This window comes from Lynx canadensis, chromosome D3 (assembly GCF_007474595.2).
Source record: "Lynx canadensis isolate LIC74 chromosome D3, mLynCan4.pri.v2, whole genome shotgun sequence".
NCBI classification, from domain to species: Eukaryota; Metazoa; Chordata; class Mammalia; order Carnivora; family Felidae; genus Lynx; species Lynx canadensis.
The window spans coordinates 27,378,404-27,515,242 of NC_044314.2; the positions used below are offsets into that span (position 1 = coordinate 27,378,404).

The 136,839-nt window shown below is 39.4% G+C and overlaps 1 protein-coding gene and 1 pseudogene across 1 annotated transcript; one reads left to right on the top strand and one right to left on the bottom strand.

The window, feature by feature from the left end:
* The first annotated feature begins 6,102 nt into the window (after positions 1-6,102).
* PIAS2 (protein inhibitor of activated STAT 2) lies at positions 6,103-102,993 on the top strand. The gene is given in 16 exon segments (XM_030335733.1): positions 6,103-6,258; positions 35,619-36,093; positions 47,649-47,733; positions 57,701-57,751; positions 57,874-57,964; positions 67,726-67,863; positions 70,252-70,309; positions 70,312-70,359; positions 71,736-71,779; positions 71,781-71,810; positions 81,387-81,547; positions 82,728-82,861; positions 84,477-84,648; positions 90,997-91,136; positions 95,868-95,905; positions 98,575-102,993. Coding segments are annotated over 16 exon segments (1,872 nt in total). The 5' UTR covers positions 6,103-6,234; the 3' UTR covers positions 98,758-102,993.
* Positions 89,355-89,728, bottom strand: LOC115528202 (annotated as a pseudogene).
* Positions 102,994-136,839: the final 33,846 nt, after the last annotated feature.

Below are 136,839 nucleotides of genomic sequence, written 5' to 3' on the forward strand. Positions count from 1 at the left end.
GTATATACATACAATGGAATATTATTCAGCTTTAAAAAGAAAGAGAATTCTGTCCTATGCTACAACATCGTTGAACTCTGAAGACATTATGCTGAGGAAAATAAGCCAGTCACAGACACAAAGGCCCTATAATTCCACTTACATGAGGTACCAGGAGCAGCCAAATTCATGGGGAAAGCAGTATGGTGGTGGCCAGGGGCCAGGGGCAGAGGAAAATGGGGAGTTATTTTTAGATGAGTTTTGGTTTGGAAAGACAAAGAGTTCTGCAGATGGATGGTGGTGATGGTTACGCAACAGCGGCTATTCTTTTTTTTTTATTAAAACATTTTATTTTAATATTTATTTTTGAGAGAGACACTGCGAGTGAGGGGGAAGGGCAGAGAGAGGGAGACACACAGATTCTGCAACAGGCTCCAGGCTCTGAGCTGTCAGCACAGAACCTGATGCGGGGATCGAACTCACAAACGGTGAGATCATGACCTAAGCTGAAATTGGATGCTTAACTAACTGAGCCACTCAGGCACCACAACAGTATGACTATTCTTAATGGCAGTAAGCCATACACTTAAAATGGTTTAAGATGGTAAATTTTATGTGGTTTATTACAATTTTTTAAATTGTTGAGACTTGCTTCATGGTCAGTGTATGTTTAATTTTTGCAGATGTTCCTTAAGTGCTTGAAATAACACATTTTCTGCACATTAAAGTCACTTGGTTGAGTTTGTTAATCATGTTCTAACAAAAATCTAGATCTTTAATGATTTTTTCTTTGCCTTTTTGGATCAATTACTAAGGTAGGTATGGTAAAATGCTTCACTGTACTTGTGGATTTATTCTATTTCTCATTGTGGTTCTATATGATACATGGAAGTCATGCCATCACTTGCACACAATTTAAAACTGCTATATTTTATTGGTGAATTAAACTCCCTTGGGAAATCCCAAGTATGGCCTCCCTATAAGGTATTCACAATTCATTTATAGTCAGTTCCTCCTGATCTAGAGGCAGTTTACTGGTCAGCAGTCGTTTTTAATTTTTTAAATGTTTATTTTGAGGGAGAGCACATGAGAGTAGGGGGCGGGGAAGGTCAGAGAGAGAGGGAGGGAGAGAATCCCAAGCAGGCCCCGTGCTGTCAGTGCCGAGCACAATACTGCGCTCAAGCTCACAAACTGAGATCATGACCTGAGCCAAAATCAAAGTGGGACACTCGGGGGTGCCTGGGTGGCTCAGTCGGTTAAGCCTTTGACTCTTGGTTTTGGCTCAGGTCATGATCTCAAGGTTCTGTGGGTTTGAGCTCTGAGTGGGGCTCTGCACTGGCAGCAAGGAGACTGCTTTGGCTTCTCTCTCTCCCTCTCTCTGCCGCGCCCCTGCTCACACTGCCTCTGTCTCTCAAAATAAATAAATAAACTTAAAAAAAAAAAAAGAGTGGGACACTTAATGAATTGAGCCATCCAGGTGCCTCCAGAGGCCATTTTTTAAATCATAACACTCTATCAGTTTCCAGTGAACAAAGTTGGAAAGTTAACTGAAGGTCAAGTTCTCATGCAGGATGGGAAAGGGTTTTGTTACCCTTTCACCTAGTGTTTTTCATCAGTCTGGAAAGTCTCAGGTTTTCTTTCTCCTCACATATTACTTCTGCCTCATTCTGACTTTCTTGTTCTTTGAGGACTCCAATTAAACATCTTTTGGACCTTTTCAACATCATCTCATGTCTCCATGAGATGTCTTCAATATTTTCCTAGGCATTTTCCATTTTTTTTTCTTTTGTTTTCTCTGTACTTCCTTCTGACATATGTTCTGGTTATTGTCTCCTAAACTGTGTGTAATATACTACCAAACCTATGCATTGAGTTCTTAAACCTCTCAATTCTGGAATAGAGTTTCTGCTAGGTTATTTTTTTAAAACCTTTTATTTTTTAGTGCAAGCATGCTTTTTATTTCAGTCTTCTGACTACATGTTGGTCATGTTATTTGGAAAATTATCTGTGTCGGGTAATTTGAGGTTTGGGGTGATGATATCTTCATCTGGAGAGAACTTCAGTTTGTTTCTGCCCAGTGCCTATAGCTTGCCACTCTAGGCCCTGTTTATTCAATATACAAAACTTGAGATTTTATTACTGTTAAACCTGATTGCAATCTGTGGAAGTGCTGATTGACTCCTGGTTCATCTTTACCCTATAGGGTCTTGTATTAAATATGTGGGGTGTTTATTAGACTTTCCGTCTTCTGTGGCACTACATTTAGACTTATTTCTCTCTTGCTCAGCAATCCTGCAAAAGTCATAGTTACTTTATAGATTTTACTTTTGGATCATTAAATGCCTTCAGGACAAATGTTTGGTTTCACTGCCTGGAATACTTCCTTCTAATATTTTGGCTGGATAATTCCTTATACAGTATTGGGCATGTGGTTCTGCTTTTCTAAACCCAGATTTTTATGTTGGTTTTCAGGTGGTGAGTTGGATCAAATGACCAAGTTGTTTATTATATATGCTGTGTGAAACCATCCTTGCATTACAAAGGTAAGAGCTGTTTATAAGTTAGATGGAAAAACTAATTTTTGTCTAGTTTTGGCATCAAAAATTATTATAGCACTTAAAAATAAGTAGAGAATGTTGCTTCATTTTTTAGTTCTCTCTATAGTATTAGAAATCAGATCATTGGTTGCTTCTTGTGGGAGCTTTGACTGGGAAGGGGCAAGAAGTAACTTGGAACTTTCGGGGCTGATGGAAATGTTCTGTATCTTGATAAGCATTTTTCAAAACTAATTGAAGAATTTACTTAAAATATGAGGATTTCATTATATGTAAATTATGCCTTAGTAAAAATTATTGTTCAAATATTAATAATTGTTGAATCTAGTTGGGATATATACAGGTGTTCATTGTATTATGCTTTCAACTTTTCCTGGTGTTTAAAAATTTGAGGGGCTCCTGGGTGGCTCAGTTGGTTAAGCTTCCCACTTGGGCTCAGGTCATGATCTTGCAGTAAATGAGTTCGAGCCCTGCATTGGGCTCTGTGCTGACAGCTCAGAGCCTGGAGCCTGCTTCGGATTCTGTGTCTCCCTCTCTCTCTCTCTCTCTGCCCCTCCCCAGCTCACGCTCTGTCTCTCTCTCAAAAATAAAACATTAAAAAATAAAATAAAAGTTTCAGAATAAAAAGTTGGGGATATGAAGTTAAAAGATAAATTCATTGTTCAGTTTCTTTCATATTAGTTTCAATAACGGTCAAGATCAAACACTATCAGAAGAGTGTTAAGGAGTGAAGAAATGTGATTAAAATAGATGTATGCTTGGCAAAGGAAGAAAGGTGGCTTGGAAATATAGGAGGCTTGAAAATCATGATTATACGGAGGAAGAAATCAGTGGAAAAGAGAGATGTTGAGATCAGGGAGGGTTGATGGGTTTAGAGATAGGAAGGAAAAGGATTAACAAGACAGGTGCTTGGAACTGAATTAAAAACTTCACTGCATGGTCCAACCACGTTAAGTCTTTTCTAAAGACACTGGTATATATTACATGGGTATATGAGAGTCTCTTAATAATTTTATTTTGGTATGTGTTTATCAGCTGTTTAGATATAAAAAAATCATCACCTATTGCTTTGTAAGTTCATAAAGTCATGTATCTTAACTCATTTACTCCTTCACCATCCTGAGTTCAGGAATAATCATTCTTGTTTTATAGATTAGAAAATGAGGTTGTGACTTTGCTAAAGTTACACAGCTAATAAGTGAAAAAGCCACTCCTGAGACTTTTGACTTCATGTAACCTTAGGCCACTTTAATTACAATACTGAGGTTTTAAAATTTGAGCTAGATTAAGGGGGTGGATCAGTCAGGTAATTGCCTTGAACATCAATTCATATAAACTGTTGACACATTCTATCATTGAAAATATGAGGGGGGGGGCACCTGGCTGGCTCAGTTGGTGACGTGTGTGACTTTTGATCTCAGGGTGGCAAGTTTGAGCCCCACATTGGGTGCAGAGATTACCAAAAAATAAAATCTTAAACAATAGGTAATAAGGAGAAAATTGCATTTAATGTAATTCCCCCCTGGGGTAATAGTTCTGTGTGTGGCCAGAAGTGGTACTTTGGTATGTGGCCTCAAGTGGTGGTAAGGTTACCACACCTTCCTCCTCCCAACTCTGCTCCAAGGACATTTCATGCCACATTATAAGGAAGTTAGATTCAAGTAAGTGCAGGGCTTTCTTTCTCATGAGTAGGATACACAAATTTAGACCAGAGCTAAATTGTTTGTGACAGTAAAGAGACAGGCGTCTTCTCTACCCTTTAGCACTCAGGCCTTCCTTAAAATAAGTATTGGAATGAGTATTCAGAGTATAGTTTAGAAAAGATGCCAAGTTAGTAATCTGGTCTAGGGAGACAAAGTAGCATCGTATTTCAAATGCTAATAGCAAACCCATCTAAAACTATCTGAAACAGTTATGGAAGGGTATTGGCTTATGCAAGGTGACAAGTACAGAGGTCAAAGTTAATTCTGATATTGTTAAGGTGATTCTTCTCCATGAGTTGGGCTGGCCCCGTAGCAAAATAGAGCACTCCACAAGCTAGAAAGTCTCATCTCTCATCACTGCATAAATGGGCCCACTCGATCTCATTGGCAAAGCCTGAAAATGCCCTGTAGTAGTGGATTTACAGGTTCAGTTCTGACGTAATCACGTGGCAAGGAAGACATTAGTTATTATTAGGCCTGTCTGGGGCAGCACTTAGAATTCTTTGCAGTCAAACCTGCCTAACCCTATAATGAATACTACAAAACAAGCCTCAGTGAGGCCGTGCTTCTCTCAATTTTGTGTGTATGTTGGTCCCTCTTATGTGCTGTAAGCTTCTTGATGGAAGGATTGTATTCTATTCTATTCATCTTTGTTATTCCCTCAAAGCTCCCAGTTCACAGTGGCCTTCACTTAACGCCTGTTGAACAATGTTAAACTCCACTGAGGTATAAACCAAGGCCTAAGCAGAATCAGCGAAGATCGAGGATGCGCCACGCTAAGACCCTAAAGTTCATGGTAGAGAGCCAGCGTTAGAACCCACTCTAGATACTGTTCACCCTTTCTTTTATTCATTAAACATCCAGGAAGGAATGGGAAGAAGCACTAGGCAGGAACCGGATTAAACAGGGCCTTGCAAATTATAATAAGCGTTTTAATATTCTGTCGTGGGTGGGTTTCATCCACTTCTTCAAAGAAATTTGAACCCTGTACTTGGTCCGGTGAGTTTTCTCAACAGCTTGACTCAGCATCTTCTCTCATCCTTTATCAGCACGTCAGGGCTGCCATCGAGCTTCCTTCCATCTATTCTGCCCTTGGCATTTCATTCTTTCCTAGCTATCTGATTTCCCTGACCCCTCGACTTTTTAAAAACCAGGGTTCTTCTGAGCGCTCTTATTTTGCTCTCTTATTTCACGTCTCCCCAGTCCCACCGCCCGGCCCTCTCAACTCTGCAGTCCATGACATTCAGTCGCCCTTGAAAGTCTGAAGGAATCAGCCAGGTTAGTACTTTGAGGATATTACCAATCCAAAGAGATCTCACCCATCCTGCACCATTAGATCGGAACAATGGCTTACCCGACACCCATATTTTGATTGTTCCGCTACTACAATGGGGGATGGTTTTATCTGCGGCTGCTTCCTCCAGCTACAGCCACCGTGTGGAAGGGCACCGTTAGAATTTTCCCGAAATGTTGCCGCCAGGAGTCAGGAGTCCCGTTCACCTCTTCTTCCTCTCCGCCGCTCCCCCGGGCCAGGCGCTCCCGCGGGCCGGCCGGTAACGCTCAGTCGCCACCGCGCTTCCAGGGGAGGGAGGCGCCGTGCGGGGCCGAGGGGTGCACGGCCGCAGGCCCGGGCGATGGAAGGCGTGCGGGAGGCGGGTAGGCCGCGGGAGAGGGCGGGAGCTGACGCGCCGCGAACGCCGCGCGACGGGAGCCCGGGCGGAAGACGTGGGCGGAAGGTGGTGGGCCCGAGGGTGGTGGGGTGGGGGTGGGGGCGCCGGAGGGCGGGGCCCGCGCGCCCCGGGGGCGGAGCTCCCGCGCCGGTCACGTGACAGGCCCGGCGGCGGCAGCGGCGGCGGCGGCAGCGGCCGCGGCGTCTTCAGCGGCGCCCAGTGCAGGATGGTGCTGGAGGCGGCGGCGGCGGCCGTGGTGGCGGCGGCGTCGTTGGCGGCAGCGGGAGGGGGTGCTGTGGCGGCAGCGGCGCCCGCGGGTGGTGTAAAATGGCGGATTTCGAGGAGTTGAGGGTAAGCGGGGGCGCGGGAGTGGAGAGCGGAGGCCGCGGGGGAGGGGAGGGGAGGCGGGGAAGCCGCAGCGTCGCCGGCCGCCACCTCCTTGTTTCGCGGGGACCGGTTGGCGGAGCCGCTAGCCCGGCCCGAGTCCGAGCGGGCGCGGGCGGGGGAGGGGAGGGGAGCGAGGCGGCCGAGGACGCCCGGGCCGCGCGGGGGCGGCGGACCCTGGGCCCCGGCCAGCGGTCGGTGGGTCTGGCCGGGGGTCCGCACACCTGGCGCGGGGCGGGGGCCGCTGTCGGGAGGGGCTCGTTGGGGACCCTCCTGCCTCGTTTGAGGGCTGAGGTGGGAAGCGGGATTTGCTTTTCCACCTTTACGGGGTGTACGTGTGCGTGGCGATTCAGAAGTCTCCACGTTACTCACTTGGTGGGAGACTGTTTTCTGAAACGTGAAGTTGCGTTTAGGAATCCTCTCTTGTGGCTGATGCTACTGTTTAGTGAGATCTGTCACGAGAAAGGCCCCTTCCACCTACCAGTGCTGCTTCCTCTTGGAGAGAAGCGTGGTCTTTGGGGGAGCATTGCTTTTAACAATCGACCTTAAACCTTGAATATTTTCTTAGTGCGGTGGTAGAACACCCGCAAAGGCCGTGTTGTCAGGAGGTTTGTGAACTCGTTTTGCTCTTGAGGGAAAACATTTTTTCTTCGTAGCCTTAAAACAAGGTCACAACTTTATTGTTGATATCTTTGTATAGTAGAGGTTTGAAAATGGGTGTGCTGGGGATGGAACGGAAAAGATAGCTTTCTCCGGGCTGCTAACCTTCAGAGTCCTCAACTGAAACAAAACTGTGGTAAACGAACAGAATTTATGTTTTACGAATCCCTGAATTATTGGCGACGTAAATGGATTACTTAAGGACGAAAACCCTGATTTAAAAAAAAAAAGTCAAAGTAGAGATGAATGTGAACTTGAAATTAACTGCAATCTTTTTGCGTCACAGAGGTAGGATATCAGGGTTACTTTTTTGGAATAGAAAGGAAGAGGAATCCGATAAAAGATTCAGTTTTGTATGTTTATTGTTTTTTCGACGAGAGATGGAGTCGGGGAAGGATGTTGGCTGCTTACCTGGATGATACAGTGGACATCAGCAAAAGAACGGATTGGTGATTCCGATCTAAAGGGAGAGTGTGTTATAGTTTGCAAAATACCTGCCATTTTCCCGTCTTTTGTTTCAAAAAGAATTGCTTAATTCCTAGTGAAAAGTGCATTAATGCATTTTATGCCCCATGTTAGTTTATGCAGAGAACCTTAACAGTAGGTTAAGGGGTGTTCGTGTTTGTAAGTGTAAGGGTTTTTGTGTTCAGAGCCCCAGCTGTGGAGCTTTTAACACCTGTGGAGCTTTTGAAACAGCCAGGCCTGAGCCTCAGCTATGTAAATTAATACGTTAGGCTTAGGATTGGTTGAGAAAACTGAAATTGAGGCTATTTTTTTTTTTTAACCTGCAGTATCCTCTTAATTTTTGCGTAGTAGTATATGCATACAACTTATCCTCTTCTAAGGTTTTTGTTGATGAAAATCTTTCCAAGACTTGTGTTAGACTTTTATAAATGTTGTTGGTCAATCTTAATAAAAAGGGGAGGATTTATTTACCGGTAGAGGGCACAAAGGGCAGTCAGTGCTGAGGTTCTAAGTGGAACTGCAAAGTGGTTGGCAACCAAGCAAGCTTTTTTTCTCTTTGGGTCTACCTTTCCCTTCTTCCTTTTCTCTTCCCCCACCTCCTTTCCCCCTTTGGCCCTCTCCTTCTTCCCCCTCCCTCATCTTCCCCTCCACAATTTGTTTTGTGGGTCAGCTGCATCATCTCTTTCTGTAAACCAGCTGTCTTTGCTTCTCCCTATACTTGATGGAAGATGGCCCCTCTTGCACAGTTCACATCAGGTGCCCAACAGAGACTGACTGGGGAGAGTTTTCAGAGGAGGGGAAGGTGTGCAGATAGATGCTGGAAGAGTCATCAATCCCAGTCTTTGCCTTAGTTGCTCAGCAGCACCCTCTACATTTAAAGGTGCACTGTCCCTCTCTGTGCCCTGCCCCCCCATTTCAAACAGTGATGATGATAATGATAATGGCAGGTATCCATTGTCATATAGTGGCTATTACATGCCTGGCTGTGGTCTAAGCACTTCATATACTTGTTTAATTCTCAGGACAGTTGTAACAGAATTGTTAGAAGAAATTGTCAGAAGAAATTGAGACAGATTGAATAACGTGACACAGCTTGAGCTGGAAGACCTGAGGTTTTTAACCTCAGATATGTGGCTTTAGAGTCTATCTTGTGTGCAGTTTCCTGCAGGTCCACCTGGTGCTGCTAGCCATCATCCTGCAATCTGTGAGCTAAACTGAATGATAAATAGCCAATGCCCTTCTTGTGTGACATATAATACTGGAGGGGAAATAGGACAGCTGACTGAAAATCTAATAGAAAGTAAAAGGGGAAGAAACATGTAGGGCATTCTAAATGGTCTCTGCTTCAGAATGTATTCTGAGGATCAGAGAGATAGTCAAGTAAATTAAAGGACCAGGAAAAATAGCCAGCATTAGTTTGTTGGTTAACTTGGCAGTAGAAAAAATAGCCGACCTGGATGTCACGTATTTGGCTGCTAATTCTGCTGCTGAAGGGATTTCCATTATCTTTAGCCATCATCATTCAGGGCTACTCCCTAGGGGCATGTATAACCAGAGCAGGTCACTCTGGCTCTGCTGCCCTCTCCTGTACTGGAGGTCAGGAATGCTGGGAAAGGTCATCCTCACTGTTCTTTAGTGACTCCTGTGCCTTTGCTTTGTAAGCTTGGGGTGGGGTGGGGGATATTTGATGAGGCAACATCTGTGGAACCTTAAGAGGCTGCCAGAGGATCTTAGTTTTTGAGACTGCTGTGTAAGCCAATACCAGAGTTCTTGTCCGGTCATAGCAGAATATGGCAGTCCTATGCTTTGCTGCTTTCATTTTAATAGAATACCAGCACACCTTTCTTCTAGTTCTTCTGAGAGAGAGGGTCTGACTGGCTGAGCTTAGGTGAGCATCCACCTGTGTTCTAATCATCTATGGCCAGAAGGTTAGAGTCCTATTACGCAGACCTGACTCATGAGATTATCTTGATGGATTGGGGGAAAGGAAAAAGCAAGTTCTCAGTATGGAAATTGTGGGCTGAGCAGTCAAGGATGATTATAATGTGTCATGTATTTGAAACTTTCAAGGTGCTAGAGAAGAAATTATTCAATCCACTGGTTGCCCATTTATAGCATTTATGTTGGTAGAAGTTTGTGAATTTACTAGTTAGCTAGTTATGAAAAAACCTGGGACAAGCTCATAAGATCTGATGGCCTGGGCCTCTCTTATTGCCACCTTCTTTTCCCCCCACAATAGTCTGTAGCAGAGCTAAGCACATAGGCAGAAAAGTGGGGGTCCTGAAGTCCCTCATTCTTTCAACCAGAGTGGCTTTTTTTGTAATCCTTGTCTTTCTCTTCCCGTTGCGTAATTGTATACTGTGGGCTGCGGGTGCAGTCTTTTGGCAGTCTTTCTTAAAAAGGTTCCTGCTAGGGGTACCTGGGTGGCTCTCTAAGTGTGCAACTCTTGGTTTTGGCTCAGGTCATGATCTCACGGATCGTGGGTTTGAGCCCCGTATCGGGCTCATGCTGGCAGCAGAGAGCCTGCTTGGGATTCTGTCTCCCTCTCTGTCTACCCCTCCCCTGCTCAAGTGCACACAGTCTCTCTCTAAACAAGTAAGTAAGCAAATACATAAACATTAAAAAAAAAAAGGTTCCTGCTACTTTAACCTCGTTAGTCCACCCTCCTTACTTCTCACCACCTGAGTGTGGGGATGGAGGGGGGATCTATTGCAGTAATTTTTTTTTTTAAGTCTCTTTTTCTTGTATTCCTCATCCTCATCCTTTTTGTGCATTGAGTTTATTATCTCTGTGTGTGTCAGAACGAGAGTGAGTGTGTGTGCAAAGTCTTGGTGTGTATTTGGGCAAGTGAAAGTGAGTGATCATAACTTTCTTGACAGATACTGGTAAACTAGATGCAGAAGATTGTTTATGCTGAGTCTTAAGTACTTCTACAACAGCGATTTTCTACCTAGAAAGCTTGAGGATTTGTTTGGTTCTTTACACCTAGGAAGACTTGCCATTCTGGTAGCTTCAGATGCTCTTGGGATGTAGAGGGAGCGTCAGAAGTGAATCGGGGATTTGAGGTTAGAGTTCTTCATCTTTCATAATACCCCCCAACTAATGGGCAAGAAAATAGACTAATATATATGACAGATGTAACAGAATACCGTATGATTCAAAGCCATCATTGGACACAACTAAAATTTCAAAGATGACTTCACTTGAGATCTTGCCTATGAAAGCAAATTCTCACCTCAATATTTAACTTAAATAGATAATTTTTAATAGTAAGCCAAGATATTGTTAGCTATAGTAGATATTTTTGCATTGGTTTGGTCCTTAGGTCCGTCCCCTCCCTCTAGTAAACATGAATATCTTTTCTGATAAAGCTGGCACTTTTCTAAGTATAATATTGTCCAAATGTTTCTCTTTTCTCGGCATTTTGCCTTTGTTTTTCTGGATTGCATCTTAGCTAGTTTATTTTTAAATTTTCTTATTGAGATATAATTGACATACTATAAAATTCAGCCTTTCAAAAAATGTTTATTTTTGAGAGAAATTTGGGGCTGAGATAAATTGAGAATTATATCTCAATATACATATTGTATATGTATACAATATACATATAATGTACATATACAATACCTATACAATATGTATATTGAGATATAATTCACATGCCATAAAGTTCAGCCTTTAAAAAAAAAATGTTTATTTTTGAGAGAGAAAGGGGAGGGGGCCGTCAGCACAGAGCCCGGCATGGAGCTTGAACTCACAAATTGTGAGATCATGACCTGCACTGAAATCAAGAGTGGGATGCTTAACTGACTGAGCCACCCAGGCACCCCTAAAACTAAGCCTTTTAAAGTAGTTTTGGTCTATTCACAAAGTTGTGCAAGCATCACCACCATAATTCCAGAACATTTTTATCACCCCAAAAGAAACCCCATACTCGTTAGCAGTCACTTCCTGTTCCTTCTTTTGCCCAGCCCTCAGATTCCGGTAATCTTTCTGTCTCTATGGATTTGTCTGTTTTAGACATTTCATAGAAATAGATTCATACACATGGCTTTTTGTGTCTGGCTTCTTTCATTTAACATAACCTTTTCAAGGTTCATGTGGTAGCATGTATCAGTGCTTCATTCCTTTTTCATGGGTGAGTAATAGTCCATTGTATGGAATATACCACATTTTGCTTATTCATTCATGAATTTATGTACATTTGGGTGATGTCCACTCTTTGGCTAGTATGAACATGGCTAGTATGAACATGTGTATAAGTTTTGTATGGACATACATTTTCAGTTATTTTGGGTAGTTACATAGGAGGGGCCTTATTGGGTACATGTGGTGACTCGGTTTAAGTGTTTGAGGAACTGCCAAACTTTCGCTACGTCATTTTACATTCCTGCTAGTAGTTATGAGTTCTGATTTCTCCATATCCTCACCCACACAGGTGTAAAGTGGGCTCTCATTGTGATTTTGATTTGCTTTTCCCTGGTGACTAAGATGTTGAGCATCTTTTCATGTGCTTATTGGCCATTTGCATGTTTTCTTTGGAGAAATGTCTATTCAAACCCTTTGCCCATTTTAATTATTTTATTTTATTTATTATTATTGTTTTTTAATGTTTATTTATTTTTGAGAGAGAGAGACAGAGACAGAGCACAAGCGGGGAGGGGCAGAGAGAGAGAGAGAGAGGGAGACACAGAATTTGAAGCAGGCTCCAAGCTCCGAGCTGTCAGCACAGAGCCCCACGCGGGGCTGGAACTCACAGACCGTGAGAGCATGACCTGAGCCGAAGTCGGACATCCAACTGACTGAGTCACCCAGGTGCCCCAAACCTTTTGCCCACTTATAAATTGGGTTTTTGTTTTTTAAGTTCAACTTCTTTAAAAAAAAAAAAATTTAACGTTTATTTATTTTTGAGACAGAGAGACAGAGCACGAACAGGGGAGGGGCAGAGAGGGAGACATAGAATCTGAAACAGGCTCCAGGCTCTGAGCTGTCAGCACAGAGCCCGACGCGGGGCTCAAACTCACGGACTGTGAGATCATGACCTGAGCCGAAGTCGGCTGCTTAACCGACCAAGCCACCCAGGCACCCCAAGTTCAACTTCTTTATATAGTCTAGATACATGTTTTTTTTTTTTTTTATCAGATACATGGTTTGCAAGTATTTTAGTCCTTTTTATGGACTGTCATTTAACTTTCTGCATAATGTACTTTGAAATACAATAGTTTTTACATTTTGACAAAGTTTAATTTATCACTTTTTTCTTTGATAAGAAAACATTGCCTGATCCAATATCATAAAGATTTATGTTTGTTTTCATGTAAGAGTTTGTATTTATAGTTTTAGTTTTTACATTTAGGTTGTTGATCCATTTTGAGTTCATTTTTGTTTATGGGGTGAGGTAGGATTCAAACTTCTTTTGCATGTGGATATCTAATTGCCCAGCATTATTTGTTGAGTTTAAGAAATTGCACAGTGGAAATAAAAGTGATGTGTGGAATCATTTGGTATCATAGTCCAAACTATTCTTTATGAATGTTTACTTTGAATCCTCTGGTAATGTGACTTTTTTCCTAGACTTTATTGGAAGAGTGGTTTGACACAAGAATTTTTGTGACTTTGCAGAGAACAGTAAAAGCCTAACATAGCCATTCAGAGTGCTCCATTTGATTATTCATGCAGGTCAATAAAAGCAGTTCTTGATAATGTTGCCAGACAGTTGTTGTTTTCTTTTTTTTCTCTTGCTCTCTGTCTTTCTCTCTCCCTCCCTCCCTTCCTTTTTGATATTAGCTTTGGGATGAGTAGCTCTTGACTGTATGACCGTGGCCAAGTTATTTCACTTTTTCTTTAACCTGGAAGGTGGTTTTAATAATAATTTTTTTAAGTTTATTTATTTATTTTGAGAGAGCGTGCGAGCTTGAGCTTGGGAGAGGTAGAGAGAGGGGAAGGGAAAGAATCCCAAGCAGGCTCCATGTCGTCAGTATGGAGCCTGATATGGGGTTTGAACTCATGAACTGTGAGATCATGATGTGAGCTGAAATCCAGAGTCAGATTCTTAACTGACTGAGCTACCCTGGTTTTAATAATAGTTTTTATTCTTTGCTCCGTTCCTCATTCCCCCCCCCCCCCAAATGAAAGCAATACTGTGTAGATAGTACAGAAAAACTCCTAAGGGAAAGTAAAAGCCCTTCCTTTCTTTCCCAGTAGGTTCCAAGGTTCCATTCCTGATGTAACTGCTTTTAACCGTGTTTGGGGTTTTTATTTTTGGTTTGGTTTGGTTTGCCCTGGTCTCTAGTCACCGCCCCCCCCCCCCCCAATTTGGTCATTTGTTTCTTAAATTCCACATGAGTAAAATTGTATTGGTCTCTCTCTGACATATTTCACTTAGCATAATACTCTGTAGCTCCATCGGTGTCATTGCAAATGACAAGATTTCATTTTTTATGGCTAAGTAATATTTTTGTGTGTATGTGTGTGTGTGTGTGTGGCCAGCCACATCTTTAACCATTCCTGTATTGATGGATACTTGGGCTTTTTTGTAATTTGTTATTGTAGATAATAATATTGCTGTAAACAATGGGGTGCTTGTATCCCTTTGAATTGGTATTTCATATTCTTTGGGTAAAAATCTAGTGATGCGATTGCTGGATCATAGGGTAGTTCTATTTTTAACTTTTTAAGGATCCTCCATACTGTTTCCCAGAGTGGTTGCACCAGTTTGCATTCCCAGCAACAGTGCAGGGAGGTCCATTCCCCTTTTGCCACATCCTTACTAACACTTGTTTCTTGTGTCATTGATTTCAGCCATTCTGGCAGGTGTGAGGTGATATCTCGTTGTAGTTTTGATTTGCATTTCTTGATGATGAGTGATGTTGAGGATCTTTTCATGTGTCTGTTGGCTATCTGTATTTTCTTCTACCAATTACATTTTTTTTTAAAAGGAGATCTGTTTTATTCCTCTTTGCACACATCAGTGTATGAAGGTGGCTATCTCCTGACTCCATACATCTCTGACACAGAAATGCTCCCTCACATATGCCCAGTTATTCACCCCTCTTCAGTCTGGGAGAATTGGCAGTTAGTGGGTGGGACAGAAGCTTTACATCTCAGGAAGGTGTTTTTTGTTTTTTGTTTTTTCAACATTTATTTATTTTTGGGACAGAGAGAGACAGAACATGAACGGGGGAGGGGCAGAGAGAGAGGGAGACACAGAATCGGAAACAGGCTCCAGGCTCTGAGCCATCAGCCCAGAGCCCGACGCGGGGCTCAAACTCACAGAACGCGAGATCGTGACCTGGCTGAAGTCGGACGCTTAACCGACTGCGCCACCCAGGCGCCCCTGTTTTTTGTTTTTTGGAGACATTTTTGTGGGAAGTTTTGGGTCAGGGGGAAAGATAAGATCCAAGAATGGGTATTCCATCCTCCATGTTCTTGGGGAAATCCAAATCCCAAAGGTTTTCTGAAGAAAGGCATCTCTCAGCAACCCAGGAAGGGAAAGAGCTCAGACCTACTGCCTACATGTAAGTCTGAGACAGAAGAGGGGGTTAAGTGGCAGAGATTACAGACCCAAGGCAGAGGAGTGAAATGCTTGTGGGGGAGCGAAGGGGACAGAGCCCGAGAGGCCCAAGTCGTAAATCCCACCCCCTCCCCAGTTTTGAGCAAAAACTCTTTTTTGTTTCTAATTCTCGTGTTAATTTTACTTTTTATTTTATTTTATTTTTTTACATTTATTTATTTTTGAGAGACAGAGCACAAGTTGGGGAGGGGCAAAGAGAGGAGACACAGAATCCGAAGCAGGCTCCAGGCTCTGAGCTGTCAGCACAGAACCCGATGCAGGGCTTGAACTCACAAACTATGAGATCATGACCTGAGCCGAAGTCAGACACTTAACCGACTGAGTCACCTAGGCGCCCCTAATTATTACTTTTCATAATAGTTAAACTTCTGTTTCTTGACTGATCAGTTTTAGACAACATCTTTTCAGTTCCCAGTTCACTTCCCTTTGTTCCTCCTACCTCCACCCTTTGTCTGCTTCTAACCTTCATTTTCTGTTGCATTGTCAAGATTTATAGCTTTTATATTATAACTTTTCTAGGCTTTTCTGTGCTTATATAGGAAGATTGTAGAAATTGAGTACTGATGGCCTTTGTAATATGTATCCTGATAGAAATATTAGTCACTGTAAAACCAAGTAATGTGGAGCTATAGAAGAGCTTGTGTTGCTAAACCTGTGCTCCTTTAAGGAGAAATGTAATAAAGTCCTGCTTGGGTGAGGAGAGCTTATGGAAATTATTTTTTAAATTTAATATTATAATGTGTTCTTATATGTAACCATTCAGCTTTTCTTGAAGGTAGGCTTGCTGGAGCTCTCAACCTTCCTTTTCTTATTTGGGCAGCTTTCTGTCTAGTTCTGCTGTACAGCTGTCATCCTGGGCTTACATTGTACTCCTGGATTAGGTCTGTTGCTTGAATCCCGTGTCTTTTTTAAATTCCTTTTTTAGTATTACTGGAATGTAATCATGAATAGTTGTTTTAGTAAGGACACGTGATGAACAGTCTTAATTTCTTCAGTATCCGAAAAATGACTTGCCTTTGTTCCTGATTGGAAGTTTAGATGTAGAACTATAAATTGGTAGTATGGTTTTTCCTTACGGATTTTGAGAGCTTTACTCTAGGAATTTAAAACATCCAATATTGCTAATATAGGTCCAGTTACAAATCCGATGGTTATCCTTTTGTAGTCATCTTGTTTAAAATCTTTATGGTGATCTTTTTATCTTTCGTATTTTGTGAAATATGTCTGGTTGTAAGCCTTTTTTCATTCTTGGGGGAGTTACTTTTCAATTCTAAGACTCACCAGGTCTGGGGACTGTCTTCTATTTCTTTGATAATTTCTTTCCCTCCTTTTCTGTTTTCTGTGAGACTCTTGATGGGTGAATGTTGGACTTCTAGATTGATGTTTGTTTGTTTATCTGAAGGTTTCCTTGGTTTTGTTTTTGAACTCTTCTATAGAATTTATTTCAATGATCGTATTTTTAGTTTATAGAATCTTTTATTTTCTTCTTTCTTTTTTTTTTTTTCTTTCTTTCTTTCTTTCTTTCTTTCTTTCTTTCTTTCTTTCTTTCAGTGGCAACTTGTCTTCTTTTTATGGGGAAAAATGCCTTGAACTGAGGATGCTAGTTGCTTTAAAAAGGTCTCTTGAGACAATTTTCTTATTGTAATCGTGGTTTGTGTATTTGGGTACACCATGCTACCCTTTTTTATTTCTTAAATGTTTAAGTTATTTCATAAATACAAAAGATTATTTATAACAGGTAAAGGTACAGGTAAATAAACATGAATATAGCCATCATGTAAGTTAAGAAAATAGTTCATTAGGTCAGCAGGGTGCCCTTTCCTGGTTTAATCCATGATAACATGATATCATGTTATTTTATAGGTATATAAAATCATGTTATATCTATGTAAGTTTTTATGTGCTTAAACATTTTATACAAATGGAATAATACTGTATTTGGGGTTTTTTATTTATCATTGTTTTTAATTTTCCACTGTATGAATACCACTTTATCCATTCTCTTGTTGGAAGTTTGTGTAGTTTCCATTTTTTTCCTATTACAGTCTCTCACGTTCCTTATCTACACTTTGGAAATCCAAAAAGTTTTGAAAATGCAAAAAAGAAAAATTCTATAAACTTACCCTGCACTGATGTGACACTGTTTGGGAATTTAGTGATCTCATTTAGTATAAATATTTGTATATTTCACCATACAAATTCTAGGAGTAGAATTGCTGGGATTTAAGGGTATGTGTATCTTCAAATACTGGATGATGCTAGATTGTTTTCTAAAGATTGTGTCAATATTTGCTCTCTCCATCAATGCAGAAGTTTTCATTGCTTAGCTTTCTTGCTAACACTTAACTTTTATCAAATTGAAAGTTTTTGCCAATGAGTATAAAATTTCACTTGTTGGATTTTAATGTTCTCCTTTGGTAAGAAGGTGAGCATCTTTTATTATGCTTATTACCATTTTCTTAACTCTTCGGAGATTCTAATTGTCTATTCTGTGTCTTTTGCCTGTGTTTGTACTAGCATAATTTTTTTTTTTTTTTTTTTTTTTTTTTTTTTTACTAATTTGTAATAGTTCTACAATCGGATCTGTCTGTGCTTTCTGGATTCTGATCTCTTAGTCTGTGCTAACAGCACCATCAAATTGTCTTAATTTCTCTTAACTCTGTAACAACTTCCACAAAAACTTCTGTTGCTCTAGGGCATTCATATAGAAAATACATAGATCGTGAGAGTACAGCTGAATGATTTTTTTTTAATATAACCATCTGTAGATGAAGAAATTGTACATTACCAGTACCCTAGAGACTCCTCTTGAGTTCCCTCCCAGTGACTAACCTCTGCCTCCTGAAAGATACTACTGGCTTGACGTTAGTCTTAGATTAGTTTTGTCTATTTTTTGAGCCTTACATAAATGGAATTGTCTGATGTATATATTGTTTGCGTCTGACTTTTTTCTCAATTTAGTTTACAAGATTCATTTGTAGGTAGTTGTAGTTTGTTCATTCCTTTCCACTAGCAAAATAAGGGTTCCAGTTGTTCCATGTTCTTTCTTGTCTACTCTTTTAGTTTTAGACATTTTGGTGAATGCTTGGTGATTTTAATTTGCATTCTCCTAATGAGTAATGATTTTAAGCCCTTTTTAATATATTTATTGCCCATTTGTCAGTCTTTATTAACATGACCTGCCAGATTTTTTGCCCATTTTTGGGCCATCTGTCTTTTTCATACTGATTTGTAGGAGTTCATCATATATCCCAGATATCAGCTTTTGCAGGTTTATATTTTGTTAGTAATCTGCTCGATTCCCCAGCCCTATAAGTCTATTCAAAGATCTTGACTTCTCAACCTATCCATTGCCCTTTACCCATTGGCAAATATTTCTAGGCGAAAAGAGGCATCAAATGTTGGACTCTATTTTCTAGACTTCCCTTCTTTCCACAGTGTTGGCCTCTCACGTCCTTGCTGACTTGATAGTGCTTCATGCCTTCAGATGGATGTTTTTCATATTATATTCCGTTTTTAAATTTTCACAGAGAGGGTTGGTCTCAAACTGTTTACCCATCATTGAGGGATAAGAAGTAGGTCAGTTCCTCCTCCCTTGTAGTTCTTGAGGGAACTTCTTGGCTGTTTGATCCTCTGTATAATTTTAAAATCATTTTTTTTAAGTTATGTAGACGCATACAAACATGCACAATCTGTTGGGATTTTGATGAGAAATGCACTGAATCTGTAAGCCAGTTTGGAGAGAATGAAATTTTCTTAACCATGAACATTGTGATCTTCATTTATTTAGGTCTTTTACAATATCTTTCATAAAGTTTTGTAATTTTCTTCCATTAAGCTATTGCAAATATTTTGTTAGATTTATTTTTAGGTGCTTTATTTTTTTGTATCAAATCATAAATTATGTCTTTTCATAATTTTCTACCTTGCTGGTGTATAGAAGCACAATTTGACTTTGTGTAACAACCTTGCTATACTCCTAAATGTGATAAATTATCTGTAGAATTCTTTTGGATTTTCTGTGTAGACAGACCTATCTGTGAATAATGACCTCTTTGTTTCCTCCTTTCCAATTCTTATGCTTTTTTTTTTCTTTCTTTCTTTTTCTTGTCTTAATGTGCTGGCTAGGATCTCCAGTACAATGTTGAATAGAAGCGGTGATGGGGGCATCCTGATCTTGTTCCTGATTTTAAAGGGAATGCTTTCAAAGTTTCACAGTTAAGTATGATGCTTGCTGCAGGTTTATTGTAGATAATCTTTTCAGGTTAAGGATGTTCCTTTCTATTACTAGCTTGCTAAAGGAAAAAAAAAAGTCTTGAATGGATGTTGAATTTTATCAAAAGCCTTCTCTGCATTTTTTGAGATGTTTTTCTTTTATAACCTGTTAACATGGTGAAATACATATAATTTCAAGTATAAAGTCAACCTTGATTTGTTTCCTTTTTCATTATTGGACTCAAATTGAAGATAGTGAATTTAAGTTTTTTCTGATAATTAGTAATATTGACTTATAATTAAAAAAATACATTTTTCTTCTTGTGGAAGAATTTATTTAAGATTAGAGTGATCTGTTTAAGTGTTTGGTAGACTCCCTGGTAAAATTGTTACTGGTGTTTTCTTTGTGGGACACTTCTTAACCACTGATTCAGTTGCTTTGGTTATAGGATTGTTCATATTTTCAGTTTTCAAGCCAGTTTTGGTAGGTTATACTTTTATAGGAAGTTGTCCATTTTATTCACATTCTTGAATTTATGGTATTAAGTTGTTAATCTCTAATTTTGTAGTCTGTAGTTAATGTCCCTTTTATCTTTTTTTCTTTTAATTCCTTTAAAAAAAAAACTTCTTAAAAAAGAATCAAATCCCTATTTTTTTGTTTTTGTTTCTGTTTTTTAATGCTCTTCATTGTTTCCTTCCCCCATTCGTTAATTTCTGCTCTTTGTTTCCTTAAACTTCTTTTGGGTTTATTTCTATTCTTTTTCTAATTTCTTAAGTTGTACGCCTTTTTAATTTTCAGGCTTTTAACGTAGGTCTTTATTGCTTTGCCTGCATCACACAAGTTTTGATGTGCAATAGTTTCATTATTTTTCACTTGTAGTTTACAATTTTCCACTTTGAATTCTTTAGTTTATGAGTTATTTAAAGATTTTATTTCTAAACACATGGGAGTTTCTTTAGTTGTTGATTTGTAATTGTGTTGGGTTAGGAAGCATGATCTGTATGCTACTAATCCTTTGAAATCTCATAAGACTGTGGTCTGTTTTTATTTTTGTTTGTACATGGAAGAGAATTTGTATTTTGCAGTAGTAAGCACAGTTTTATACATGTCTGGTAGTCAGGCTTGTTAATTCTGTTCAAATCTTCTGTATGTTTTTAGAGAGCCGAAGTATGTTAATCTTTTAGCAGAATGTTTTTCCCCCCAGTTTTTTTCTTGTAGTTCTACCAGTTTTTAAAATATATTTGTTACTAGTACATGGAAGTTTAAGCATGTATTTTCCTGTTGAGTTGGAATATTTATTCTATGTGGTGACTATGTCTATGAATGCTTTTTATATGACATACTACTGTTTTGTATTATACTATTTTCTTCTGGTCAGCTCACTTTTTCTGATTTTTAAAATTCTCCCTCCTATATTTTTGTGTTGTTTTGTTTTAGTTTTCTCTCTTGTGAATATCATGCTATTGAATTAAAAAAATTAATCTGCTCTGGTAGTCTTGGTCTTTGTAATTTTTAATTAAACTTTTTATGAAGATAATAGTTTGCTCACAGTTAAGAAATAGTACAGAGACATTTCATGTAGTCTATACCTAGTTTCCCATAGTGGTAACATCTTGCAAAACCATATCAATATCACAAGGATATTGACATTGACACAATCAAGATATGGACCATTTCCATCACTATAAGGATTCCTCAGTATTGTCATTTTTATCACCACACCCACTTTCTTCCCATTCCCTTAATATCTCGGACCCACTCATCTGTTCTTCATTTCTATGGTTTTATTTTTTCTAAGAATGTTATATACATGGAATCATACAGTATGTCACCTTTGGGTTTGTTTTTTGTTGCTTTGTTTTTGTTTTCATTCAGCATCATTCTCTGGAGATTCATATGTGTTGTTATATGTATTAATAGGTTTGGATTTGTTTAACCATTTACCTGTTGAAAGACATCCGTGTTTAGAGTTTTGGGCTGTTACAAATAAAAGTACCTTAAGATTTTGCAAAAGTTTTTTTGTAAACATAAGTTTTCATTTCTCTGGGATAAATATCCAGGAGTGCAGTTCCTGGGTTGTATGGTTATTGTATATATAGTTTTTTAAGAACTTGCCAAACTGTTTTCCAGAGTGGCTGTACCATTTTACATCCCTACCAGCAATGTATGGAGTGATCCAGTTTCTCAGCATCCTCGCCAGCATTTGGTGTTATCACTGTTTTTCATTTTAGTCATTCTGGTATGTATCTAGTGATCCTTCCGTGAGGTTTTAATTTGCATTCCCCTGGTGGCTATAATGATACTGAACATATTTTCATGTGCTTATTTTTTATCTGTATATCCTTATTGATGAAATGTCTCTTCATGCCCTTTGCGCTTTTTTAAATTGGATTTTTTTTCTGTTGAGTTTTGACAGTTCTAGATAATATTCTAGATACCAGTCCTTTGTTAGATAATGTGGTTTGCAAATACTGTTGCCAAGCCTGTTGACTGTCTTTTCATCTTTTTAACAGGGTCTTGCAGAGCACAGGTTTTTAATTTTGATGAAGTCCAATGTATCATTTTTTCTTTTGTGGATTTTGCTTTGAATGTCAAGTCTAAGAACTCTTTGCCTAGCCCTGGCTCTTGAAGATTTTCTTCTGTATAGCTTTATTCTAACATTTAAGTCCATGATTCGTTTGGAGTTAATTTTTGTATGAAATGTAAGACATAGTGGGATGCATAATTTGCTTCAGCACCATTCGTTGAAAGGCAGTCTTTCCTCCACTGAGTTACTTTTGCATCTTTGTCAAAACCTCTTTGGGCATATTTGTGTAGGTCTGTTTCTGGGTTCTCTGTTCTGTTCAATAGACCTATGTGTTACTTCTGCTAATAACACATAGTCTTGATTACAGAGCTACGTTGTGAAATGAAATAGACTGATTTCTATTTTTTTAAAATTGTTTAAGTTCTTCTAGTTTCTTTGTCTTTCCAGAAAAATTTTAGAATAATCTTATCTATATAAAGAAGTCTTGGTGGGCTTTGGGCAGAAACTGTGTTAAATCTGTGTCAGTTTAGGGAAAATTGATGTAGTTCCTTTGTTGAATCTTAAAAGCCATGGAGAATCCATTCATTTAGATTTTCTTGGACCTCTTTCATTAGCATTTTGTAGTTTTCAGTATATAATTCCTGTGTATGTTTTACTTTTAAACATGCATTTTCATTTTTTGGGGAGTGATTATGAATAGTATCATGTTTTTAACTTGTGTTTTTACCTGTTCTTTGTTAGTGTATAGAGATGTGATTGGTTATTTGTGTGTTGGTCTTGTGTCCTGTGACCTTGTTGAAGTCAGTTATTGGTTTTAACAGTTGTTTTATAGAGTCTTAAGGGATTTGCAAATACAGGCAATTAAAATTTTTTTTTCTTTCCAAACTATATGCCATTTATTTCCTCTTCTTGTCTTTTCCCTTATCCAGAACTTACAGTACTATGTTGATTAACAGAGCAAGAATCAGTATTCTTGCTTAATTTCCAATTTTGGGGTGATGTGTTCAGTCTTTTCCCATAAAGCGTAATGTTAGCTCTAGATATGTTGTAGGTAATTTCTATCAAGTTGAGGATGTTCTATATTCCTGTTTTTCTGAGAATTTTTGTTGTGAGTGGGGTGTTGAATTTATTAAATTCATTTTCTGCATTGACTGTTTTGATCATAGGGTTTTCTTCTTTTAGCTATTAATAAGGTATACTGCATTGATTTCAAACATTGAACTAGCCTTGTATCCCTGGAATAAACTTCACTTGGTCGTGGTATATAATTTTTTTGTATATTACAAAATTCTGTTTGGTAACATTTTGTTAAATATTTTAACATCCATAGTTGTGATGGATATTGGTTTGTAGTTTTATTTTTATACTACTTTTGTCTGGTTTTGCCATCAGGGTAATATTAGATTTATAAAATGAATTTAGAAGTATTCTCTCATCTTCTATTTTCTGGAAGAAATTATATCAAATTAGTGTTAATTCTTTTTTTTTTTAAGTTTATTATTTTGAGAGAGAAACAGAGAGATAGTGCATGCATGGGCAGGGCAAGAGCAAAGGGAGAGAGACAGACAGACTCCCAAGCAGGCTCCATGCTGTCAGCACAGAGCCTGATGCAGAGCTTGAACTCAAAAACTGAGATCAAGACCTGAGCTGAAACCAAGAGTCGGACACTTAACCTACTGAGCCACTCAGACACCCCAATATTAGTTCTCCTTTAAATGTTGGGTAGAATTCTCCAGTAAAACCATTTAGCCCTGATCATTTCTTTTTTGGAAGTTTTAAAATTATGAATTAAATTTCCTGAGTAGTTGGTGGGGTATTAAAATTATCTATTTCATTTTGGGTGAGTTGGGTAGTTTGTATTTTTCAAGGGATTAGTCCTTTTTTTTTTTTTAATATTTTTAAAAGTTTATTTATTTTTGAGAAAGAGAGTGCAAGTGAGGGAGGGGCAGAGAGAGATTGAGACACAGAATCTGAAGCAGGCTCCAGGCTCTGAGCTGTCAGCACCGAGCCTGACATGGGAGCCTGGCACAGGGTGAGATCATGACCTGAGCAGAAGTTGGATGCTCAACCTACTGAGCCACCAAGGCGCCCCAAGTCCTTTTCATATAAATTGCCAAATTCCTGTGTATAGAGTTGTTCTTAGTATTCTTGTACTATCTTTTTGATGTCTGTGGTTTCTGTAGTGATATCTCCTAATCTTGCTGTTTTAATTGGAAAGTTTATTTCATTTTTATTTGTTGGGATTATTGATGTATTTATATTGTATTTGTATTTACTCCTTTATTCTGTGCTATCCATTTTTTGTGTGTTTTGTCTTCCCATCTGTTTTCTTGCCACCTTTTGGGCTGATATTTTCCTGCCCTCTTTCTCATGTTTCCTGCCATTTGCTTTCTCACGTACTCTTAGAGTTTTCTTAATTTTCTTTTGAAATTTTAATACGTCTAAGACTAAAACTATCCTATTTTAATCTACAGAATACTTCAACCTGCTCTCCACTCTACCAACCTACACACATACCATTGTTGTCTGGCAGTTTTGTTCTGTCATTTCTTAACCTCACAAATTTGATACTGTAATTTTATATAGTAAATATATGTTTAAGCTAATCGCCTCGTTCCTGGGTTTGTCATTTTCTTTGCTTATCATTCTGCTACCTTAGATTCCTCTGGTTCAGCAGTGATGAGCTTTTTACTTTCCCTTCCCTGTGTTAGACATGCTTTCTTCCTCAAAGGCTTTTGCACCTGTTGTGGCCTATGCTTTGGAATGCTTTTCCTTATATACCCATTGGGTGCCTTGTTACTCCTTCAGTTTCTTATTCAATTACCTTCTGAATGAGACCTTCCCTCTTTAAAATTGCACATCCTTTACCTTTTCATTATGTTTCCTTTTTTCCATTATTTTTGTTCTTTGTATTCATCACCACCTGCCATATTATATATTTTGTTTTTTATGATAAGTTTTAATCTGTGAAACCCTTCAACTCATTATTTATTGGAATTTTATTATATTTGTAAAATAAAGTTGAGGATTATTGACATATTTTCAGTATTTACTATTTTTATTTACTAACATGATATATTCCTTAATTTATTCAAGGGTTCATTTATGTCTTGTTGCTTTTATGCAGCTCTTGCAAAATTTTTAAATTTATTCCTTTGCATTTTATATTTTTGTTACTTAGACTTATCTTTGCATTTTATATTTTTATGTTATTTAGACTTTTTAAAATACTGGTTTTCCTTATCAGTCACTTAAAAATCTATTTGATGTAGAGAAAACTACAAATTTTCTTAACTTATTATTAGGTCTTAATTTTCAGTGGATTTCTTTATTTTTCCTTTTTTAAAAAAATTCTTTTAATGTTTGTTTATTTTTGAGAGAGAGAGAGAGAGAGAGAGAGACATACACACACACACACACAGTATGAACAGGGGAGGGGCAGGGAGAGAGGGAGACACAGAATCTGAAGCAGGCTCCACGCTCTGAGCTGTCAGCACAGAGCCTGACGCAGGACTCAAATCCATGAATTGCAAGATCATGACCTGAGCCAAAGTCGGATGCTTAACCGACTGAACCACGCAGGCGCCCCTTCTTTACATTTACAGTGTAGAAAGTTCTGTCATTTGCAAATGATATATGTTACTTCTTTTATTCTTTTAAATGTTTATTTAGAGAGACAGAGAGGATGAGTGAGTGAGAGACTATGTGCAGGTGGGGAAGGGGCAGAGAAGGAGAGAGAGAGCATCCCAAGCGGGTTCCATGCTTTCAGTGCAGAGCCCAGTGTGGGGCTTGATCTTACAAACCATGAGGTTATGACCTTAGCCAAAATCAAGAATCAGACATTTAACCAACTGAGCCACCCATGCACCTCTAAATGTTCTACTTTTGTAGTAGACAATTTGTATTGTCTAGATACTTCAGAATAACTTTCTTTTTTTTTTAAATTTTTTTTTTTTTTTTTTCAACGTTTATTTATTTTTGGGACAGAGAGAGACAGAGCATGAATGGGGGAGGGGCAGAGAGAGAGGGACACACAGAATCGGAAACAGGCTCCAGGCTCTGAGCCATCAGCCCAGAGCCCGATGCGGGGCTCGAACCCACGGACCGCGAGATCGTGACCTGGCTGAAGTCGGACGCTTAACCGACTGCGCCACCCAGGCGCCCCCAGAATAACTTTCAATGAGAAAACTTATCTTTTGTAGGTGTTTATGATATAGTGTTTCATCTTTAAAGGTGATATTTGCTACTGATTTCTGATAGCTACCCTTTATCATGTTAACAGAGTTTCATTCTGTTTATTGAGAAGTTTTATCAATAATGTAGATAGGACTTCTTCAAATGCCTTTCTGGCATTAATGCAGATTAATCATATGGCTTTTTTTTTTTTTTAACTGACAAATCTTTTTGTATTGTTTTACTTCCTTTATCAATTTTCAGAATAATGAGTTTCTCAACATCCTGTAACAGAGATCAGTGAGCTGTATTTTTTGGTTTTTGGTTTTTTTCATTAAAAAAATTTTGTTTTAATATTTATTTTTTGAGAGAGCATAAGTAAGTGGGGAGCAGACAAAGAGGGAGACACAGAATCTGAAGCAGGTTCCAGGCTCCGAGCTGTGAGCATGGAGCCCAGTTTAGGGCTGGAACCCAGGAACTGTGAGATCGTGACCTGAGCCGAAGTCAGATTGAGCCACCTACGTGCCCCTGGGTTTGTTTGTTTGTTTTTTTTTTTAAGTAGGCTTCATGCCCAGTATGGAGCCCAGTGTGGAGCCCAGTGTGGGGCTTGAACTCATGACTCTGAGATCAAGATCTGAGCTGAGATCAAGAATTGGACGCTGAACAGATTGAGTCCCCAGGTGCCCCAGTTGTGTATATGTGTTTTAAGTATCGTTGTGAACGAATGATTTTTAATGTATTTGATGTGTTTGAATCGATGCGGTTTTTGTTGTCTTCGATGGTCCAGTTGTCGTCTTGGGGCTATTGGTTTGTTTTCTGTGTCCTTCTGACAAGATTCCAGTAGTGTCTAATAACTTCTTTGCTTTCTGGTATGATAAAATCTTCTAGGCTCATCTTGTGCATTTTCTACCCCTTACTTGGAGTTAGCCATTTCTTTAAGGAGCCTGGTTTCCTTTTGTGGGAAATGGTATTTAGATCACAGTCTGTTTTTCCCTACCTTCAAACAATGTTTACTTAATTAAATTTGTAATACTTTTAGATTTATGGAAAAATTAGGAAGATTGTGCAGAGAGTTGCTATATACTAGTTTCCTCCATTCAAGCCAACTTTTTACTATAGAAAGATTCTTACATTTACAAGGTTGAGAATTCCCCCTGTACCCAGTACTCAGCTTCAGCAATTATCAGCTCATTTTTTTTCATGTATCCACTCCCCCCAGTGATTTTTTTTCAAGTTTCAGATATTTTTTATTACTTTCTTAATTGAGGTATAATTGACATATAATGTTATATTAGTTTCAGGTGTACAGCATGATTCACTATTTGTATGTATTGCAAATGATTACCACAATAAATCTAGCAAATATACATCATCTTACAGTTACTAACATTTTTTAAGTCTGTTTTTTTTAAGTTTGTTTATTTTGAGAGAGTCAGAGTGTGCAAGCGGGGGAGGGGCAGAGATAGCAGGGGACAGAGGATCCGAAGCAGGCTCCATGCTGTCAGCAGAGAGCCTGATGCAGAGCTCAAACCCACGAACCGTGAGATCATGACCTGAGCCGAAGTCAGACACTTAACTGACTGAGCCACCCAGACGCCCAACTAAAAATTTTTTTCTTAGGAGAACTTTTAAGATCTCTCTTAGCAACTTTCAGATATACAATATGCTATTACTAACTATACTCATCGTGCTGAACATTATATCCCCATAACATTTAATTTATAACTGAAAGTTTGTACCTTTTGATCCCTTTCACCCATTTCCTCCCTCCCCCCACCCCAACCAAAACCACCAAACTGTTTTATGAGCTTGGTTTTCTTGTTTTTGTTTTGTTTTTAGGTTCCACATTTGAGATCATATGTTATTTGCCTTTCTCTATATGACTTATTTCACTTAGCATAATGCCCTCAGGGTCTGTCCATGTTTTCGCAAATGGCAAGATTTCATTCTTTTATATGACTGAGTAATATTCCATTGTGTGTGCGTAAGCTGCTGTATATATAAAGCTGTGAGGTGTATGTGTATATATACAGCTTCTTTATTCATTCCGTTTTTGGACACTTAGGTTGTTTCCATATCTTGGCTATTGTAGGTAAATAATGCTGCAGCAAACTTGGCAGGGGTGCATATATCTTTTCAAGTTAGTGTTTTCATTTTCTTCAGGTAAATACCTGAATGGAATTCAGTGGAATCGCTGGATCTTTTTACAGTTTTATTTTTAATTTTTTGAGGACCCTCCATGCTGTTTTCCATAGTGGCTGCACCAATTTACACTGCGGCCAGCAGTGCGCAGCGGTTCCCTCTTCTCCACATCGTCACCAACGTTTGTTATTTCTTGTCTTTTTTGATAGTAGCCATTCTGACAGGTGTGGGGGATATCTCATTGCGGTTTTGATTTGCATTTCCCTGATGATGAGTGATGTTGAACATCGTTTCATGTCTTTGTTGACCATTTTTTTAAATGTCTATTTGAAAAGTGTCTATTCAGATTTTCTGGCCAATTTTTAAAAAGTATTTAAATTCCACTTAGCATACAGTGTAATATTAATTTCAGGTGAATGTATAGGGATTCATCACTTCCATACGACTGGTGCTCATTGCAAGTGCACTCCTTAATCCCCATCGCTTATTTTACCCATCCCCCCCCACTTCCTTTCTGGCAACTATCAATTCCCTGTAGTTAAGAGTCTTGGTTTGCAGCTCTGTTTTTCCCTTTGCTCATGCTTTGCTTCTTAAATTCCACATGTGACTGAAATCATACGGTATTTGTCTTTCTCTGGCTGACTTCTTTCACTTAGCAGAATACTCTTTAGCTCCATCTATGTCCATGCAAATTTGCTCAATTTTTAATTGGATATTTTGGGTTCTTTTTATGAGTTCTTTATGTATTTTGGATATTAACCCCTTATTGGATACATGATTCGCAAATATTTGCTTCCATTAACATAGGTTGCCTTTTCGTTTTGTCGATGGTTTCCTTTGCTTTGTGGAAGCTTTTTAGTTTGATGTAGTTGTACTTAGTGTTTTTGTTGTTGTTGCTTTTGCTGGTGGTGTCAGATTTAAAATAACATTGCCAAGGCCTGTGTCAAGGAGCTTGCCAGCATGTTTTCTTCTAGGATTTTTATGGATTCAGGTCTTGTGTTCAAGTCTTCAGTCCATTTTGAGTTCATTTTTGTGTATAGTGTAAGATGTTGGTCCAGTTCGTTCTTTAGCATGTGGCTGTTCAGTTTTCCCATATTGAAAAGGCTGTCCTTTCTCCATTGTACAATCTTGGCTCCTTTGTTACGAATTGATTGACTGTATACGAGTGGGTTTATTTCTGGGCTCTCTATTCTGTTCCATTGATGTATATGTTTTTTCATGCCAGTACCTTACTGTTTTGATTATTTTAGCTTTGTAGCATAGTTTGAAAACAGGGAGCCTGATGCCTTCAGCTTTATTCTATTTTCTCAAGATTGCTTTGACTATTTGCAGTCTTCCCCAAATGATTTTAAAGGAAATCTCATGTATAATCTTATCCATAAATATTTTAATATGCTACTATAAGGATAGAAATCCTCTAAACTAAATAACGTACAAGGTTTATGTTAAGCCATTTTTATTTTCCTGGATTAGACTATATTTGGGTACTTTGAGGGCTTTTGTGTCTATACTCAATGGTAATATTGATGAAAGACTTCGCTGGTCCACATTGGGAAATGAGAAGAAATAGGTGGTATTCTAGGCTCCCTTTTTCATCAGGCTTTTGCTTAAAATTTGGTTGGATGAGTCTGACTCCCTGATGTTTAGAAAACAAAAAATTGCATATTTAAAAAATTTTGTCTTCAACGGATTTTTTTGTTTGCCTTCTAACACGTATTTAACTTAAAAAAAATTTTTTTTTTAAATCTTTATTTATCTTTGAGAGAGAGAGAGAGAGAGAGAGAGAGAGAGAAAGCACGAGCAGGGGAGGGGCAGACAGACGGAGAATCTGAAGCAGGCTCCAGGCGCTGAGGTGTCAGCACAGAGTCTGCCGTGGGGCTCGAACTCATGGACCGTGAGATCATGACCTGAGCCAAAGTTGGACTCTTAACCGACTGAGCCACCCAGGTGCCCCCCAAAAAATTTTTAATGTTTATTTACTTGAGAGAGAGAGAGAGAGAGAGAGAGAGAGAGAGAGCGCGAGAGAGCGAGCACGCACACGCGCACACGCGTGCGCACACACCAGTGGGGGAGGGGCGAAGAGCGAGGGAAACTGAATCCTAAGCGGGCTCCAGGCTCTAGGCTCTGAGCTGTCAGCACAGAGTCTGACGCGGGGCTCAAACCCATAAACCATGAAATCATGACCTGAGCCGAAGCCGGAGGCCCAACGATTGAGCCACCCAGGTGCCCCTGTATTTAACTTTTTGACTTATTGTTTTGAACAGCTTTTAAGAAACAGAATTCCATCTTTTCCTTGAAGGCTTGGTAGAAACTATTCATTAAGCTGTTTGGTCCAGGTAGATGCTTTTGGAAGTAGTGGGGGCAAAGATAATAGATCTCTTCTCCAAATCAGGTTGCGTATATTTTTGTAGGAAGTAACTTTAAGTTATTAGAATATAGTTGCATGTGCTGTTCTCTTTGTTTAAAGAAATTTGCTTGGTGTTTGTGGTCTTTAATGTTCTTTTTCTCATTCTCAAGACTGTTTTCTTTCCCTTTTATGGACCTGATGTTAGAGACTTTTCTGTGTTTGCTATATAATTCATGCTTTTTTAATCTTTTAATTCTTTACTCTTTTGAGGGTGTGCGTTACTGTTTTGCTTTTCTAACACTTACTAATTTTAAATTTTGTATTGTATGATAATAGAAGCATTTAGGGACATGTTCTCCCAAGCTTTGGCTTACTTTATAAATTTTGAAGTGTAGTATTCTCTTTATTTCTTTTATTTTTAAAAAGTTTTTTGCTTTTAAGGTTTATTTTTGAGAGAGGGAAAGACAGCGGGGAGGGACAGAGAGAGAGGGAGAGTTGTATCGCAAGTAGGCTTTATATTCTTGGAGCTTGAACTCACAAACCTTGAGATCATGACCTGAGCCAAAATCAGTAATCAGATACTTAACTGACTGAGCCACCCAGACACCCCTTTATTGTTTCTTTTAATAGTTGATTTTCAGTTTTGATTCCTTCAGCCTAGGAGTTAATTTAATCAATGTGTTGTAAGGAAGAGATCCACATATGTTCTCTCAGGTAAAAGGGATTTAATTATAGGGAAAACATGAATTCACAGGAATACAGTGCTACGAACTAAAGCCTCCTGTGACCTCTGAAATGGATAGGAATTAGAGTATTTTTCTAATTTGTCACCTAACTTCTCTTATGGCTTGGCCACTCCTTTGATGAATTGGTATACATCTGGTAGTTTTTCTTTATCCATTCCTACTTATAAAAAAAGATGTAAGCTGTTTTAATATTGTAGTTGGGGGGCACCTGGGTGGCTCAGTTGGTTAAGTGCCTGACTTTGGCTCAGATCATGATCTTTCAGTTTGTGAGGTCGAGCACCACATTGGACTTTCTGTGGTCAGTGCAGAGCCTGCTTTGGATACTCTGTCCTCCTCTCTCTCTGCCCCTCCTCTGCTTGTTCATGTTCTTTCTCTCTCTCAAAAATAAATAAACATTTAAAAAAATATATTGTTGGGATAGACAGTGTTAATAATGTGATTTATCAGCTTCCCACTGTAGCTCCTTTCCCTACCGTATATAATACATCCTAGCAGATGGAGGATCTACAAAGTTTGTGTTGATCTTTACCATGGCTTCCAACCTATTAGAACTTCCCCAAATTCTGAACTACTTGCGCAGTTTCTGTCTTATGTTTAAGAGTTGAAGAGCAGGGCACCTGGGTGGCTCAGTCAGTTGAGTTTCCGACTCTTGATTTCAACTCGGGTCATGATCTCACAGTTTGTAAGTACAAGCCTCGTGTTGATCTCTGCTCTGGGAGTATGGAGCCTGCTTGGGATTCATTCATTCATTCATTCATTCTCTCTCTCTCTCTCTCCCTCCCTCCCTCCCTCCCTCCCTCCCTCCCTCCCTCTCCCCCCTTTTCTCTCTGTCCCTCCCCGACCTGCTTGCTCTCTCAAAAAAAATAAACCTAAAAAAATAAAGTTGAAGAGCAGTCTCAGAAATCTTCTCACTACTCATTGGGTATTGCATGTGAGTATCATGTTTACTTCCTTAATGAGGTGTTTTCTAAATGTAGCGCTTTTCAACTTGCCTTCACTCCTATAACTAATGTTCCAATTATATGTCCCAGCTTTAATTTTTAAAATAATTTTGTTACTTTAATTTGATAAATAAGGTTGATTTAAAGTTCCAGTTTTAATTTATATTAGCTTTTCTTTAGAAATCCAGATTGTTTATGTATGTTCTTAAAAATTAGTCATGCCAACATATTTCGAGTTCATAGAATTGCCTTAAAATCAGTTAACAAGTATTTATTGAAATTCTTTTGTGTAGAGCATATAGGAATTGTCACTGAAGTTTTAGGAGACAGACTTTGGGAGGCAGCAGGGTGGACTGGATAAAGTCCATTTGAAAAAAATTACACTAAAAATTATACTAAAGATATAGACATTAGAGGTTGGTGTAGAACAACAGCTGAAATCCATTCTTGGTAGGATTGGTAGCAGGCCCACCTTACCTGGTGACAGCTGAAATTTGGTTGAAGACTGAGTTAAAAAAAAAAAATCCCTTTAAGAAGAAATGGGATCCAGCAAGATTTGTCAAGAAAAATACACCCATAGAACTTGACTTAGCTCCATAGAGAAGTATCTTAATAGCAAATGCTAACTAGAGGAGAGTTTTTGCTGTTGTTTGTTTTTGAATAGAAATAGATGGCCAGAGGGATGAAGTGACTTTTCCAGCATCCTGAGTTTTGATGCCAGGACTTGACCTACATGCAATTACTAATTGCTGTTGTGAGGTTTTCCACAGGACACCACTGGCTCAAAGCCGTCCTTTTTCAGCAGTACTTCACCTTTGCAGTATTTTGCAATACAGAGAATGCCCTTTCCTGGTTTCCTTTGCCCTTCCCCAAACCAAGGGATTTTTTTTTTTTTTTTTTTGCTTCAGAATTTCCTGATTCCACATTCATGTGCTGCGTTCTTATCTCTTCCTTTTTGTTTATGTATTTACAATAGTTAATAGAGCCAATTGCATTAGCATTCTTTGCCAGATAAAGTTACCATTGGAAAATAAATGATATGAGACCTCCCAGAAATTCAGTTTTGAGATCACAGCTTAGGGTGACTTTGTGTTCTTTTTTGTCATTTCTGTAAAACAAGTCTCCTTAAAGACTATCCGAAAATAAGGAGAGAAGCAAAGTAATGAATTCAGAGTTAGATTTCTTTAGAAAGTATCACAGATATATCTGTATGACTGCCTTTGTTAGTGTTCTCATGATTTAATGTTGCTTACGCTACTGTAATAATATAAGCCAGCTTCAACTGAAGTATTAGGATTGGGGACTTTGGGAAAGGTGCACTGCATTGTTGCTTGGGAAGGCATTTGGCAAAGCTGTCCTGGTCCTTTTTATACGTGAAACCTTGAGTAAACTGTAACTTGACATAGGCCAAGAATGTTCTTGTTTTTCATCATTGTCCATAGCATTGGGGTAAGATAGATAAAATCCTCATTTTAACATATGGAGGAAATGGAAGTGAGTTGAAGTGGAATGGCCATGGTATATGTTGCTGTTAGAGGATGATTTAGGCTGCGTAGTTCAGTGTGGTAACTGTGGGCTGCTGAGGCTCTGAAGCACTTGAAAGTTGTTAGTCCAAATGGAGATATGCTCCAAGTGTAAAATATACTGGATATTGAAGACTTAGTATTAAAAAGCATCTGAGACTTTTTTAAAAAAATGGATTACTTTTAAATCACAAAAATTGATTACATGGGGAAATAATATTTTTGATAAATTGGGTTAAATAAAGCATATGAAAATTTTAACTTTTACTGTAACTGCTAAATATTTAGAATTAAATATGTGGTTCCTATTTCAATTGGACAGTGCTAGTTGAGTATAAAAAATGGTTGCTAGGATTGCAGCTTCTAGGATTACAATGTTCTCTGATTTGTACAGTATAAAATACAGAGATATATGAAGGAGAACTATGATACAGCTTGTACATGCAGAGTACTTTGACATATTTAAATTTGTTTGCATTTTAGAAAACTAACAAGTATCATTCTTGACAACTATTTAAAAGCCATCCAGAGTTTAAACAATTGCTACTGGGCTATCCATGAGACGTAAAAGTGCAGAACTGAGGACCTACATGAATCAGTACCAGCTGTAGGTATTGCCCCGCATACTTACCAGATTGGGAAGGAATCCCAGGTAGCTGTGGAGTGTGTAGCACTGAGGAGAGGTGGGCAAATAATCCTTAGGGACGATTTGTGAGGGTCAACTCAGATCTTACTCTTCTTTCTGACTAGATGGGGCACTTGTGTACCAGTAAATCAGACCCGAGTGTGGTTTAACCTCCCAAGTTCTGAGAATCACTAAGTAGATGGATGTAAGAGGCAGCCAGTTATTAAAAGTATCTGCTAGGTTTTGTTAATAAATAGATGGCGAGATGTGAAGCAAGAACTGCTTGTAAACTTCATCTTATACCCAAGACCAAGTTAGCAGAGTGGCATGGGGAGAATCTTGCCCTTTAAGATTTATGACCGATCCTTTCCTTGCTTTTCAGAGGTCTTTTCCTCATTGGATACTCAGCTGGGGATTTCACTTGTTTTAGAAGTGTGCTAAATAAGATGTATGTGAATTTTAGCTTTAATATTTAAAAATGACTTATTTTCTTACTGTTAGGGTCAGGCGTAAGGCAGGGTAAAGATAGGAGTCAGAGGCTAAAAAGTTTTAGCAGTCAAAGGCTTTATTTGGGAACTAAGGTCTTGGGCGAGGGTCTGTGACGCAGGGAGAGAGAGAGGAGTCAGGGAAGTCGCACCCAGGTGTGGTGGGGTGGGGTTTTTAAGGCGCAGCGGTTCCGGGTTTAGGTCCGGGTGGGCCTTTTTCGCGTCAGGTCGTGCTGTCGCTCGGTGATTGGTTGACCTCCAATTCGTTCCGGCACGCTACTGGGGGCTTTTCATTGGGTTGCGCTGGCAAGATGGCCGCCCCCTCTACTGTGGTTCCAAGGACATCCTAACACTTACGTGGTCTGTTCCTCAATAATTTGAGTTGGGATGAAAAATTCGTTGGATTTTGAATCACAATTTTGTCTTGATTTTGCAGATTTACTGCTTCGCCTCGGAAGTTACGCTTATAGTTTTTGCAAAAATCTAATTTTTTGTTTGGTTAATTTATGACAGTACTGTAACAAACATTACATTGTGTGTTGATAGGGCTTACTTTTGTAAAGAAAATTTTCATTGGTTATAAATTTCATAGGCGTAAAGCAAATATGCGTTTACACTTGGGCATAATCAGATAATGAAGTGGTTAGTAGAAACCGATAGACCGTAGATTATCAAAATTAAGAATACAGCAAAACATAACACCATAACTTGAATATAACTTGGACAGGCAGTGGCTCTATAAATAGGATCAGTTCTAAGTGGTATGTGAAAATGCTGGTTATTGGCGTATACCAGTTGATAAAATGCTGGTAAATCAGATTTTACAGTGTCTTAGTTGGATGGAGTTTTTATAAGCTTGGGGATGACTCTTGGCTTATGTCCTTTTTTTTTCCTTTCCTTTTAGAATATGGTTTCTAGCTTTAGGGTTTCTGAACTACAAGTGTTACTAGGCTTTGCTGGACGGAATAAAAGTGGACGCAAGCATGACCTCCTGATGAGGGCGTTGCATTTGTTGAAGAGTGGCTGCAGCCCTGCGGTTCAGATTAAAATCCGAGAATTGTACAGACGCCGATATCCACGGACTCTTGAAGGACTTTCTGATTTATCCACAATCAAATCTTCGGTTTTCACTTTGGATGGTAGCTCATCACCTGTAGAACCTGACTTGGCCGTGGCTGGAATCCACTCGTTGCCTTCCACTTCAGTTACACCTCACTCGCCATCCTCTCCTGTTGGTTCTGTGCTGCTTCAAGATACTAAGCCCACGTTTGAGATGCAGCAGCCATCTCCCCCAATTCCTCCTGTCCATCCTGATGTGCAGTTAAAAAACTTGCCCTTTTATGATGTCCTTGATGTTCTCATCAAGCCCACGAGTTTAGGTAAGTGTTAGAGAAATCAATTCCTTGTAGATGAGAGAATAAATAAAGCAAGAGGCTTTCAGCTATTGATTAATGATTTGCTGTTACTACTATAAAATTGAGACATTAATGCCAAATAAATGCCAGATAAGAAATATCGGCAACCATGATGGAAATCTAATATAAAACTGTTCATTCATCATACCAGCATTCTTATGGCTTAGAACTCAAATTGCTTCTGTCTATATAGGAACGGATACAAATATTACTTACTGTCTGTAATTGGTATTTTGATGCTTTTACAGAGATTTAGTTTCTGTTTAACATAGTGTTTAGACTACTTTCCTAAGAAATAAACCTTTCATACTTCATTTTTTTCTAAATTGGCATGCAGAGTTTAGGTTTTTATTTAATACCCATCAACTGCTCAGAAAATTTAATGGATTTTATCATTACTAAAAATTGATACATGGGACTTTAACAAATTTTTACCAACATTGATGGCTTCTTTGTTGTAATGGTATGCTTTTTTTTTTTTTTTTTTTTTTTTTTACCACCTAATGGAATTGTTTATAGAGTTCTTGGGATTTATTGATGAAATAAATTGTTTGGGAGATGGCGTTTCATAGTTAATTTGGGAGATTTTTTCCCCCCCATCCTGGGAAAAACCCTTTTTATTTGGGTTTTTATTTCAGTCATCTGAAAATTCTCTTAAATATATCAATCTGCTTTTTTCCTTTTGTTTAGCATTATGCTGGTGTATATCTTGATTGAGCCAGAAGGAAATTTTGAGGGGTAGGGCTTGTTAATGGGGTTGGTATGGCCTGATTGATGGTAAGCCAAGGTGGCTATGCTTTTCCCAGCTCCTTTATCCTCACTTTATCTTTCTTTCTTTTTCTTTCCCTCCCTTCCTTCCTTCCTTCCTTCCTTCCTTCCTTCCTTCCTTCCTTTCTTTCTATTTAATTTTGAGAGAGAGTGAGCAGGAGAGGTGCAGAGAGAGAGGAGGATAGAGGAACCGAAGCAGGTTCTGTGCTGACAGCAGAGAGCTTGATGTGGGGCTCAAACTCACAAACTGGGATTATGAGCTGACCTGAAGTCAGATGCTCAACTGACTGAACCACCCAGGCGCCCCTCCCTCCCTTCTCCTCGCTTTGAATGTTTTTATTTAGCAATACTTAGCCAGACAGAGTAATGAATTTTATTCCTTCATTACATTCATTATGAAGTAAGGGTTCTGTGTTCATGTTTTATTATTTGTGCAAAGTCCTCTGAGTAGAATTATTGTATCAAAGAGTAAGAACATTTTAATTTTAAACTCTTGATAACCTATTGGTAAATTAGTTCCCAGAAAAGCTGTGCCATTAAAAAAAATTTTTTTTAATGTTTATATATTTTTGAGAGAGAGAGAGACAGAGTATGAGCTGGGGAGAGGCAGAGAGAGAGAGGGAGACACAGAATCTGTAACAGGCTCCAGGCTCTGAGCTGTCAGCATAGGGCCTGATCCAGGACTCAAACTCACGAACTGCAAGATCATGACCTGAGCTGAAGTTGGCTGCTTTACCCAACTGAGCCACCCAGGCATCCCAAAACTGTGCCATTTTAAACTACACAAGCAAAATGAGAGAATGCCTCTCATTGCCTTTCTTCCTGCCTTTATTAGGTATTATTAAAAACAGATCTTGGCAGTTTCGACAGGCAAAAGCTTGTATCTTTAGATTTTTTATTTTTAAAACATTTTAATTGTTTATTACCCATTTAACTTTCTTTTATGATTTTACGATCATCTTTAACCTTTTTTTTTAAACTGGTTGATTTAACTGGTTAAAATGTTTCCATAATTCTTTTTATTTCTCCCTCTTGTCATGGTTTTTGGTTTATACCAGTGGACAACACGGCTCATTCCCATGTTTCTTTCTCAGCAGTTGTTGCGAGTTTATTTTTTGTATGTATTTTGAGAAAGATTCAGACTGGTAATATGCCTACTAGGAGGCCCTACCTCATGGGACTCCTCAGGAGTATGGCTAAGGTGAGGGTCTTACCTTGGGAGGTAAGAGGGTCTGTGGGGTTGTAGTTAACACTGGAAGGTACTTAAGAGACATGATTGCATGCCTAGAAAGAAGACTGGAGAGAAGGTGAATCGTCTGTCTTCTGTGCTTATTAGCGTCAGTGGTGCACCAAGGGGTGAACTCTGGAGGGGCTTCGTGAGATCTTTTCTCATTTTCCTGCTTTGTTCAAAAATAGAAAATAGTTTTCTTGCTTTTCTGTATTTCAAGAGTTCTGTTTATCTTTATTTTTATGAACTTTATAAACTGATACTTGCTTTATCTACTTTAAAATTTTTCTTAATGTTTATATATTTTTGAGGTGGGGGGGGAGAGGGGCAGAGAGAGGGAGACACAGATCTGAAGCAGGTTCCAGGCTCTGAGCTGTCAGCACGCAGCTGGACATAGAACTGGAACTCACGAACCGCGAGATCATGACCTGAGCTGAAGTCAGACTCTTAACCAACTGAGCCACCAGGGCACCCTGATACTTGTTTTAAAATGAGGCTTAAACATTTCCATACCCTACCTTCCCTAAAGAGAAGAAGTTTTCTTACTGTGTATCATCTTGTTATGTTAGATTGATAAAGCAGTGATCTGAGAAATGCTCTTAGATTTGGAGGCAGAAAGTTAGAAAATCCACATTAGTGTATAGTCTGCCAAATGAAAGTGGCAAAAATTTAATCATTTCCAGTAATGACCTTCAATTGAGAATTTTTCGTGTCATATTGTCTAAAGCAGCGTAATGACATCCAGAAGTTTTCTTAAGTTTTATTAATTTGGTTTTATAATATTGAAAATACATTATAAAAATAGAAATTCTGGGAAAGTCCTTTTGTTTGGAATCCTGCTATGGAGAAACCTATTTACATTTGGGAATTGAGAATTTAAAATCCTTAGGAGTCAAGCGATGTCAAATCCATATTTCAAAGCACATACTCTTGACATCTGTAAGCCAGTCTGTGTATTCTTGTTTTTTTTTTTTTTTTTTAAATTTTTTTTCAACGTTTATTTATTTTTGGGACAGAGAGAGACAGAGCATGAACGGGCAAGAGGCAGAGAGAGAGAGAGGGAGACACAGAATCGGAAACAGGCTCCAGGCTCTGAGCCATCAGCCCAGAGCCCGACGCGGGGCTCGAACTCACGGACTGTGAGATCGTGACCTGGCTGAAGTCGGACGCTTAACCGACTGCGCCACCCAGGCGCCCCTATTCTTGTTTTTATATACAGTTGATTAGATGATTTTTAGGCCATCAGCATATTGTTAGGTAGGAAATTATTGACTACGCGAAAGAGAATAGAAGAACCAGGTAGAAAAAATAGACACAAGAGGTAAAAAAAAAAAATGTCCTTCTAAAACCTCTTGATATTGAAGCCAATAACCCTTTAGTATTGAGGGAATTGCTGTTACAGCATGGCACATACATTGATGCTTAAAGAAAGAACACAGGGTCCCTTGGTGGCTCAGCTGGTTAAGTGTCCTACTCTTGATTTTAGCTCAGGTCATGATCTCACAGTTTGTGAGATTAAGCCCTGCATTCAGCTCTGAGCTGACAGCACCGGAGCCTGCTTGGGATTCTCTCTCCCTCTCTCTCCCTGTCTCTCTCAAAATAAATAAACGACCTTAAAAAAAAAAAAAAAGAACCCCTAAAACAACCATCATATGTATATTCTATTTAATAAGATACATTGTTACATAGTTTTGCAGTGTGGAATTATTTCCTTTAAGAATGGTTAAAATAAAAATATTTTAGCATTTAAAATGAAAAACTGTGGCATCTAAAAAACATGAGTGTACACAATACTAAATGACACAGACAGCTTTTCTCCTTCTTTTGTAAGACAGCTTCTTTTTTTTTTTTTTTTTTTTTTTTTAATTTTTTTTTTCAACTTTTTTTTTATTTTATTTTTGGGACAGAGAGAGACAGAGCATGAACGGGGCAGGGGCAGAGAGAGAGGGAGACACAGAATTGGAAACAGGCTCCAGGCTCCGAGCCATCAGCCCAGAGCCTGACGCGGGGCTCGAACTCACGGACCGTGAGATCGTGACCTGGCTGAAGTCGGACGCTTAACCGACTGCGCCACCCAGGCGCCCCAAGACAGCTTCTTTTAAAGATGCAATCCTTTGGGATTTTTCTATTTAAGAAATTTGTGTTCAATCTGTACAAAAAGAATATATATAAAACATTAAGCTATAAAGGACATCAGTGAAATGAACACTTGTGAAACCACAATTTCGTTTTTTTAAAAAAAAAAATTTTTTTTAAACGTTTATTCACTCCTGAGAGACACAGAGAGACAGAGCATGAGTGGGGAAGGGGCAGAGAGAGAGGGAGACACAGAATCTGAAGCAGGCTCCAGGCTCTGAGCTGTCAGCACAGAGCCTGACATGGGGCTCGAACTTGCGAACCGCGAGATCATGACCTGAGCCGAAGTCGGACAGACACTCAACTGACTGAGCCACCCAGGCGCCCCCAACTTCCTTTTTTAAAAAGGAACATTGCCAATATCTTCAAGCCATCTCCTTGCCTTTTCTGAGTTAAATCACTATTCTGAATTTATGTTCCTCTTCTTTGCTTGTTTTACCATATGTGTATGTGCATTTTTTTTAAAAGTAATGTTAATTGACTTTTGAAATTAGGTGATGGTATATATATTCTTTTGTGGCTAGCTCTTTTTGTTCACTCTGCCTGAAAGCATTATATGTTGATACATCTGGCTGTTGGTATTTTGTGAAATACCTTCAATATATTTTGAGCCTTTCATTCCTTAAAATCTCCTTATTTTGCTCTTCAGATTACAGAAGTAATTTATGCTAGTAATTGAAAATTCAATAGAAATATAACGGAAAAGGAAAGCCCCTCATAATGTCATCTGTTACTCAGCTAGAGTTGTATCAATAGTTAACTGTTTTTCTGCATATGTTGTGTCATCTTCTTTTCTCCTTGTTCATTTAAAAAGCTTTTTCTAACTACAGAGCCACTGTGCCACATTTCTAGCGAGAGAGGACACGATTCTACTTGTATGCTCTGTGAATACCACCTCCTGGAGCTTTGTATCATGATAATCTTTCTTAATTAACACAGTTTCTTGGAAATATATTATAGATTTGTGGGTTACAGTAGATCTTTTATCTTGTAGATGTGCCATAACTTAACCAGTATTCTGTTGATACACATTTTCAATTTTTTATTATTTATTTGGAAATATTTTGGTATCTAGCATGTGTCAGTCATTATTCTTGTAGTTTTTCAACATTGCACTGTTAACATTTTGCATACGTGGTTCTGAATACTTGTGTGCCTATTTATGAAGTGTAATGTGTCTGTGAAATTGTTGGGTCAAAGAGTTAGGAGTACTTAATATTTTGATATTCAACTTTTGGAGAGAATTTCAGCAGTTGCTTCAGAAGCCTTGTGCCAGTTTATAATCCAGTAGTATATGAATGTGTTGTTTTCTCTACACCGTCATCAGCATTGGTCTTTTAATTTATTATTGGTCTTTTAATCTTTAAAAGTTGAAAAATTAATGAGAATCAGCATCTTTTCATATTCTTAAATTCCCAAGTTATTAGGAAATAGTCATTAAGCTTCTGGGTACAATTAAACAGGTTTAAAGTGGTATGCACATTAATGGAAAGCCATTAAAGTAGAGTCTCACTTCTGAAGAATTTGGATACATTCAGACACTATACACATCATTTTTATTAACCCAGTTAACACATATATAATGAGGATGTCATTTGAATATGGTCATTGTAGTCTAATCGTGGAGAAGTCAGAAGTATGAGATGAGATTAGGAAGTTTGTTATGTAGTTGGGGAGGTAATGTTAACATGAGAGTCAAGTAGCAATGAGGTATGTGCCTGTATGATGAAGCACTGTAAATTGTGTATCTGGAACTCAAATGTCAGCCTAAAGAATGGGGAAGGCAGTCAAGACTTGTTGGAGTAGGAGTGAGACTTTGAAGGATGAATTTGTCTACTTTGAATTGGTGGCGTTCATAGGAGAAGAAACACCAAGAGAGGGGAGAACTGTGAGTAGTCCCAGGAGTAGAAATGAAAGTGGCACAGTTGTGAGACCTCACTGAGGAAACTGCTTTTGAGTAGAGGACGCCTTGAGGGGAGACATTGGAAATGCGGGTTTGCTAGGGAAGAGGTGGCCATTGTTTTGGGGACCCTTCTAGATAAGGGGGTTTAGATTGGGCTCATTTGGAAGTAGGGCGCTGCTGGGCATGTCTGAGCAGAGGAGAGGTGGTGAAGGTGATGCCAAGGGTGACTCGCTCATTTCTGCTGGGAGGCAGCAGAAGGGCAGCGTTGAGACTTTGTTTGCACAAACAGGTTTTAAATAGGATGGTAGTAGTGAAAATGGAGAGGAAGCCGTCAGTGAGAACATTTTAGAAAGCAGGACTTCATGACTAATTGGATATAGAGGATGAAGAAGAGGACTGGAAAGGGAATGAATGATTTCTAGTGACTGGAAAATTGGTGACTAGTCTCCTTTTCCAAAATTCTGAATTAGGGTTGCCTGGGTGGCTCAGTAGGTTAAGTGTGCGACTTCGGCTTGGTCATGATCTCACAGTTCATGAGTTTGGTCTCTGTGCTGACAGCTCGGAGCCTGGAGCCTACTTTGGATTCTGTGTCTCCCTCTCTCTCTGCCCCCACCCACCCCCCTCTCTTTCAAAAATAAATAAACATTAAAAAAAATTTCTGAATTAAAGTCACTGTTTTTATAAGAAGCACAAAACCTCAGTACTCTACCCTCCCCTCGTGATCTTTGCAGCTGTTGTCTAGGGAAAAAAGTATTTTCATATTAAATATCACTGATGATTATTAATATAGTGATGGTTTCTGTTTAGATAAAATTCTTTTAAACGACTCAGGTTTCTGAGTAAATGTCATTAAATTAGAACAGTTTGGGTGTGTATATAGGAGGATTATCATTTAAAAAGTATTCACATAAAACAATGAGGAGTGATAGCTATTTGTAAACAGTTGAATATTGGAATATAAAATCACTTAGGTGTTTATCGAAAGCATTCTATGTGCCTGTTATGTCCAGTGTGTTAAGAAATAAGTTATCAAAAATGAATAATTTGTGAATATAGAACAGAACTCCTTATATTTCTTCTATTATAACTTTTTATATTGTTTTGTGTGTGTGTGTGTGTGTGTGTGTGTGTGTGTTTTATTTGTACATGTTGAAGTTGTTCCTTCTACCTTTGATGCAGAGATACAATGGGAAAAGAAGTAAAGTAAGAGTATGCTTTGATTGGCGGTGATGGTACAGTTAATTGATGGGTGACAGGGAAGCAGATAGCTCAGGATACAGATCTTAGGTAATGCGGTGTAATAAACTGATTTATTCATTGTTACTTTATGAGTTATTTTATTTACAAATAAACTAGACTGAGCCATGATAATGCACAAAGCTGCCTATAAAACATCTTGGTTTCTCTCTTCTTTCCTGAGTGGGAAAGCCCCTGTTAACCTAGGCACTCACTGCTAGGAAGTATTCTTGACCAAATATAAACCAGTTTATCAAAAGGTGTCCATGTAACTTTCTGCGCTGGGGGAACTTGGGAGGTTTCCTGTTTCACTAAGAATATTTCACATTGTTAGGCATGTTACAATATTTTCTACCTGAATATCTTACCAGGAAAAGTCATAATTATTGAATAGTTGGCAAAATGCATCTGTTGGACTGTATTTCTTTTTTCTCTTGAAATTTTGCTATCTCTTTCAAAACAGACACTTTTGGGGCACCTAGATGGCTCAGTCGGTTGAGCCAAAGTCCAACTTTGGCTCACGTCATGATCTCGTAGTTCGTGGGTTCGAGCCCTGCATCAGGCTCTCTGCTGACAGCTCAGAGCCTGGAACCTGCTTTGGATTCTGTGTCTCCCTCTCTCTTTGCCCTCCCTCACTGTCTCTGTCTCTGTCTCTTAAAAATAAAATATACATCAAAAAAATAAAAACAGGCTTTTTATTAGTAAAAAGCTTTTAATTAGTAAGACTTTTAATTAGTAAGACTTCTGGAACTGAAAATATTATCACATGTTTTCAGAATGCTTCCACATACATTATTGATTTGATCCACAAAATAGCCATTAAGAGGCAGCTGAGCAAAATGTTATTCCCATTTTAATTGAGGAGTAAAGAAGGACTTGGAAGATCTTATGTGAATTTCCTATATCACTTGGATAGTAACCAGTAGGGCTAGATGAGGATACGGGAATATTCTGGTCCACTAATGCTTCAAAAGGTGGAAGGAACCAATATCCATAAAGGTACAGTAGTCATAAGTATTATGTCATATCAGCAGGCCTCGTCAGTTAGTTAATTATAAATGAAGCTGGACACAATGATAGAACTTGGAATTTACAAGATTAATGCTAAAATTACTTTATGAAATTGTGGCATAGTTTTACTTATTGCTGTATAAAACATTGTTTCAAAGTACAGTGATGTAAAACAACCATCTTATTATGTTCATGGATTTTATGTGTTAGGAATTGGAAGGACAGTGTGGATAGCTTGTCTCTACCCCAAGATGTCTGGGGTCTTAACTAAGAAGACTTTAGGGTTGGGGGTGACTTGATGGCTGGAAGCTGGGATTGCATCTTCACTCGTGTGGTGGCTATGCTACCTGTTGGTTGGACTCAGCTTGGCTCTTGGCTAGAGTACTCGCATAAGGCTTCTTCCTGTGGTCTCTTTTGTGCTCAGGAGCAAGGAAGAAGTGCATGGTGTTTTTATGATCTAGCCTTGAAAATTATATACCATCACTTATGCCACACACTATCGATTAAAGCAGTCACAAAGGGACATTCAAGTTCAAAGGGGGGGGTAATAGAGACCCCACCACTTCACTGGAAGAATGTCAAGGTTATAAGAAGGGTGTGATGGAAGATATTGTTGTAGCTGTCTTTGAAAAACAGAACATACCTTATGGAGGTTTGTTTAAAAAATAAAGGGTTTGAGTAAAGTCATACCTGATTCATGTCCTGGAGTCATGGTCTTTTTCATTTTTCATTTGCTGCTGTTAACATAAAAGTGTTCATGGGATCGGTGTAGATTTGGTTTTCTGATCCCAAGTTGGAGACACTACTGGGTAGAAAATGTACTGTAAAACCTGCAACTTTCTGCTTGATATCCTGCCATTTTTTTTCCCCTGATTTGTATTAAAATGACAGTTCAGCTAATAGATTTACCTTATGGCAAGTTTTGTGTGCTTTTGGCTGCTATTCTGTCATAAAATTGTCTTGTCAGTGTTAATACAAATTGGATTTTATTAGCATATGCACTGCTTTTTTTGTTGTAAGTCCCTGAAGTTCAGTAATGGTACACAATGATGAAACATCTTTTTTTTTCCCCATAGAAACAGGGTAGTTATTTGGTATTATATTTTAAAGGACAGAAAATTGGGCATCAAATAAATTGGCAAAAACTATGTCAGAAAAAAGGCTCTGCAAAAACATGTTAAGATATAAACTGCTAACATGAAACTGCAGATTCTGTAAATTGTACATGTTGGCATATGCTGATTATGGAAGCATTCCAGTTTCAATGTAAGTTTCATGGTATATGGGTACTTTCTGGGTAGGTGGACCCCAGTCACCCAGTCAAGGCCTCAAATACTGGCATTTGCACTGGGTGAATTGACCAAAGGTCTTGCACCTAGTTTTGCAGTTGTAGATATCTGACATTTTTAGTGCACAAAGAGTGGATCTGTCCCTGGGGAGACAGACCTAGGTTAATCAAGTTTATCAGAATGAAATAAGAATCACAGCCGTTGGGCAGAAATAACTGTATCCTTTTTGCCATTGTCACATCTTCTGCGTATGTTAAAAATCCTGCCTTTCAGTGCCATTCCTTTTGCTTTAAAGGGTTATCTTTTTAAGGAATTCATAAAAAACAATGTATTCTTTTACCTTTACCACTTATTTACTGTTTGTATTGGTTTTCATTCCTGAAAATTTGGTTTTGAATTTGGTATCATTTCTTTTTATCCTGGCAGTTTCCTTTACATTTCTTGTAGTACTTGCTTTCAGCAAATTCTCTTGGCCTTTGTTTATCTTCAAGTCATTATTTCACCCTGTTTTTGAAGGGTATTGAATTTTCAGTGACAGTTTTTCCTTTCACCACTTTAAAGATGACTTCTGGCTTGTGTTGCTTCTGGTGAGAAGTCAGCCTTTATTTGTATTGTTTTCCCCTTGTATGTAATGTTTCTTTTTTTTCCTGACTGCTCTCAAGATTTTGTAGTCATCTTTGGTTTTCAGTAGTTTGATTTTGATGTGACTAGGTAGCTTTCTTTGTATTTATTTTGCTTGAGGTTTGATCCTGTAAGGGCTTCCCCCCAATCAAGTAATATTTTTTCATTATTTCTGCAACTTTTTTTTTATTAACTGTTTGAAAATGCAGAGTGTGCACCTCTAATCTCAAAGTAAATGTTACTGAATTTGACAGTTAAGAGCTCATTGATGCCTTTAACTGTGGATAGAGAGTGGGAAATGGAATTTGCACAAGAAAGAGTTGAGAAGTGAATAGGAATTGAAGAGATGGACAGACATACTATTGTAGCTGCCTTTGTGTTTTTTGCCCCATACTTAGAGTTTTGTTTGACTTTTAGGCTTTCATCATAAATAGCATTCCTTTCTCTCCCCTCCTTTTTAAAATGTTTTGGGAAAATATGAGCCACTTTATGACATGATTTCTAGGAGCATAATTGTTACACTAAACTATGCTTAAATAAAAATGTTTTACTCAGGTTAATGTTTTTCTTGATTTGGTGTGTCTTGTGGAAGGAAGTTTTCTGACACTGGGTATTCAACTGGCACCTTGTTTATTCATATTCGTGTATCAGGAAAACTGGCCACTCACACACACGAGAGCCGTTTGACCTTTTCTTGTGTGTTGTTGCAGTACTTGTTGGGAAGCAGCCGGTCTCTATTAGCTTTTGCTTTGTTTTGTTTTAAAGTTCTTAGTGAAGGAAATACATTTCAGTTTTAATAATATAGTTAAGGATGACTTCATTAGGTAATTTTTTAAACTAGATAATCTGTATGCAAATAATTATTATATATCTTTTTTCAACTTAGAAGCTAAAGTTTAAAATTTTATCTTCTATGAGTATTCTATGTAATGGAATATAAAGGCTTGAAAACAAAACAAAACAAAAGACCAAAAGACACCTAAATCTGGGATAGAGATCTGGGGGGAGTTTGTGACTTCTTCAAGTTTTCATTTGAGTCAGTAGAATGAAATGTAATTTTGAAGAGTTGTGTTGTATTTTGACCTTATTATAATTAGTCTGTTAGAGTAATGACTAAATGCTTAAAATTGAGCCTGCTTTAGAGTGACTTTACTTTCATGATTCCAAGATGATTGCAATTTAGTACTTATTTTGGAGTTAATTTTAACCATAAAAATTCCAGAATTTGGCAGACTTTATCAGAAGTGCATTGTTATTGCAGATGGTTACATCTTTGTACTTGTTTCGTTTTGGATATTGGAATGTTATCTTTTTTTTTCCTCCTCAGTTCAAAGCAGTATTCAACGATTTCAAGAGAAGTTTTTTATTTTTGCTCTGACACCTCAGCAAGTTAGAGAGATATGCATATCCAGGTAAGAAGAATGTTTGGAATATATGATGTTTCTTCATGAATGTTGTTACATTAGTCCACTAGGGCTGCCATTTACAAAGCACAACAGTGGGCGGCTTACACGATTGAAATTTATTTTCTCAAAATTCAGAAGGCTTGAAGTCCAAGATTAAGGCTTAAGTCAAGAGTTGGTTTCTCCTGAGGCCTCTCTCCTTGGTTTACGAGGATGCCTTCTTGCTGTATGTACCCACTTGACCTTTCTTCTCTGTGTCTGTGCATCTCTGGTCTTATAAGGACACCAGTTGTATTGGATTAGGGCCCCACCCTTATGACCTTATTTAACTGGAATTACCTTTCTAAAGTTCCCATCTTCACAAATAGATTGGGGGTGGGGGGGTGGTCAGGTCTCCAATGTGAATTTGGTGGGGGAGGGAGGGGACACAGTTCAGTCCACAACAGTTGAACTATTGTTCCTTAAGTAAGCATAGTATGCATTGACTAATGTTAGCCAAATATTTAATAAATACTCTGTATTAGAAAACAGTTTTAACCTTTGACTAAAACCTCATCCTACTTTTTGAATTCCTTTTTGGCAATAACTTTTTTAATGAAAATTTTATTCCAAATATAGCAACATAAAAAAGAACTTGTGACAACAGCCCAAAGTAGAATGTCTATAAACCTTATCATCCAAACTGAGGCACTTTTAAGAGTTAAAGTAGACATCGTGTTCTTTTCCCAGAAAAATGAGTACACTGGAACTGTTCTGGGGTGCCTGGGTGGCTCAGTCGGTTAAGCATCTGACTCTTAATTTTGGCCCAGGTCATGATCTCACAGTTCATGAGTTTGAGCCCTGTGTTGGGCTCTGTGCTGACAGTGTAGAGCCTGCTTGGTATCCTCTCTCTCTCCCTTTGCTCCTATCCTACTCCTGCTTGTTTTCTCAAAAAATAAATAAACTTAAAAAAAACCCAAAAAACTGGAACTGTTTTGAGCTAGGCGGTTACCTGGGCCATAAAATTAGCAGAAATCAGAAAACAATTATGAAAAATACTTAGCTTTGCCATTTAGAAAAATTGGAGAATCTTAAACACATTTATGAAGAACAAACTAAGATGTAAGAGGAAAGAAAAGGAAGTATGTAGTGTATACTTTTCCAGTTAAAAATATAGTCATCTTAGGTGTCAATAACATGACTCTTTGAACTTGTGTTCTTAAAGATACAGTATTAGAAAGCAGAGGCTCTAGGAGGTTAAATGATTTTCTGGTATTGTAAGGTTAAAAGTAGAACAAAGAATTGAGCAAATTAGAGGTTTTTTGCCTCCTTCCAGCTGTTCATTAGAAAGCTCGTCTTCTCTGAGATGTTACTAATTTACAAAAATAAGGTCTGTAGTTAGATTTTGGAAATTCTGTATTTAGCCCAATTACATAAGTTCTTTACAGTTGGACTTTTTGGTCTTTACTATCTTCATGTGCATTGTCAATCTCCCAAGATGGTGAATCCAAACTTAGAGGCCTCATGTCTCCTTTAAGCACACTAACTTCTTGAGGATGCTGTTTCTCTGTAGAAAAATCTGGGAGAAAATTTTAGATTCTTTCATTAGTCATATCACCCTTATCAATATATATAGGGAGAGAGTGCTGTTGTCAGAATCTCAAAATGATTGTTATGTTCTGACCCTGTAAAGTTTGAGCTCTCAAAGAGTATTGTGTTAGATAGACTGCCTCTTCCATGAAGGGGGAAAGTGTTAATAACTAAGTAAAAAAAAAAAGACAATGTAAGGATTAGTCCAAATGATCCAACATCCAAATAATAGTTTCAGAAAACATGGAGAAAATCATCAAAGAAATAAAGTGGTTCCTTCTCACCAAGGGCAAGACATTGCAGTGAGTTTTTGTACATTAGAAGTGCTTTAAATCTTGGGGATTTAAACCAACTAACAAATAAATAGACTAAATTAAAACTTTAAAAATTATGTTTATATTATTAAAATATATTTTTTAAGTGTTTTTTAAAATTTATTTGAGAGAGAGCGCGCATGAGTGGGGGGAGGGGCAGAGAGCGAGAGAGAGAGAATTCCAAGCAGGCTCCACACTGTCAGCACAGAGCCTGCTGCAGAGCTTGAACTCCCAAACTGTGAGATCATGATCTGAGCTGAAATCAAGAGTCAGCCACTTAACCTACTGAGCCACCTAAGGTGCCCTAAATTATATTTTATACCTAAAACCGTATCATTAAGTTTTGTTTGTTATTCATTGATGATCCTTTGCTTGATATCAATGTTTACTGTTTATTAGGTACAAAGCATATATTATAAAACGTGACCTTTTTCTACAAGTTGGCTTGCAGTCTTGTTAGTGAACCAGCTCATATATATAAATGATCTTGGCATTAGAAGGTGTCATGAAAAGATCCAATTTCAGTAATTACAAATAACTACTGATATATAGGAGGGATGAGGTTACTATTAACCTTGGTGGTCTTGGAAAGCTTCAACCGAGTGTTGGGTGGGTCTTCGAAGGAAGGAAATTGTTTAGAGTAAGTAGATTTATTTATTTTTTAATGTTTATTTTTTGTGAGAGAAACAGCGAGAATGCTTGAAAGAGCACGGGGGAGGGGCAAAGAGAGAGAGAGGGAGAGCGAGTCCCAAGCAGGCTCCAAGCCCAGCACAGAGCCTAATGTGGCACTTGATCCCTGGACCTTGGGATCATGATCTGAGACGAAATCAACAGTCAAGCACTCAACCAAATGAGCCACCCAGGTGCCCCTTGAGTAAGTAGATTTCTTTTTACGTTTATTTTGAGAGAATGCCAGCGGGAGAGAGGCAGAGAGAGAGAGAGAGAGAGAGAGTAGGCTCTGTGCTGTCAGCGCAGAACCTGATGCGGCGCTTGAACTCACGTACTGTGAGATCATGACTTGAGCCAAAGTCAAGAGTCCAATGCTTAATTGACCAAGCCACCCAGGCGCCCCTAGAGTAAGTAGATTTAAAGATACAGATTTCTTTTTTTTTTTTTTTCTTTCAACGTTTATTTATTTTTGGGACAGAGAGAGACAGAGCATGAACGGGGGAGGGGCAGAGAGAGAGGGAGACACAGAATCGGAAACAGGCTCCAGCCTCTGAGCCATCAGCCCAGAGCCCGACGCGGGGCTCGAACTCACAGACCGCGAGATCGTGACCTGGCTGAAGTCGGACGTTTAACCGACTGCGCCACCCAGGCGCCCCAAAGATACAGATTTCAAGATACATTTTTAAGTGAACAAAAACAAGGCATCAAAATGTGAATAATATACAACCAATTCCCCTAAAAGGTGTGGTGTGTAATTTGCTTTAAGTGCCTAGAATATGTCTGGACAAGTATGATCAGCTGCCTCTGGACAGGGGAATTGGATGGCCAGGGCCAGAGCTGGGATAGTCTTTTTCAGTTTATATTCATTCTGTATCTTTTTGAACTTCGAACTATGTGAATTTATTAAGTAGTCAAAAAATGAATGACTAAATTTAAATAATCTCAATTAAAAACTTTGATAATGTTCTGGAGATGGATACTGGTGGTGGGTTGCACAACAATGTGAGTATACTTAATGTCACAGAATTATACACTTAATGGTTAACATGATAAATTTTATCTTATGTATGTCATGTATAAAATTTTTTTTAAAAACCTAAGACTATTTATAACCCTCCTTTCCAAAGGAAAAAAAATAGATCGAACATACACATGTATAGACAAACATCCAGTGTTTACTGAATTGTGTAATAATACAGTATCTCCTTCATCCTGATAATGGAAGTGAAAGTTTGGTACCCATTAAACAGGCCTCAGTGATTATCAACATTTTGGCAGTCTGTATGTGGACACCCCCCCCCCCGTTTTCCTGAAAGATTTTTAAAGCAGATCACAAGCATTATATAATTTCAGCTAGAAATATCTCAAGACACATTTCAAATCAATTCTTAATCTAATCACAGTAAAATTAATAATCCTTAATATAAAACAATGGCTAGCTCCTATTCAGATTTTCTCGGTTGTTTTAGAACTAAACACAGCCATGTAATACTTTGACTTCTTTATCTCCGAAGACTTTTAAAACTTATTATACTTTGAAGTTTCTATGGATTCATAGAAAAGTTATGAGAATATACTCTTTACCCAGCTTTTCTTAATAGTAACATCTTGCATGACCATAAGAACAGTTATCAACAACAGAAATTAATGGTGGTATAATACTATTAACTATAAATTTTATTCAGATTTCGCCAGTTTTTCTGCTACTGAACTCTTTTGCTAGATCCAGTCTAAGATACCAAATTACATTTAATTGTTACGTCATTTTAGTTTCTTTCGGTATTTGACAGTTTCTTAGTTTTCCCTATTTTTCATAACTTTTGATAGGTTTTGAAGTGCAACTGGCCAGGTATTTTGTAGAATATTTTTCAGTTTTTGGGTTTGTCTGATTATTTTGTCATGAGACTATGCGTTTTTTGGCAAGAATACCTCAAGTTATATGCCCTTCTTAATGTATCATATCAGGCTACATAATATTGCTACATCTTATTTTTGGTGTGTTTAATTAACCTCGATCACTTGAGTAAGGTACCCTTTACTAGATTTTGGCACTAAATCTAAGTTGGAAAATCTAAGTTGCTGGTTTTTCCTTTGTTAGTAATAAATCTTAAGGAGATCCTTTGAGACCAGGCACCTGTTCTGTTTCTCGTCAGATTTTGTCCACCAATTCAGCCATTCTCTGATGGACCTTTCCTTCAGCAGTTACTTGTCATAAACGTTCTGTGTTCGATGGTGTCGTTTTCTGTTGTCCTTACTCTTTTTCACATTACAGTCATTCTTTTGTAAGGAAGAGTTATCCCTTCTTTCCCATTATCAGTTATTACTTGTATACGTGTAGGCTCTGAGTATTCTGGATTATAATGCAGCACTATGGTAATTATATTGTTCAAACTGCCTTACCTTTGGCCATTGGCTGTTCTTCCCGTTGGCTCTTGTGCTCTTTGGTATGTCTCCATCTGTTTCTGAGCACTATTACTTTTGGGCACCACAGGATGCTTCAGGTTCATTTTGTCATTTCTCTGCCCAAGTTCTGGAATTGATCACTTCTCCAAGGAACTCTGTTTCCTCTCTTACAATGCTTCTTACTATCCTCTTTGAAAATAGTAGTTCATTGATTCTGTAGCATATTACACATTCTGGATTTGGATCCAGATGCACTTCTTGTGGTGTCATTTAACTTCTATGCCTGTGGTTCAGAATGCTTTGCTGCATATTAGAATCACATGGGGGGCTTTTAAGGCTCTAAATACCCATGTTTCATTCACGCCAGTTCAATTAGAGAATCTCTGAAGATGGAACCCAGTTTTTCAAGTTCCCCAGGTGTTTCCAGTGTTTCACAAATTTGAGAATCGCTGTTGTGCATCCAGCTTTTCCCCCCTTGCCTGTAATGGTAGTAAGGTCTAAATGAGGCTCTAATACATTCAGGTTTGGGTTGGTTCTTTTTATATTATGTTTGGTGAAGATTGATCAGTGAGTTCAGCTCTCTTCTTGGTTTTCACACTACCCCTTCCACTTGCCTCTCTAATCAGGCCGACTCAGCTCCTCACACTTACATGTTCCCGGGAATCAGTCTGTGATTCTCTTCTCACTACTCCTTGATAGTATCCGTGAATGTGCTTTGTTGTTTTTATGTTGGTGGTTGCAAAATCTCTGCTTTGCCCTGGAGTCCTTACTCACTGCCCTGTTTTGATGACTCACAGGCACGTCGAACACGGCACATCCAGAATTGAACTTGCCTTCCTCCCAAACCTGCTTATTTGTCTTTTGTTCTTTCACTCATTCATTTAGTCTCACGGCAGATATTTATTTACTATCTATGATGATCCAGGCACCAGGGGTGCAATGTTGAAAAAATAAACTGGCTTCAAGGAGATTTTTGCTTGGTATATTTTCTCCTGTTGCCCATTTCATCAGTGCCATAGGATCTGCCCGGACAGAGGACAGAGCCCTCGTTGTATTATCCCACACTGCCTCCACCACATCTCATCAGTTTGCTGCTCTCCACTGATCCTTCTTTTATGTCTCTTTTGTGATTTAAAATTCCATGCAACTCTCCCCTTGAGGGAGCTAGCATGGTCTTTAGAGTCATACCAGTTGGAATCGGAATTCTGGCTCAGCCACTTAAGTCTGGATGCCCCTAGGTGGGTAAGTTATTAAAGCCTGTTGAATCTTACTTGTACAGTGTGTAAAATTGGAAAGATAATCACCACCTCACTCTGTGGTTGGGGCGATTGAATGCCAGAACTTGCTTTACCTTTTAACCTGCTGAGTAGCAGCAACGTGAAGCCAGTGGCACCATTCCAAAACCTGGGTCCAGCCTAGATGGTCCCCTTCCCTTATCCTACCTTCTTGTAGCCAGTCATTGAGTTCTGTCAGTTTTTATGCCTAAATATCACTCAGTGATGTTTCTGTTGAAATAGTTTTCATCTTGGCCTATATAGTTGCAGTGGTCCCCTGACTCTCCCAGCTGATCCTGTGATCTTTCTAAAGCCCACTCAGTTTTCTCTCTCTTCTACTTAAAAACCCTGGAGTGATAATTTGTGAAGTCCACACTCTGTTGCCTGGCAGTTGTCTCCAGCTTCTTGTGCCGCTCATCTTCTGTATCCTCACATCTCCTTGGCAGCTTATACTCCCGACTGGGCTGTCACAGCTCTGTCGCTTTGCATATCCTCTTCCTCCCTGTCCTAGGGCATATCTTAGGGCCAGTTTAAAGCTTAGCTCTTCTATGATGCCTTTCTGGATTTCCCCCAACACACACTTTGTCTCTCATTGCACTTTGTACTTAGTTTCTATTGAAGCCTCCTTGCGTTTATTTGAGTACTTGAATTTACAAACTTGATGAAAGCAACACCTTACTCATTTTCATATTCTTAAAGCCTGTCACAGTGCCTGGCATATAGTAATTCCTGCTTCATATCTGATGGATGGGATGTACATGTGAAAGTTCCTAGACCAGTGACTGGTAGAAACTGAATGTCAGAAGATGCTTCCTCATTACTCATCTGTTTGTGAAGATATATAGCCCATTGCATTTCCCAGTTGATGTTAATTTCCCATCCTGGAATAAAGTATAAATCCTTAAACAAGCTATTTAAAACCCTTTATATCATTCTCCCATTTATCCTTGTAGTTCTGTTTTTTGCCATTTCTCTTTTTCCAAACGTTTCCCACCACAACAAGATTTTGTTACGTATCTCCAGTTGGTCTTCACCCGATCCCCGCTTTTTTTTTTTTTTTTGCTGAGAATCACTGCAGTGGTGACCACTGTTACTGATGGAAGTGTGTCTAAATAGAAGTAGGTAGAACCACTGCTGTGCAAACCCGATTTTCTAGTTTATTGAACTAATGGTGATAACTGCCTTGAACTTTAAAAAAAAATTTTTTTTTTTTTTGGGGGCGCCTGGGTGGCTCAGTTGGTTAAGCGTCCAACTTTGGCTTAGGTCACGATCTCATGGTTTGTGAGTTTGAGCCCTGCATTGGACTCTGTGCTGACAGCTCAGAGCCTGGAACCTGCTTTGGATTCTGTGTCTCCCCCCCCTCTCTCTGCCCCTCCCCTGCTCGCGTTCTCTCTCAAAAATAAATATACATTAAAAATAAATTTTAAAAAATTTTTAACGTTTATTTTGAGAGAGAGAGCGTGTGCAGAGGAGGGGCAGAGAGAGAGGGGAGAGAGAATCCCAAGCAGGCTCCTGCATCAGTGCAGAGCCTGACATGGTGCATGAACTCACAAACTGTGAGATCATGACATGAGCCAAAATCAAGAGTCAGCTACTTAACCGACTGAGCCACCCAGGCGCCCCTGCCTTGAACTAAAAAAAATTTTTTTAATGTTTATTTTTGAGAGCGTGAGAGAGCTAGCAAGCTGGGGAGGGGCAGAGAGAGAGGGAGACACAGAATCCGAAGCAGGCTCCAGGCTCCGAGCTGTCAGCACAGAGCCCAATGTGGGGCTCAAACTCAAAACCGTGAGATCATGACCTGAACTGAAGTCGGACGCTTAACCGACTGAGCCACTCAGGCACCCCCCAATTTTTTAAATGTTTATTTTAGAGAGAGAGAGAGAGAGAGAGCAAGCAGGGAAGGGTCAGAGAGAGAAGGAGACACAGAATCCAGAGTAGGCTCCAGACTCTAAGCTGTCAGCACAGAGCCTGACATGGGGCTCGAGATCACAGACTGCAAAATCATGGCCTGAGCCGAAGTCAGACGGTTAACCGACTGACCCACCCAGGTGCCCCCCTGCCTTGAACTTTTAAGACAGAGTTAAACTTCCATCTTTTCTGTAGCACTTGTTTTTCAGAATTTACTGTAACCTTTAACACATTTTAGTCCTATGTATCTGTTACCTACTAGCTGTTAACCTACTAGCATGACACCTTTGAGAGCAAATATGGAGTCTTCATTTGTGGTAGAACCAGCACCCAGACTGTGAAATGTTCCTCGATTTTCATGAGTGGAGTGATATGGGTTACTCACAAGAGGTCAGTGTTGTCTAGGATACTGGGAGGTTTTGAATAGACATTTGAGAAGGGTGGAGGCTATTGGCAAGGGAACGTGCAAGCAGAGTTAGTAATGGTAGCAGCTGGCCGCTCACACTTGTCGGGCACTTTTTCTGTCCAGGCACTTTGCATGTGCTATTAACACATTTAATCATCACAACTCCTCCATGAGGGAGGTGCAACAATTTTCCATCTTGAACAGATGGAGAAACAGAGGCACACACAGGTTCAGTAATTTGCCGGACTATAGAACTCAAGCTGGTCACTGTTGTGCTTTACTGCCTTCGAGGGAACAAAGTGGAGCAGAAGACTGACCCAGTTAAAGCAAGGTGAGGGCTAAACGCCCTCTCAAGAAGGAACTCGTTTCTAATATGCTTCTCTCTGACAGGGTCCCAAGATTTACTTCTTACAGTATAACGTGCTTTCGTGTCCCTTGGGGATCATGGGAAAGCACAGATTCTAATTCTGTAGGTCTGTAGTGGGGCCTGGGATTCTGCATTTCCGACAAGCTCCCAAACAGTCACAGTGCTGCTGCATTGTAGGCTCCAGTTGGGGTGGCGAGGCTTTGGAAGGTTCAGTGCCAGAAATATTTTATTTGGCACTCCTTTAGGTTCTCATCTAGAAATTCTAAGACGTTCTGTGTCCTTAATTGGATATTTGATTATAAAGTTGCTGTGGTACAGAGATGCCAAGGCTCTAGGCATTTGTTCTCCGTTTTGCTTCTATATAAGAATCACCTGCTGTAAAAACTAATGCTCAGCCTGGGGCCTAGGGCCTGGGTGGCTCAGGCGGTTGAGCGTCCGACTTCGGCTCAGGTCATGATCTCACGATTCATGGGTTTGAGCCCCGTGTTGGGCTCTGTGCAGACAGCTCAGAGCCTGGAGCCTGCTTCGGATTCTGTGTCTCCCTCTCTATCTCTGCCCCTCCCCAGCTTGCACTCTGTCCCTCTCTGTCTCAAAAATAAACAAACATTTAAAAAAAAACAAACAAACTAATGCTCAGTCTGTATTGCAGACAATAGACTATCTGGTGAATGGGTCTATATAGTTAAAAAAAAAAAATCACATGATTAAAATGGTCAGCCAGGGTTAAGAACCATTATAAACAAACAGCTAAATTTATTAAACTCTTTTAGAACTGAGGGTGCTCCTTCTCATGTTAACCAAATCTGTTGCCTGTTGCAATAAACACTGTATCATGAGAAGTTCCTGTGAATTGAAAATACCTTAAAATTGCTGTAAGGACATGACCAAATGTTAAGTGAATGATGGTTGTCATCACAACAGTGTTTTGATTAAGGCTTGTGCTGTTGGTAGGGTATTGTTCCTCTTCAGAGATAATAAAAATACTAATAATGCTTTCTTTCTGGTGAGAATGTTTTGCGAATTCTTGTTTTACCTTCTTAACCCAGTTTCTTTCTCTTTCCAACAGGGATTTTTTGCCAGGTGGTAGGAGAGATTATACAGTCCAGGTTCAGCTGAGGTGAGTTTGAAGGTTTCTGTTAATTTTATACTTGCTAACTATGTGCATATAGTCCTGAACTTGAAAATACATAAGCATGTTTGGGTATACTCTTTAATAAGAATTTTTTTTTCTTAATGCAGACTTTGCCTGGCAGAGACAAGTTGCCCTCAAGAAGACAACTATCCCAATAGTCTATGTATAAAAGTAAATGGGAAGCTGTTTCCTTTGCCTGTAAGTTTCTTTTTTATTTACCAGGCTTGTGTGTAAGTTTAGTCTAAATACAAGGCATAGAATCAGTGACAACTCAGCACCATTGAACAGTCTTACTCTCCAGGTTAAATACTGTTTTCCACTAGAGGGATTCATGACTCCTTGAAGAAATGGCTGATTCCAGGTCTAGGGGAGTTGGAAAAGGTGAGCCTGGAATGTCTTGTGCCAGGAAGCAGGGAAGCTGTGAATGACTCTTAGGATTGTATCAAATGGCATAATAGGACATGACTTGCATATAAAGGGCAGCATGTTGTGGTAGTTGTCTGACTGAGCTGGGCCTACTCCATGGATGAGATGGTGAAAGGCAGAGGCTGCTGAGAGTGACTGAACATGGAGATCAAGGGTTCCAGGCTTGGGCTTTGGGGAATGGATGAAGTGGTATTTGATTGACAATCCATTGTTTAAGCAGTGAAGCTGTATATGGGCGTCAGCACTTAGGGGAGACACACACACACACACACACACACACACACACACACACACACACACAGAGTGGGAACAGCCTGTTTCTGGCCTGATGGATAACTCTAGACTCTTTAAATCCTGTTAGTCAGATCTAAAAATAACACTTAATTGTTGAACTTGATTGTGTATCTGTCTTCTCTAAGGCTTTGAATAAGCCAGTGAATCAGTGCAGCTGTTCAGTAAAGCCATAATCAGAAAAGTAGGAGAGCATGGCCTGTTTGTCAGGCACTACCAAGTGGAGGTGTATTTAACTGAGGATGTGCTGTGAGAACACTGATTCCACCAGTATGCTAAGTTGCCATTCCAGCACAGCAGAAACCATCGTGACTACAGAGAAGGAGTTAGGGGAGCTGTTTAGCATCCCTGCTGAGCACTCAGACTTGGCTCTGGAGTAGATAATAGAAGCAGCACTCGTGAATAGCTAAGCAGGCCAGACAACATGGTCCAGGACTCTGGGCTCTACCAGAGCCAGATGATGGTATTTGTGCCCCCAAAGTGAAGCTAGCCCATGACCAAAGCCAGTCCTTGTAGTCAAAGATCTGACTTGGTCGTCAGGAGTCCCATTTGTCTCCTCACAGCTTGTGGGTTTAGAGACCTGAGAGGTACCTAAGAGTTTGAGCAACACTGCACTGTTGCTGCCTGACTCCTTTTGAAAGATATCCGTGGGTCTGAGAGCATGGAGATCGTCCTTTGGGGATGAGAGGGGAAATTACAGAGGCTGAGGAGGTGTGGTCAGGAGGAATGCTTATATGGCCTCTGGCATGTTCAAAACCCAGGTGAGACATTTTGTTTCTCGGGTTGTTGGCAGTCAGCCACAGTGGATTCTCAGGAGCTGTCTTTTATCTGGATCGATCATACAAAGATCTGAACTAAGGAAAGAAGCAGTTTTACTTGGAGCTGAAGGATGCCGGTGGGTGGCCAGATGTGTGGCAGAGAAATTCTGAGAAAATCACAGATTACAGATTGTGGAACCCCTTGTGCACACTTTCCATGGCTGTTCATATCCAGTTTTCTTTGTTTGGGGTGTGTTAAAATCTCTTTGACCCTTGACTTTCATTGCTATTTTAACTCTGTCACCACCCCTGAAGAAAGAGCAAACTGTGAAGATCTTTTTGGTGTCTATGAGACCTACCTTGAAGACCTGTCCAGTATATGACTATGCCAGTGATGTGGGCTATCTGAAATGTGTGAGGTTCTGTGGAAACTCTGGCTTTGCTGCAGAAAATATGGTGGGTACACACACCAGTTCCACAAAATACTCCAAATACAGCAGTATTATGCTTTGGAATGATGTCCTCATCCATGAGATCTGCAGTACCATTATGGAACTCTGAGTATCTCTGAATTTTGTCACTCTTTCAGTCCCTTTGAGAGAGAAGAAATTAGGCAGTGGAGTACTTTCTCTGGTGCAGTGTTACTCAGTTACTGCTGGTTTCTTTCCCGAAGCACCAGCTAACCCTTCAGTACTTACATGAGGCTGTTTGTGAACAGATCAGTTACTGTGTGATGAATCTGGCCTTCCCCTCTGGAGCGAGGGCCCTGCAGCAGCTCCCTGAGTACTTGTGAAGGAGGTGAAGAAGTGGAGTGTTAGGACAAAGGCAAAGGCAGATTTTAAAAACAAAGCAGTGGGAGCTTGGGGATGGGTAGGGGGGGCTTTTTTTGACCCTGATAGGGCCATCCCTGAAATCAAATGCCAGCCTCTCCCAAAGAGGCTTTTCAGCCCTGTGAACTTCTGTGAACGACTGACATAAATTTATATGCAACTGATAGAAAACTCCTCAAACCCTCTCTTGATCCACAATTGTTATTGATTGAGGTAATGAAATATGGAGCGTTTACTGGCATGAAGCAGGTTTATGAAAATCATGTTGAGTATACTGCAGCCTCAGAAGAGGAAACTCCAGTGACCTTGCGGGAATTAATATATTGAGCTCTTCACCACCATGAAGATCCTCAGGGACTTTGTTCCAGTTATAAGAAACATTGACAGATCTCAAAGAAGTTTAATATGTGGTCCTTGCCTGTGATCCTAGTTTATTGCATAGCAAATCCTAGAGGAATAAGCTTGACACAGTCATGGAATTTCCCATGAGAACTGTGAATATATTTGAGTTTGTGTCCTGGAACAAGTTCCTCTGTGTAGACCTTACTGCAGCACTCAGTCATTATGGAACCATGATACTGCGTATACAGGGAGACAACTGAATGAGAAAGGGTATAACCTTGATAATAGCATCGTGTCCCTAGATTCTTAAGGGTCAAATAGTGATGAAAGCAGTTTCTGTGCGGTTTTACCCATGTCATGATAACAAGTTTTAGGAGACGCCTTCATGCATTGATTTTCCAGATTACCTTGATACAGGGACAGCAGTAAGCAGCTCATAGCAGGACTTGTGGAATGACAAGTGCAGCATGGACAGACAAAAATGAAGTGGTCTCTGAGAGTATCCCCCTCACCCTATCTTTGACTTCCAGACTGACAGCAAGATGAGAACATTTTATGTTTTTAAGGACAGAAGGGGTGGGGAGGGAAAGATCCTCCTTGCTTATTAGAGTTATTGTGAGAGACTGAATTATTTTTCTTTTTAAACAGATTTTGAGAGATTTCTGTCATTCTGTGGAGCTGTAAGGTTGGGGGGTTGTAGAAGTGGATTGACAGTGGGAGTATTACTCGGAAAGATTTTGTAGAATGGCGAGGACGTGTACTCCAATTCAGCTGACAAAAATCAAATATTTCCTCTTGGTGCAGTCAGAATTCTTCTCAGTGCTAGGCCTCTTATCCTAATATATTCTATTTCTGTGTTCATGGATTTCTTTTTCTGATACATGTTTTTTTTTCCTGTATGTATTAGTCATGCAGATGGTCTGCCTCACAGTAAATCTGGAGGTAAAGTCAGCATTTTCTTCTTTTAAACATACACCTCTGTCCCCCAATTTGAAGAGATTCTTTGGCCTTAAGATAGGATAATGTTGGCATCTAAAAACTACTACAGTGGACTCAAAACCATCACATACATGATCAAGTTTATCATTATGCTGAAATAAACTGCTGGAGTTGCACCAATTCATTATTCTGAAATTGGTAAAGGCAGAGAGTCATTGATTTCAGGGTAACCCAATATTGACATGGTCGAGTTTTTTAAGGAAAAATTTTAATATAAGCAAAGGGAATAATGGATAAGAAAACTGTTCTTTTCAAATCTCTAATTATATAATCACTCTAGGTAACCATCAATGGATGCTAAAACCATTAGGTCAAAGCTTGATGGGGGAATGTTACTGTGGAGGGATCGGCTGACATGAGCTGAATTCCTGTTCAATCTTGGCATCCCTGAAAATGGGGCAAACTTGCTTCATGATGTGGTGCAATGGAAAGTATGTAGCACTCCCCTTGAAGTTTTGTGTCTGAATCTGATTTGAATCTTAATCTAATCAAGTCTGCATAGCTAATTACCAGCTTAAAACGTGTACAGGAGATAGAACAACAGAACTTTGTACCATGAGGAAGCAATATGCCTCATTTAGAAGGTAAGGTCATTCTTCAGGTCAAAAGTCCTGGTAACTCCAACAGAAAATGACATTGGAAAAGAAGAAGCGAGGGTGGGGGAGAATAAAATTTATTCTTTAGTGTGTATATGTATGTATGTGTATGTACACATACATACATTATTCTTTAGTGTATATACACACACACATATATATATAGTATATATGGACATATATATATGGACTATATATATATATGTATATGGATATATATTATAGTATATATATATATATATATGGACACACACATATAAATAAAGGAGATTTTAGAGACAGCTAAGCATAGTGTGAGGCTTGGATTCTGAATCAGACTGTAAAAGGACATCTTGTATACCAGGCTGTATATGGATAAAATGATATGTATGGGATTTGCTTTAAAATAATCTGGGATGGGAGTATTAAAGTATTGAATTGAGTGATGGGTATATAGGAATTCATTATACTTTTTTCTCTATTTTTGTATGTTTGAAATGTTCAATAATAAAAAAACCATTTGAGGCAGTTGGGAAATTTGAATATAGACTGGATATTAGGTAGTTTTTAAGAATTGAAGTTAATTTTGTAAGGTTGTGATTTTATTTTGAAAGACGTTATTAAAGATGTGTATAAAAGTATGGATCAAGTGGCATGTCTAGAATAAATGTGTATATGGGTAGGGTGTGTATTTTTGGGTGGGCTGCGGGTGGAGCCAGAGTCAAATGAAGCAAGATTGGCAACATGTTGATAATTATTGAAGCTAGTTGGTGGGTACTTCCTGTTCTCTCTACTTTTGTGTATGCTTGAAAACACTTTTTTTTTTAAAGTTTATTTATTTTGAGAGAGACAGACACTGCAAAAGGGGGAGGGACAGAGAGAGAGGGAAACAGAATCCCAAGCAGGCCCTGCACTCAGCATGGAGCCTGATGCGGGGCTCAAACTCATGAAACCATGAGGTCATGACCTGAGCTGAAACCAAGAATTGGATGCTTAAGTGACTGAGCCACCCAGGCACCCCTTGACAATTTTTATAATGCAGTAAAAAAGTAAATCTTTGTTGGTAGTTTTAAGGTAGTGGTAGTAGTAGTAATTAGAAAATGTCAGGGAGGAGCTCCCGGGGGGCTCAGTCAGTTGAGCGTCCAACTTCAGCTTAGGTCATGATCTCATGGTCAGTGAGTTCCAGCCCCGAGTGGGGCTCTGTGCTGATAGCTCAGTGCCCGGACCCTGCTTCACATTCTGTGTCTCCTCTCTCTCTGCCCCTCCCATGCTCAACCTCTCTCTCTTTCTCTCTCTCTCTCCCCTCTCTCTCTCTCTCTCAAAGATAAATAAACATTAAAAAATTTTTTTAATTAAAAAAAAAAGAAAATATAGGGGGAAATGGTAAAGGAACAACACCGTCAACTTTTGTCCCAGTTACCAGTCAGGTAGGATGTCATACAGCACAGCACAGAAAGTTTTTGAATCTTTTATTGGAATATTAGGTTGACACTAACAGACTATCGTTTACTGGCTCTCTGGCAGCCCTTTTTTTTTTTTTTTTTTTTTTTCAACGTTTATTTATTTTTGGGACAGAGAGAGACAGAGCATGAATGGGGGAGGGCCAGAGAGAGAGGGAGACACAGAATCGGAAACAGGCTCCAGGCTCCAAGCCATCAGCCCAGAGCCTGACTCGGGGCTCGAACTCACGGACCGCGAGATCGTGACCTGGCTGAAGTCGGACGCTTAACCGACTGCGCCACCCAGGCGCCCCTGGCAGCCCTTTTTAAGAAAGCTTTTAAACTTGTTCCAGAGGTCTCCTATCAAAAGAACTTAATTTTATTTTTGCTTTAGCTGTGGAAGATTGTTAGAAATATATTAAAGCTACACATTTATATTCTAGAAAATTGCAATTATATAACCTGTTCTCAGTAACCAGGTAATTGATGATTGAGTGGAGGTGTGATGCTAATGTTCAGAAGGAGAAGAGAAGTTAACAGGTAACTCAGAACTACCAATGAAATCAAACTGGTCAGGTGGGATGGAGAATAGATTTAAAATACTTTAGGTGGCTAAGACTAGTACCATAATTGATTTTGCATTTGCAGACAACCTCATTTTTAAAGTCTCTTACTCTTCCTGCTCTTGGTGCTCTCTCCCTGTGTCATACTGACTTAAAGCTGTTGCTCGGTGTCTCAGATTCCAGTTTACAGAGTTCACTGTTTAGCAAGTTCGTGTGTTATTTTTATCATCTTGGCAGACCCTGTACCATTGTTTTATTTGGTTAACCTACCAGTGGACATACCAGAAGACCAAATTAACTTCCAGGCCAGAAACAGACAAAACAGGTTTCGTTCAGAATTACCCAGATCTTGGTGTTGATATTCCTTATACTGTTTGCTCATTGAACCAATTCCTAGAGTCTCTTTATAAGGGAATGATTTTTTGTTTGTTTGTTTTATTTCACTTGAACAACTTTAGATGGGCATAACCTTTCTACATACATGTACACAGGCACACACACACACAGTTTCTCTTTTCCATAGTATAAATGGCTGTTAAGTTATTCTCTTTGACTTTCTTCTCCCCTTCTCAAACTATTTTTAGTGATTTTCAGAGTCTTGATGCAAGTTGTAGATTGCAAGTTAGGTGAATTCCCACTTAATAATTACTATCCTATCTCCTATGAGGCAGTGAAGGATGTCCCCTAATTGTGTAATACCACCAATACTATATTTCATTGTTTCTAACATGCATATTTCAACATCACCAAAACCCAGAGGTATCTTACAATTGCAGATTACCAGGTGGCAGCTGTAATGTATTGTCATTGCCTATACTTGTGCAGCCTTGATGTTGTTCCTGTGGCGTGACTGGTTAGCTAGCCTCCTTGGGTTTTTTAGCCAATAAATGATTTAAGAACATTTTAAGGAAGGTTCATGAATCCTGGTTGTTGTTTGAAAACCTTTGATCAGTACATTGTCATAAGATCCAGACTGTATCAGCATTAACACATGCAGCTGATTTAAGGGTGTCAGTGACCTTCAGGGAAATCTGAGAGACGCTAGTGGAATGGAATATAGTTTTAAGGAATACTTTATCTCCAGAGCTCTTGGTGGTTATTGGGAGATACCATGAAACATATGCATTGATACTGAGTGAAAAAGTCCTTCAGAAGATCTTCAGTATATTTAAAAGGAATACGTTAGCCAATTCATTTTGCTTATATTTCTTTGCTGTGCATGCAGAAATAAGTAGTAATATACTAGACTGTTGTCACTAACTTTGTATTTTTTTCTTCTCAGTGGGTACATAGTTAAATTACATACCAAGATATGGTATCTGCTTTTTTTTTTTAAAATACATAGATGTTTTTCACAGCTAAGAAATTTTATTTTAATTTTATCATTTATTTTAATTTTTTAGGGAGTGCCTGTGGCTCGCATGAGTGGGGGAGGGGCAGAGGGAGAAGAAGAGGGAGAATCTTAGGCAGGCTCCACTCTGGGCATGGAGCCTGGTGTTGGGGCTCAATATCACAACCCTGGGATCGTGACCTGAGCTGAAATCAAGTGTCAGACACTTAACCGATGAGCCACCCAGAAATTTTAATTTTCTAAAAAATATATTAGTTTACTTTTTTTTCTTCAGTATATGAAATTTATTGTCAAATTGGTTTCCATACAACACCCAGTGCTCATCCAAAAGGTGCCCTCCTCAATACCTATCACCCACCCTCCCCTCTCACCCCATCAATCCTCAGTTTGTTCTCAGTTTTTAAGAGTCTTTTATGCTTTGGCTCTCTCCCACTCTAACCTCTTTTTTTTTTTTCCTTCCCCTCCCCCATGGGTTTCTGTTAAGTTTCTCAGGATCCACATAAGAGTGAAAACATATGGTGTCTGTCTTTCTCTGTATGGCTTATTTCACTAGTTTACTTTTGAAAATTACAAACTGAAAAGTCTTTTGGTAATTGAGAATTGGGTGTAATGTGAATCAAAAATGAGTACACTTGCTATTTAAAACAAATACTAACTGGAAAAAGTAGAATAAAGCTTAAATTCCAGTGTTAGAGTCATCAAGCTAGTTTAATGTCAATTGAAATAATGATTATTCTTTGTCAACATGATCTGGTTTCAAAGATGACCGTTTCTTTTCTACTGGAGTGAAGGCAGTGTGAGAGCTTTTTCTTATTCATAAGACTTTAGTAATTCCTTTGAAATTCATTAATTTGTTCCTTTTTTCCCACAAACTACAACAAATATATATTATTATTTTTTTAAAATTTTATTGTTTTAAAATTTTAATTCCAGTATAATTAACATACAGTGTTACATTAGTTTCAGGTGTATAACATAGTGATTGCACAGTTCTACACATTGCTCACTGCTCATCATGATAAGTGTGCTCTTTAATCCCTACCACTTATTTCACCCATCCTCCACACCCATCTGGTGGCCGTCAGTTTGTTCTCTATAGTTAGGAATCTGTTTCTTGGTCTGTTTTTTTGTCCCTTATTGTTTTGTTTCTTAAATTCCACATACGAGTGAAATCATATGGTATTTGTCTTTCTCTGACTTAACTTCACTTAGCATTATATTTTCTAGCTCCATCCATGTTGCAAATGGCAAGATTCATTTTTTTATGGCTGAATTTAAAAATGTACATATATACCACCTCTTCTTTATCCCATCCATTCATCTGTTGATGGACATTTGGGCTATTTCCATAATTTGGCTATTATGGACAGTGCTGCAATAAATATAGGGGTGCATATATCTTTTTGAGTTAGTGTTTTTGCATTCTTTGGATAGATACCTAGTTCTCTTTTTCATTTTTGGAGGAACCTTCACACTGTTTTCCACAGTGGCCGCACCAGTTTTCATTCCCACCAGCAGTTTGCACAAGGGTTCCTTTTTCTCCACATCCTTGCTAGCACTTGTTTCTTGTGTTTTCGATTTTAGCCATTTTGACAGGTGTGAGGTGATACACCTCATTGTGGTTTTGACTGCATTTTCCTGATGTTGAGTGATGCTGAACATCTTTTCATGTGTCTATTGGCCATGTGTATGTTGTCTTTGGAGAAATGTCTGTTCATGTCCTGCCCGGTTTTTATTTGGATTCTTTGGGGTTTTTTTTTAGTGTGAGTTGTTTACGTTCTTTATAGATCTTGGATCCTAACCCTTTATCAGATATATCGTTTGCAACTGTCGTTCATTCAGTAGGTTGTCTTTAAATTTTGTGATGTTTCCTTTGCTGGCAGAAGCTTTTTATTTTATGTAGTCCCAGTAGTTTATTTTGCATTAATTTGTTCTTTAATTCCCAGACTTTGTTTTCCCTCTTTCCCATCCCCAGTATTTGAATGCATTTTTTTTTAATTTATTTTTCTATTTTGAGAGAGACAGAGCGAGCAAGCGAGCAGGGGAGGGACAGAGATAGAGGAGAGAGAGAATCCCAAGCAGGCTCTGCACTGTCATCACAGAGCCCAGTGCGGGGCTCTAACTCTTGAAGCATGAGATCAGAACCTGAGCCGAAGCGGACACTCAGCTGACTGAGCCCCCAGGTGCCCCAAAATACAACGGTTTTTAAGAAGATCATTTTTCCTCTTTTGGGTTGGTGAACTTAGGATGACAACTGTATGACTTCCAGGATAAGAAAAGAATAACTTAGTATAAGTGAAATCAGGCAAATCTGTATCTGTCTTGGAGAAGATGTTTGATCCCCTGCAGAGAATATAAAATTATTTTTCTTTCCTATGGTTCTAGGGCTATGCACCACCACCTAAAAATGGGATTGAACAGAAGCGCCCTGGACGCCCTTTGAATATACATCTTTTAGTTTAGGTTATCTTCAGCTTGTGCAAACCAGAATTTCCATTTCGTGGGGCATCAGAAATCGGAAAGGTAAAGACTCTCTTCTGGGTAGCCTGAAAGGGATCTCACTAGGAGCTGATTTGTTTTTTCTTAGCTCATGCTACTAGCTCTAACTTGTCAGTTTTCTGATTGTAATCTCCAAGAAGCAGTCATTTTCAGTTTGGGTGGAGATGTAGAGATTCTCAAGGTTAAAAAGTTTAAGGTTTCCTGAATGCCATCTCTTTATTTTCTGGAAAAGAAGTGAGTGTAATTACAGTATTTCTTAAGGAAATTGTTTTAGTCACAGTTGTGTTTGTGTGTTTAAGTGGTGTTCTAAGAAACTGGAAACTTTGGATGATGTTATATATTTATGAAGGGGAACAAAGCTTTATCAGGCTTTGAGGAAATGTTTAAATGCGCTCATGTTGTGGTTGGAATAATCCATTCCAAGCTTTACATGAACAGCTTCCTCAGATAACATGGTGAAAAATACATTATTTTTTCATAATGTAGCTGTCCCTTCCCTAACGTGCATTTGGGAAACGGGAGTTAATTTGTCAAAGTTTTTCTTAGAAGAAAGCCAATATTGGGTTCATTTAAAGATTTGCTCAAGGCCATGTATGAAGTGGTCTCTTCTTCCAGAATTAGAACTTTGAACTCTGGATTTGAAGTGTTAATTCACATCCTGAATTATGAAAATACATTATTTTTTCAGTACCTTTATGTTTGAACCTGGCTTTCTACTAATTCTTAGTCTCAAAATGTGTTATATCATTTATGGGTACTGACTAATACAACATGGGATTTCTATTTTAGAACTATTTGTTTATATTAGAAATAATAGAATGGCAAAAGAGATTTCAGTTAATTTCTGAACATCAACTTTAATTTTGCTGTTTCATAGAGGTAAAGGGTAATATTCCTATTATATGGATGGAGAAATCGAGTCCTATGTTTATAGCAGGAATTTTGTGGTTGTGTCACCAAGGCAGTTGCAGAGCTGGACATAAAGAATATTTTGTACTAATATTTGGACTATAAAAATATTACTGTCTCTTTAATGATTGTTTTCTTGAGCTTTCATATTTGAATTGTTACTGTTCACTTGTCTTATTATCATAGGGCACTGATTCCTACTATTTTTCATTTTCACAAACTGAATGTGTAATGTAGTGAAGCATTGGATAAAGATTCAGAAAATTTGGCTTAGTCCCAAGTTGGCCCTTGTTTGATTTTAGCAAAGTTGCTTAATTTCCTGAGGCCTACTTAACGAATAAGTAAAATCTTGAGAATGGGTGTTGTATGCAAGGAACGTTGTTAAATGAGCAAGTATTAAGGCTTTAAAGCTTAGGAGAAGGATTCGAATAGAAGAGTATATCTTTTTGAAGTAATTATTAACTTGCAGATTTTTGAGTAAATGATTGTAGACATGGAAGACCTAGAAGGGGTTTTTTTGCCACATAATGGGAATAATATTCTTTCTATAATTAAAATGATTAATTGACTTAAAACCTGCACACTATATTGGGTACTCCTCAGATACTTAAAAGGACTGTTGGAGAACATTAAAAATAATATTTAAAATACTTGTTTTGGTAACTACTAAAAGTATTTCCATTTATTGTAGAATCAATTGAATGAATATATGTAGTTAAATTGCAAGAGATTTTTAGTATGTAGGTAAAATTATATTTCATCTCTTCATAGCTCTATAAATAGCTAACGAAGGTTCCTTTGTGCCAGATCCTAGAGGTATGGGATTGGATGCTGTTTTTTTTTTTTCTGGGCTTGTCTTTTTGATTTTTATCGTTTCTCTGTGCGTCTTATTTACTACAGTAGCTGTCCCTTCCCTAATGTGCATTTGGGAACAGGAGTTAATTTGTCAGAGTTTTTCTTAGAGGAAAGCTAATACTGGGTTCATTTAAAGATTTGCTCAAGGCCATGTATGAAGTGGTTTCTTCTTCCAGAATTGGAACTTTGAAACTCTGGATTTGAAGTGTTAATTCACATCCCTGGTGTTTGAACTTTTTTTCTGCAGTGGAACCTGTTCTTCAGTGAAAATATTCTGACAGTTCCAATACATAAAAACAGAACAATTTTAGTTAGAAGTAGGCATGAGAGGGTACATTCTCATTCATATCATCGTTGCCCCTAAGATAGCAGTTTTGCTAAATTAGAAACACAGTTTGAAAACTACAGATATATGTTATCTTTCACATGGATGTTTTAAAGGGTTAAGTGATTTAGAAATACCTTTAATATGATTGAGTTTTTGTCTTCTGTAAAATAGCTGAGTTGATTTTTTTTCCCTTCCCAGTCATTGACCTTCCTGTGAAAGTTATCTTGAATGTTATTTTTAGCAACCAGAATTTTTAGACAAGTATTTTTTGTAAATAGGCTATTATCTCTTGTCTTTAATACAGATTATCTTTCTTGTAGAATTACTCCATGTCTGTATATCTTGTACGACAGCTCACGTCAGCCATGTTATTACAGAGATTAAAATGAAAGGTATTAGAAACCCTGATCATCCAGAGCACTAAGTAAGTAAAGTTAGTAATGTTTGTAAGACTAAGCATATGAGATGCTTTAATGGGGAGGAAAAAAAAAGCAAGCCTCACATATACATCAATACAGGAATAATTGGGAAGAATTATTAGAAACTTGAAGTGAATTTTGAGTTAAAAGTATTCTAAGAACAGAGCCCTCTAACGTGCAAAACCATTCTCTTAGAAATCACTCCCAGTGCATCAATTTTAAAATCCCAACTAGTCTGATTTGGGGGTTTTTCATGAAAATTTATTTAGGTAAATGTCAGGTTGGTGGTAATTTGGATGCATACATTGACTTGCAAATAGAAATGCAAGTCTTCAGAACCTCCAGTGTGTAATAGAATTGTACCTTTTAAAAATTTCTAAATAAGAGGCTCTTTTTGCAGAAGAATGTTGATAACTATCAACAGTATTTTGCCTTCTCAGATGCTTTGTTTTATGTAATAATAGAGAAAAAAGTCTAACCCAAACTGTAAATAATTCAGTTCAGTAACTTAATTCAATTGAACAGACATTTTCCTGGGAAAGAGAATATTTTCCCTCAAATTACCTTCCATACCAACTGAATGAACCGGAAGGGAAAAGAGGATCTACAGATTGAAAAGGGAGCCAAGTAGGGCTGTTGAAATGATGTTGCGTTGCTTGTACTTAAACCATCCTCATCTCCTGAAATGACACAGTATCCATCTTCCTGCCTGGAGCGGGAAGCCAGAGAAGCCCGTAGTTCTTCTTGCTTGCCCTGTTCGGATTCAGCGGCCTCCATTTCCTGATGTATTCTCAGGATGGTGTTGAGAATTAGGCACCTAAAGGCCACACGTATAATTGTTAGCTTGTGTATACAGTACCTTGTATCCATCACCTGGTCAATAAAATTGCAGAGACATTCCACGTCCATTGTAGTTCTCAGTTGTCAAAGGAAGTGTAAGAATATTGTGCCCCTTCTGTTTACAAATTACTCCCTAATAAAGTTACGAGTGTGTGTGAGGAAAGCGTTAAAGCCCAGAGTACTGCTGGTTTCCAAGTGCCTTTCCTAACCGTTGGATTGTTCTGAAGCCTTAAGCAGCTTTCTGTTTTTGAAACTCTTCCTTACCTGCAATTTTACTTTTAAAAGGAAACTTAAAATTCAGTTAAACATGTGATCTAGAGTTTGCAAGTTTGTAATGCTTAAACCTGATACTGGAAGTAGGATTGTGTTTTCAGTGTGTTAATCCTTAATGTTTCGGGGGTTTTTATGTTTTTATAGTTGGTTGACCTATTGGAAATGTTTGGGAAACGTATCAACAATAAGATGATATATATTTCTGTAATTCTGTTCATAATTATTACAGTTCGTTGAAAAACTTTTTAAATTCTTTTTCTTTCTTTTTAAAGTTAAAGAAAAACTTACTGCAGATCCTGACAGTGAAATTGCTACAAACTAGCCTCCGGGTATCTTTGATGTGCCCTGTAGTAACGCAGCAGGACATTCTGGGAGTGTTTGCTTTCTATAAATTACTAATTTTCCTATAAAAGTAAGTGTGGGATGAATGATATAATATGATAGAATTCTGAACTTTTGTTGTTTTTCCATTCAGGAAGTTTTAATGATTAGCCTTATAATTCTAAAGAATGCAGACATTGTTTAAGCACTAACTGAACAAGAAGAGACCTAAAAGATTGTATCAAAGAGGGAAGAGAGCTTTATTTAGTAGGTTCAAAATAATCTGTCAGAGTTTTTTGCTCTAGACCATCCACAGCTAACAGTAAACGTATGTAGAGAGTTGGCTCCTTTTATCGGAATATAAACAGTATTGAAAAGTAGCAGTAAAATTACCAGTACCTGATAATGCTGATTGATAGTTCTGGTTTAATGAGTTAGAATGTGTGAGATTCTTAATCTATAATATACTTCAGAGTTGCACAATAATTTTGTTTCTTGAGAGAGCCCACACACACGAGTGGGGGAGGCACAGAGGGGGGGTGAGAGGGAAAGGGAGAGGGAGGGAGAATCTTAAGCAGGCTCCCACCCAGTGCAGAGTCTGACATGGACTCTATCCAACCACCCCTGGGATCATGACCTGAGACGAAACCAAGAGTCAGACGGTCAACCGACTGAATCACCCAGGCACCCCAGTTGCACGTAATTTTTATATCTCTTTACATAGAGGCTAGGGGTAGAAATCAGTCAGGAACATTCAGATTCTCCTATGTGCTTGGTACTGAGCTAATTTCGGGAGAAAATACTGAGGACTTGATAGGAAGTTGTCAGAAGTGAAGAGTCTAGTTTGAGAGATAAAGCTAACTCGTACTACCGCATGTAATCTTGCTAATAGAGTACCAAGAGATGGGAGGGGTCAGGAATAGTGAATGACAGTTTCTTTAAACTCAGTACTGTTGGAGGGGACCCTTTCCAGATGTGAGGAACTTTATGAGGAAAGTACTGAATCAGGAGTGTAGTTTTGGGAGCAACTCATGACCAGCCACCATTGTAGAAATGTACAATATTTACATGGAGAGAGAATTGTGTCAGAGGGGAGAGGGGGAGAGAGAAGGGAATACTTGTTGAGTTCCTATCATATGGTCCTTAATTTAACTGTCTTAGCAAAACTTTGCAGATGAGAAACTAAGACTAAAAGAGGTTGGCTAACCCAAATCACACAGTTAGTAGTAGAACAAGGATAAAAATTTGATCCTCTGACATATTCCAGTTCTCAGAACAACATGCCATAATGCCAGACTGGGCTGAAATATATCCTGGTTATAAGTCCACCTCTCTATCACCCTGGAAAGTGGTGTTTATAGATATCTTTCTTTCTGAATTTATTTTTTAAATTATCATTAACTTGAACTAACTTAGCTTTATTGAAAGGATTAGAATTGCATGAAATTGGGATTGCTTAGAAATTGGGAATCTCTGGTTATTAGACCCAGAGAGAATGTCTGCAGTCTCAGGAGAGGGGGGGAACACAACCCATGCCCCGATGGGGAGGCAGAGGCCCTGTAGGGCTTGTGTTTGGACCCGGGACCTCCTCTTCTTCTTATAAGCTGTGTGCAGACCTTGCGGCACAAGTTCTTCTATCTTCACATTACCCTTTCCTCCCTCTTGTGTTAAAATTGATACTAAATTGAAACACAGGAAATTGTCATTCTGTTAGTCAAAAACAGTTGAATATTGACAGTTCTTTATGGTTTAACACTAGTATATCAAGTAAATGTTAATTGCTGGCTATATTCTAGGCATAGTCGCTATATGCGAAGGGAATTCATGTTACCTTTATTGTTTTCTTTTTAATTTGTCTGCAGCATTTAAAAAATGTTTGTTTATTTTAAGAGAGAGAGCGAGTGAGTGAGCAGGGGAGGGGCAGAGAGAGAGGGAGAGAGAGAATGCCAAGCAGGTGGTTGCACTGTCAGCACAGAGCCCAATGCAGAGCTTGAACTCATGAACCGTGGGATCACGACCTGATCGGATATCAAGAGTCAGATGCTTAACTGACTGAGCCACCCAGGTGCCCTGTATTATTTTTATGCTTTAGTAGCAGAATGTTCGGTCAGGAAGAAAGTGCTTCGATACAACTTACCTGAGGAGTTCTAACAGTTGCGTGATGCCATTTCTGTCTTATTTTCTTGGCATTTGTTTTTTATTCTTTAATTTGTTTCCTTTTTTTTTTTCTTCAAACACTGTGCCATTCTGTATGAGAACAACCAAAACAAAACACAATAGCCCAACATACTAATGGATTTTCAGATTTTCAAAATAGTGAAGGTGGTATATCAGAGTGGTTAGGATTCCTTCTGTATAAGGATAGGGAGCAGTTTCTTTTCAGTAAAGCTGACCGTGTTTAAGAACATTAACATTTCAATTTTTTAAAGAGATGAAGTAACAAGATCCTGCTTTAAGTTTATTAAATACTCTCTTTCTCTGCTGACAAGTGAAACAAGTCTGTTCCTTGGACTGTCTTTTGAGCTTAAGTATTCATCCTACCTGGTTTGTTCAGCACTAAGAAAAGCATGAATGGTTCTTTTCAGGCTGTGGTAGTGGTAACATGAAGTTGAAGCTAACTGTAGGATATGATGCATATTAATTAAAACACCAAACAGGTGTTTCGATCAAATGAAACGAATGACAGTCGTTTTTGAGGAAGAGACAGTACTGGTATTAGTTGAAGAAAGCAGAAAAGAGTGCAACTAGCTGGCTGTGGAACTAACACAGGATGTGGTGCAGTGGTAGGATATAGAGAAGCACAGAATGGATCGTAGGCATTTGGAAGGATAAGAGGTGAACCCTGGGATAGGAGGCAAAAATGAGAGAAAATGATAGCTTTAAGGTAGTAGAAGAGATGTTAGTTATATTTCACAGTATGTTTACAAAATGATTCAGAGTAGACATGAATCTGGATAGTGGGGAGCACAGTCCAACGCCTCTCTCCTTGGGACCTACGAAAGGTAATTTTACAGTCATTATTGAAGGCGGGATCTGATTGAGTGTGTGTAATTATATTTCTGAACACAGTGAATTTTACACAGGAGTTGTATTGTAGTGATAGCAGCTAGTGATTTTCAGTCTGTCCCGCAGACATGGGCTGGGTAGCTGGGGAATAAAAAACGAAGCTGGGTTTGATTTTATCTCTTAAGATTCTGACTCATATATAGCTTGGAACCACTGATTTGGGCCATTTTTTACTTACACACATTCTTTATTAATTTAGATAGATACTGATTAGACTATAGTAGAGTGAAAATCAATTTAGACACTCTGCTTAACATTTTACCCTGGTACTTATTTAAAAAAATTTTTTTTAAATGTTTATTTCTGAGAGAGATTCAATGTTTGTTTATTTTTGAGAGAACAGGAGCAAAGAGGGGCAGAGAGAGGGAGACATAGAAACCAGAGCAGGCTCCAGGCTCTGAGCTGTCAGCACAGAACCTGACGCTTGAACAACCCAGGAACCGTGAGAGGATGGCCTGAGCCGAAGTCAGATGCTTAACCAACTGAGCCACCCAGGCACCCCGTACCCTGATACTTATTTTTAAATGTTTGTTTATTATGTTGAGAGAGCATGAGTGAGGGAAGGGGAAAGAGAGAATCCTAAGCAGGCTCTGTGCTGCAGATATGATGCATATTAATTAAAACACCAAACAGGTGTTTCGATCAAATGAAACGAATGACAGTCGTTTTTGAGGAAGAGACAGTACTGGTATTAGTACTGTTATTAGTACTCAGCAGCGCAGAGCCTGACGCGGGACGCAAACCCATGAACCATGAGATCATGACTGGAGCTGAAATCAGGAGTTGGACGCTCAGCTGACTGAGCCAACCACACACCCCTTACCCTGATATTTATAGCAGCATTATGTGGAAATGGCCCATGTGTCCATTGACTGATAAATGGATAAAAAAATGTGGGGTGTGTGTACAAACACACACACACACACACACACACACACACACACACACACACACACACACTGGAATATTACTAAGCCATAAAAGGAAAGAAATCTCTCCATGTGCAACGACATGGATGGAGCTAGAGCATTAATGCTGAGCGAAGTAAGTCAGTCAGAGAAACAAATACCATATGATCTCACTCATGTGGAATTTAAGAAACAAATGAGCAAAGGGGCAAAAAGAGAGGCAAACCAAGAAACAGACCCTTTTTTCTTTTTCATGTTTTTATTTAAATTCTAGTTAGTTAATATATAGTGTAATATTGGTTTCAGGAGTAGAATTAAGTGATTCATTACTTATAATACCAAATGCTCGTCATAACAAGAGCTCTCCTTAATACCCATCACCCATTTATCCTATCCCCCATCAACCCTCAGTTCTCTATTGTGAAGAGTCTCTAATGGTTTGCTTCTCTCTTTTTTCTTTCCCATATGTTCATCTGTTTTATTTCTTAAATTCCACATGTGAGTGGAATCCTATGGTATTTGTCTTTCTGACCTATTTCACTTAGCATAATATACTCTGGCTTCATCCACGTCATTGCAAATGGTGAGATTTCATTCTTTTGATGGCTGAGCAACATTCCCTTGTGTATATACCACATTTCCTCTATCCATTCGTTAGTCGATGGACATTTGGGCTCTTTCCATAGTTTGGGTATTGTTGATAATGCTGCTATAAGCATCAGGGTGCATGTACCCCTTTGAATCTGTATTTTTGTATACTTTGGGTAAATACCCAGGAGTGTAGTTGCTGGATCATAAGGTGATTCTGTTTTGAACTTTTTGAGGAACCTCCATACCATTTTCCAGAGTGGTTGCACCAGTTTGCATTCACACCAGTGTAAGAGGGTTCCTCATTCTCCACACCCTCACTAGGATCTGTTGAGAAACAGACTTAAAAAAAAAAAAAGTTTTATTTATTTTTGAGAAAGAGAGCACAAACAGAAGAGGGGCAGAGAGAGAGGGGACAGAGGATCCGAAGCAGGGTCTGCACTGAGAGCAGTGAGCCAAGTGTGGGGCTCGAACTTAACGTGAGATCATGACTTGAGTTGAAGTCGGACACTCAACCGACTGAGCCACCCAGGTGCCCCAAGAAACAGACTCTTCACTACAGAGAACAAACTGATGGTTAACAGAAAGGAGGTGGGTGGAGGATGGGAGAAGTAGATGATGGGTATTAAGGAGTGTATTTGATACGGTGAGCACTGGGTATTGTATGAAACTGTTGAGTCACTGCATTGTATACCTGAAACTAATATTGCACTGTTAACTGGCATTTAAAACTTAAAAATTTTACGAATCAAAAAAAGTGTTGAATTGGTTGGGAACCATTTCATTCATAAAACAGCACCATCATCTGACTAAATAGAATATTTTATTTTGTTATTTTTTTATTAGAGACATGTGCTAGTGGGGAGAGGGGCAGATGGGGAGAGAGGGAAAGAGAGGGAAAGAGAATCTTAAGCAGGCTCCACACTTAGTGTGGAGCCCCATGCGGGGCTCAATCCCATGACTTTGGGATCATGATCTGAGCCGAAATCAAGAGTCAGGTGGTCAACCGACTGAACCTCCCAGGTGCCCGTTATCCATCAGACATTTGACTAAATAGAATTTAACGCATTCAAAATTTCTTTTACTAACACACCATGATCAGTATTAGGAAATTGGTCACATTTGGCCAGATGGTAAGAAATGCCTTTTTAACTTGGGAAATGCTCATTAACTCTTGAGAGATGGTAGAGTAGGATTAAATTTAGGATCATTAACTTCCACAGCAGTGAATGTTTTCAGTTCTGTATGTTGTGGAAATTCTGAGGCAGTGACAGGAGAAATGAAAATGGCACTGAAGAAGATAAAAAGCAAATTCTCAAAGTGTGACCCAGAGATACTTGGGGTCTCCTGAAACTTTTCGAAGAAGTTCACGAAGTCAGAGCTATTTTTATAATAATACCAGGACACAGTTTGTCCTTTTTCTGCTCTCATTCTGTCCTGAGTAGACAGTGGTGGTTAACAAGGGTCACTGATGGTGGTGTAGTGTGTACTTGTGTATTCTTGTTTTAAAAATGTCTGCTTTAATTTCTATAGTAAATATTGATTAATATATACATAAAAATTATTTGAGATTCTCGATTTTTAAGAGAGTAAAAGGATTCTGAGGCCAAAAGTTCAAGAACTAGTAGCCAAAAAAAAACATAGTAGGCCAAGTTAGAGCATTATTTTAAAGGAATAAATTATGAAAGTTGACAATACCTACTTTATTGTAAAAGTATTCAGATAAAAAATTTTTAATTGCTTAAGTCTGTTACTCAGAAGTAACATTACTAATGGTATGAAATACATCTTTCTAGATTTAACTTTATTCATAATCATGCATGTTTATTGGAAAAAATTGTGCTGCATGCACGGTTCTGTGCTTTACTTTTTTAAAATTAACAGTATATCTTAAAAATTAATGTGTAGATGTATCTTATTTTAGTCACTGTAGGTATTTTGTTGATTGGGTATGGTGTAAATTACTTGTTTAACCTTTTTAAAAAAAGTTATTATTTCGGTTATTTCTAGGCACTTGATTGTGTAAAAAAAAAAAAAAAAAAAAAAGCAATGATGAAAAATTCCTAAATACAACACTAGCCACTAGAATCCAGTACTTTAAGAAGAATCCAGTATTTTAAAAGAATAATATGTGATAACAAAGGGATGCCTCTTAGGAATGCAATGGTTTGATTTTAGAAAATCTATTAAAATTATTTATATTAATAATTGAAAGGTGGGAGGGAACCCCTGTGATCATCTCATTAGGTGCTAAATCCATTCCTAACAGAACAAAAACTGTTAGCAAAATTGGGAAGGATAGATAATTAAAAACCGAGAACCGGGACCATGTATGATGTAAAAACTAGGAGGGTTCTCATGGAAGTGAAAAACATTTGGGTTTGTGTTCTAGCTCCAGCCACTGTGTCTCAGTGAGTGTGGTGTTTGTAGTCTCATGTGGCCTCAGCATCTTCATTTCAAAAGCATTAATATAGGTACTACTCTTTCTGGAGTCATAGGGTTGTTACGAAAATTATGTGAAGTTTATGTAAAACTCCTTAGCACACAGTAAGATTCTACATCACTTAAGGGATAATTTGTTATTAAAGGAAAGGAAAACATAGCAAGTATCATAAGAAGAGAAATTGCCTATTTTAGTTCTATTCTCACTTTTTTTCTGCCTTAAATAATGAGTTGTTTGTGCTACATACTTGCACGAATCACGGTAACTTCTAAGATCCCGTTTAGAATTCTAGTTAGACCCCAGATGGAGTCAGCACAGTGATCAGGAGTATAGACTCTGGAGCCAGGGCTGCTTGGTTCACATATTGGCCCTGCCATTTTCTGACTTTGCAATGGTCGTCATTACTTACCCTCTTTGTGCCTCAGTGTTCTCAGGGGCGGATGATAATATAGATGGATCATGTAGCACACTTGTTAGGTTTAAAAGCTCACTAGGATTAATAAATATACTCAACGTTGCACTTCGCGTGTAAGTAGAACTGTGCAAACATTAGTTATGGCTGTGATGATGGCTTGGCTACGTTATTTTCTTTTTAATTACAAAATAACCAAATGTTCATTTTAGGAGAAAGAAATAAGAGGTAAACCAAAAGGGAAAAAAAACAAACAGGAACATTCTAAAAATCCTACCCCTCAGGCAAAGTTAACAATGTAATTTTGCTGTGAATTCTTCTGGACTTTAGAGAGCATATAAAGAAGTCCTTCCTTCCTCCCTTTTCTCCCCTTTGTTCCCTTTGCCACTTTCCCCGTCTTTTTCCATTTGTTCTACCATCTGCTCAACAAATACTGCGCATATGCTGTGTGCCAGGTACTGTGCTGTGACACTTGGATTATAGAGGTGAACAGTGACGTGGACCTTGTCCTTGTGGAGTTTAGAGTCCATAGTGGGAGAAACACATTTTCTGTCAGAATAACAGAGAGCTGGTCATAAACTGATAGGTTCTCTGTAAAGGAAATGTATAGGGAAGGTTGTTGAAAGACTCTGTCTAATCTGGGTGTGTGTCTTGATGTTGGTGTACCTCTCTCAATTGGAATAAGAATTGAACAGAGCACTGAATTATATAAAAGTATATTGGAATATCAGCACATGTGATTATACACAAGTAAAACATTTTTGTAAATAAAAAACACATTTGCAATTCATATCACATACACGAAGCTGACTTAACGTAAAGCTTCTGTAGATAAATAACCAAAGACTAATAGCCAACCAGGAAGGAGAAAAGGTTATGTATAGACTGCTCTTGGAAACACAGATAACTCTTAGAAGTAAAAAAGAACAGGGCACCTGGCTGGGTGAGTAGATTTTAGCTCAGGTCATGATCCCAGGGTCATGGGCTCGAGCTCTGTATCGGGCCCTGCACTGAGCATGGAGCCTGCTTAGGATTCTCTCTCTCTCCTCCTGCCCCACTCGCATACTCACTCTCTCACTCTCTAAAAATAAAAAGTAAAAATAAGCTCAGCTTCACTTATAATAAGAGAAATGTAGTTCACAATTATAATGGGGTGGTTTTCACTTATCAGATTGGCAGAGATCAAAGTGAATTAATAGGACTGTGTTGACAAAGTTGAGGGGAACCAAGCTCATTAATGCACGTATATGCATAAATCAATACAGTTTGTTAGTATGACAGAAATCACAAATGCACTTTCCCTTTGACCCAAAAATATCACTTCTGGGAGTTTAGCCTATAGTTATTTATTACAGCATCGTTTGTAGTGATAAAATATTAGGAACAATTTATATGTCCATCACCAGGGGAGGGTACTGGTTAAGTAAATAATGATCATTCATATCACGTACTTCACATCAATTATATCTTCATATCATGGTAGCTTTTTATATACTGAATATACGTGAAATAATTATTAAGTTGTATTATGTGACAGATGGCACAGAATTGTGTGTATTGCTTGCCACCATTTATGGGAAAATGTATTTTTAAAATACACACTGGGTTGTACATAGAATATCTATGAAAGAGCATACAAGAGGTGGGTAATAGTGGTTCCCTCTAAACAGGATAACAGGTGAGAAAGAGACAGGTTTTTGTTGTATATGTATTTTTTTCTGCATCTGAATTTACGTGTTAATTATTTTCAAAAACTGAAATGGGCTTTTATTTATTTTTTTAAAATGTTTATTTATTTTGAGAGAGAGGGAGAGAGTGCAAGCAGGGGAGGGGCAGAGAGCAAAGAATCCCAAGCAGGCTCCACACTGTCAGTGAAGAGCCCAATGTGGTACTTGAACTAACAAACTGTGAGATCATGACCTGAGCTGAAATCAAGAGTCGGATGCTTGCCTAACCCACTGAGCCACCCAGGTGCCCCTGAAATAGTCTTTTAAAAGTCATAGGGCAGTGAGTGAACACAAATAATATATGTAGTGATCTTGATTAGAAAGAAATTCTGGTTTGAAAATCTTTTTCATTTTGATCTTCTTGTGAGATCTTTTCAGACTTTTGTGACCGACTTCTTGCCTTTGAGGCTTTGCTACCCTTTCTGAAAGGTTTCCCCTGTTGTCTTCCCTTTCTGTAGTTAGGGAAAATGAGGCTGACGATCCCATGCCGTGCAGTGACTTGTACACATCTACAGTGTTTTGATGCTGCCCTTTATCTGCAAATGAATGAGAAGAAGCCCACCTGGATTTGTCCTGTGTGTGACAAAAAGGCTGCCTATGAAAGTCTAATTTTAGATGGGTAAGTATATCCCAGCATAAGTGTTAGCTGTGTAAACATGCAGTACAGCCTCATGTAACTTCTAGTCTAGCATCATGTTATCCTTTTTATCATTGGCTTTGTTTTGCTAAATTTCACGAGGGATATTTGTCTGTTGCTTTCTTGTAATGCCTTTGTCTGGTTTTAATACTACAGTAATCCTGGCCCCATACAAATGAGTTGGGAAGTGGTGGTATTTTGTCTCCTCCAATATTTGGTAGAATCCCCCAGTGAAGATGGTTGGGACTGGGGTTTTCTCTGTGGTAAAGTTTTTCACTACAAATTCAGTTTCTTTAATATACGTGGGGTTCCTCAGGTGATCTGTTTCTTTCTGAGTGAGCTTCAGTCTGACCAGAAGGTTGTCAGTTTTACTGAAGGTTGCTAGCCTTTTGTTTTGATTGATTTTCCTCTTTTTCTATTTCATTTGTTTCTGTTCTTTGTTGTTTCCCTTTCATTTTAATTTGCTCTCTAGTTTCCTTTAGGTAGAAGCTGAGGTTTGATTTGAGTCCTTTCCTAATAGAAGATTAATGCTGTAACTTTTCCTTCAAGTACTGCTTTAGCTATATTCCACAAATTTTATTAATTTTCATATTCAGTTCAAAATACCTTCTAATTTATGTTTTTATGTTTTCTTTGTCTCATTGGTCATTTTGTTTAGTTTCCAAATATTTGGGCGTTTTCCACATATTTTTCTGAAGATTCAGACTTCATTATGGTCATAGAACATAATTTGTATGCTGAGTTCTTTTAAATTTATTGAGACTTTTTAATGGCCCTAATTGCTCCTTTCCCCACCCCTATGACATTTTTTCTTGATAATAAGCTTATAAATTATTTTTTGTATAATAACCTTTATATTTGCTCATGTCTGTTTTGTATATTACTCTGGAGGTTGCTCTTTACTACCAGTCCTGGCTAGGAGGCTCCAGGTGTCTATTTAGTCAACTGGTTTCTTAGATGATACTCAGTAAACCCCTTAAAGATCTAAAACCTAGGAGGGAAAGGGGGGTGTGTAACAGCTGTTGTAAAGTGTGAAGTATTGAAACACCAAAACATAAAGGTCAAATAGCATCACTTTTGTCTCCAAGGCAGTATGTGTTACTTAGCTCACCTTTGAACAAAGCCATGGATTACATTTATGCACTTCTTAATTGGTTTATAGGCTTTTCATGGAAATTCTCAATGACTGTTCTGATGTGGATGAGATCAAATTCCAAGAAGATGGCACTTGGTGTCCAATGAGACCGAAGAAAGAAGCTATGAAAGTGTCCAGCCAGCCGTGTACAAAGATAGAAAGTATGTGCAGGATAGCCACGGAGAGCAAAGCAATGAGACCCCCGCACCGTTGTCTTTATCGTTGACTTTGGCCACTAGACCTGCATTTGGAGCTTTGTTTGCGAACTGTATCTTTTGATCGTCTGTTACATACGTAATTTCCCTCAAGCGGTTTTTACTCTTACCGTAAGAAATTTGGTAAAGTGTATGTCACCTTATAATTAGCTTTTTCGTAGTATATTTGTCATATATAAAGTAAATGAGATAATCACCCCAAGTCATTTTAATATAATGTGTTTGTTACAGAGTGAAAAGTTATAAATGACATTTTTATGGATAGCTTTCAGAATTTTTTTGAAACTTTTGGGGGAAACCCCAAGTTTAGGTGTCCTTAGGCCACATAATCCATCAATGGAGGGTAGAGGCAGGTGCTCACAGGTTAGTTGCTAACGAAGTGAACAGACTGTTTCCATTTCTTTGTGGGAAGAAATTTGACCATTGCCTTTACCTAGGATGTATGCTTAGCCTTCAACTCCCTATATCTGCCCACACTGAGTGGGGAAACTAAGGGACAGTTATAATAATTGAACCCATAGGTGAACTGAATGTTTCTTCTTATCTGACCATGTCCACTCACTGCATTTGAGTTTTGTGTTGATTATATTTGACATTCTAACAATATAATGAATAGTGAGTATTCAGAGTAAAAAGTAAAAGATTTATGTCACTATTAGTCATTCTTTTGGGGCACCTGGGTAGCTCAGTTGGTAAAACATGGGACTCTTGATCTTAGAGTCATGAGTTTAAACCCCCATTGGGCATGGAGCCTATTACCTATTAAAAAAAAAAAAAAATTCTCCTTGATTGTTACCGAACCTGTAGGTAGAATGATCGAGGTTTCCCTCATCTTTGAGAAGAATAGTGATTTAGTTGAGTAGTTGCTGCTGCTTTTCCACTATCAGCCAGCCTTAGTTTTCTGTTAAACAGATTATAGGACATAATGTAATTTCTGTGAAATGGTGAGTTAACATATGGTAGGTATATGTGGGCAGAAAGGAGAACCTAAGTGATCAGTAGATGGTTGATAAGAAGAGCTTCAAATATCTGAATAACTTAAATGAGAGGCTTGGAGTTTTTTCAGTTCATCGAGGTGAGCATTTTTACCCAGTTTTGGCTTACAGAGAGGGGCCTATACATGCTTTGACATGGGTACTGCTTTGCTGTAATGGAAGTGCCTGATTCTGACTCAACACTGCCACACGTCTATGAGAATACACAGCTAGTGAAGCCACATACTTTTGTCTGTGACTGGAGATTGGACCCCTAACCCCAGGCTGTCTGTAAAATGATTGCTTACCTGGGGAGACAGCTTGAGCAGCAGGATCTGAACAGATTTTTTGGCAGTACTGGGGCGATAGCTAAGAGCATGCTGTCCAAAGGAGGCTTTGACTGTCTGGCAGGGCATAGAGCTCACCTTTTCTCCCAGGTGAGCAGTCATTTTATAGATAGATGTCCAGAGTTAAGGAGTCTCCATCCATACAGCAGAGTATGTGGCTTTTTACTGGCTGTATATTCTCCTGGATGTGTATTGCACCTTTGATTTTTTTTTTTCTTTTCCTTCTCTTCCCTACATCAGGTTCAAGTGTCCTCAGTAAGCCTTGTTCAGTGACTGTAGCCAATGAGACAAGCAAGAAGAAAGTGGATGTTATTGACTTGACTATAGAAAGCTCTTCTGATGAAGAGGAAGACCCTCCTGCCAAAAGGAAATGCATCTTTATGTCAGAAACACAAAGCAGCCCAACCAAAGGGTTTGTTAATTTATAGTTCACTATTGTTTATTACACTTGGAACTAACTGTTCTTGGTATAGGTTTGTAAATGTCTCTTTGAGAGTTGCATAACCATAGAAGGCTATTTTAATTTGCCTTTGTTCAGTTGAAATCTTTTCAAGAGAGCACATTGTTTAAAGGAAAGAAAATTTTGATGAAATTATTTACATCTTTGGGAAGTGAGAGTTCAGGTCTTCTCATGTCTGAGTATTTATTTCATATTTGATCCTTTTTGTCATTTTCTTGAACCAATTTGTAAGGAGTATATTTGGCGTCACAGACCAACATGAGGAAGCCTGGTGTAAAATGGAGTGTGGAATTGGGAATCTAACAAGTGTGGATTCCAATTTTGACACCATTGCTTACTCGTTCTGTGATCTTGGATGAAATACTTGTTTGAGCCTCTTTTTTTGTGTTCTGTAAAATGGGGTTAAATGATGCCTACCTCATAAAATTATTTTCAGGTTTCAGTAAGATAAGGAAAGAGTTAAATTGATTGCTTTCCCTTTTCATCCTCTCCAGGGCAAACTATGGGCAAGTAAATGCATTCTAGCATGTAGTTTTTATGATTCATCTGGTAGAAGCTGTTACTGTCCTGTATAGTGACAGGTCTGAATACTTAGCAATAGGTGCTTCTAAAAAATTTTGGAACCTGCAAGAAAGTAGCAGAGGGTTCCCTTGACATTCCTTGAACATATTGTTTCAGACTTGGGTGTGCCAGTCTTGTCCTTTGGGCCTCTCAGTGCACTTACTTTTTCTAATGGCTTTATTGGGTCGTTACTTATATACCATAAAAATGTCCCGTCTTAACTATTAAGTTGCCCAGTTCATTGATTCTAATAAATTCAGTTGTCCAGTCATCATCATAATTCAGTTGTAGACTATTTCCAGCACCTAGTTAACTTCTCTCTTGTTCATTTGCAGTTAATCCCCATTCATACCCCTAAACTAGGCAATTGTTGATCTTCTTTCCATCTGTATGAATTTGCCTGTTCTAGACATTTTATATAAATGGACTTCTACTCTGCATTTTGCTTTAAAAAGTCTGTGAGTTGCAGCTACCCAGCTCATTCATGAAATCAACATAATTCCTAGTACCCAAATGAGATTTGTACATTAACAACCGTACAGAATGAAGCTGGCTCATATTAGAAAACTCCATGAGAGTTCTCAGTTCAATCTTAGGAAATCATTTAATTGTATATTCAAACAATATCCATCCTTAGGACAAAGTAGGGTACCTTCAGGAATGCTTTATTATTAGGAAATACATTGATAAAATGAATCTTGTCATAAGGATGACTGTGAAGTCATCTTAGTGGATTCTGGAAAGGTATTTAGTTCATCAGTAGCCATTCCTGATAGGAACTCTTTGAAACGTTAGAATTCACAATGGTTTGAAAGGTTTACCACTCTGGAGCTGATTGATTCTTAGGCTACGTTAATGAAAGAAGCATAGTGTCCAGGAGATATACCCATGCTAGTTTTATTCTGTTTATGTCTTATAAGTGATTTTCACTTAATACCATCTTAGTCCGTGTTGATCATCAGGAGATGAGAACAGGCTGGTAAACTGTGCAGATTGTAACGTGATGGATGGATGGGTCTACGGACTGAAGCTGTTAAACCAGGACAAGAGAATATGTGAATGTGCGAATATCTTGTAATTCTTAAAAGGGAATCGTTGATGAAGAGGATTAAGTTTATTCTTTGTTATAATATTTGGGAGATCTAAGTCCAGTGGAGGAAAAGATAACATGGAAAGACTTTCCATAGGAGCTGAACACTAGGAAAGTTGATGTTTTATATTAAAATCACATCTTCTGTGTCGAGGTAGAGTGGATGCCACCTGTCCCAGCGGGTGTCATGGATCCAGACTTATGCTGTGGTTAGGTCACCTCTGTAATCCTTTCCAAGTCTTAATGCTTTTCTGGTTTTGTTCCTGGTCTTCTTTTCCCTATTCTGTCTTGTGGCTCAGCATCCAACATTTTCATGGTTTTCCATTGCTGTAGAAGTTTATCATAGGACTTCTTGGCCAGTGATAGTAAGCAAATGAGAAAGAACAGAGAATAAGAAAGCAGGAAAAACTTGCCTTCAGTTAAATCCCGGAGATCTGAGCAGTTATTTTTTAGGAGGTACTGTTTTAGTAAAAATTACTCTTAAGAACAGTTTCACAGTGCATCAAGAAGTAGAATGCATTCCACCTAGACATAACCTGTGTTAACATTTTGACAGGAATCCTTTTAGCCTCTCTCCTTATGTACCTATTGTAGTCCTTAAATGCATCATACAGTACCAATCAGAAGAGACCGACACCTTAACCTAAGACTTAGAGAAACCTCTGATATTTTTGTGCATGGAAAGATAATTTTAAATATCGTATCCCTACCACATTCCCTGAGCCAATGAATGATTGCTTTGTCATTAATAAGGTATTCTAAAGACAGCAAATTTTGGTAGCAAAATTGAGTCTTTTTTATGCTTGTATGATAAATTGGGAACATACAGGGAATTTCAGGTTTATGGATAAATATTCAAGTTATTGAACTGTTAACTCATTTTCAGACATCTAAATGTGGGCCAACTATGATGAATTCCGTGATCCAGTGCACATTGTAGAATACTATTTGCTGTCCAGCAATGTTCCAGCAGTATCTTTGTGCTGTGATGTTATAGGTAAAGCTACAAAAATTTCAAGCAGATACATACACGGGCATATGTATACATTAGGCATATGTACCTAATGTATACATATGCCCGTGTATGTATTTGCCAATTCCATGAGGAGGCAGTAACATGTTACAAACTTTAAATTTTTCTTATTACTTTATAGCATCACATTTTTATACCCACAGTTCCGTCAGATATAGCCATTTACATTTCTCCATGGTCTCTGTTATTCCATTTTTATAAATGCATCTATTTTTGGCATAGACATTAGAATCCTTTACCTTTCTGAATGTTGTCTTTGTGAATATTCTGATTAAAACCATAATCTGCTACCAGTACATAATTTGATAATGGTAACAAATGGCTAATTTACCCATTCTATAAAAATTGAATTTGTGTTAATGGTTACAAAGTTCAGCTAATAGAAATTAATCTACATTAAATAGTTTTTCAGATGTTTGCTGAGGTTTTAGATGTTGATTTAATAATTTGTACCTTCATTGGATTTTGACATTTTCACATATTGTGACAGTCAGCGTTTTGTATTGGAGAAACAAGGAGTAGTTACTTAATCATTTAAAGTTTCATGTTATGAGGTCAGAACCTATGCAATAATTAGATGTTACTGTGATGATAGTGAGTTGGGACACTGACTTGACTCTACAGGTGTAAGTAATGGGGCTTGGAGGAAAGGAGTTTTGTTATTGTCGCCTATAAATCTGATTCAAGTTCAGGGTTCAGTTCAGGGTCAAGACAAAAGACACTTTCAGTATGAGATATGAAAGAAAGAGAAGGGGGAGCAGGAGGAAGGTAGGCACAGACATGCATGTGTGTGTGTGTGGGGGGGGTGGGTGTCTGTCTTCAAAAGCTTATCTCTTACATTTAAAAAATACGATTAAGATATTAATACTATGAGATAGAATAATCAGAGCCACTCTTTTAATCCCTTCCTCAGCATGAGCACGCCAGTCTCTTTCCTTTTTACCCCCTCTGCCCCCTGTTTCAGATACGTATTCCCATGTTGATGGTAGGATCACGTGTAATTTGAAAACGCTTTTGGTGATTACTTGTTGTACTTTTCATCCCTGTAGAGGACCACTGTTTTCAAACCTCTAGGAAAAGATGTGTTTTAATACAACATAACTTATTTGATCTCATCCCCAGTTTGTTCTTTCCCCCTCCAGAGAATCTGCCTTTTCTAGTATTGTTCACCTCCTGCTTGTGATTTTAGGTCTCTAGGTAACAGTGGAGACCAGGAAGCCTTCTGATTCTAAGTTAGGCAGGTTGCTGTTTGGATGATGACTTCCATCTTCATCTACCTCTGGAAAATGTGTTTGAAATGCCAGGCTTCTGTTAATTGTCTCAAGTGTATTGTTCCCGGTGGATCCACTTTTAAGACTTCGGAACTCTGACCTGTGTTATTTATTCATTATTCTGAGAATAACACAGTTGTCAACATAACCATATATGTACTCTGAAGATGCCTTCCTTTTCCACATTTCCAGTGACATCCATATTTTTGACAGATAGTGTAGAGTAAGAGCTGGACAAGATCCTCGTGTCATCATGCAAACTGGTTTTAGAATGACTCCAGTGCCTAAATAGGTTGTGATTATTTAAATGGTTTGAGGTTTAAATTGAGGTCATGAAATATTTTGTCAGTTGTTTAGGGTATGAAAAGTGTCATGAAACCATGTCATCAATTCTTACCGTTCGTATTTAATAATCTGAGCAGTGACAAGAAGAGTTCCAGCCAAAGAAAAGGACGCCTAGAGGTCCTCACGGTCCTCTTGGTCTAGCTTTGTGACCATGGTCCTAAGTTTCTGTTGGCTTCGTTTTTGTAATGGTCCCTCCCAGCTACATAATTCTGTGCCTCTCTCATGAAGCTTATAGTAAGTAGTTCATTGGCAGTGCTTTGGGATGCCAGCATTAATGTCCCTATGTCTCTGTCCCCTCTCCTTTTTTTTTTTAGTTAATAACAAAGTTGTATTTTTCAAAATGTACAGTTGGTGGAACCTATTTATGCCTCTTTACTAGCGGCAAGGCATCTCCACCCTTGGTGTTTCTGGTGTAAATCACTTGAACTCTATGTTTTGAAAACAGTTTAATGAGTCCTTTACTAAGGAGCTCCTGAAGGGGGCTGCCCTGGCCAGGGAATTGCAAATCTTCAATTTCTTAGAGACAGCCGCTGGGGTTAGAGATGGGAACTTCCTTGCAGAGTTTGTCATATGTGGCCTTGTCAAACAAGACCAGGTTAGTGATCTCAGATCCCAAACTTTGCCTTTGGACTATTTCTTTTTTGGTCTTGCCCCCATATTGGTTCAGTGGGTCTTTGCCTTTCTTGTCTGATTTGCCTGCCTGTTTTTCTTCTTGTCGTCCTTGGGTGGCATCAGGAAGCTCAGAGAGTAGCTGCTACCACTGCAGCCTCACCAGGATGATGGCCAGAAGGGATGGCCACCATCAGCCACAGGGTCCATCACATTGCTTATACTGTCTTGTAAGGTTTACTGTCTTGTTTAACCTGGGCTAAGAGAAAATGAAAGCTCAATAGGAAGAATGCAAAATCATCTCTTTATTCCTGAGCATTAGAAAAAATATGATTAACTAAACTGCTTCTTGAAATTATAAAGCTGTAATTGTGTGTGTGTGTGTGTGTGTGTGTGTGTGTGTGTGTAGTGTGTGTGTGTATCTATTAATCAGTTAATGTATTTTTAAAGTGTATTTAATTTGTATTCTTAGTAGCATGATTAGTTAATTTCAAAGTCTATAAACCCTCTTAAAGTAGATGATATCATAGTAACTTAACATTTTTATTTCTGGATGTTTTATATTAAGTCTTGAGAAATCATCTTATTCTAATTTCTGATTGCTGCCTGTCGTCAGGTTGGCTGGCGTTAGGATTGGCAATGTTGCCTCGGGTGATTCTCAGATAAGATTGCTAGTAATTAACACAGTTCAAGTTAGAATGGAAGAAATTCTGGTTGAACTGTATATAATAGATAGCTTTACTTATCAAGGTGCCATGATTTAAATCCAATCTTAGGAGGCCTCAGTTTATTTCTGACTTTTTTTTTCTTTTTTTTAACGTTTATTTATTTTGAGAGCAAGAGAGAGTGAGTGAGTGAAAGCAGGGGAGGAGCAGAGAGAGAGGGAGAGACAGAGAATCCCAAGCAGGCTCCACACTGTCAGCGCAGAGCCTGATGTGGGGCATGGTCTCGTGACCTGTGAGATCATGACCTGAGCTTGAAATCAAGAGTCACTTAACCGGCCGAGCCCCCCAGGTGCCCCTCTAAGTTTCTTTCTAGATACAGTTACTAATATCCACATCCATGTTACACATACATTCATAAAAGCATATGTAAAATATATTTCTCTCTGTGGATGAAAGTTTTATGTATTCCTCCAGCACCGTACACTATGTTTTAATGCCAACTTGCTCTTATGTCACAGCTGCTGTTGAGAGCCAGCATACGTTCATGTTAAAATGAAGACTGTTATGAAAGAGGAGAGTAGAGTGGAGTACTGTGTAGTGAGTAGCCGCCATGTAGTTGTGTTGAAACTTAGTGCGCTGACGACTGAGAATGCCCGGTGGTGCAGCCCTTCTCTCCTGTGAACTAACAGCCAGATTGTTTGTAATTTCCCATGCTATTTAAAACAGGGTTCTCATGTATCAGCCATCTTCTGTAAGGGTGCCCAGTGTGACTTCGGTTGACCCGGCTGCTATTCCGCCTTCATTAGCAGACTACTCAGTACCATTCCACCACACGCCAATATCAAGCATGTCATCAGATTTGCCAGGTATGTGAAGAGTTGTTTTCTTTTGTTACCAAGTTTTATTTGTTTTTCCTCTAAATCTGTGGAGCGAACGTAGTGTTACAATTTAAACGGAAATACTGAGGAAATTTGAAGCCTTCATATAAAAGTCGTATCTGTTTTAATATATCACATTCAATTCCTGTCATTTTAACTACAGAGCAATCTGTGGATTACTGATGATAGGAAATCTAGTAGGACGGTAGGAAAGTTTTTTTAGGGGTTGCTCTCCCTCATGAGGAATTTGTACTCGGAGACACTGTCTTTGTCATCGAAGCTTCGCAGATTCGGTAGAGTGTTCTCTCATAATCTTCTCGGTAGCCCATCACAGCTTTAGAACGTCCTGGTGTACCACAGGGTTAACATTATCAGTGGCTTTGCCCTGTGAGGCTGTTTTGCTCTGTAAAAATAGGATCTACCAGCTCTTTCCTTAGAGCACTGCTTAATATTTAGGGATATCTTTTGAAAAAGGCAAGGCTGCTCGAATAACCTTAGAACCAAGGCCATATTATGAAATTTGGAACTCCCCCACAGACCCCCCACTTTTCTTCCCTCCATAGCCATTGTTTTTGTAGGCATTTTTGATCAATCAAATTGGAGCAAGCTGAAGCCAGTGCCTCTTACATTCATGACTTTCCTTCTTTCCGAAGGGCCCTTTTAGTGGAATACCCTTCTCTTTTCCTGTTAATAATCTTCTTTTCTAGATTTGTAAAGTTACTTTTGACCTACAATTTATTTTTCACATCCCTCTATATGAGGCCTTTATTTCAAGCACAGCATATATTTTGTTGGGCAAAATTTGTGTTGTTGAAACAGTTGATAGTTGTGGTACCTGGCCCAGTGTAATCTTGCCACTTGAAATTTATTCAGATTATTTGAGTAAAATTTAATGGAGAAGAATAGACTAATAATAGTATCTATCAAAAAATTTCAAAAAACCTACTTAACTGTCTATGTTTACTCCGTATGTATTTGGGGAATTGGCATTTTAAAACTTGGTTAAGTCCAGTGGGCACCAATTAAAAAATATTTGTTGTATACAAAGCTTGATTCTAAGGTACAGGGGCAGTTTCATGGTCCATAAGACAGATGGAAACTCAGAGATACTTAGTTCGTAACTGCCAAGTTTTCCTTTAACTGTGGCTAGTTTTAAAGGAGGTTGAAGAGTGTGTATCATCTTCATGTGTGTTACAAACAAACATTCCAGAAGGATTCGTTTTCCTAAAGACCTTGAAATCACAAATAATCCTGAAAAAATTTTTGCTTACGAAAGCCACCCTGGCCATTTAGGAATAGAACAGCCACAGTTTACAGATCATTTGTTTTCAAATTACGTGAGTCTGGATGAATTTTTAATTTTGGAGAATTGACATTATTTCAAAGTTTGGGCATAAGGGGAGACTATAAAAAGTGCAGGCGTAAGAAGCAATAAGTTATGTGAACTGTATATTTTGTAAAATACGTTCCAAGCTGGTATTAAGGAACTAAGACTGATATGCAGGGCTGATACTTAGCGAGTGTGAACTAGGATGGTGACACTGCTTATTACAACGTTGACCTGCTTTCTTACCGTTTGATAAGTTGAACAGAATAGGGTCTGTTGTACTTCAGAAGAATTACCAGTTTGTCATCATCTATGAATTATGCAGTAATTGCTACATCTAAATAGTCTAGTTTTTACTTTGTTTTATTGTTAATGTGCTCTTCTGTAGTTAGTGCTTATTTTAGTTTTATTTTTGTGCATAATTTTTATGTAATTAGTCCTACTGTGCAGAGTTTTCATATTTATAAATTTAATAATTTATAATAAAATATTAAATAGAACAAGAATGGAGAGATGACAAAGTTTTAATACATTTCTTAACATTCCTTTTAAACATCATAAATATGAATCTTCTGAATCTGCAGGAGAACAAAGAAGAAATGATATTAATAATGAACTGCAGCTTGGATCATCTTCTGATACTGTGCAACAATGAATTACAAAATAAAACAAAAAATTTGTATTTATGGAATGGAAAACAGCTTGATTATTTCAAGAAAGAATATGACTGCCTTATTATTGCTAGTGCCATATTGTCAGGTGTGAATGGTGCTCAAAAGTTGTACATTAAAATTGGAAAGTGCTAAACATTTACATACTTAATGTTTTGTTAAAGTTCATGGCTCAAGTAAGGAAAATGTGGTGTTATTAATAAGACATGTAGAGTCAGTTTCACTTAAGGAAGCATTTAAAATCCAGAAACTACAATTTCATCAGTGTTAATAAAACATTTAGAATGTACCATCTGAATTTTTAACACTACCTGCTTTTTAGTTAAAAATAATTGAGCGTTTTCACCCATGAAATATGTAGGTGGGCATAAAAACATATCAGTACAACATATTGCAATTGAAACTTAACGGTGAAATAAGAAAACAGCATTTTACTAAACTTACAAAAACAAGGCAGCAATGTTTTAGTCAGTATTCATGAAACCTCATCTATTTCGTGTAAGAGTTTTAATAGTATACTTAATATGTAAAATGCAGGACTTTAATAATAGTTTAAAGTTTTTTTGTCAGAAGGAATAACATCTGAAATACCGCATCAAACCTCAGTGTTAGTGTTTGAGAAAAAATGGTTTCAGTGAAAGTATTTCATTACAATGTTGGATTTTGTATAGAGAGCATCTGCGTAATGCTAGGGAGAAAGTCAAGTTTAACCAAACTTAGAAACATTTCTAGGTGTCTTATTACGGCATTTTATAAGTCACCATATTCAGTTATCTTTGGATAAAGTGTCAAAAGATACAGATCAAGTGTCTTAAATCTCTCATCGGTATATATTGACTGGCACACATGAAATGATCATCAGAGACAATTAGAGTACATCTGAAGAGCTGAGAATTGAACTAATGAAAAAGTGAAGCATCTTTGCACCTTGCTGGGCAGCCTCCAGTGCTGGAGCTGCACAAACCGTTTGAAGACTATATCAAGCCTGTATATTTATCTCAATTGGTTATGAAGTGGGGATATTTAAACATGTAGAAAATAAGCATTTTTGAGTGATTTGGCTCCAATGCACAATATTGCAAGAGATATTAATACTTCCTTCCTTTAGCTTTATAAAAAAAAAAAAAAAAGAAAGGTTTAAGTTATTCAAATGGACTGAGTGATTGAACAGACATTAAAAGTGATTGAACATATAAAATTAAGTAAGCTACAAAAAGCAGAAGCTCTTTTAAAAAGAAAAATGTTATACCATTTGAAGCAAAACCAAATTAATAAAATTAAGTCAATTAAAAGACATGCCAATAAACTGTCTTTGTGACTTGGTCAATAGTATGCAATGTTGACTATATAAAATTCAAAAGGTACTATAAGGGCTAGACAGATTTTGAGTTACTCTCTTCAGAAGCACAGGATTTGCTGAACAATATTAAAGTGAAGAAACTCTTGGCTTATTGAGATGTCATCTAGTGAGTATCAGTTTAATGGGGAAGTCGTTGGAAAAGTTCGTTGTGATCCCCTTTGTCCAGTTTTGGCTCAAATTCCATTGTATCATATAGCTAGTGACAAGCATATGGAGTGAAAAATCATATTAACAGTTTTTAAAGATGCTTTAGAAACTGATTTCATTGAAATGATTGGTGCTATAGCGTGTATCACTTGATAAGCATTTTTATCATATCCTTAGAGATTATAAGGGAATAAATATACTTTAAAAGAGTTATAAATTATTCATATTGGTTATTTAATATATTAAATATCATTTCCACAGATATTCTCTATTTTGAGTAACAGTCTAATATCAGACTTGTATTCTGTATGATCGTTATATTTGAGGTGACATTGAATGCTAGCATATAAAAATTCATAGAATTGAACAAGAAATTGGCCTGTCTCACTGACCTATACCTAGTATGTGATTTTTTTTTTTTTAATGTTTTGAAATTTAGGGAGGTTTAGGGGAACTGACTTTGAAGTTTATTGCTAGACTTTTCACATCTGAAAATTTTTACTATTTATTGTTATAATTTTAATACTTTAAAATGGTATTACTGGGCAACCTTTTCCACATTCCTGTTTCTAAAGCTTAATTGGAGAGTCCCAGATCTTTGGTTCAGAAAACTGCATTAGCTTATAACCCAGTAAACCCTAAGATTTGGCTTGTTAGCGAGCAGCAGTTAACCAGGTGCCTGCTTTGTGCAGAGCACTGAACTGTGTACTACTCTTGATGTGGGGACAGAGTGACAGAGAGCAATCCATGAAACGGATCTCTGTTTAAGAAGTGCTATTAGTTGAAGCTCAATGTGGTTGGTGTATTTCTAAAAAAATAAATGTGAAGTATCTTTTAAGAGCCTAAGTATGGTTTTTTTTTTTTTTTTAATAGTCCGAATCCAGATCATTCTCTCATCATTTTTATTGCTTCTCATTCTATTAAATGATGAAGGGGAAAAGTTGACTTTGACTAGTCCTCCTCTGGCAGTTTTTGGACTGCTCCCTTTAAGTCTCTGGGTGGTGGTTTTTCCAGTTGTTTTGTGAGGGAATATGTTCATTTTGGGGTTTTATGCATCTAAATCTCACTGATCATGGTATTGAACTTCTCTGTGGCAGAATGGTAAGCACTTACCCCAAATGTTCTATGACTCATGATAAATACAAAATGATTTGGGGAAATAATTCTTGTCTCCAAACTATGAGACAACTATTAACAAAACATTTTTGTTTTAGGTTTGGATTTTCTTTCCCTTATTCCAGTTGATCCCCAGGTATGTATCCTGAATTTAAGCAACTAATTTGTATTTGATTGTTGGTTATGTCATACTAACTAAAAAATGACCAGTTGCATAAAATCAGGACAGTCAACTTGCAGTTACTTAACTTGATGGAAAGGAATTTCTTTGTAAATATTTCACAATTTTATTTGGAGGACTACAGTTGCTGTTTTTAAATTTATGATATTTTGACTTAATACCTGAATTTTTAGTTATATTTTATTTAGTTTTCAGAATCAGTTAGCATTTCTTACAAGCATTTGGGTGATTAAAGTGAGGGGAAGCAGTGCTGATGACTGGAAGTTAAAATTTCGGAGATTATCTGTGAAGCACTCGTTCTGTGCATAGAAAATAGCGGAAGCTGATTCAACAGTCCTGAATCATTAGCTTGATTCTTCCTTGTTTTTAAAGGCCGTCAGATACAGACTTTGGGGATGCCCCAATCCAAAGTTGCTATAAACCGATCATTCCGGTTTTCTCTGTCAGCAGTAAGAAACTCGAGAATCCCAGGGACCCAATAGTAAACGTGGACTGACGGACGTATATATCAGAGGCAGAACGGGGGGAGAAGGGAAAGGCATGGGGAAAGCAGATGGGGAAAGTGAAGCAGAGAGTGACTTTGAGAGAATTGTTGCAGGTAGGGAGGGCCAGAGGAAGACCCACAGAGCACTGCTTCATAGGCTGCAGAGGCCGCTAACCACAAGTCTTATACCGGCCTCGTGTGTCCATACTCTGTATCTGATCACGCAAGCAACACTGGAAATTTGGGCCCAGGATAACGTGTGCAGAGTGAGGAATTTCTTCTCACTCTGAGTCAACTCTGTTACATTAGTAGATTCTATAGCAAAAGTATCTATATATCTTTCTAGGAAATGCATTCTTCAGGCTTGAAATATTACTGAATCTTAAGAGAACCAGCCTTCTAAAAAATGATCTTAGAACCCATAGGATTTTGATTTCATAGTGCTATTTGGCATCCTTAGTGTCAGGCTAACTTATTTGATAAGCCAGTAGAAGGGTAAGGTTGTGCCTTCCGTTTTCCTTAGAATCCTTAGATTTGTCCTCCTTTACCTCCATAGTACCCCCCTTAGTCCCTGTTACCTTTGTGCAGATACGTGCCAATACACGTGGTTAGATACACATGGTTAGAGGTAAAATGGCTGCACCCTGAGTATGACAAGAATTCGTAGAGCCTATTGATAGCAGAACTGTGGTATCTAGCGTTCATCTTATAAATGAAGAGAATACCTTTTTACTATTAGACAGTCAAAAACTGCCTGAGAGGAAGTAGAAATAAAATGTAAGTTTCTGGGCTTTTTTCCAGAAGATTTAGCGGAAAATCAGAATTGATTCAATTTTAAAGAAGTTTAATGCCTTAGAAGTCTACTCTCTTTAGAGCACCCGAAACGCTCTCCCCCCTTAACCAGAATCCCTTTGATCTCTTTGTGTATGACGTTTATTTTATGGATGAACCAAGACCGTTACCCATGCTAAACACTGAACTACTTTTTCTGTCAGGCGGCCTACATTTCGGTCGTTGCTCTTCCACTGATTGGCAGCGTGAGCCTGGGGCTGTCGTTGCCATTTTAAGATTTTTTGGAAGATCGTGTGGTGAAAAAAACTTCAGTTTTAAGTTACTGTTTGGTAACTTAGTATCTCTAATGATAGGCTGGAATACTTTATAGAATTGATACCATTGATTGAATATTCTTACTGATCTTTTTTCAAATAGTCAATCTGAACACAAATTTTTAGGACTCCTCCTCTTGTATATAACTGGTCCTCACTTATTTTACTAAAATCAGTCGGTGCTGCTGTTTCTCACATTAAATATTTTTGTGGCGGTATTTAGCTCTTGTCTCTCTACTCCTCTTGGACGATATTATAGTGTTAAAACTTCAGGTTTGAATTTGAGAGTCAGCGATCAAGATGGTAAGGAGACTTGAAATCGGAATTCTTGAAGGGAGGCAGTATCAAGCCCCACAAGGAAGATTATATCTCCTTTCAGATTTATCCCCAAATTTTGTGATTATGTGGGATAATTCTCTGTTCTGAGTATCCTGTGGTAGTTAGCTACTGTATGGTCTCTGTTTTAGAATGAATGCTCTCTTCCTGATTACACAGGTATCATTTCATGTATGTCTAAAGGATTCAAGTGGTACTGTTGAGTTGATCAGTCTTAAAATTCTTGCTAAAGAGCCTGATTGACACTAAATTTTAAAAGAATTATTGAATTTTGTACTAGCATTTTTGCTTAATGCCATTAGAAATAAATATTGTTAGCCTTTATAATGTGCTTTAAAGCTGGCATAAATGCATTTAGTGAGCAAATTCTTTTTGAGGTTAAGTATGAGTCATAATGGTGGGGCCAGTATTTACTATTAAATAATCTTAGTAGTTGTTGACATTTTGTACTTGGACCTGTATACTTGGTCTACAAATTCTGCAAGACTTGAGAGAATCAAAAATATGCTGCACTCACTAAACAGTAAAATAGCTAAAATCATACCACCTTCCATCCGAAGATGTGAAGTTTTGAGAAATTCTAAATCCCACTAGCATTTAAATATGTGGCTATCACTTATGCATATCTAACAATTTCTAGTCTCTTTATTTAAAACCAATGTAGCCTCTTCCTCATCGGCATCATTGTTTGTTTCAAGCAGTACTGTCCTCCTATGTTTTTGGATAGTCTCACCTCACCCTTAACAGCAAGCAGTACGTCTGTCACCACCACCAGCCCCCATGAAAGCAGTACTCATGTTAGTTCATCCAGCAGCAGGAGTGAGACAGGGGTCATAACCAGCAGTGGAAGTAACATTCCTGACATCATCTCATTGGACTAAAGGAGGACTCCCTCGATTCTAGGAATCATTCATCAAAACTGTTCTTTCTTGGATCTCTGGTCCGTGGAAGCTATTTTTTTTTGTAACGGTTACTTTGCTATTTATTGAAACGTCAAATGGATTCTTTTGCTTTCTGAGATGAACGCAGATGACTACAGCAAGAACCAAATGACATGCAAGGATTTTTCTTACTCATGCTGTACTGAGCATCAGATACATTCGGCCATAACTGTATCTTCTCGAGAGATGGATTTCAGTTTCATGTGTTCCTGGATGGATTCTGCATACACATCGGTTAAAAATTTTTTTTGTTGTAATAAACAGCAATAAAATTATGTAAATATTCAAGTAAACTTTTTTCTAACTAAAAAGATGTAATCAGTGATTCTAAAATGACAGCAACTTCTGTTTAACCTGATGTGAAGGCAAGATACATGGAAGGAAGTCGTGTTTGCTGAATGAGTCCTTTCCATGGAGATTTGTTCCATTTCATTGAAGTAATGAAACCCTGATAAGTGGCCACAGCTTGGGTTCCTCTTTTCTTCCTGATATCAGCCATCAAAGAGAAATGGCCTGTGTTGTGTATTTTCCCTGGTTGTCATTTACACTTTGATGTTGTTTGCTAGCAATTGCAGAGGAAAGTTCTGGGACTTGGCTGCTCTTTATCGATAGTGCTAAAGAACGCTATGCAGATTCTGCCCTGACATAACGTGTGTTATTTTTGGTAATTGTACATGCTCATTCTAGAGATCTCTATAAAATTGGGCTTGCCTTCTCGAAAAAGAAATTCTATGCAGCCGTTGAATGTTGAGTGAAATGTTTTTGGAGTAACATGTGGCTAGAATGTTCATTAGAATTTTGTTCACACTGACCAGAAATATCGAGAGCTTTGAGGCAGCAGAAGACCAGATTGGGGGGCGGCAGGAATAACAAGAGTTTAATCTCTTCCTAGGAACTTCTTTGGCTCATTTATTTTATAGAATAATACACAAATACTTGTTGAACCTTTTCAGATTTTACTAACACTAAGAATGCAAATATGGTTTACGACCCTGGTTTTATTTCTCACCTATACAGTTTCAGTGTCTGTGATGATTTTCAAACGTAAAGAAAACACAAACAATAGCAAGGCATGGGGACTGCATCGGATTTCCTTTTACTTTTTTTTAAAAGGCAATCTTTCCTGATACCATGAAGGACAAACAGAATTAGAAATGTTTGAATTTGAGTAAGGAAGGTTTGGGGAGAGTGGCCTGTAGCCAGCCCACTTTGAAAACCACTCATTCAGAATGTGCTTGATTTTAAAAACCTCAGGAGACTGAGTTTTACCCTTAGAGAAACATTTCTATCCAAATTTTCTATTTCCCTTTGTTTCATTTGGCTTCCTAAATTTTTGAGGTCTCAAGGAATTAATCCTTCATGTTTAGCTTTCTCTCCCTAGCTGTGTCTATTTGAAAAATAAAACCCTTTTTAAAAATGACTTAATCTAACTGATTTCTCAAACCAAAGTACCCAGATGAAGAGTCTCCCAATGTCAGTTAGACTAGGGACACAGTCGCATTACTTCAGGGCTGGTGTAACTCCCAGAAGCTGATTTGTCACTGCTTGGGTTTGTTTTGTTCTATTTTGTGGGTTTTTTGGTTTGTTTGTTTTTCTTTTTCTTTTTCGTTTTTTTTTTTTTTTTTCCTCTCAACACCACCTCAAGTTTTCAGGGCCACTGCTGTCTTTGTAAACAGACTTAATTTCATGTGATTTTCTTACATCATCCCCCCCCTTTGGCTACATCTTCCCTTTACTTAATGTGTTACCCCCTTTTGGAGAGCTGCTTCCCATTAAAGCGTAGAAACAAAACCACGTCTCCCCGCCCGGGTTGCGCCATGGTGGCCATTTTACTTGCTTAGCCATCAGATCTCCAGTCCGTGTTACAATCTTTTGGTCCAGGTAGGGAATTTCTTCTAGTAAAATTTTCTGTTGCTGCTCGAAAGACAGACGCGATTTCTGTTCACTCTGTAATCAGATAGAAAACGTAACCCTGATTTGTGTGGTATAATTTGTTAATAAATAAATGATGTATATTTGTTACCATTTTGCTACCCTGTAGATTCTCAGACTCCCCCTCCCCCATTTAATCTACTACAGAGTTTTATAAGGTAAATGGAAATACTCGTAGAAGTTCATTTATGTACTTGGTTCTTGTAACCAATACCTCTGTGCTTTTATAGTTTTGCTTTGTTTCCTTTTCTACTATTTTATGTGAACAGTTTTAGTGTTCATTTTTGGTGCTTTACACTGAAATTACATACAAGATTTTAATTTATACAGGCAACTAATGTTTTTAAAAACACATTTTTAAGTTTATAATCTTAAGATTGGGCTTTTAGTATGTTATCTTTGAAGGTGAGTATTTTCTTTATGCTTTTGCCTTATGACAACAGCATGATCCATTAAGCCATTACGGTTTCTTTTCGTTTTCATTTTTGTTTTTTTTTTAGTATGGTCACCAAATACTTTTACTGAGACCCTGACTTTTCAGCAGTGTGTTTTGCTTGCCCAGATTTCTGCTTAACCAAGTGTAATACAGTTTCAGAGGACATTGTCTTAGCTGTCAGCCAACCAGTGATTATGTGGACTATCTTGTTTAAGGAAGGGAACTGCAGCTTCTAGTCTCCTCTTACAAACACTGAGGCAACCTATAGTTTTGGTCTTTATTCCTGTGTAGAAATGGGAAGGGCTTTTCTTGCCTTTGGTGACTCTTGACGCAGTAATCAGTGCTGAATATAGCTTCACAGCTAAGCTCTGCTTACATTCACAAACTTTCTGACCCTAAGGTGAGCCGCTTTAGGATTTTATGTCCATTTCTGCCCAGAAGGTAAAAATCCTTGGCACGTGTCATAGGATAATTAGATGGCCAAATGAAATAATAGAGCTAAATTCAGGTTATGTGGCACTTATCTTAGAACGTGCTTCAGGAAAGCTAGGATGAAAATACTATGATTAGGTGAGGGTTGTAACAGCGTAGGTAAGTGGAGCCATATAACTCTTGGTGTAAAACAAGTTTCTCTAGGGTAGAATCTTAAGGAGTTTGAAGAAAGGTTAAAATGTTGGGCTGTAGGTGGAATGGTATTCAACAGAGACTATTTTGACTTTGAGATTAGACCTTTCGGGCATTCTGCCTTCAGACCAGTCCTGGACACGTGTCACTTAGTAACCAAGTTTGTTTGTTTTTCTTCTGCTGATAAGCATTCATTAGTTACGTTTTGTCTTTTTCAGTAAATTTAATTCTTACAAACCATTAGTTTAATTCTCAAATATGCTTTTTATTTCTCTCTAGCCCCTAATTGGTACAAAAGCACTTAACTATTTACTTTTTTTCCTCTTTTTTTTTTTTAAGTAAACACTTGTTTTCCTAATTTTTTTTTTCATTTTGAAAAATGCAGAACAGTGCGCCATTTAAACTTGGGTCTGATGTGTTTTGTGGCCCTGGATCCACGTGCTGTGGGAACTGTCATTAAGATCAGTGATTGCTGGCTTGGCCCGCTTCACCATCTTTTCTGCTGCAGTTCCACATGAATATGGTGAAACTTGGGGAAAACAATTTAAGAAGTTCTCTGCCATTTTTTGTTTTTGTTTTTGTTTTTAGTCTGATGCTTCTGTCAAATGAATGGTTTGTAGGCCCCTTTTTTTGTTATTAGGAGCCACACTCCCAATTCCTAGCAGAACAAATAAAGCTGTATAAAAATGCCCATTCTTCTTTAATCCTTGATTCAATAATGTTTGTTTTTTGTCTATGCCAGTAATACACACTCATTTTGGAAATTTTAGACAATACGGAAGGCTTATAAAGAAAAATAATAATTGCTTGTATTACATCACCCAAGAAAAAAAAGCCCTTTGATATTTTTGCATATTCTTGCCAGTCTCTTTGCTTCTTGTACATGTTTTTACATAGGTTTATTCATTCTCGGTATAATTTGTATCTTGGTTTTTTCCTCAGTCTACATGTCATTAAAAACTGTCAACTCTTATTAATTGCTTGATATTCCATTGTATGGATGTGCCATGATTTGTGTAACCTTTCCCCATGGGGCATTTTAGATTGCATCTCATAAAGTTACAGCAAATGTGTTTGTGCATAAATTATTTCCTTAGGGCGAATTACTAGAGGTGGAATTTCTGGGTCGAGGATATGAACGCTTTTGTAGTTCTTGACTCATGCCACTTTTCCAAATGATTTTACTGATTTGTCCTCCAACCATATGATATGAGAAGAACCCTTTAACCATATTTTTCAAGAATATGCACCGTTTACCTTAGTGCCGGCGTCCACACTATGACCCTCAACCCTCCCCACCCTGGTGAGCGGGGGCTGATTTGGAAATGGTTGGCAAAGATGTTCCCCGGCTGTGTCAGTTTCAACTACATCTACCTGACATGTTCCAGAAACACCTGCCTAAGATATCCAAGTAATTTTTCACATAGTTTTACTTGCCCTGTGAAAGTCCATTGTAAGACTGTATTTTCCATCCTAGTTAGAAAGTCTTGACGTTTTTTTTTAATAAAGCATTTGTGCCTAGGGCCAGCCCTTAGTAGCCAGCTTTCTTTTTTCCTTTCTGTAGGCTCCATTTTGGGTTTTCTGAGCTCCCCAAAGCCAGTAGGATCTCCTGAGCCCAAGGCAGTCCAAACCAAACTGGAAGAGTGGTAAGGCTAAACAATGAAAGCAGGGCCAAATTTTGCTTGTTTCACTTTGTGTTCTTTTGTGTTTCCAATGGCATCTTGGTGTTCTAAGGGCAGCTCTGGCGAAAGAAAAACATTGCTTCCTCAGATGTTCAAGGTGTGTTATTTTCTTGATTGGCATACCACATAATTTCCCAAACTGCTTTTTATTTCAGAATGGCTTTTAAAGCTTCCTTCGTCTTGTGTTCTCAAAGCTTAACTCTTAAGTGAAGAAGAATATTGTGTTATAAAATAGAATATGCCTCTTATTTTGGCCTTTGTCAAACTATTCAGACATTCAGTATGTTTTATAAGTGTTTATGGGATAGAGTAGAATAAAAGATCTGGTCCCAGGCTTCAAAGGGCTCGTAATCAACTTTTCAGAAATCAAGAATTCTTAACCTACGTTGTGCTAAGAATTTTACAAAAGTGTCTCATTCCTTACAATAGCCCTTCAAAGGAAAGAGGTATTGTCCACATTTAACAGATGAAGGACTAGATTTAGGAAAGTTTCTCAGTGGACTTGGAAGTCTTAAACGGACCTACGTCAAAAGCCCTCATTAAATGGAAGTGACATTAATCAGGCTATTTGAGAATCTAGACATAAGATCATGAGAACTGATTTTAGGTGATGGCCCCAGGAATATAGAAGGAGGACACTGGAGCCATTTCAAAGGAAGACTCAAGATTCAGTGTCGTGAATAGATACAGGAGTAGGGGCTGAGTCCGTTTCTCAAGCCTGGATAACCAGGGTAATGGTGCTGTTTACAGAGACAGGAGGCAGTTAGAATGGGCATAGTCGTTTAGGAAAGACCGTGAGTTTGATGGTAAGCATGAGATTTCAAAAGGGAAGGGTCCACGAAGCTCATGTTTGCTTTTCTGCAGTCTTTTAAGATGTGCAGCCTTCCTTCGTCTGCCATTTCATCCACTTGCCTTAATTCTGTAGGTATTCTGGTCACTCCCAGTTGCCCATCAACCCTTTTTGCTAAACCATGCTCATGGCGTCTCAGCCTTTTCTTTGGATTTTTCCCTTCACTGCCTTGTCACCCATACCCTGCACCTCTCGTCAGTGTGGGCTGTGTTCACTCACATTCCACGTAACTTAAAGAGGTGGGTGGTTGCTGCCCTTTCTCTGTTACAGTTTCTAAATAATATTTCCCAAGGCCTCTGACAAAAATATGCCCCATTTGTAGCCCATGCCAAGGTTATACTGTTAGTACTTCTACTCTTACCAAGGAACCTGATCGTGACCTTGGATTTGCTGAAGGCGTCGCTTCCTGACTCACCGTGTTTCTTGCCGTCTCTGACTTTGTAGTTAGTCTTCAACGTTTTTTTTTTTTTAAATTTTTTTTTTTTTTCAACGTTTATTTATTTTTGAGACAGAGAGAGACAGAGCATGAACGGGGGAGGGGCAGAGAGACAGGGAGACACAGAATCGGAAACAGGCTCCAGGCTCCGAGCCATCAGCCCAGAGCCTGACGCGGGGCTCGAACTCACGGACCGCGAGATCGTGACCTGGCTGAAGTCGGACGCCTAACCGACTGCGCCACCCAGGCGCCCCTAGTCTTCAACGTTTTGATGGATGATCCATTCAACAGTCTAGCCTGTAAGATTTTTGGTTACCTCCAGTTTCTTCCACTGAAATGTCCGGCCACTGTCTCACCATCTCACCCCTTGTATTTTCTCTGTATTTCTTGTCTAAGGCTCCTCCTTCATTATTACAGCCACAAACATATCCTCAGACCCCTCCTTCAGGGTCATCTATTCATCCTTTGATTTGACATCGCATGTTCCTTTTGCCCATTCTTGTCAGTTATCACAAGTGTGACTACTCTCAAACCGCACCTGTGTCTGCAGATGACCTTACTTCCTGATGCGCTCAGAAGATTCAGTATGTCAGCACGATTTTGTCTCCATGTGTGCCCACTTTCATTCTCCTTCATTCCAGTCTGAGGATGAGGTGGGCCCAGTTCAGCCACATGGGCTTTTTGACTCTTGTCTCCTTTTGTCATCCTCAGGACCTTCCTCCATCACACTTCCTCTTTCCTGCCTGCCTTTCACCTCTCTACCGCTGCTTTTGGCCAACAAAATCTCAGTTATCCAATATTAGGTGGTATTGTTACATGCCAGGCATTATATCAGGTTCTCAGAACACAGGAGAGATCCCCTTCACCAAAGCTGCGCTTGAGTAGAGTGAAGATGAGTGAAGTAGGGAGATTACAGTGCAGTGGTACAAGGCAAAATACAGGGTGCTGCAGTAGTGTGTAGACGGGGCCACGAATTGATTTCATGGCCGTGTCGCACAAGTAGGACCATGGGAGTGGAGGAGCTGTCAAGACGATGGCAAATGTTCAGAATAGCTGGACGTCTGCTAAGGAGTATTAGGAATGCAAGAAATCGTGAAGGGTCCTGTAAAGACGTGCGAAGGGTGGAGGTGTTCTCACGGTCATTAACAGCAGCGTTCGTTGAGTTTGGTACGATGGTCTCCATTTTACAAGTGTGCGAACACATTGTGAGAGGCTGAGTGACTTGCCTGTGGCCCCCTCGTGAGTGGGGAGGTGGGCTTCAAGTCCAGCTTCTGCCACCCCAGGCCGTCCGTGGTCGTTCTGCCTAAACAGTACGTATTTCCTAACACATCACCCCATTTATAATTCTACGTGGCACTTGCCGTAACCTGTGCTTATTTTACGTGTTGGTTCACTGTGTGTTGTCTGTTTCCCTTACTAGATTGTAAGCTCCGTGAGGGCAGGGGTGATCTCCTTTCACTTGCATCCCAGAGCCTAACAAGGTGTGTGGTGCAAAGTAGGTGCTCAATAAATATTCGTAAATGAAGAAATGGTGGGTAACCGTTTGTATTTGACTTGTGCTGACTGGAACTGATTTAATACGCAAGCAGCAGACGTTCACCAAGAGAGGAAGACAAGAGAAGGTACACATTTGGGGCAGAAGGTGGAGGTGACAGGTGCTTGGGATTTGGGAGGAAGTCAGTGCAGTGACCTAGACTCCAGAATCTTACAGGGAAGAGCCCCGGGAATGGGGAACTGGTAGGGCAGTGCACACTGAGGATATGTGTGCAGACACAGCCTCCTGTGTGTATATACAACTGCGGAAATTCTGTGTGTAATCTATGTACTTAGGACCACTCATCCCAGTCAGGTACACTGCACTGAGTTACACAGTACAATCATAGATGTAATTCTGGTTTATCAGCTATAGTCTCTGAAGGCCAACAACGACCCAAGTCATCACGGGACTCTGTACTTTGGAATTGGAACAAGAATCAGTTAATGTCAGTTGCAGATGTCTCTGGAAGTCATGCCCACATGCCATTAGATGAGCAATAGGTGTATCCTAAAACACACTGGTAGTACTGAAACCACAGAGGTGTAAGAGCCCAACCAGAGAAGTCAGTGAGAGAAGTTCTAGAAAAGGAACACAAGGAGATTGAGAAGAAGCACCTGTGGTAGAAAGGAAATCGGGAATGATACCAGAGAGCCCAAAACCATAGAGTATTTCAAGAAGAGAGTAGTCGGTGGAGTTAATAGCTCCTATAATGTAAAAAGTATCCATTAAAAAAAAATGAATTTCAGAAACACCGTGTTTGATTGAATCTATACTTAATTGATTGTAACGGCTTCATGTAAACAAAAACCGAATTCAACTATGCCCCCTTGCTTTCAATCCCATTGACTTTAGTAAGATGTAGCCTCGTACAATGTGGGGGAGGAGTGAATATGCATCTATTTTAGAATTTAAGAGTTATGATAATCTCTCTTTCCCTGGTTTTCTCAACCAGACCATATCTACCAATTTCACCAAGAACAATTTCAGCGGCACGATGAGGGTAAATCTAGGTTGCAGTGGGGTGAGGACTGCAAAGTACAGACATGAAGTGTGCAAGTATAGATAACGCAGCTGGCTCTGATTCAGGGTGAGGCTCTAGCAACAGAAACGTGTATGGTTGAGGGAATCTTTTTTTTAAGATGGGAAAAACTTGAGTCTCCTGTTTAAGTGCTAACTGGACAGTGGGATGCAGTCCGTAGAGAGGGAGAGGTGAATGTGGGGGTGGTGCAGTAGGGGTTGGCCAAGATCATTGGTACATCTAGATTCTTAAGCAAGAGGGAGAAGTTGGGATCCCTATCAGAGGCATATGAGGGATGGGTATGCACACAGGTGTGTCAGTTGGATAGCAGAGAGTTTGAAGTTTTCATCTAATGGTTTTGCTTTTATGTTTTTGAGAACCAAGAGATACAAGGACAATAGAGATCGAAATAACAAGTGTTAGCAAGGCTGTGGAGAAAAGGGAACTTCTGTGCACTGTTCATGGGAATGTAAATTGGCACAGCCACTATGGAAAACATTATGGAGGATCTTCAAAAAATCAAAAATAAGACCATACGATCCAGCAATTCCACTTGTGGGTATTTGCTTGAAGAAAATGAGAACACGGATTCAAAAAGATATATGCGCATCTATGTTTGTTGTAGCATTATTTGTAATAGCCAAGATATGGAAGCAGCCTAAGTGACTTTCAACAGATAGATTTAATAGATGTATGGGGGCGCCTGGGTGGCGCAGTCGGTTAAGCGTCCGACTTCAGCCAGGTCACGATCTCGCGGTCCGTGAGTTTGAGCCCCGCGTCAGGCTCTGGGCTGATGGCTCGGAGCCTGGAGTCTGTTTCCAATTCTGTGTCTCCCTCTCTCTCTCTGCCCCTCCCCTGTTCATGCTCTGTCTCTCTCTGTCCCAAAAATAAAATAAAACGTTGGAAAAAAAAAAATAGATGTATGGATAAAGTGTGTACATACACACACACACACACACACGACAATATTATGCAGCCATAAAAATTATAAAATCTTACATTTGCAGCAACATGGAAGGTCCTAGAAGGTATTATACTAAGTGAAAGAAGAGAAGGAAAAATACCATATGATTTCACATGTGGGATCTAAAAAACCAAAAAACAAATACAACAAACTGGTGGTTGCCAGAGGGGAGGGTGTGCCGGCATGGACGATACAGTTGAGGAGGATTAAGAAGCACAAAGTTCCAGTTACAAGTTAGGGATGAAAAATACAGCACAGGGAATATAAGCAGTAATATTGTAACAACTTTATATAGTGACAAATGGTAACTATAGTGGACAATAGACTTGGCAATGGCATACATTTTTCTGTAGGACTTTTCAGCAGTGCTCATTGGTAAAGTCTATTATTCAGGGTTGGGTTTTGGTAAAGTTCGTGCAACAGAAGAATGACAGGAATAACATCTTGAGGGAGCTGGCAAGTAGTTGACACAATGAAAGCTCAGCTGCCATCACACTCCTGAAATTATTCTTACCGAAGTCAAAACGTGCATGTAATCGTCAAAGTTGGACTTGACTTGTCAACATCTGCATTTGACACAGTCCCTTCCGTTCCTTGGTTTTTGTGACAACACAACTCTTATTTCTGACTTTTTCAGGAACTCCTCCTCTTCTCTCTGCCCTGGAAATGCAAATGTAGCTGTGACCTTGCTTGGTTGACTGCTTTTCCCAGCCACTTGACCCACATTCCTTGTTACACTCAACTACTCCACTAGAATGTAATTTTCACGAGGGCTAGAATCTTTGGTTTTTTTTAACCACACTATTGCAAGTGCCTAGAATAGTTTTCCTTTCAACCCATACCATTACCTTTGAAGTGAGTTTCTTGTAGATAGCGGACGGTTTGTTTTATGGTAGAACGTTTATTGAGACATAATTCACATATAGTTGTAGTTTGCAAGGGCAGCTGTGAAAATGTTCCACAAATGGGGAGACTTAAACAACGGAAACGTATTTTCTCATGATGTGGAGGCCGTAAGTCTGAAGTCAGGGTGTCTGGAGGGTTGGCCCTCTCTAAGGGCTCTGAGGACGATCTACTCCAGGTCTCTCTCTGGCTTATTGGTGGCCGTCTTCACCCTATGTCACCTCACATTGTCTCCCCTCCATGCCTAAGGACACTATTTATATTGGATTAGGGCCCACATTAATGGCCTCATTTTAACTTGATTACTTGTAAAGATTCTATCTCCAAATAAGGCCCCATTTTGAGGTACTGAGGGTCAGGACTCCAGCATAACTTTTTTTGTGGGGGACACAATTCAACACATAGCCCACACAGTTCACTCATTCCAAGTGTACAACTCATTGGTTTTTGTTAAATTCACAGAGTTGTGTGACCACACCTTTTTACAACTTTATCATCGCCCCCAAAAGGAACTCTTTGCCCATTAGCAATCACCCATCCCGGGGTGAGAGAAGAAGTCTAGGCTTTCCACTTGACCTCTGCTGATGGGTAGTGATGGAACCTGAAGTTTTTCCTGTGGTGTTTGACTGGAGTGATTACTGTCTAAATTATGATTTAAAAACAACCAGACAAAAACTAAGATGTCAGAATGTTTTGTTTTCTCAAAAGTCCATACAGCGGGCACCTGGGTGGCTTAGTCAGTTGAGCATCCGACTCTTGATTTCTGCTCGGGTCATGATCTCATGGTCACGGTCGGGGAATTGAGCCCCGCGTTAGTCTCTGCGCTGAGCATGGAGCCTGCTTGAGATTCTCTCTCTCGCTCCCCCCTCCCCCGACCCCCTCTAACAATAACAAAAGGCCATACAGCAAGTGTTGGCTAATAGAAATCTCTAAGGAAAGAGCTTCAACAAATTGCTAGAACTACTATACATTATTAAAGAGTTAACAGTGGTTAATCTCAGGTTGTGTGGAATGATTCTGTCAATCTGTTGTTCATATGGCATTTCATTGTCTTTTGCAAAGTTCTTGAATTTCAGCGTCCCCCATGTTAATCACAGATTCTGGATAGATAGGTAGCCTTGGTCGTGGTTTCGTCATCCCTCCCCTCCTCCCTGGGAGCCATGGCGGAACGATATCAGAGAAGGATTTCACAGGTGGGGGAGCAGGAGAGAGCGGGATGTGTGTATCTCTTCTGAATACAAAAATAATAGTCCTTGTAAAAGAAAGACCTGAAATTATGATGAAATGGATGTTTCACCCAGAAAAAAATTACATTTTTAGTCTCGCATTTGTTTTCTTTCAATTTGCTGCCAATCCGTTAACATGAAAGCTTCATTAATAGACGTTTCAAGGGATGATAATTGTTTGAGATTTGATTGTTTCTTAAATCACATGCCTGTACCTCTCAGGGGAGAAAGGACAAAAAGTCTAGCAAAAGCTCTGGCCACTGGATTTAGTGATGTGGAAGGCATCAGGGACTCTGACAAAGGCAGTTTCAGTAGAGTGGTAAGAACAAGAGCCTACTGGAGGGGTTCACGAGGCAGTGGAGGAGAGGAAGTGAAGTCAGTGATTACTGACCACTTCGGTAAGAGCCTGGCAATCTTTTTAAAAAAAAATTTTTTTTAACGTTTATTTATTTTTGAGAGAAAGAGCGCGAGGGGGAGAAGGACAGAGAGAGAGGGAGACACAGAATCGGAAGCAGGCTCCAGGCTATGGGCTGTCAGCACAGAGCCTGATGCAGGGCTCGAACTCACGAACCATGAGATCATGACCTGAGCGAAGTCGGACGCTCAACCGACTGAGCCACCCAGGCATCCCAAGAGTCCAGCAATCTTTAATGCTGAGGTATATTCATAGAAGGGGTCTGAGGATGGGGAGAAAGGCAATATTATTAAAGAAGAGGATGTGAAGGAACTGAGAGGCCAGGGTTGGAAGGGCCATCCGTGCAGATACTGAGGTCACCAAGAAATACAACAGGCACGGCGTGGGACAGAGGGACTGAGCCACTCAGCCAGGGGCTGGCTTCAGGGAGTGAGGTAAGTGACCTGTAGATCTGTAGATGATTCTGCACCAGGGAGGGGTGGTATAATCCCACGGTGGGAGCTGGCGATTTTCAGGGAGGGGAAAGGGAGAATCATCTGGATGCAGTAATTGGTCTTTCCACTGGGAGGAGTAAGAGAAGGTACATCCATCCACTCAAGAGTATTGCAGGATAAGTAAGGTCCTTAGGGGAGAGACAGGGTTCTACTAGATCAAGACATTGAAGGGAAATTTCAGATAATGCATGATAATTTAGGGGATTTTGCTGATGATGGATGGACCCTGAATTGCAGAGTGCCCAAGGGGAGGGGACGGAGGATCGAGAAGTAATGGCAGATGTTATTGGGGCATGTTCCGTGTCTTAATGGGATGACAGTCTAGGTGGATGTGGGATTCTCTGGCTTCCTGTGATGACATTCACAGAGATGTGGGCATGATGACGTGTTTCCTGATGGTGTCTGGTGTAGGTTTTTTTGTTTTTTTTTTTTTAAGTAGCAGCTTTATTCAGATACAATTCACACACCATATAGTTTACCCAATTAAAGCGTACAACATTGGTTTCCAGTATATTCACAGAATTGTGTGACCGTCAATTTTTGAACATTATTCTCACCCCACAAAAGTAACTCCATGCCTATTAGCAATCGGCCACCCTCATTTTCCGATCCATTACACCAGCACTAGGCAACCACTAATCTACTTTCTGTCTATATGTTTGCCTATTCTGGACATCAAATCTGTGGCCTTTGTGATTGACTTCTTTCAGTTAGCCCCAAATGTAAAAATTCATCCATGTTGTAACACGTCCTACTTCATTCCTTTTTATGACTGAATAATGTTCCATTGTATAGATGTGCCATACTATGTTTATCCATCCACCAGTTGATCGACATTTGGGTTATTCCTGTCTTTTGGCTATTATGAATAATGGTACTATGAATATTCGTGTACAAGTGTTAATGTGGACATGTTTTGTTTCTCTTAGGTATATACCCAAGAGTGGAATTGCTGGGTCGTATAGTAACTCCATGTTTAACATTTTGACTGTTTTCCAAAGTGGCTGCACCATTTTAAATTCCCCCCCGACAAAGAAATCAGGGCTCTGATTTCTTCATACCCTCACTAACATCTGTTTTTTGTTTATTATTATTTTTTTATTTATAGTCTTCCTAGTGGGCTTGACGTGTTACCTATTATGGTTTTGATTTACATTTCTCTAATGATGTTGATCATCTTTTCACATGCTCGGGGGTTATTTGTATATCTTCTTTGGAGAAGTGTCTGTACAGATCCTTTGCCCATTTTTAAACAAAAATGAGCACGCTTTGCTCCCCCATTTATCCCTCTCCCCCACCCTCATCCTTGGCAACCACTGATCTTTTTTACTGTCTCCATAGGTTGCCTTTTTCAGAATGTCATATTGTTTTGGATCATTCAGTATGTACACTTTTTAGATTGGCTTCTTTCACTTAGTAACAAGCATATAGGGTTCCTCTGCTTGATGGTAAGAGTATGTCAGGTTTCATAAGCAACTGTCAAACTGCCTTCCAAAGTGGCTGTACCATTTTACATTCCCGCCAGCGATGAATTTGAGTCCCTGTGTTTTCTACGTCTTTGTCAGTATTTGACACTGTCAGTGTTTTGGATTTTAGCCATTTTAATAGCTATATAGCAGTATCTCATTGTTTTAATTCCCTAGTGATTTGTGATGTTAAGTATCATCTCATATGCCTATTTGCCATCTGTATATCTTCTTTGGTGAGATGTCAGTTCAGATCTTTTGCCCATGTTTTAATTGGGTTGTTCATTTTCTTACTATTGAGTATTAAGAGTTTGTTTTAGAAATCAGTCCTTTATCAAATACATGCTTTGCAAATATCTTTCCCCAGTCTGTGGCTTGTCTTCTTATTCTGTTTACAGTGTTTTTTGGCAGAGCAGAAGTTTTTAATTTTAATGAAGTCCAATGTAGCAATTTTCTTTTTTCTCTCATGGATCATAGTTTTCATGTTGTATCTAAAAAATCATTGTGACCAATCCAACATCATCCAGATTTTCTCCTGTTATCGTCTAGAAATTTTATACCTTGTATTTTATATTTAGGTCTGTGATTCATTTTGAGTGAACTTTTGCAAAGGGTGTAAAGCTATGTCTGGGTGTTCGTTTTGTTTTGTTTGTTTCATGTGGATGTCTGTTCTACTACCATGTATTGAAAAGATTATCCTTTCTCTGTTGACTTTCCTTTGCTCCTTTGCAAAGGAGCAGTTGACTGTATTTGTGTGGGTCTGTATCTAGGCTCCTTATTCTCTTCCGTTGATCTATTTGCCTGTTCTTTGGCCAATACCACACTGTCTTGAGTACTATGGATTTGTATTAGGTCTTGAAGTCGGATAGTGTCAGTCTTTGTTCTTCTCCTTTAATATTGTGTTGGTTATTGTGGGTCATCTGCCTCTATATAAACTTTAGAATCGATTTTTCAGTATCTACAACTTACTGGGATTTTGATTGTGATTGTGTTGAATGTATAGATAGATCAAGTTGGAAAGAACTGACGTCTTAACAATATTGAGTATTCACATAAATAGACATGGAATATCTATCCATATATTTATCTTCTTTTATTTCATGAGGGTTTTGTTGTTTTATTCACATAGATTTTATACATAATTGGTTAAATTTATACCTAAATATTTGTTTTCCTTTGGTGCTAATAGTATTGTGGTTTTTTTATTTCAAATTTCAATTATTCATTGTTGGTATATAAGAAAGCAATGGACTTTTGTATATTAACCTTGTAGCCTGGAACCTTCCTGTAATCACTTATTAGTTCCAGGAGGTTTTGGGTCCATTATTTTGGATTTTCTAAACAATCATGTCATCTGCAAACAAAGACAGTTTTATTTCTTCCTTCCCAATCTATATACCCCTTATTATCTTATTGCCTTAGCTGGTTCTTCCAGTATGCTACTGAATAGGAGTGGTAAGAGCTAACATCCTTGCCTTGAGTTTCTGATCACTAAGTATGATGTTAACTGTACATTTTTAGTAAATATTCTTCATCAAGTTGAGGAAGGTCTTCTCTATTCCTAGTTTGCTGAGCATTTTTATCATGAATGGGTCTTGGATTTAGTGAAATACTTTTTCTGCATCTATGGATGTGACCATGTGTTTGTCTTCTTTAGCCTGTTGATGTGATGGATTACATTAATTGATTTTTTTAAGTTTATTTTATTTTTGAGAGAGAGAGAGAGAGAGACAGAGTGTGAGTGGGGGAGGGGCCGAGAGAGAGGGAGACACAGAATCTGAAGCAGGCTCCAGGCTTTAAGCTGTCAGCACAGAGCCCGATGTGGGGCTCGAACTCATGAACTATGAGATTATGACCTGAGCCAAAGTTGGAAGTTTAACCGACTGAGCCACTCAGGTGCCCCATTAATTGATCTTATTTATTTATTTATTTATTTATTTATTTATTTATTTATTTTCTCTTTTCTTTTTAATGTTTGTTTATCTTTGAGAGAGAGACAGAGTGCAAGCAGGGGAAGGGCAGAGAGAGAGGGAGACACAGAATCCAAAGCAGGATCCGGGCTCTGAGCTGTCAGCACAGAGCCCGATGCGGGGCTCAAACCCACAAGCCAGGAGATAATGACCTGAGCTGGAGCTGGACGCTTAACTGACTGAGCCACCCAGGCACCACCCCCCCCCCCCATTAATTGATTTTTTTAATGTTGAAGTAGCCTTGCATACCTCAATAAATCCCAGTTGGTCATCGTGGATAATTCTTTTTATACACTGTTGGACTTGATTGGCTAATACAGAAGCATCATTCATTCCAGAAACATGCTTGTAATCCAAAGCACTTGTATATCAAAGCAAATTTCAAGAACCAGTGGCTTAGTTGTGATCATATGACGTTTGGCATCACATACTACTCATGTTGCAAGACATCGATCATTTATCAAATTTTAAAATACTACAAATGTCTGCTCGTCTTGTGGAACACTTGCAGAACAATTTACTAACAATCCAAGATTTTAGTGTATTTTGTTGAGGGTTTTTACAGCTAGGCTCATGAGAGAGATTGGTCTGTAGTTTTCTTGTAATATCTTTGCCTGCTTTTGGTATTAGGGTAATGCTGGCCTGCTAGAATTAGTTAGGAAGTACTCCCTCTGCTTCTGTTTTTTGATGAATTTATAGACAATTGGTATCATTTCTCATTTAAGTGTTTGGTGGAATTCTGTGAACCCATCTGGGCCTGGTGCTTTCAGCTTTGGAAGCTGAATGATTATTGACTCAGTTTCTTTCATAGATATAGGCTTAGTATCCAGATTATTTATTTCTCCTTGTGTGAATTTTGGTAGTTTATATTTTTAATTATATATATTTTATTTTAAAGTTTATTGGCTCATTTCGTCTAGGTTATCAAATTTGTGGGCATGGAATTGTGCATAGTGCTCCTTTATTATCCTTTTTTAAAAAGTTTTTTAGATATTTATTTATTTTTGAGAGAGAGAGATAGAAAATGAGCAGGGGAGGTGCAGAGAGAGAAGTAGACACAGAATCTGAAACAGGCTCCAGGCTCCAAGCTGTCAGCACAGAGCCCAACACAGAGCTCGAACCGACGACCCCACGAATCATGACCTGAGCTGAAGTCAGTTGCTTAACAGACTGAGCCACCCAGGCACCCCTCCTTTATTATCCTTTTAATGTCCATGGTATCAGAAATGGCTTCCTTTCTGATATTAGTTATTTGTATCTTCTGCCTTTTTTTCTTAATTAGCCTGACTATGGGTTTATCAGTTTTACCGATGGGGGGGAGGGAGTGGTTCATTGGTTTTCTCCACTGATTTCCTGTTTTTAATTGCATTGATTTCTTCGCTAATTTTTATTATTTCTTCTACTTTCTTTGGATGTAATTTGTTCCTCTTTTTCTAGTTTTCTAGAGTGGAAGCTCAGATGATTGATTTTAGATATTTCTTCTTTTCTAATGTGTACATCCATTGGTATAAATTTTACTCTACACAGTGCTATTTGCTACATCCCATAAATTTTGATACGTTGTACTTTCATTTTCATTTATTTAAAAATATTTTAAAATTTCTCTTGAAATTTTTGGCTCATGTGTTATTTAGAAGTGTGCTATCTAATCTCCAAGCATTTGGGGCGGGATGGCAGGTTCTGCTTACTCTGTTATTGATTTCTGATTTAATTCTCTTGTGGTCTGAGAGTATACTATATGTTTTCTGCTCTTTTAAGCTTGTAAAGGTATGTTTTCTGGCCCAGAGGTGGTCAGTCTTGATGAATTTCTGTGTGAGCTTGAGAAGAATGTGTGTTCCGCTGTTGGCGGATGAGGTAGTCTGTCGCTGTCACTTAGATCTGGTTGATGGTGCCGTGCAGTTCCTTACATCCTAAGTGATTTTGTGCTGTTGGATCTGCCCATTCCTGATAGGTGTTGACATTTCCAACTGTGTGGTGAATGTATCTGTTTCTCCTTGAAATTCGATCTGGTTTTGCCTGAAATATTTTGACTATTGAGTGCACACACATTAAGGACTGCTGTGTCGAATGGAAGAATTGACTCTGTTATCATATAATGCCCCTCTTTATCCCTGATAGCTTTCCTTGTTATGACCTCTGCTTTCTCCGAAGTTAATAGAGCTATTCTAGCTATCTTTGGTTAGTGTTAGCATGGTGCGTCTTTCTCCATCCCTTTACTTTTTATTAGCTGTGTCTTTACATTTAAAGTAGGTTTCTGGGGACACCTGGGTGGGTCAGTCGGTTAAGTGTCAGACTCTTAGTTTCGATCTGGTTGTGACCTTGCAGTTTCGTGAGTCTGGGTCCCGTGTCAGGCTCTGCACTGGCAGCGCTGAGCCTGCTTGGGGTCCTCTCTCTCTCCATCTCTCTCCCTCTCTCTCTCTCTGCCCCTCCCCTACTTGTGCTGTGTCTGTCTCTCTCAAATAAATAAACTTAAAAAAATAAATAAAGTGGGTTTCTGGTAGACAGCATAGTTTGATTTTTTTTTTTTTTGATCCACTCTGACAGTCTCTGCTTTTAATTGGTCTATTTACACCATTGACATTTAAAGTGATTTTTGATGTAGGTGGGTTAATATGTGCCGTATTTTTCCTTGTTCTCTGTTGCCTATGTTATTTGGTGTTTCCCCCCTCTTTTTGTGCATTTTATATTCCATTTTTTTCTTTGCAGGATGTCAATTTTATTTTTGAAAAAAAATTTTTTTTAAGTGGTTGCCCTTGAGTTTGCAAGATCCATTTACAACTAAGCCCTGTTCTCTGTCAGGTAACACTATACGGCTACATGGGTAATATAAGTGTCTTATACAGAGTGTCCCCAATTCCTCCCTTCATCTCTTATGACACTGCTGTCCTGGGGTGCCTGGGCTCAGCCGGTTGAGTGTCCAACTCTTGATTTTGGTTCAGGTCATGATTTCCTGGTTCATGAGTTCAAGCCCTGTGTTGGGCTCCATGTTGACAGTGCGGGGCCTGCTTGGGATTCTCTCTCTCTCCTCTCCTCTCTCTCTCTGCCCCTCCCCCCACTCACTCACTCTCTCTTTTTCTCTCTCTCTCTCTCAAAATAAACTTTTTAAAAAAAGTGATACTGCTATCCTTCACTGAATTTACCCACAGCTATAATCACTGAATATTTTGTTGCTGTCATTATTTTGAACAAACTGTTCAAATAAGAATAAGAAAAATAAAAGCTTTTTTTTTTTACTTTCATGTTATTCTTCCTCTAATGCTTTTCCTTTCTTTAAGCAGATCTGAGTTCCTGACCGACATCATTTTCCTTCTTTCTGAAGAATTTCATTTAACCTCTCTTGCTAGACAAGGCTATGGTTAACAAATACCCTTTATTTTTGCTTATCTGAGACAGTCTTTATTTTGCCTTCACTTTTGAAGGATAATTTTGCTAGGGAGATAATGCTGGGATGGTAGGTTTGTTTTCTCCCACCACTTTAAATATTTCACTCCACTCTCTTTCTGCTTACACGGTTTCCGAAGAGAAGTCCAATGTAATTCTTATCATGGCTCCTCTATAGGTAAGATGTTTTCTCCCTTTGGCTTCTTGCAAGATTTTCTGTCTTTTTGATTTCCTGCACTTTGAATATAATATGCTTGGTGTGGATTTTCTAAATATTTATCCTGCTTGGTGTTCTCAGAGCTTCCTGAATCCGTGGTTTGGTGTCTCATTAATTTTGGGAAATTCTCTGTGATTATTGTTTCAAATAGTACTTTGGTTCTCTTCTCTTTTTCTTTTTTAAATTTTTTTTTTCAACGTTTTTTATTTATTTTTTTTGAGACAGAGAGAGACAGAGCATGAACGGGGGAGGGGCAGAGAGAGAGGGAGACACAGAATCGGAAACAGGCTCCAGGCTCCGAGCCATCAGCCCAGAGCCTGACGCGGGGCTCGAACTCACGGAACGCGAGATCGTGACCTGGCTGAAGTCGGACGCTTAACCGACTGCGCCACCCAGGCGCCCCTCTTCTCTTTTTCTTTACCTCTGGTATTCCCATCAAGTATATGTATCCCTTTATAGCTATGTCACAGTTCTTGGGTATTCTGTTCTTTTTTTTTTCCCCCCCATTTCAGTTTTGGAGGTTTAAAAAAAAATTTTTTTAACCTTTATTTTTGCGAGAGACCACTAGTGGAGAAGGGGCAGAGAGAGGGGGAGACAGAGAATCCCAAGCAGGCTCCGAGCTGGCAGCACAGAGCCCAATGCAGGGCTCGAACCCACGAACCGTGAGATCATGACCTGAGCTGAAGTCTCACACTTAACCAACTGAGCCACCCAGGTGGCCCTGGCAGTTTTTACTAACATTTCTTCGAGGTTACTGGCTCTTTACTCAGCCATGTCCAGTCTGTTGATGAGCCCATCAAAGGCATGATTTTTGTGACAGTTTTTCATTTCTAGAATTTATTTTTTATTCTTTCTTAGAATTTTTATCCTTCTGTGTGTGTTATCTGTCTGTTCCTGCATGGTGTCCCATTTGTTTTCTTTTTCATTGGAGCCCTTACCTTATTAATCATAAATTGCTCTAAATCTCGGACTCATAATTTCAACATCTCTGCCATGTGTGAGTGTGGTTCTGGGGCTTGCCCTCTCTTCAAACTGTTTTGGTTTTGTAGTACGCCTTACAGTGTTTTTGTTGGGAGTCAGACGTAATATATACTGGGTACACGGGGCCCAGTACTGGTTCCCGTGAAGATTTCTCTCCTGGGCTCCTGCTCTGGTTGGTTGTGATTCTCTGCATCTGCCCGTCCATCTGTCCAGTTTGGGGGACAGCAGTTTATACACTGTGATGCTACTTCTCTGCTGGATCTAGAAGGGTGGTTGGTTTTCGGTTTGTTCAGCCTTCTTCCTGTTGCTCGGGTGGGAGTGGCAGCTTCTAAGCTCCTTTCATGCTGGACTGGACTCTTCAACTTTTAAAGGGGGCTCTTGGCTTCCTCCCGCATTCCCACTCCCTGCCCTGTGGCCTGAAATATAGGTTCATCTGGGCTGTTTCCCCGTCTCTCTCGGATCACTTTCCTTCATTGCCGTATGTCCAGTGGCTTGAGAACTACTTTTTCCCATTTTTTTTCCCACTGTCTCCGAGGAGTAAATCTGACTCCTGTCATCCAATCTTGACCTGAAGCAGAAGCAGCCAGTTTTATTTTCAGTAATAATATTTTTTAAAAAACCTTTTTTTAATGTTTATTTATATTTGAGAGAGAGAGAAAGAGAGAAAGAAAGAGAGACAGAGCATGAGCAGGGGAGGGGCAGAGAGAGGGAGACACAGAATCCAAAGCAGGCTCCAGGCTCCGAGCTGTCAGCACAGAGTCCAACATAGGGCTCGCGTCCTACTGAGCCACCAGGCACCCCTCAATAATAATATTTAATGCCAATTTTCCTCCCAAACACTCTCTATTTCTACCTTTATTTCTTGGGCCTGTCTACTTTAAGCGAATGAGATGAGACGTAAAGGAAGCACCAGTTGACCTGTGTCTGAGCCAAATTTGGCAACATTTCTCTGGGTCACCCCAGCTTCCCAGCTGGTTTCCCCAGCTGTTGTAAACTCTTTTACTCAAAGGTTATACCTCTTCTTGCCCAGGCTGTGAGAACCTACAGCCTTTCTCCCCTGTGCCCTAACCTCAGAGTCCGTCCTTGTCTTTCACAACATCGAACGATAGCTCGCCTCAAAGCAACCCCACTCATGTCTTCAGTTAAAGAAGTAAAGCTCTAGCAGTACAATTAGGTCCTTAAAGGCATTTTGTTTAAATGGGAGAAGGCACGGTAGTAATAGCATTCTAACTTAAAAATGATGTAGAGTTAGGCACCTGGCTGGCTCAGTCAGTAGAGCGTGCAACTTTTGGTCTCAGAGTCCTGAGTTTGAGTCCTACGTTGGGTGTAGAGCCCTACTTAAGTAAGTAAATCGTTTATGTTTTATTTTAAAAATTTTTAATGTTTATTTTTTGTGTGTGAGAGAGAGAGACAGGGAGAGAGAAATCCCAAGCAGGCTCCACGCTCTCAGCTCAGAGCCCGATGCGGGACTTGAACTCATGAACCTTGAGATCATGACCTGAGCCAAAACCAAGAGTCGGACACTCATCCGACTGAGCCACCCAGGCACCCCAATAAGTAAATAGTTTTAAAAAATAATGTAGAGTTGTATTTCCCACATCATTACTTCATCTGAACCTCATAATAACTTTGTGTGGCAGGTTGGACAGGTTGGACTGTGTGCACCTGTATTACTCATTTTAAAAGATAAAGCTGAAAGAGAACTTTGATCTAAAATGTGTGGAATGTGAACCAATCCTGGTTCCTTGGTGGTTTATATAATGATTTGGAGAAGCTGCATATTTTCAGAGCTCATGGGCTGACTCTGTCATTCATGTTGGGGATACACAAGCCTAGGTTTTTAATTCTTGAGGAAAACCTCCTTCTGTCTCAGCAGGTAATTCATGCTCTGGGGTGGGGGGGTCATGCTACATATGTGTCTTCCTCTTACCTGGACTATTGTAACTGTAGGAAACATGTCTTGTCACTTTCATCCCAGCCTCCCTACAACTACTTCTTTTTTTTTTTTTTTAATGTTTGTTTATTTCTGAGACAGAGGGAGACAGAGCATGAACAGGGGAGGGGCAGAGAGAGAGGGAGACACAGAATCTGAAACAGGCTTCAGGCTCTGAGCTGTCAGCACAGAGCCCGACCAGGGGCTCAAACTCACCGTGAGATCATGACCTAAGCCGAAGTCGGTCACTCAACCGACTGAGCCACCCAGGCGCCCCATCCCTACAACTACTACTTATAGCAACAAATTTGTCATCTTAAAACACAAATCGGATCATGTAACTGCTCTGTTCACAACCCTTCAATGTTTTCCTGGCTCACTCAGGGTAAAATCCAAATGTTTTTACCATGACCTACCAGGCCCTCCATTAGTGATTTTAAAACTTTCACTTGTGACCCCACTAAGAAATATATTTTACATTATATCTTAATATATATACTTTATATATACACATATTTTTAACAAAAGTTTCAAGAAACAGCATTTGTCCTTATCTAAGAAGCGTTTATGATTTCATTAACATTTAAATACAGCATTACTAATCATCTGATAATTTCATTCAGTATATTTTTCAGCTCTGGAAGTTCATTTGGGGTCTGAATTGAGTCTCTTGCAAGTTGCTATTTGATTTTTGAGCATATGAATAAAGTTACAATAACTATGTTACTGTACTTATCAGCAAATTCTAACATCTGGGTTCTGTTTTGGTTTTGGTTGATTGACATTTCTCTTCATTATCGGTCGTGTTTCCCTGCTTCTTTGTGTGCCTGGTAATCTTTGTTTATATACCAGACATTGTAAATGTTACCTTGTCAGGTGCTGGATATATTTGTATTCCCATGAATATAGTTGAGCATTGCTCTGGGATGCAGTTTTGTTACTTGCAAACATTCGATCCTTTCAGGTTTTGCTTTTAGGATTTGTTAGGTACCTCCAGAACAGTGCTCTCTCTAGAGCTAACTGTTCCCCACTACTGAGGCAAGATCTACCTGGGTGTTAAACCCAGTGTCTCTTGAATTACGAGGTTTTACACTCTGGCTGTTGGGGATAGGTACTATTCCTGGCCCTGTGAGTGTCCTAGGTATTGTTTCCTTTGATTCTCCAGGGCAGTTCTTTCCCCAACCTCAGATAATTTCCTCACATGCACTTATAACCACCGTGATGAATTTCTTAGAGGATGCTTCTCTGTTTAGCTCCTTGTCTCCAATACTCTTTCTGGCAGAGTCTTACCACCTTGGTCTCTCTGGATTCTTGGCTCCATTTTCTTAATCCAGGGGTTCTGCTGGGCTCTGCCTGGGTTCTCTTCTGTGCTGCAGCTTAGAATCTCTCAAGGCGGTAGGGTGCACCCCATTTGTTTCCTCACTCTCAGGGATCACTGTCTTTTGTCGCCTGATGTCCAGTGTCTTAGGGGCAATTGCTTTACATGTTTCTTGGATATTTTGATTGTTGCAGGCATGAGGTTAAATCCAGTCCTTTCTTGGGCAGAGAGGAGGTCACTGAAATTTTGTTTAATGTTTCAAATTTCTCTCTTGGAATGTAGTAAAAGTTGTGACAGAAAAATGAGATATAATACCGTCTTTATTTATAGATTTCATTCAGACCATTGTCATAAAAACATTCACATTCCTAACAATGTTAGGAAATATGGTAGAATGATAACTTATGAGTCTTGTTTTTGACTTGGAAAATGCTACCCTTGATGATATTCTCTCTGAACAACAGACTCATCAGGATTGAAAAACTGTCAGAGTATTGACATGTTTACCAACAGTAGATTACAGTACCAAGAGTGGATTATGTTAATAGAAAATTCAAACAATACAGCAGTGACCCTGCACGTGCCAGAAAATCAAATGGAACACCGTTCTACAAGAGGTGAAAGGACCCGGTCTTTCCATTTCATATCATCACATGCCCTTCACTAATTTTCCTATACTGTTCGTCTTGGTTGGCTATAGTGTTTAGTGAGGCATGTCGAGTTCTTGCAGAAAGTCCATGGGCGCTCTCACTTAGGTATTTCCTATTCCAGTATCTTTTTTAATAGTTATTTCTGATACTTATTTCTATTTTTTTTTTTCAACGTTTATTTATTTTTGAGACAGAGAGAGACAGAGCATGAACGGGGGAGGGGCAGAGAGAGAGGGAGACACAGAGTCGGAAACAGGCTCCAGGCTCTGAGCCATCAGCCCAGAGCCCGACGCGGGGCTCGAACTCACGGACCGCGAGATCGTGACCTGGCTGAAGTCGGACGCTTAACCGACTGCGCCACCCAGGCGCCCCCTTATTTCTATTTTTTAAAAAAGGCTGATTGTGACCCACTGCATTGATTTCCTGACACATTAAACTGTGTCAAGCAGCAGTTTGAAAAGCACTGCCTGACAACACTGGGTGTTGTCCAGTTGGGGAGGGGGGGGTTCAGACAAATGCGTAACCAGGTGAGTGCCTTCTGCTAAAACAAGCAACTTCCAAACTAGGAGGAGGGTGATGGGGATGTAAAAACAAATAATAATAATAATAGCTCCAACAATAGAAATAAAGGATAGAAATAGAAACATCAAAATTTGGGATAAATGGGAGGCACATATCTCAAAAACTACATACAGTGAAAATAGATTCTAAATCTCCACTTACGTGACAAAAGTGGTCAGATATGAATATGCTGTTTACAAAAAAATCTGAAAGAAGAGTGCAGAAATATTGAACTTAAAAAGATAGCAAAAGATGTGCTAGGCATGTTCTAATACCAAGAACATTGATGTAGCTGCATTAATATAAAAAAAAAGCCGTAAGATTACCAGATAAAACAGTTTCAAAGCTACATGCACTTAGTAACATAGCCAAAATATATACTGCAGAAAATGTCAGAACTGCATACAGAATTTTAAAAATCCAGTTGTGGGGCCCCCGGGTGGCTCAGTCAGTTGAGCGTCTGACTTTGGCTCAGGTCGTGATCTCACAGCTTATGGGTTTGGGCTCCACGTCAGGCTCTGTGCTGACAGCTCAGAGCCTGGAGCCTGCTTTCTCATTCTCTCTCTCTCTCTCTCTCTCTGCCCCTCCCCCACTCACACTCTATCTCTCCTTCAAAAATAAATAAACATTAAAAAAATTTTTAAAGAATCCAGTTGTGATAAATAGTAGCACACCTGTCTTTGTAAGGAATAGAAGAAGTATATTCAAACGTTAGAAATGTACAGAATTAAATAACATTAAAAGCATGATTTAATGAATAGATATAGAACACTCTGTCAAATGTGCAGAATACACATTCCTTTTGAGCACAGGTGGGACCTGTCATAAAAACTGACCAAATTCTAGGGCCATAAATTTCAAATCTCAAAGGGTTGAAACAGAGAAATACGTTCTCTGACCACAATGTAATTAAGCTAGAAGCCAGTGCAAAACATTCTATGTCTGGAAATTAAGAAACCTACTTCTAAATAACTCCTGAGTGTGAGAAGAAATTGTATTGGGCATTATTAGGAAGTGTTTAGAATTGAATGATAATGAAAACACAATACAGCAAAATTTTGGGGATGCAGCTAGAGTTAATATATATATATATTTATATATATAATTATATTATATTTATATATATATATAAATATATATGCACACACATATATACATACATATATACATATATATATGTGTGTGTGTGTGTGTATATATATATATAGAGAGAGAGAGAGAGAGAGTGAGAGAGAGAGAGAGAGAAGGGGAGGGGCAGAGAGAGAGGGAGACACAGATTCTGAAGCAGGCTCCAGGCTCCAAGCTGTCAGCACAGAGCCCAATGCAGGGCTGGAACCCATGAACTGTGAGGTCATGACCTGAGCTGAAGTCGGATGCTTCACTGACTGAGCCACCCAGGCGCCTCTAGAGTAATATTTAGAGGGAGGTTTGCAGCCTCAAAGATGTACATTAGAAAAGCTAGGCTGCAAATGGATGAGACAAACATCCATATGAAGTTGGAGTAAGAGTAGCATCCTAAGTCAAAAAAATGGAAGGAAAAAAATAAGAGTCGAAATAAAAATATGAGGGCGTCATCAGTATGTTTTCATCCCACCCTACACCCTCTTCAGCTTCCTAACTTATCCTTCAGATTCCAGTTTGGCCATCCCTTTCTCTAGGACAGTGGTTCTCTAAGTGTGCACTCTGGGTATCTGTCAGAACTGGCACCGAACCAAGACTCTTGGGGTGAGGCCTCTGAGGCTCTACACACATTAATCTGTTTTTTATGGAGTCCTCCAGAAGATTCTGATGCCTGTTTGAGAACCTCTGTTCGAACCACTATTCAAACTTGAGTTTGTATCAGGATCCCCTGGAGGGCTGATTGAGTAGATCTGGGATGGGATTTCTAACAAGTTCCCACAGGACATTAATGCTGTTCTTTGAGAGGCTGCTGTTCTAGGGGCTCTTTAAAAATTGCTTAAGAGATTCTGATAGATTAGTGTGGGCGGTGGCCTGGGCTTGACAATCTTTTAAAATCTTCCTGCGGTTTCTAATGTGCGACCAAGGTTAAGGGCCGCTTGTCCAGGAAAACCCCAACAATCCCTGTCCTCCTAAGCTTTGGGCATGTCTCTGTCTCAGGAGCAATCCCGGCATCCTATGCTGCCCTGCCCTGCCCTGGAGCAAGTATCCTGCTGCCCAGAACAGACAACTAGCAGCTTACCTTTCCTCTCACCAGAAGGTAAACCTCTTGTAGGCAAGGACCTTGCCTCCTTTGCTCTTTGACCCTCCATGCTTTGAAAGGCGCTCAGTAAATATTCGTTGAATAGTGACACGTGAAACACCTCTATTAGTAGTGCTCACAAGCAGTGGGGACAACACTCTCTTTCGACATCAGTAGAAACACAAAGGCCTGTGTTCTGTGGTTTGGGAGGAGGTTTCTGGAGGGAGAAAAACCGGAACGGGAGCTGAATGAGAGATGCTTCCTGTCACTTGGAATTGAGCAGAGTCTGGCCAGCTCCCGTGGCAGTGGTTAAGAGCGTGGACTCTGGGGCTAGATTGGGTTCAAATCCTGTGTCCTCTCCACCACTTGCTACCTGTGTGATCTTGGCAAAGTTATGTAAGTATTCTATACTCCAGTTGCCCCTCGTGCAAAATGAGGATCATTGGAGTACTTTACTTCTGGGTTTGTCATTTTTGAGGATTAAGTAAAATACATGAAAAGCTATCAGAGTAATACCCAGAACTTAGTAAGTACTATCATTTCACTCCCTTTCAATTTGCGGAAGTGATCGAAACGATCTGATTATTAAATCTCAGGTTAGAATAAATGGTTCTCATTTGCCAAACCCCTAATTAAGCCTAAATATTAATTTTTTTTCCTCCTGAAGGGACCTCAGATGTAAGCAAAATAAAAGTAGTGAAGCAACATAAGCTGATAAAATTGTGAAACCAAAGGCATGAAAGTATTTGCTGCCTGAACTCAATGTATTTCACTCAGTTTGAGTTTCTGGTTTGAAACCATTTTGGTTTTCAACGGAATGCCCCTTAGTATATTTTCTAATTAGATATATTTGGATATAATGTCACTACATTTTTTTGTTTTGTTTTGTGACTCACACCAGGCCTACGTTGTGTTGCCTTTATTAATTTGGCAATAACCCCGCCAATTTCTTTGCGGTTCTCCTCAGAGCTTAGAGGTAAGATTACTGTAAGCTCTGAAGAAGGTTAAAGATATTAAAACATATCTCCTGTATTAGGGTATTGAATTTATTAGGGATATATAAAAAATAGACTTTTATATAACTTTTTTATCCCCAAAGAGTTATATCCTATAATCCCATGAGGAACAGATGGCAGAAATCTTCTCTCTCTCTCTCTCTCTCTCTCTCTCTCTCTCTCTGTTTTCCAAAGGGAAAGTAGACTACAGAATATTAATATTCACCAAAGGTCAGACAGGACTCCAAATGGATTTCCAACCCAACACCTTTCCCTCGGGCCCTGCTGTCCTGGGAGGAGCAGTAACCATCCTACATAAAGCTCGAGAGGAGGTAGTGGCACGTGGGTGCCAAAGGACATTGTGAATTCACCCATTTCATCCAAAGCCACAAACTCCTAATCCAGTGGTCCCCGGCCCTGGCTGCACATCTGGTCACTTGGGGAGCTTTTAAAAATTAACCTGTGCCTGGGCCCCCATCTGACCAGTGAAGTCAGTTCCTGGGGAATGGCGATCCAGCATGGGCACTTCTTAAAAGCTCCAGATGGGGGGGGGGGGGGGGGGGGGAGAGATTCCAAGGTGCAGCCAGGGCTAAGAACCATCGTGCCCGCAAGTAGGGTCCATATCTGGAATGAAGGGGTAGGTGAGTGGACCTGTAGGAGTATAGGAAGTTGCCGCTCACTGAGGCCCAGGCACCTGCTGTAGGGAAGGTTAATTATTCCAGAGGCTCCCTTGTACATGAGAGAGCACTAGCTGTGATGGAAAGCCTGCTGCAGTCAGCGATAGGAGTAGCAGAAGCACACGCTGAAGCTCCAGTTCCTTTTCCTTCTTCCCCTTTCCTCCACTCCGTCTTCCCCTCGCACCCCAGCGTAACTGCGCACCCCAGTGGGTGCCAGCTCCTGGGCGCTTGTGCCAAGTTAGGAAGCTACCCTGGCTTTCGGCCCTTTGAGGGAGTATTGCTGCAGGGCCTTGGGATGGTCAGGATGGTTTTCCCCACCCAGACTTAAGACAGCCTTCCAAGCGGGGAGAGAAGACAGTGGGTTTCTGATGGCGATCCGGTACAGGACAGCCAAAGGTGTGTCAAGAACTCAGTTCCCAAGCATGTCCAAAGAACCTGCAGTCCAGAGTGCCCGCAGGAGCCAGTGACTGGTACCTGGGACCTCTCAGACCCCAGCACCTCTTGGGTCTGGGTGTGGGGGAAGCTCACCACATACCTGAGGCTGAATTTCCTATCTGTTCCGTGAGTGGGAGCTGGATGGAGACACAAACAGGATCATATTTATTTAGATGAAATAAACACAAATGCCAGAGTTTATGAACAGACTTATTCCTGCTACGCATGCTGCCAAACAGAAAGGAATTCGCCTTCCTCCAGTGTCTAACAATAGCTAACATTTACTGACCCCTTACTACAAGCCAGGCACTGGTTAGCTCGCTTAATCAGCACACTGACCCTGTGGGGAAGGCACTGTTGTCTCCATTACACAATGGAGACATTGAGGAGGTGCCCAGAGTCACAAGCCAGTAGGTGGGGAAAACAACATTTGAGTTCAGAGCTCCTCATTCCAACATCTTACTCAGATTGCTGGCTGTGTTTTCACCTGCACCTTCACCGTCCTCAAGATAGCCTCTCAGGCGAGTGCATTTCACCCACTATCCATCAAGGAGACTGGGGCACTGAGAGGTAAACTTGCCCAACCCATCACAGCTGTAAATGCGGGGGCTCAACATCTGTCTGGTGATAAACGCCAATTCTGACTCACCACGTTGCCCCTTTCTGTCTTCCCTCCCTTCCAGAGGGAGTAATGACAGAGCCAGGCCTAGCCTGGCCTAGCAAGGCAGGCACACGTGCATCTGAAATGTAACCAATGATGTTGTAATGTGACAAGTGCTAAAATAAAGTCATGTGTGAAGTGTTAGGGATGGTGGGGGTAGGGTAACGACACTGCCTCGGAGGGAGGGAGGAAATTTTCAGGTGTCTTGACTCATCCCAAGTGAAGGTATTAGCATGAGAAAAGGTCCAAGAGACCAGAGAACCTGTACTCAAGGGTAGATCCACATTTTTTTTAATGTTTATTTTTTATTTTTGAGAGAAAATGCGAGTGGGAGAGGGGCAGAGAGAGAGAGAGAGAGAGAGGGAGACACAGATTCCAAAGCAGGCTCCAGGCTCTGAGCTGTCAGCCCGATGCGGAGCTCGAACTCACAGACCGCGAGATTGTGACCTGAGCTGGAGTCACTTAACTGACTGAGCCACTCAGGCGCCCCAGGGTGGATACACATTCTGTAGAACTTGAAAATTATGCAACTTTGAGGTCCCTCTTTGGGAAATACAGTATTAGGAATAGAAGGTTAGATGTGAAAGTAGATATTTACTGAGAATGAAAAAGATTATAGCAGTTCAAAATTTGAAAAGCTATGTTGCAGGTCTGCAGGACCACCCTCAGGCTCAGTGTTAAGCTAGAAGGACGCAGAAAAGCAGTTATGTTCCTAGCGGTGGTTTATTACGGTGAGAGGATGCAGATTAAAACCAGCAAAGGGGAGAGGCAGAGAGGGTGGAGTCCAGGAGAGACCAGATGCAGGCTTTGTTCTCTCCCGGGGGAGCTGCATGGGCAGCACTTAATTCTCCCACCCATGATGTGCATCAGCTTATGCAAAGTGTCCTGAGACTTGGGTCTAGGGTTTTACTGGGGGGAGGTGTCAGTCACAGGGGCATGCAGCTCCCGGGCAGCTGACCTTAGCCGCTCAGTCTCCAGCCCCCCAGAGGTCAAACTGATAGAGTATTGCCCAGGGCTTTGGACATATAAGAGCAGGCATTCACTCTCAGTCTCACTGTTAGCATAAACTACCTGTTCAATCTGATGGAATGTGGCCCAAGGCCTCAGGTATTTAAAAACAACCGCCTATCAGGATATTCCAAGAGCTCAGAAATTCTCTCTCCGGAGGCCTTGAAGGGTGAGAATCTTTTCTTTGGAATGTGCAATCTGAATCTGTTGAGTTAACCCTTTACTGCACACTGACAAATACCACAAAGTCCAGAAAAAATTAAAAAGAAAATTTTTTTAATGTTTATTATTTTTGAGAGCGAGAGACAGAGAGCAAGCAGGGGAGGGGCAGAGAGAGAGGGAGACACAGAATCTGAAGCAGGCTCCAGGCTCCGAGCTCTCAGCACAGAGCCCGATGCAGGGCTCAAACTCAAAGACTAAGAGATCATGACCTGAGCTGAGGTCAGCTGCTTAACTGACTGAGCCACCGAGGCGCCCCGGGAAAAAATGTTTTTTTATTAATTGCTTGACATAGTTCTATAAAACATTGTTCCTACATTACTGCATATTCTTGTCTTTTCACATTTTGTAATATTTTCTATAGAGAGAACAGAAAGTTCAGTTTTCTAGTAGTTGATCAGAATTTATTGCTGATAGTTAAGATGCATAAAGATGCAGCTTCACAAACAGATGCACCCATTGTTTGTAGTCCACTCACTACAGTTTGTGTTTGAAAAACATCAGAATTCTGATACACTTGATTTTTCACAATTCCCATTAAAAAAAATCATGCATTTGTAATTGTAAATGTTGCATTACTTACAAATGTTACAAATACATATGACTAGGTAAACACATTACTAGGGCCCTTGCAGGGCCTTTCAAGGGGTCCCAGGAGCTTAAGTTTATTCAGCTTCATGGTAAAGCCTCCTCTGGGTTAAAGAATTAGTCACTCGCAGCCTAGCCTACGCCCAAAGCAGTGCTGAGTTTTATGGGAGCACCAGAGAAGGGACTGTGCTGATTCCTGCATATAAGTGTGCATGGTCCTGTTAGGGAGCCAAGGAGAACACTGCACAAATAAGGAACATGGACCCAATCTCAAAACTGACATCCTGGCCTAGGAGAATTTAGGAAGTGCTTTATTCTGGGCTGAATTTACAAAGTACCACTGAGTGGGTGGCTTACAGACAACAGACAAGTATTTCTCACTGTTCTGGAGGCCAGAAGTCTGAGTTGGGTCCGGCTGTGGGCCTGCTTCCGGATTGCAGACAACTGACTGCATTGTAGCATGTGCTGAAGAGAGAAAGCTCTGGTCTCTTCATCCCCTTATAAAGACCCTCATCCCGGGGTGCCTGGGTGGCTCAGTCGGTTAAGCGGCCGACTTCAGCTCAGGTCATGATCTCACAGTCCGTGAGTTCAAGCCCCGCGTCGGGCTCTGTGCTGACCGCTCAGAGCCTGGAGCCTGTTTCAGATTCTGTGTCTCCCTCTCTCTCTGACCCTCCCCTGTTCATGCTCTGTCTCTCTCTGTCTCAAAAATAAATAAACGTTAAAAAAAAAAAAGAAAAGACCCTCATCCCATTTTTGAAGGCCCCACCCTCATGACCTCATTGCTTCCCAAAGGCCCCACCTCCCAATACCATCACACTGGGGGTTAGGCTTCAACACAGGAATTCTGGGAGGACACAAACATTTAGTCTGTAGCAGGAGGTCTGCAAAGTTTTCTCCTTGAGGTCCCCTGCCCTAGGGTCCCACTCTTCAGATTTAGCTATGACCCAGGACCACTTAGGATCCAAGGGCAGAGTGGGGCTAACCGAATAAAGTGACAAGCCAGCCAACTGCTTTATGACGAACAGAATGAATTTTGTGAAGTTCAAATCTCCATGCCTACTTCACTTAGCAAATGTGGTGGTTTTTTACCAAAATTATTTAGTAAGCTGTACTGAAACTTACTCAGTGTCTACTTGACCACTGGTTTGTTTGTATTTAATGGGTAAATGAAACAAATTATGGAAACCAAAGTCTACTATTATGATCAAGCTATCAACAACAACAAAAACCCCAAGGTTGACATATAAATTAGTGAATAAAAATAAGGTGCGTATACATTTTTTAAGTTTTTATGTGAATTCCAATTAGTTAATATACAGTGTAATGTTAGTTTCAGGTGGACAATATAGTAATTCAGCACGTCCATACATCACAACAGGTGCACTCTTAATCCCCATCACCTGTTTAACCCATCCCCCCAGCCACCTCTCCTCTGGTGACCATCCATTTGTTCTCTGAAGTTAAGAGTCTGTTTCTTGATTTGCCTCTCCCCCCCCCGCCCCGCCCCCACCGCCACCTTTCCCTTTCTCTTTGCTCATTTGTTTTGTTTTGTTTTGTTTTCCCACATATAAGTGAAATCACATGGTATTTGTTTTTCTCTGACTTATTTTTCTGACTTACATTATACCCTCTAGCTCCATCCACATCATTGTAAATGGCAAGATTTCATTCTTTTTTATGGCTGAGTAATATTCCAGTGTGTGTGTGTGTGTGTGTGTGTGTGTGTGTGTGTACACACATACATACACATACCACATCTTGATCCATTCATCAGTCGATGGACACCGGGCTGCTTCCATATCTTCGCTATTGTACATGATGCTGCTATAAACGTTGGGGTGCACTAAAGTGTGTATATTTTTTTTTTTACGTTTATTTATTTTTGAGACAGAGAGAGAGCATGAATGGGGGAGGGTCAGAGAGCGAGGGAGACACAGAATCCGAAACAGGCTCCAGGCTCTGAGCTGTCAGCACAGAGCCCGATGCGGGGCTCGAACTCACAGACTGCGAGATCATGACCCGAGCCGAAGTCGGTCGCCCAACCAACTGAGCCACCCAGGCGCCCCAAGTGCGTATATTTTTAAATAAACTAGGTTTAGACTGATAATTAGGTGGAAAACTACAACATATTACCAAGTTGGCTACAACGAAAGTGTTTTAAAGGTGCCTCACGAGGCAGTGTGGAGACCTGAGTCGTGGAATGGATGGCTCTTCAGAAACGGCATCGGCCTGTGCTTTCTGGGGAGGGGCAGTCATGGAAAAGGAGAGAGGCAGCTATAACCCTCAGGGTCGGGCTGGGCAGCAGGGATGCGTCTTGGCTCACGAAGCCTGCTCACCTGAGAACTCCCACGAGGGATCGGCGACAACCCCTGTAATTTGAGCAAGCGAATTGTTAGGAAAAACATGGAGGAGGTCGGTACATCTGAAATCAGCACTGGTAACTGAAGGCCCGGCTGCCGCCCAGCACGACGTGTCACCGAACAGCAGCTACAATGGGAGCATCCGAGGGTCTGAGAGCCTCATCCTGTCACCCTCACCCTGCAGGTTCTGATGACACTAATAGGTGACATTCACTGTAGCTTCAAAGCCCGTTTACATATATTCTCTTACTTAACCACCCAGCCCCAGAGAATGATGTACCACACGTTATGGAAAGAAAGATGCCTTACAATTTATGATGGTCATTCTCTACCTTAGCTACATACTTGAAACAAACTGGAGGGGAGTTAAAAATCTGTGATGGCCACGCCGCACCCCAGGCCAGTCGGAACTCAGGGGCTAGGAGCCAGGCAGAGTGGTAGCCGCATGGAGAGCTGCTCTCTGCTCTAACAGTAACTGGGCCTTGGCCTGTGTGAGGGGTGGAAAGGGCCTCTGGCCTCTGGACAAGCTCTGCCTCACTGCCCAGGAACGGCTGGCCCCGCAGAGGGAGGCACATGGAGCCTGAGGCCGGAGGGCACGAGGCAAGCAGCTTTGAAGGGCTTTCTGGTGAACGGAGATTTACTTAATGAAGCAGGAACTCAGCCTGCTGTCCAGCTGCCCCAAATTATCTGAATTTAGAAAAGAACACACGATTGCGACAAGTGCTGTGTTTTATTTTAGGTCCGGCAAACCCAAAACCATGGGTAGAAGGAGAAAAAGTAGAGGCCCCATTCAGAGTGTACCTCCTCCAAGAATTCGAGAGATTTCTCATTTGTCTCCCTGTCAAGGATCATTTCACGATTCAGAGTAGCTGTCTCTCTTTTATAAGCTGTCTCCACTGTTTACCAAATGGCTGTGCATGTTTTGGTCTATTCCTGGACTTTCGATTCTGTTCTTTTAGTAATCTATTCATTCAAGTATCACTACCATACTGGTTTTTTTTTTTTTTCCAAATGTTTATTCATTTTTGGGAGAGAGTGAGAGTGGGGGAGGGGCAGAGAGAGGGGGAGAGAGGATCTGAAGCGGGCTCTGCGCTGACAGCGGAGAGCCCGATGTGGGGCTCGAACTCCCAAACTGTGAGTTCATCACCTGAGCTGAAGTTGATACTCAACCAACTGAGCCACCCAGGTGCCCCCCTACCATACTGTTTTCATTATGGAGCGTTTGTAATGCATTGTAATATCTGGTCACACCCTCGTACTGTGCTGCTTTTTTTTTTTCAGAACGGGAGAAAAAAGTTTAATCCAAGTCACAAGTTTATCTACTCTAGATTTCATCTTTCATGTCCACCGTTTGCCCCTGGTCCCTCTTCTCTTTCCTTCATCTTTGGTGAAACTTTGTTTCAAATGACATCTCCTAAGTAGAGGAAGAGGTGGAATGGGGGTGGGGCCCTGGGAGCACGGCCGCAGAAACCTATGTTTTGAAGAAGGGTCTAAAAATCACTGATTTCTGTACTTAACGCTGCATGACAATCTGCTTGAAATGGCAAAGCAGTTCTGAACAACTGTCATTAGTATCATTTTTATATTGACAACTCATTACATTTTTTTTCTCTTCTCCCTGTGTAAACACTCCAATCTATTGACTATTAATCGTATTCTCTTAGCTGATGTCTCCATCTCTCTTTCCTGCACACCCACACACAGACACACACAGACACACATTTCAGGGCACAGACCCAGATCTTGCCCCATACTCCTCAGGAATAGTGCTAGGTATGGCATGATTTTAGGGCAACATGCCCGTAAGACCTTCTTCATCTCGTTATTAATGCTTCTCATTTCTTTTACGAGAGAAAAATCTTTTCATGGCATAAAAGAAACTGGCAAGCATTCTTGTGAATAAGCTTTGCTTTCAAGCACAGATTTTTTTTTTTTTTCTCTTTTGGACAGCTACCAAGCAAAAAGATGAGAAAACCACGGAGGCCACCTAGGGTGGCAAGGTCATAGGAAAGGGAGGGTGGGTATACAGAAGACTCCCAGGACTTCACAATTTTGTTGTGATCTCGCGTCATTATTTTTCTACCCGCATGTGTACAGAGAGAACTGTGGAGCCAGAAAGGTAGGGTTCAGCCTGGAATTATGAGACTTTCATTTTTCCTTGTTGGTAAACTGGCCTGTTCAGCTATCATTCTACCGTATGCAAGGTGCTGTGGAGAATACAGAGATTTAAAACCTCACGGTCTTTATGATTTCTTGGAGAAATAGGCAACAACCTCACAGAAATACACGCGAAAGGCAAATGTGCTGAAAGATAACACAGGTGAAAATCTGTATGACCTTGGGTATGACGATGACTTTTTACCTACAACCTCGAAGGCGTAATCCACGAAAGAAATAGTTGACAAGCTGCACTTAATTAAAATGAAAAACTCCTGCTCTGCAAAAGACATTGTAAAGAAAAGGAGGAGACGAGACACAGACAGGGATAAAATATTTGCAAAAGACATCTCTGATAAAGGATCGTTACTCTAAATATACGAAGACCTCTTAAAACTCAACAAGAAGAAAACAACTCGATTTAAAAATGGGCAAAAGGCCTCATCAAAGGAGACATACGGATGGCAAGTAAACATACGAAAAGATGCTCCAGATCATATGTATGATGGAACTGCAAATTAAAACAACCTATTAGAATGGCCCAAATCCAAAACACTAACAACACCAAATGGTGGCGAGGATGTAGAACAAGAAGAAGTCTCATTCATTGCTGGCACAGCCGTGCTGGAACACAGTTTGGCAACTTCTTACAAAATGAAACATCCTCTTATACCAGATGATCCAGGAATCATGCTTCTTGGTATTTACCCAGAGGAGCAGAAAACTTGTGTCCACACGAAAACCTGCACACAGATGTTTATAGCAGCTTGAGTTATAATTGCCGAAACTTGGAATCAATAAAGATGTGGAAGGATAAACTGTGCACATCCAGACAATGGAATGTTTACTCAGCACTGACAAGAGATGAGTTACCCGTGCCATGAAAAGACACGGAGGAAACGTAGATGCACGTTACTGAGTGAAAAAAAGCCAATCTGAAAAGGCTACATCCTGTGTGGTTCCAACTCTATGACATTCTGGAAAAGGCAAAAGTATGGAGACAGTAGAAAGATCAGGGGTTGGTAAGGATAGGGGTGAGGGAGGAGACATAAATAGGTAGAGCACAGGAATTTTAGGGCAGTGAGACTACGCTGTATGATAGTCTAAGGGTGGATACATGTCATGATACATTTGTCCCAAACCATCTACTGGACAACACCATGTGAACTGTGGCATGAACTATGGACTGGATGATAATGATGTGCCTGTGCAGGGACAGGGACACACTTCCCTGCTCCGGGAGGGGATGTTGATGGTGGAGGAGGCTGTACGTGTGGGGAGGGGGTAGGCGGGGGGGGGGTGCATGGGAACTCTCTGTACTTTCTGCTCAATTGAGCTGTGAGCCTAAAACTGCCAACTGAAAAATACAGTTGTATTTGTCGTTGTTGATTTTTAAAGGCAGTGTCCTCAAACACTGTGAACCTCGTCGGCTTAACAAAACTGCATGGAAATGCCAACTATCAACAGTTGCCTCTAAACAAAGGAATTCCTGGTTAAGAAAACATGAGTCCCAGACCTAACTGTAATACCTGAAATTGTGAAACTGACAGAAGAAAACAGGGAGAACATCTTTAAGCTCTTGTTAGGCAGAGAGTTTTTAGTCAACACCATAAACACTCTCTAGGAAAAAAGATACATTGAACTTCATTAAAATAAAGTTCTGGTTTTTTGTTTTTTGTTTTTTTTGAAACACACCGTTGAAAGGATGAAAAGAGGAGTTACAGACTG